General features: G+C 41.2%; 4 protein-coding genes across 5 annotated transcripts; 1 reads left to right on the top strand and 3 right to left on the bottom strand.

Moving 5' to 3' along the window:
- The first annotated feature begins 26,759 nt into the window (after positions 1–26,759).
- septin4b (septin 4b) lies at positions 26,760–33,668 on the top strand. The gene is made up of 10 exons (XM_073489735.1): positions 26,760–26,839; positions 26,939–27,025; positions 27,115–27,238; positions 27,364–27,498; positions 28,263–28,380; positions 28,517–28,618; positions 29,248–29,344; positions 29,439–29,601; positions 30,313–30,412; positions 32,209–33,668. The coding sequence occupies exons 1-10, from the start codon at positions 26,830–26,832 to the stop codon at positions 32,275–32,277; spliced, it is 1,005 nt and encodes a 334-aa protein (XP_073345836.1). The 5' UTR covers positions 26,760–26,829; the 3' UTR covers positions 32,278–33,668.
- Positions 33,669–36,476: 2,808 nt separating this feature from the next.
- On the bottom strand, positions 36,477–54,980 carry mnta (MAX network transcriptional repressor a). Of its 2 annotated transcripts, XM_073490135.1 has the most exons (6): positions 54,764–54,980; positions 48,519–49,092; positions 48,101–48,142; positions 47,703–47,814; positions 39,722–39,914; positions 36,477–39,536 (listed from the first exon to the last, which is right to left on the bottom strand). In XM_073490135.1, the coding sequence occupies exons 1-6, from the start codon at positions 54,834–54,836 to the stop codon at positions 38,716–38,718; spliced, it is 1,815 nt and encodes a 604-aa protein (XP_073346236.1). In that variant the 5' UTR covers positions 54,837–54,980; the 3' UTR covers positions 36,477–38,715. The 2 variants fall into 2 exon arrangements, with proteins under 2 accessions (XP_073346236.1, XP_073346243.1); XM_073490142.1 differs by lacking the exon at positions 48,101–48,142.
- Positions 54,981–57,913: 2,933 nt separating this feature from the next.
- mettl16 (methyltransferase 16, N6-methyladenosine) lies at positions 57,914–80,329 on the bottom strand. The gene is made up of 10 exons (XM_073487587.1): positions 80,181–80,329; positions 79,727–79,864; positions 69,989–70,176; positions 69,038–69,178; positions 68,586–68,701; positions 68,226–68,368; positions 66,095–66,164; positions 64,344–64,433; positions 59,091–59,264; positions 57,914–58,898 (listed from the first exon to the last, which is right to left on the bottom strand). Exons 2-10 carry the CDS (start codon positions 79,852–79,854, stop codon positions 58,245–58,247), a joined length of 1,704 nt encoding a protein of 567 aa, XP_073343688.1. The 5' UTR covers positions 79,855–79,864; positions 80,181–80,329; the 3' UTR covers positions 57,914–58,244.
- A 2,376-nt stretch (positions 80,330–82,705) lies between these two features.
- On the bottom strand, positions 82,706–120,090 carry LOC141009821 (lissencephaly-1 homolog). Its single transcript, XM_073482542.1, has 11 exons — positions 119,919–120,090; positions 111,878–112,191; positions 99,623–99,707; positions 95,581–95,655; positions 95,090–95,296; positions 89,874–90,042; positions 87,827–87,929; positions 87,491–87,719; positions 86,027–86,128; positions 85,717–85,873; positions 82,706–84,719 (listed from the first exon to the last, which is right to left on the bottom strand). Exons 2-11 carry the CDS (start codon positions 111,907–111,909, stop codon positions 84,646–84,648), a joined length of 1,233 nt encoding a protein of 410 aa, XP_073338643.1. The 5' UTR covers positions 111,910–112,191; positions 119,919–120,090; the 3' UTR covers positions 82,706–84,645.
- Between the last annotated feature and the right edge of the window lie 1,759 nt (positions 120,091–121,849).

Below are 121,849 nucleotides of genomic sequence, written 5' to 3' on the forward strand. Positions count from 1 at the left end.
CAATGATATTGTTTGAGATTTAACCAAAATTGCTAAAATACAGAGTGTTCAAAAACCTCTGACTGGCAGGAAACCACATGCTCATTTACTGAGTGCTCTGTGTGAGGTGGTTTTAATTACAGGTGTCTATCTTATCGTGTGTGTGTGTGTGTGTGTGTGTGTTTGTGTGTGTGTGTGTGTGTGTGCATATGATCTTCAAAGGTTAATAGGGCACAGGGGATAGATGCCCATTACTGACTGCTTTATGGAGCTAGCCTTAGTATTTAAGCACCATAAGCGGCTAATGACTTCCTTATTTTTACTGTTGGAAAACCTCTTCCAGTCTCTTTTTAGACTCCCGGTCATTGAAAAGAAACAAGAAAAACATCCGGTAGGTTTAGCAGATTAACAGGTTGCTATGGGCAACTCTTTATAGGGGGATATATACGCTGGCGCTGCCTATTCAGATCTTTCTGAGTATCCCTACTGTTTTTTCTTTGAATGAAACATTTTGACAAAGACACAGGAAACAATGTTTTTACAGCAGGTGGATCCCAGTTCTCATATCCTTCTATAAAATGTCTGTACAAAAGAATGGGGTCACACTCACCTCCGAGGAGATTTTAAGAATCATTGATGTAAAAACAGGAACTGAAGAGAGGTCGGAGAGCCAAAAACGTTTTATTCGTCTTAAAATAACCATTACGTAAGAGTAGCTGTGTTGCTCAGGGTGACCGCATTGTTTCTAGCTAAATTAATCAAATCAATTTCCCATAAAATCTAGAGCCCTCCAAGGTCAAAATAATGTTTACCCATGGAATTCAACTGTGTTTTCAGCCACAGACGAACTCACAAATGGCTCACATACTGTGAACCTCTGGGCATGTACACCTGCTGGACTTGACCCAGGTTTGACTTTGTTCAGTTGTAAGAAAATCTTTGTCATTGTCGAGGTCTTACTAAACACTGACAATCATTAATCTGCAAATCAATGCAGATTCATAAAGAAAGGCTGTTGTGTTATTGCTGTGATTTCTGTCTCATTATCACTGCATACTGGCTGCAGCGATAACTTTGACAAACCAATGCTAAGATGGATGATAGAGATGATTTTATCATAGAACACCGCAGTCACTGTGTGTATAGAGCAGGCACACGTCTTCTTTCAAAAGAGTTTGTTCAACCAGAAGAGAAGATGACCTGGAACTGTCTGTTTTCCTTGAGACGCCAGGGGAAAGAACGGAAACAAAGCTCACTTCTTGCTGGCAGAGAGGCTGGAAGAAACTGGGATAGAAGCTCACTTTAGCTTCTGATTAGTTATTGAATAGATGGTTGATAATAGTTCAACTACTGGAGGTCTGTTAACTGCTTCACTAATGCAGTGTCAGCTTCTTAGCTCACCTGCAAAGGGCTAGTAAACTAAAATACCTCGAAAGAATAATTTATACTAACTAAGAAGAGTAGTGCTACAGTTTGTTTTACCAGCATTTAATACTCATTTTGATCCAGACTGAGTGTTATACTGTTTTCCCTAGAAAATGTACAAAGGAACTGAAATGGGAATTAAACTCGAAGCACATGCATCTACCCCGACTTCATGAAGAAGCAGTTATCTGATGTCACACAATAATGGCAGCACTCATGCAGGGGGTAGGGTGTATCAGGCTAGTGAATGAAATGCTTTAGATACGTTTCCAAGTATAAAAGTGCCATTAAAATAAAATGTAAAATGGTTTCTACCTCGTGTATTTTTTCCTCCTCTATTTCATGCATAATGCATTGAAGCTGCACTGCTGAAAGTGCAATTGTGTGTACACTTGCCAAAGAGAAATCATTTTGTTACGATCAGTCAAGTTTGTTGTTCACATTTGCCGTCTGCACCCGGCACGCTTTGAGAATGGAAGTTTCAACTAGGAAACTCTGACCTCCGATATTGTCTGGGGGTGTATGTGAGTAAGTTCACGCTTGTGTTTACAAACTCTGTTCCTGCTGTCTTGGTTTCCCTTTCACGGACCCAGAATTTAAAGAGTTTAAAAGATCCCTCTGGGCTCCTGTAGTCTCCCACCACAGAGCAGCCCAGTGGGCATTAAATAAATGCCCTCAGTGTCCTTCCCCTCCCACTCCACCTGTTGTTAACCGCTGCCACAGCAGACTGCCAGCCGCCTGTTTGTGATATTTTTATTTATGGGGAATGTGACATATTTTAGGAACACCCCGAGGGAGGTAGAATGTGTTTCACCTTTTGAGGATGTATCGAATCAAATTACAAAACACACACTAAGGGCATTTTAAAAAACGGGATTTAAAATATGTGACCTTGTAACCGGTGAGGGGCACAGTGTGTTGCTCATCTTAGTAGTTAAAATGGGTCTCTTGAGATGACATTGAGACTGTTTATGGGTAAAGAAGTAGACAAGAGAGTGTATTTTAGGCCTTGTATTGAAGTTTTCTTGTCATTTTGCGTCCAAGACAACAAGGAGACACTTCGTAGGCGGACAGTGAGTTGTAGCTCTGAGACCATGTTTATCCGGAATGACACTTGTGGCCTCTTCCACTCAGCCACTTTGGTTATGACATTGTTTTCACTGGGAAAACTACAGCTCAAGTGAATCGGGAGAAAGATATCTTGGCATTGCTTGAGATCCCAAGACAATGTACCATTCCCCCTGGTGCTTTAAAGAAAGCAAACCTCACACAAACATATCAGTAGGAATTCCTATGTGACACAAAGAAGCTTGGACTGTAAATAAATGTCTGTCACTATAAAACACAGAGTTTGACATGTCTGAAAGCATCTTTGAGGTCTGTCGGAAAATGTTCATGTCTTGCCGGATTTAGTCGAGTTATTGACTGATTTACAACCAGCTCTATTAGTGTTGGAGCTGCAGTACACCAATATTCTTTCTGTTTTTCAGAGTTTTCTGGAGACAAAAGTTTCCCCACTCTGAATGAGCAGTCTGGCTATGGTAGCAGTGTCTCACTCACATCGCCGCCCAGTTTCCCTGGGAGTCGTGCCAAAAGGGGTGCCCCCTTCTCTGCAGTATTAGAGGGAAACGTTGAAGGCTTGTGCATTGTCATGTTGCAGTGATTCTGCTTAAAGAGATGCAAGTTTAGTCTCAATGTTGTTTCAGAGATGTGCATGGTGGGCGTTGACTGAAATGTAAGATCCTTGCCATGTTTGGACTGTATGCCATATTTTTAGCTGCATTGTACTTTTTCCCGTAAACACTGAAGAATGACTGGCCTGAATGAGCTGAGAAGGCGATTCGGGAGCCTTGTTTTTCTTTCTAATCAACAGCCGGGTCCATCCAGAGCCAGACTGAAGCCGGGCCTGGTCACTGAGCTCTGGCTGCTGACTTAGGAGTCTTGCGCTCGCTAGTGTCTGGGCTATTAATAGAGCTAGCCTGAGAATTCAGACTAAGGTCAGCAATCAGATTCCTGCTCCCAACTGGTGAAGGGAACAAGAAGGAAAAGTCCCTCCCAGAAATTATGCATTTTTTGCATTTCTATTCATGTATGTAAACCTCCACTCATTCTGTGAGGCAGGGGTTTACACTCCTGCTGAAGTAGGTTTCCCTCCAGAAAGTACTAACTGTTGTGTCCTGCTGCCTACATTTGGTCACTACTTCAAGCTGTTTATGTGATCCAACCAGTGGAAAGTACTTTACCCCTGGGACCTTTCGTCAGAAATATTTTTCTAAACTGGAAATGTGCTTCAATGTAGCTATTTTAGAGTGGACATTTCAGAAAAGGAGAAATATCTCACCCAAACGTCCATCTTAATTGCTTTAGCATGACTTTATGTTCACAAAGTAAAAAAAAAAAGACAGAGGGAAACCAGTGACAGAAGTCTATATTTTGGTTCTGTGTGCTGCAGGTGCTCTCTATTAACTTTGTCATCCGCGTTAGTGAACATAATGATCAACACTAGTGGCTAAGATGAATGGTGCACTATGACATTTTAATGAAAAGAGAAAGATTCTCCTCTACAGAAATTTATGCCTAAATAAACTAAACTAAACAAAAAAAAAAACAACTAAACAAACTCTTCATTTTCATAACTAAATAAACTGAATAAACAAACTGACCATAAAGGACAACAATATTTTATGTCTTTATTTTGTTTATATTTGGCGGGCCCTGAATATTTCCAAATGCTGTGAACAGTCATCTTAATCCTTTAACCTATTTAAATAAGTTAAATGAAATGCTATTAGACACAATCACAGCCTCCACTAGCCACTCATGATGTTAGTGGTTAGATGAAATTCCATTTAGTTCTCCTCTAACATAGCTGTGGTCTTCTTTACATTACAGATGTGGCTGACTGGATTATTGTTATTATCACAGCACAGCTGCTGGCTAGACGACAGCAGCTTTGTCAGCATATCTGTCCACTCACATCACAGATAGATAAATAGACACACAAGCAGCAGCGAACATAAACACACAGTCACACACGCATCTGGAGTTTACAGCTTAACTCAGAGCCACACAGGCTGTCACACACTAATTTAAACAAAAATCAACACAGAAGCGCTTACTGCTCAGTCCCAGATGGTCTGCATGAGCCCAATATAGCCCCGACCAGATTAATGTCCTTGACTGACTGTCCATCCTGTCTGATTACAATCCACTCCACATCTACACAGCTGAGAGGTTAAATACTGTGCAAGTGTCACTACGACAATAGTTAACCTTTGACATCATTATCTGTGTTTGCTGTCCATTACATAGTTTAGCCTGTTACTGTATATCTACAGTGACAGTAATCTGTCCTGTTCAGTCTTTCGTGTGTCCTTCAGTCACTTAGTATAACATAAATCTGCAGTTTTTGGTTTGTGGAGATTATACTATGAACATCTGGCGGACTGACTTTTTGAGAGCCACAGTGAGCAGTTCTCCAACAGATGCAGAAACAGAATGCTCTTTAAAGTGCCAGAGGCCTCCTGCTATGTACAGTTAACCCATTTTTATGGTTGTTATAGCCACATTGAACTCTAATTGAGCAGAGTTGAATGAAATGCAGGAATGTGAACTTTATGACTGCACTTCACAGACGAGTTGATCATTTTTGTCCTTTTGGGGTCATGCCTGTGAAGGGTAGAGTGAACAGAGCCAAATATAAAAACACAACACCCCTTGTGGATGGTTATGAGATATAATTTGATTCTGGGCCTGTGATCTCTGGATCTCTGTGCATCAGCCTCTGCAGTGCTCAAAGCGTTTTCTCTCCCCCTCTCACCATCTTCCTGTCACTGTTCTTAATTCCTCCGAACTTGCCCTTCACCCACATCCTTCCCTCCACATCACTGTCACTTTGTGCCATGGTGCCTCTGTCTCTGCTCTTCCCAGCAGCCATGAAAACCCCAAGGCTGTTTGACAGTGGAGTTCGTCACTCCATTCAGCTTGACTCACAGAGCAGACTGTTTCTGACTGCTGCTCCCTTAAAAGAGGCTTCTTACAGTCCCAGAGTTAGCTCTTTGCCATTTAGCACTGTCTTTAAGCTAGTTTAAAAGTTATTTATCACCCAGTTTTTAAAATCCACTGTATCTTCAAAATCTACAGCCTCTCAGGTTTGTGTGTTTGGCCTTGGCTGCTAAATTAAAGCATAAAAAATGTTGCCTCCAACTAAGGAAATGAGAGAAAACTGAATGAAAGGCTGACTTTACATTCCCTATGTCTGACCTGTAGAGCTCAAAATTTAAATGTGTTAAAACAATGCACTTTGCACAATGTTTTTTTAGTTTTCACAATTGAAAAAGAAATATTATACATACAAAAGTACAGAAAAAACAATGCACCTTTTTAATTTTAGAAATTGCTGGCTGAGTTGAATAGGTCCACTCCTCACGTTCACCATTTATCCATGCTTATTCAGGTATTTCCTACCTTTTTATTACACTAAACCCTCGATCTGCTCAATCATACACAGAACCCTCTGATGGTGCTATGACCCACTTTAAGAATGAGGACGCCTTTTTAGATTGTTTTCTGCTTTTTCCACAGAAACATGACAGTTATTGACTTACCATTGGCAGGCAAGAAGCACATTATATAAGGCTAGCTACTGTCTGACATTTATTAGTCAAACGTTTTCCCATCTGCTAAAATCCCAGTATAAAACACTCTCTCAGTACTTTCTGGTCAAATAAAAGTGTTGATGTTGAAACAAAGTATTTCCAAATTAAAAGTTGTCAGCTTGGATTTAATGAGTCGCCAGTTGACTAACTACTTTAATCTTTGTTTCAGCACTTAAAACCATGCAGCAGATGTTAACTTCAGCACTAACTAAAAAAGTCCAACAAATAGCAACTTATATTAACTGTATGATAAGATCATAATAATCACAATGTACAACTTAAATCTCCACTTGTTTGCCCTGGACTCCGGCTTAAACCTCACACTGTGTGAGATCCTGCAGGATGCCAGGTGTCTCACTGAGTCTGTGCCATTTCCTTTTGACGCTCTTTGGACACCTCATTCACTTGAGGTGCGAGTGCTTGTGACGCCTGCCATCATGTGCTATACATAATTTCATGCTCTTTGGTTTGGATTCAAGAATAGTGCAGCACTCTCCAGAAATGTGCAGCAATACTCTTCTAACAACTCAGTGTGCACTTTACTGCTCTTTCTTTGGTTCATAGATAATTGAACGACAAAGCTCTGTGGAAATGGTGACAGTGAATATTTTAGCACAACTGAGGTTACAGAAATGTACTCAGCAGAAGAAAAAAGGTTCTAGCGCACTCATCGCTGTGTTTTACCTCCAACTTGAGTGACAAGTTTGAGCTCAAAGGGACAGAAGTGCTAAGTTTTGACACCATCAAAGGCTGTCAAACTCAACCATAGCTACTGTTCTGTTCATGAGTAAGTGAGGAAGCAGCAGGCTATGCGCAGCTTAAATAAATATTATCATGCCCCACTGAATGTACCCAAACACACTCTTGCAGGGCAGGAGTTACCTAAACAAACCAGGGGCGACAGCCGCCTCCATGGATTTTTTAACCATAGTGGTTAAACATGTTGCAAAAGTTGGTAGTAGTGATCCCGCAGCAGTAACCTTGGGTTCATTATTTGCTTTCAGTAAACCATAAAAATGTGTACTGTGGTTCTGAGATGAATTCAAGTGTAAACCCACCGTGATGTCACCCATTGGTTTGTGGACTACAATTTGGTAGCCTCAACTTTGGCATTAGCATCGCTATGATGGTTATTTGGAGCCAGAAGTGACCGTATTTGGATGAGAGGATGGAGCTGGGGAGGACACCCTGATTGATTTGATTTTGACTGGTTTGTTCCATTTACCTCAGAAGTTGGAAGTCTGAGCTGGGAATGATGTCATACCTGAGTTGAGAGCATTCCAGTGCAACAATTTGGGATACCAGTTCTAGCCAGGTTAGAGATCGTTAATCATTATGAGCAACACCTTTTGAAAATGCATTTCACAGTATTTTGAGAGTCAAAACATGGAAGTAACATGTCCACAGGTTGAGGTTGGACAGTACTGACAGAAGTGCTAATAAACAATATATTCTACTGCTCTCACAGCTTGGATTTTGAGGTTGGAAGTTCTGGCTTCCCAGTTCAGATGGAATGCACCATGAATACCCAAAGATATACCGTGGTCGCGACTTGACAATCACAAGCTAGCCCAAAACTATTCCCTGCTTTATCGTCTATCTTACTCTAAATGGGACCTTTATTTATAAAATGACATCATTCTGTATTGAAGAAGACTTAAAACTAGCAATTAAGACCATAAACTCATTAGGAAACTGTTTACTGAGGTGAAGCTTACAAACAATCGCACTTATTTTTGCAACCAGTGGAGTCGCCCTCTGCTGGCCATGACAAAGAATGCAGGTTTAAGGGTTTACCTTTCAAACCCGCAAGTTCTGTCCACTATTTGTCCACGAGTTTCCTCGGGAGTATGCTAGGTAAACAATTATGGGTGATACTTCAGGTCCTCAGTGGAACTAGCGTCAATAACAAGGCATCATAATAACTGACACGACCAGAAGCAGTTAGAAGCTTTAGCTAAGTGGGATAAGCAATAGTAATAGTGTCAGTAGTATTAACTCTACGAAGTCGCTAACCTAAATTTTCATGAATGAATAATAGGCCGCACCAATTACTCTAAGAAGAGGATTAGTGTCGTGTTAGCATGGAAATTGCTGGTTTCGGTTAAGTGACTGGATGAATGTATGTATGAATTAGTTAAGAGATGATAAAGTGGTAAAAATTACTCAAGTATAGAGCATATGGACATTTATTGTATTTAATCATGTTTTACATCTGGAAACAGAAGTAATTCATTAAGTTCAGTTGTAGACTTTTGAAACATGTTATCAGAAGAGTCATGAAGTATGAAGGCTTTAGAACAATATGAAGTATGTTTTAGGCTTTTAAAGATGTCCTGGGGTCTCCAGGACCCCAAACAGAACATCAGGATTCAATTTCCTGTTGTAAACTGACAACAGACGGTTGTTTTTCTGTCTGTTTTTTTGATACTTTCATATATTAAGATGATTAGCGTTGAGTTATTGTTGTTCTCTGGAAGTTGAGACAGTCGTGCCTGGTATTTTACATCCCAGCTCCCACCTGTTTTCTTCCTGAGATCTTCCTCACCTCCCTTTCCTCCTTTTCCTCCATCGCTGCTCCTTCTGCAGCAGCATCAGCCAGTCGAGCCCGAGATGCAGCGTGTCTGTCTGTCTTTGTGCAGCATTACGTTATTAATGTCTGGCTGTAAGACTGTGTAGATCTGCTGCAGCTGGAGGCGCAAAAGGTTTTGTTCATACAGACCTGGAGCAGCTCGCAGTCGGTCGCTGTCCTCTACTGGGTCGTGTGTGTGTGTGTGTGTGTGTGTGTGTGTGTGTGTGTGTGTCTGTCTTGGCCATCTGCAGAATGGTAAGTGTAGCGTGTCATCTGCATTGTGATGAGAAGTGAGCTCTGCTACACAGGACAAACCATCTATCATAGACAACCTCTGCTGGTTTTATTATGTGAAGAGGCAGACACACTGCTCAGGTTTTTATCTATAACCTTTTTGTTTCTGACCAGTTGTTTATCTTCGTTTTCTTCATGCTCGGTGTCCTCCGAACCGGTCCGGAGTGATTAATAGGAAACCTATGCTTTTAATTATGACTGTCTGGACTGTCTACTCTATCTGCAATGTGCATGTCTTTCTTGGTGGCACAGTTAGAGGTCAAAAGGATGTAAAGAAATGAGTGCTGGGGCTTTTTCTTCTATATGGGACTGCTTCTGGCAGGCAGATGTTCCTTTAGTTTCATTCCAGCTGTACCGTATGTAAGGTTAATCAAACATGCAGCAGAGGAGTGTGAAGGCCACATGAAGAGGTGACTGCACATTAGTTAGCCCAACGTATGTTTTTGCTGCATGTGCTAATGATGAGTCAGTTGGCAAGGCGTCCCATTCATGTGCTAGTACCCGTGTTGAGGTTTCCAAGCTGGTGTGTGTGTGTGGCTCTTGGTGTGTTTGGGCATCAAGATTAGAGAAGCGGATTACATCCGGGAGGAGGAGAACAGATGGAAAGAGAAGGAGGAAGGGGACAATTATGTGTAGTTCATGTTGGAGCCCAGGCCAGTCAGGCACCACCCCAGAAGTCGCCATCGCCATCTGTTGAGGGTACAAGTCCTGGATTGATGCGTATGTCTGAATCCTTGTTAAGAATTAGCAGAAATGATTTACTATAATTGTGGGTTTGTCATGTAAAAGGTGTCTAAATGTAAATGTTAACTTTTTAAACACACTTCTGAACTTCAAATTGATCTGGCTGAAGAATAAACCCACATAGGAGAGCAGTGACAGGGTGGGAAATCAGCTCTAGTTGGCTCATTCACAGCTGAAGCCCAGATGTAAAAGCCATTGCTTTGCAGTCAAACAACCTCAAACCTGATAACAGCTTTTAGCCCCAGCTTGTAGTGAGATTTTTGAACTTCTAACTAGCTCATTAGCTTCACAATCCTGAGCACACATGGATTCCTCATGTGGAGTGTCAATCACAGGTTCTGGGGGCCGCTGCTTGTCAATCGATGACGCTGTTAGGAGGATAACAATCACTGACGTACGAGATGAACGGCTCAATCTCCAGGGAGATGACCTCAGACGGCCCAGGAGTGGCAGCTTTGCACTTGAGCGGTAGATCCAGATGAAACGCCACAATCTTGTTTATTTGGAGGAAAAGAAATGTTAAATCTATTGTATATTTATCTCCTGAGTCGCCCCAAACTTTATTTATGGAAGTCTACAAACCAAAGCTTGTCTGTGTGGTAGATTTCTAAAATGATGCTTTCTTTGGATAGGAGTCGGTACAGAGTGTTATAACCTCACACACACAATTTAACACTTTCAAATATCAGACTTCTTCTCACTTGAGGTAACACTTTTGCTGTATAGTGTTGGTGAGAACTATTGTGTATTGGCCGTACCAAGAGTGTACATGCACACTGACCACCTGCTTCAAGGCCTCTTGTGTGTATTCAAGTGTGTTTCATTGTGCTTTGGTCTCAAATGTACATTATTGTTTAAAGCACATCAGCATTTGTGACGTTGACACAGCAGTCTGAAGCCTGACTGTGCAGCGATATGTTACGTCTTCTTTGGCCTGAGAACATTCTGGTATCAGAGACATAATCTGCATCATACATCCTCCCTCCTCTTATCTTTGACATCTTGTCCCAAGAGGCAATCTGAGGTATTACAGATGTGGAAGGTTTCTTGTGAAAGGATTATGAAATGAAAATACGTTCAGTGATGTGTCATCCTTTATTGCTCTCCAGGAAGTTTTACCATCATCAGCTCAAATAGTAAATCCTGTATGGTGTGTGACTGTGCAGTTTTTGATCTTTACACCAGAAATCTTAAACCTTAAAAATAATTTTTCATGAGGTAGCCAGTGTGTCGAATTTAGAAGCATTTAAGGGCAGAAATGACAAGTGTTTCCAAGTGGTATTAGTTTTGGCGCTGCTGTCACAAAGACAACTAGATCACTTTCCGTTTGATTAGTTGTTTTTCCTCACTCGCATCGAGGGTCTAAGGACAGATGATGTCGTTCACTGTACAGTTTGTAAAGCCCATTGAGGCAATGTGATTGTGATTTTGGGCTATATAAGTAAAATTGATTCGATTTTAAATTGATTTAGTAACAACTACCAACAACACAGGACAAAATGTGAGTTTATTCATTCATTTAGTCTAGTAGAGATGTGAAAGCTGATAGAAATGGTGCCAGGCTGCCAGCCTGTCCTGGATCGCCAGCCTTCATCTTCCCTGGAGATTTCATCCCTGGTGGCAGACAGAAGCACTTTGAAAGTGAGGCTTACAGGGAATCAAGCGCAGATGGTGTTATTGTACTATAGCCATAACACTGTGGAATCAACATTTATTTCATAATAATAAGTTGGAGCAAAAACTTGTCTGTTGTCAGTTTAAAATCATTGTTTTTTTCATAACCTCAGAACAAAGCATTTATATGCACCACCATGTTTTCTACAGTAGCCCAGAATGGACAAATCAAATAGGGCCATTTGCGCTATCTGCAACCTCCCTACTAGTTGCCACTAAATTCTACACACTGGACCATTAAATTGTAAATTGACTGCATTTGTAAAATGATTTTATCCAAACTGTACAATTTGATTCCCATTAATCCATTCACACTCAAACACAGATGACAGCAAAATATTATGGCCCAACCATGGGGAGCAATTTTGGGGCTCCGTATCTTGCTCAAGGTCACTGACATGCGGACAGGAGGAGGCGAGGATCGAACCGCCACCCCTGCAATTAGTGGACAACCAGCTCTTCCTGCTGAGTCACAGCAGCCTTACTTAGAAAAGGGGTTGCTCAAGGTAGTGCTCCTAGTTGCAGGGATGGATATTAGTTGCATTGATGGTAGAGGTGCGCACACCATTTTGTTGCAGATTAAATTCTTCTTCTCGTCACAAAACTGAGATTAATTGAGGTATTGTTTTGTCAACTAAAGCGCATGGCACATGTTTGCAGACATATATTTTGTTGAGTTGTGTACTTGCATTATCCCAAATGTTTCCAACAATGTTCAAACTTAGAGAAAAACATAATTTTATTTAAGGTATCTTTGCGTTTCATTTGGTCGCCTGTTGCTACAACTTCTGGGAGAGTTGGCAAATGTGACTAAACATAACTTGAAAAAAACTTTGTTTCTTAATGAAGACAACAACTCCCATGATCCCACGGCAATTACTTCTTTTATCATTTTTTTGATTGAGAGACCCTTAGCAGCATAAATTACATACTGTGTGCGTTTAATGCAGTCGTAAAGCTGCAAGTTGTTAAACTTCTCAGATTGTCTCCCAGGCGTGTGTTCTGCCCGTAGTGCAAACTTAGTCAAACTTTTTATGCATAATACACATGATGTAATGAACAGTCAACCTCCAGCGTCGCCTGCCCTGGGGACTGCCGACTGCAGCTTCTTAATCTACTGTTGCAAAAGTAATGAATCTGAGAGTAGTTAACTACTTTGTGTTTGTTTCCACTCCATTGGCACCTTTTGGCAAGACAGGAAACCCAGTCCAGACGCTAATGTAATTTCTCTTACTGAATCTGTTGTAGACACAATGCCAACACTGTTTCAGCAGATTTGTGGCTCCCGCTTTAGACTTCACCCTCTTCAGTAGCATTGTGATAAGGCCCAGCAGGAGCCAACAATTACACAAGGTGGTTTTGTGTTCATGTAATGTGGGAGTTAGACGGGCTGGAATTCAGCGTTGCAGAAGTGAGGCCACACATCAACCCGCTGACTTCCTTTCACCAGGGCAGAGAGAGTTCACCACCCAGCAGATGTTGAAATTGTTTTGTCTGCTGTCGCCTTTTGTCTCACAGGTGTTGTGTTTCTCCACTCTATTTGGCTGCAATATATCGTTCCTAAATAAATATTAATCACACCTTTCTCGGCTGGATCCAAGTCGTGCAATTTGTTCTGTGGTTTCTTCGTGAATCAGCAACAGTTTGTTTAGCTATCTGGAATTCAGTGGAAACCAATAGACATAATAATTGCTGGATCTTGGCTCAGAATAAGCAGTACAGCTCATTAAAATGTCCGTGTCTCTCTCCAAAGGTGGTGGAACAAAATGAAATAACCGAGTTCAAGGGAAACCAGACCCTTTGTTGTGGCTTCTGTAGTGTAATTTTAGCACCTTGTGTCAGATGATTCAATAAGCCCTAAATCCTAAAGTCCTAAAGTTTCCTAATTTAGCCAGGTTTCATTACCATCCATACCATCCATGCTTCTGCTAATGATGCACTTCAGACCTGGAAATTGTTGGAAGAGATTACAAACCGAAAAGTGGAAACACCCGAAAATTGACAATTCACTTCATGTAGCCATAATTGCCTTATTTCCTGCCGTTTTCTCTCTGACTCTTTGTGCATTTGTTTTGTAGCTCTCTCTTGAGAGTAATCAGTGAAATCTAAAATGCTCAAAAGATCTTGAGACAGATTTTGGGCCAGCTGGAAATCGCACTCTCTGCAGGCAGAGCTGGTGTGAGTCCATGTCGGTCAGTGGAGACACAAGCTGGACAAGCCACAGGTGACAGCGCCTGACCATACATGACACATAAATCCAGCATCTCATGACATAGATACCAGCTATGTCCGTCCAAGTCCCTTAGATGACTGTAGTATATGAGGGTATAATGAATTAAAATGAACAAAGGAATTCCTCGCCTAATCTGGAAAAGCCTCTCCCTTTCTTTAAGTCGTCCAGAGGAACTCCCCCCCCTCCCCTCCACAGCCACATGAGCCTTTGTTGTTGTACCATGTCACCTTTTTAAGGGGGAAAAAACAAAGTGAGCAAATGCTTTAGCAGCTTTCCAACAGGAATCTCTCTGTGTCCGATAAAGAGCCTTAATTGAATGGAGGAGGAAGTGTAGGAAGTGTAAGTTCAGCATATCCAGCGTCTCCTCATTCCTGGCTATTGTGGAAAAATATTTATGTTCCTGCAGAGGTGGTGGATATCTGCTTCAGAGGGCGTCAGCGTCCACCGCATGCTACTGTACAGTTAAGGTGTTTCATCCAGTTTCTCAGACAGCTGAGGAGAAAAATGTATATCCAATTTACATTTTCTGCATGTTTCCTGTCTGCCTGTCACTACACAGGTTTTCATTCTTTCCTGGATTTTCCTCACGAGTGTTCAAAACACCCTGCTGTAGATAAAGTCACATGACTGTTTGTGCTTTGGGGGGAAGTTGTCCTCGTGTTCAGAGCTGGTTTATACAGTATGCATTTGAAGTACAAAACCAATATTTGAGTTAAAAAAATTGCCATGTAGTGATGCTTTCATCAGAGATAGCAACTTGCTGTATGTGCTGTACATGGAACATAAGTCCAGATGTTTTAGTTAGAGTTTGTTTGTCTGGATTTTTAGTTGAATCATAATGTGACGATATCAGGGCTCCAGGGTGTGACTATTTTGGTTGCACTGGTGCACCTCATATTCATATAGAATTTGTCTATGTCTTAGGAAAAATATGTGTACAAAGTACTGATATAGTAAATTAAAAACTCATTTCTAATTGGTGTATAGTTGTATATTGCAATAATAATCTATGGTTGTAACAGTTGTAAACCCCAATGGTACACCATTTGAAACAACTGATCTAGACCTTTGGTGATTATATGTTAAGTTTGTAAATAATAGGCAGCAGACATTTTGATATGTCACATTCAGCTTCAGGGTCTTGGTATTCTTCATGTTGTATCATTGTCACAGTTTAATGGGACACTTAAATAGGGCAAAGCCATTTTTATTATTATTATTATCAATAGTAACACCTAAGCTCTTCTGCTACTAAAAGTCAAAATGTCTGTGGCTAGTGACACATGCACATACATGTGTGACACTGAAGTCAAGCTGTTTCCAGTCACGAGCAGCAGGTGGCACTCCCCTGCCTCCACTGTCCATCCTCATGGGGCACAGTGCCAACACTGCATCCTCTGCAATCAGTAAATGACTTTTTGCTCTTACACAGCCACATACACATATAATACAGTCATGCTTTGTCTCGGTGCAGTTAGAAGATCAGACTCCTCTCTGGCCTGTTGGCTGGGCTCTTGGACATTGTTGAATACCAGTGTTTGTTGACTGCTGCGGCCGCTGGACTGTGCAGTAGCTTTTATCAAGGAAGTCTCTGCAGCCCTGCTGGGCCCGAGCCAGACAACCTCACAATGTAAACAAGGACAAAGAGACATTTTAATTACCACCGGCAATGTGATCCTCACAGCAGCACAGACAGCACTTTACTGTCATGTCTGCTGTGTCTGACCCTTGCATGTGTGTGTGTGTGCGTGCCAACATATAAGTTATGTGTGTGTGCGTGCAGCCTGAGATTGTATATCTAAAGCCATCCATCCCTTGGGCAGTGTCAGCCCTTTCAGACAGTCTATGATAATCACCCTCATGATGAGGGCCAGCCAGAGAGGATTAAAGCAGACCTGAAGACCTCCCCAGACACCATCTTTCCTTACAGGAAGTAATGTGTCCTGTCTGTTAGCCTACGCTTTTCTCTGCGCCCTGGCCTATTCTGTACATGTGTCACATTAAAAGGGGATTTAGTGAGATTTGCCTCCCGTGTGGTTTGTTAGACTGGCATGTGTGTTGACCTGATACTATTTGTGTTACCCTCTGTCAACCACTTATGGTAGTTATTACTGTTGTATAAGTTGGCACACTTGCAGTGAGAGCTATTAAGATTGGCATCATGTTACGTTTCGTTGTTCCTCCCATAGGCAGAAAATGAATTCTCAGCTGAATTCGGCCTCTGTTTTTGCTCTCCCCGACTTTCTCATGTTAAACTTAAATACTGACGATTAGATCCCAGCCCAGACACAAGCTAGAGCTCCATCTCTGTGGTTTAGACAGGCTATGATAAGTCACTAGAAGTCACACAGCATATAGCTTAGACTCCCAAAGAAATAACTTAATCACAAAATCCTAATTCCTTAAGAATGAATGAGTATTATACGACTTGCAAAGCACAGAGATCCATAGAGATTAAGAAAAGGCTTTGTGCTGTGGCCCACTTAAGTGTGTGTGTGTGTGTGTGTGTGTGTGTGTGTGTGTGTGTGTGTGTGTGTGTGTGTGTGTGTGTGTGTGTGTGTGTGTGTGTGTGAGCAAGAGAGAGGACAGAGAAAGTGTGTATTAGATAAAAAGATTATTTGTAGCATGTAGGCCACAAGTCACCTCTCCTCCCCAGCATGAACACACACACGCTCGTGCACGCACGCACGCACACACACACACACACACACACACACACTGATTCCTCTTGTGCCACTCTGGCCCTGGCACCACCAGCTGGGAGGTCTGGGTTGGATGTGACGGCCATTGTAAGAAGTTATGTTGCAAGCCGCTGTTGTCTTCGGCTGCGTTTTGATTCTGATTTGCTAGATTCTCCGTTACTTCTGAATCGTTTAAGAGACACTTCATTCATGCACATGTGTGTTTCGTTTGTGTGAGATCGATTTGTGTGTTTTGATCTCACATTTGTGGCTTTAAGAACGAGGGCAACAGGGGCTTGTAGCCAGGCGACAGAGCAGATGTTGTGGAGCTCCCTACAGAGCATCACCTCTTCTGAAGTCTGCAGACGCGAGCTGCCGACACTTCAGCTGCAGCTCATCTGCAAAGCGGCTGCAGATTGACCAAAACTGGAGAGCAGGGTGGCGCTATTGAAATGCTCCAGATGCAGAGTGGCGGAAATCGAAGGTGTACCTGTTTTTAAAAAAGATCTTCCAGTCCAAAGCTGGGGGGAGGGGGGTTGGAAAAAAGCTGGATGCTATCTGATTGGTGAAGCAGGGAGAATAGGTGTGCTTATGTAACACGGGGTGTCCTGAAACTAAAGAAGTGACTCTCTTTCTGAGGAGCTTTCCGAGGCCTTTTCTTAAATACTGGTGTCTGTCTGTTCTCTGGCTGTCGGGAAGGAATACCGCTGGTTCTGAAGGGATAATATGGCAGCAAATTCAGAAACAAACAGTGACACAGAGGTATGTGCTTGTTGCTTTCATTCTTGCTGACCCTGCAATTAAGTGTATCTCTCTGTGTGTGATTTGCTCTGTGTTTTTCTTCCTAACCTCCCAACATAGTAGTCTGTGGCTGCAGGGTTTCCCTGTGCATATACAGTGCACATGTGGCAGAGTATAGATTGGCCACACACGCTGGACCATTAACATGAATACATGTGACCCGACTTTGTGCTCCAATATGATTTTGCACAAGTAATGACAATTTTCTGCTACTGAGAGGATCTTGAATATCCACATGACTGCAGAACACAGAGGAGTTTCTGATCTTTTCCCTGCTGTCCATCTCTAAGATGTTAAAACACATGTATTGATCAGGTGTGACAGCTTAATGCATCAGGAGTGTTGTGAGTGTCGTAGTGTCTGATGGTTGAAGCATTGTTCAGTTGTTCAGACTGACAGGAATACATCTGGGGCGGAGATGCATCCATCTTTAAAGGGTCAGTTCATCCCCAAATCAAAAATACATATCTTTTCTCTTACCTATTTATCCATCTGGATGGATTGGTGTGAGTTGCAGAGTTTTGGCGATTTCAGCTGTAGAGATGTCTGATTTTCTCTCCAATATAATGGTACTAGATGGCACTGGGCTTGTGGCACTCACAGTGCCAACAAATACATTTGATGCACTCAACATGAGGGTACACAGTGGTCAGGCATACACTGATTACTTGCCCACCACCCTCACCGTTGTTTTGCTTTTTTGGTTTTGCTCAGTATTAAATTGGACAACAGACATTTAACATTTTAAACTCTCTGCAGCACTAGCAACAGCAAGAATCACATTTCACTTATAACTAGAGTAAGGATAGTTGACTGACTAGAAGATGGCAGAGAATTTGTTGTCAAAGAAAAGCAAAACCACCTATTTGGTAATAGGGAACCTGATAACATTAATGGGGAAAAAAGAGTTGGGCACCTCACTGAGAAGTTGAAGGTGTGTGGCCTGTCGCCTGCAGCTCTTCATCTAACAGCTCCTTCTTGTTCCATTACTCTTACAGACTGAATAAAACTTCTCTCTGACGTATTTCAAACTGATCCACTGACAACAAATGCCAAAAATGATGTTTTGTTCTGTGACGCAAGAGCTAAACTCACAGAAGAATGCATTTGCTGTGACTAGCCTGACTAAACTCTAAAACAATTCAATGTGGAGCTGCAGCTGTAGGAAATGTTCGGTTTGCATTAGCAGTAAATTAACACAGCTTTCGACAGGTAGAGAGCATCTTGTCTTGTAAAAAGTTGATGTACTGGTTAAAGCCAGTGTTGTCATGAGCTCATGAGTCGGTGGGAAAACGGTGGTTACTCAAGATAATCCACAGACTTTGTTGTGAGCAGTTTTACATAGGAACTATTCTTTCTCTGTATCACAAAGCAGAAGGAAGCGTGCATCTATTTTAGCTTAGTAGCTAACTAAGCTAACTCAGCTTGCTAATGTTCCAGCTCACACACAAGCCTTTCGTCCATGAGCAGATGCATGTTTCCTTCTGCACTCTGATACGGTGTAGTTTTGCAGAAAGAAAATAGTTCCCAAATGAAACTGTTTTTTTAAATGTATTTGTTGGCACTTTGAGCACCACAAGCTGAGTGCCATCTAGTTCCGATATCTTTGAAACTCAGCAACTCACCAAAACAATCTAGATGGATAAAAAGCATTACATGTAAAAATTTTAATATGATTTCATGATTTTGGGAGGAACTGTCCCTTTAAAACGCTGGCATCTTTTTATCTTCCTTTGACTATATACACTGGTGAAACAGAGAAACTGTGAGTCTTAATTGTGTTTTCTGTTGCAATGAATATGTGGAGTTTTGGTCACGTGGATATTTGCATCAGCTCTATAACTGTGGGAGTGTGTGGTGAGAGGGGGACTATTTCTGTCTCTCTTTCTCTCTTTCTCTGTACTGAGCCAGCTTCACACAGAGCCCTGCTATAACTATCCAAACAACCACAGCATTCACACAGAGCGCACATGGCTCACTTCACCACCTGCTACTGGCCTCGCCACAAGGGGAAACCTCACTGGTATTCAGCCTGTGCATTCCACAACATTCACTAAAGAGGAATAAACAAGAGCTTTGTTTTAAAGCCTTTGAATAACATTTTAGGATCCCCATGTATGTAAATTGTTACTGTGACCCTGCTGTATGCACCGTCTCCCACACATCACATGCATACAGTTAAGTAAGCATACCTGCCAACACTCAAAAATGATTTAGCATTCATTGAATAGTAGCGTAGTAATTATTCTCGCTGGATTATAAATGACTCTGTCGACTGCATTTCCTCCCGTAGCTGATATCTGCTTCCATCACAGAGGGTCAATAACAACATGCGATATAGTTTCTTTATGACTTCTGACAGCTTCTGATTGCATTTCCCATGTCATACAGGGAGAATTTGAAGTGGGCTTTCCCCCGAGAGCTGTGTTTCAGGCAACAAATCATCATCTATCAGCACTGTGGCAGCCAAACCCACCACCACCATCCAACAGTAACAAAGCAGCGCAGTCAACCTCACAGCTTGTTTATGTTGAATTGGGTTTCATGTCCTTCAATTGTTTCTCAGGGACTGCATGTGCTAGACATTAAGGTTTTAGTCCCATCGTAAAATAGGTCTCAGATCTTAAGAGGTCACTTATCTTATAGTGGTCTCCTTGATAAGCTTTGACCTGAAAAGGGTCATAAAATCGTTTGTGTCTAAAGTCGTGCCGCCACCTGTCATTTGCCTCTCAGACTGCTTATTAAATTTAATTAAAATGATTGGATGCCTTCATCTGCACTGTATATTCAATAAACTGCTCTGTGGTTAAATTATTGCTTTGGCCCCACTTTACTCAATTCACATGACAAACAGGACTTTCCACACTGGCATCTACAACAGAGAGTAAATGTTAGATTGAGCACAAGCTGAAGTTCATCATGCGAGTGCAGAAAATGCCAAAGAAGCAGAATATGTTGCCATTAGCGAAGGCTTAATGTTTTCATCCACATGTCTTCATCTAATTTATTTGTGAATGAATGTGCCATTTTTTAAGTAATGTGAGGAAGTCGTCCCGCTGTACATGAAGGCATAGTTGTCACACAGTAGTTCCTAAGCCATTGTGTTTTCTTGCTTATCTGAGGCATTTCCAGTCACATGTCTCGCTCCAGGGCTTCAGCTGCTTCCTGTTACTTTGGACCTGAACCAGCCACACTGTGCTTTCACCTGGTCTGACGCTTATTTATTCTGTTTCATCACTGCGTGGCACCAGTAATGATAAAGGTTGCGTATTAGTCACGATGGACCCAACCCTCAAGAGGAGCTGAAATGTCGGTACGGCCAGTTATGGAAATTGTAATTGGTTCAGGTCTCAGCTGTGGCTCGTTCCACTGGGAGACTCTGTGTGGTAGCCTAATGAAAATGTGTGAAATGGATGTCAGAGCCCATTAGGTTTTATTCTGGGTTTTATTCTGTTTTTTCACATAATTTAATTAATTTTGCTGAATAAGGATGAGGGGACATTTCTGTAAATGTTACACAAAGTTAGGCCACAGTTTTTTGTTGTAAAAGAGGACTAACCTGGAGGTTTTTGCTCTTATTTTTGAAAGGAACAATGTAATAGGATCAACTGTCTCTGTGTATTGTATGGCTTTTTCGTGTTGGTATGGCTCACCAGAGCTGGATTGATGTTCGTTATTTCCAGTCAATCATATGTTTCAGCATATATTGATTTATCTGCTTCACACATGATCGCCTGATATTGGTTTTGTGGTCTGGAAGTGGCCATGCTGTTCAGTTTGAACAGGCTGTCAGAAACTTGACCATGAGACTTGTAAGAGGGCGTTGTTGCTGATCTCAAACACACAGAGTGGTGGCTACAGACAAAGAAAGGATGCTGCAACGGAGCCAAAGTTTTGAATTTTCAATTTAATTTATTTCATTGGCAATCAGACACAAAAAACACTGATACTGATGATCGTAAAAAATGCTGAAGATCAGCCCTGATAATCATTCAGGCTGATAATCGGTCTATCCCTAGACGTTATTAGGTCGGTACCCTTAAAAGGTTTGTGTCATTTTTGGAAGAGTTGAGGAGTTATAGCTCAAGATCCAGCACAGTCAGACCTCCACCTGGGTTGCGGTGGATCTGTGGAAAACTGGAGTTCAGTGAGTGACGCAAAAGAGCGAGTCAGTGGTATTAAATTCAAGCAAAGGATCAAGCGCTGCAGCTTCTGTGTGAGAAGAGAAATTCGAAGGGCTTAATAATGTTAGGAACTGGACTAGTGGAAATGTTTGCATGTGGAAAAAGTGCACACTGTAAAATCTGATCAAATCTCTTCTCTGTTGAACTTCTAAGATTACTTGAGTGTAATAATTCTCCCGTATCCCTTTTTCCTGAAGTAGGGAAATACAAATGTCAAACCCTGAGCTTTTCCTACTTCAACACTGCTGTGTGCCAGGAACACCAGGCAGCTCTGAAAAGCATGATGTCATTGATTAGACTACAAACTCTTTTGTTCTTCAGCTGTGTTTATCTCTTTTCATCTGCTGTCTCGTGAGATCCATTACATCTTCTTTCTATGTTTTCTTTTAGCTGGCTGTTAAAATATCAAATATGGAGAAAATGAATGTGTTTTTGGCCACCTGGGCAGCCAGGCAGTCCAATTTAGATACAGATCCAATTCAGAATTAAATTCCTCCACTTCTAATGTGCCCTTAAACCTTTTCAGCTGTAACTGAGTATTTTTTCCAAAGACTTTAATATCAAGACTACGTGTATTAACATCATGGACTGATGGTTCAGTAAGGGAGGAAAAAGTTTGCTTTCCAAAGCTGCTTTAGAGTGCTTACTGGAAAATGAATCTACTACCTGCCTCATATTGAAGACAGTGTAACCAGATAATGTTTGTGGCTTAGCGAAGAAAGCTCAAAAGGTAGGGTCAGCGTTCAGGAATGCCGCTGAAGGAAAGCGGTTAAACTTCTGGATGTAATGAAAAGTATAGACACACTCCTCAAGAAGGTAACATAAATGTGTATGTAAGCTTTAAAGGGGAAATCTGGTATTTTTAAACATGGGCCCTATATTAACATGTATTGGTGTGTAGAAGTTTCACACACAAGTTTTGGTGTTGGTTGAGTAGATCGCCTCAGATGGCAAACACAACACAGGTGCAATGTAATCCCTTTGGGGCAACTTAATTCAAATGTTTAAGAACATTGCGGGGGGAAAAAAAATCCTATTCCAGTTTTGTAACTGTGAATATTTCTGTGTTCCTTTCTCTTCTGTGACAGTATTCTGAATGTCTTTGGGTTGTGAATAAAACATGAGTTTTGAGGACGTTATCCTGGTCTTTTCACCATTTTCTGACGTTTCATAGACCAAACAACTAATATCTTAATCGAGAAAATAATTGACAAATTAATCAACAATTAAAGTAAAGCACGTGTTATATCTGGTGAGGCTTTATCATAACTGGGTGAGTGGTGTTAACCCAGACTTTTTGTTACCATGGTGGTGTTTGTCTTTGTGTCTGTAGAGTCAGTAGTAGTCAGATTACATTTTGGAGCAGCTTGCTGCATATATTTGCATATGAATGAGGAAATCTGCTTAATGGTTAATGTGATCAGAAGTCAAGTACGTTGGAAGATAAATACTTTATAATTAATGCATTTATTAGCTTAATTAGTGAACTCATTAGCATGGCAGGTTATGTTTAATATATCAGTTGTGATTATAATGGGATGTTAAGCAGCTCAAGTGGCACTCGCTGTACAGGTTGTTGGTTATAATTCTGCCTTTAGGACCTGCTTTGCTGGAGTGAACATCAATGTTTAAGTATGTTGGAGTGTCTCTGATTCACTCACGGCTAATATTAGATGGAGATTCACAGGTGTGATAGTGTTACTTGTGTCATGTCTGATTAAAAGTGTTAAGAAATCGTAGCAACAGAGTAGATTCGGCATTAAAGCATGTTTTGTGGGTTGTTGTGTAGCCTGTGAACGGTGATGTTCGGCTCATCAATGCTGATGATCAGTTCCCCCGGGGCACTGAGTGGCTCGATGAGGCTGAAGGGCGCAGTGTCCTCTGGGATGGAGGCGTATAAATGCTGGAGCCTCTGGTCTGTGCCTCCTGCTGCCTGCTGGAGTGGGCATGAAGAGCAGTGTACGCAGAGGCAAGAAGAAAAGGGTTTACGCGCTGATAAAAGGCACCACAGGTGAGGCACTGCAGGAGAGGAGGTGAGGCTCTGTGTGGATGAAGTTTGGGGTGGTTGGAGAGATGAAACTATTATCCACTTCTTTAAAGAAAATGAGGCGTTTGTGTTGTAATACTTTTTCTTTGCATGCTGCAGTTGGGATTTTAGCAAGAGATTTTGTCTCTGCTCTCTCAGAATTTTAACATCAAAATCGAGCAAAAATTGTGAAATTGTTTGTTAAACTTGTAAGCGTTTCTGCTTCAAACTCGTCAAAGCTTTGCGATCGACCATGTCGTCTATCTGTCTATGTAGGTCGCAGGATCCACCATGTTGGACATTGATCTCTGTGCTTTGGTTGTAGCACAGGAAAGCAGGTCACTGATTTCCTAAACTGTGAAACTATCAATTTCTCCTGTGCCCTGAAGCTCTAAATCCCAGCATAATTAAAACTGTAGGCCATCGATGGAGGAAATAAACCATTGAGGGATTACAGGAGGAGCTTTTTTAACTCTGGTTGAACAGTGATGGAGGGATATGAAGTTGTCCTGTGGGAATATGTAAAAAAAAAACAGATCCAGAGTGGCTCTAAACTCAAATGAAATCTTTGAGCAGAGGCGTGTCTCCCTGTCTTTGACTTTGGTGTTTGAGTTTCCATCAAAATTTCAATGACTCTGCATTATGTAACTGCAGCTGGCACAGATAATCTGATCTGCTGGCGCTGACATCGGCCGGACCCGGTGCATTTTTAGCAGTGCCCTAAACACTGAACATGGCGATGTCAGAGGAACTAATAACATGAGGCAGAGCTGTAATGGCAGGATGCCAGATTGGGCCAACATTATATTGGAAGAGTGTGGAAACAACTGCCCTCAAAATGCCATTATGCATCGCTCAATCATCCCTCTGGTTACTCAACCAAACTGTCGTCATATCTGTGCTGAAATACCATTTCATGTGGTAAATGGTATGTTGTTGTTTCATCTGTCCTGACTTTGGCCTTATTTAATCATTTGATGTTTTTTTTTTATCCTCCTCCTTGTCTTCATCTGTTTTGCCTGAACACATTCGCCTCTCTTGTCGTACCGCTCCCGGCTCTTGAATCACGTGTACCCCATTTCCTTCCCCTCCTTACATGAACCCCCTGTTCTTCTCCCTCCTGATAAAACCGCTCCACATGTGTGCTCCCTTCTGGTTGGAGATTGCAGAGTGCACTGTTGCCCCAGTTGCAATGGAGGACAGTGACCACGAGGCTAACTCTTCATCAGAGGAGCAGGACTCCTGCCCTGCCTCCCCTAATCACAGCAGGGTCCATGATGCTGAACAGGTATTACTGACACCCCCTAGATCTCCCCAAATTTAACTCCTCTTCTCGTCAATGTCTTTTTATTGAGTTAGAAGAAAAAAATCATGATTCGTCTTTTGGTCACCTTAACTTTACCTGTTGAGCCTCGACTGACTCTTTCTCCAAAAAGCGAAATGTATTTTTTACTCAGACCAAGAGGTCTTCACGTGTTCTGACACAGCAACTCGCTCTACTTTTAACCCTCAGCAAATGTATGGTGCATAAACATAACATGAGTCACAGAACATCTCATACTGAATTTTAAAGGCCTCATTGCATTCTGAGGGCCACTGCATTATTTATCTTTGTGCTCAACTAGCAGAGAGACCATAGTCTGTGTTAGCGGGTGGTAACTGGAGTCCACACTATGTAGAGCAGCCTGCACTTCAGCTGCAAATCCTCTCACAGGAGAAGCTACTCTTTGTTGTCTAATTTAGCTTTGTGGCTTCATGTGTATTACCCCTAAAATGTAGGAATGAAGAATAAACTGTGTAGCTAATGCCTGAAGTCGTCCTTTAATAAGAACCATTAAAAAGGCCATGTGCCTCATGTTAGCTCTGCAAAATTTCATTTTTCCCAAAAGCCTGCAATGCATCAAATAACAAAAATCATTTTATTTATGGGTGCCATTCACACTAAGCATGCAAACGTTTGACCTATCAGATAGAGCCCCGCATACATGGGCCATGCATTAACACCATTTCAAGATTTAGGATTTATCTTTATCTTTATTGTCATTATACCCGGGTACAAAGACACTTTGTTGGGCATTCTCTCTGTAGTAAAATGAAAGACATGCAGCTGGAAACAGGATGTAGATAAAGACAAATGGATAAAAGCAATAAATAAGTAAAGAAAATCATTAAATAAGGGATGATGATGAAGAGATGAAGCAACAGCTAACTGTTAGATACCCTTAGATAAATTGATGTCATCTTTGTGGCAGTCACAAGATAAGCTAGCACTGTATTCATGTGCAATATGTTAAATAAAAGCATGCTCAAAACTAGCATGGCACTCTGTAGAGCGCATACCTCCGCCAAGGCCCTACAGTCCCCTATAATTCAATCAAGTCTAATCAAATCTCAAACTCGATAGCCCTGTTTCACTCTAAATTTAAACCACCCATAGCTGCCATAATCTAACTTCATTTCACTTTCAACAAACTTTTACAGTTTTCTTCCGCAATGAATATTCAACATTGTAACTTGTGCCTCTTGAAGACAAAAAATCCCATCTCTTTGTTTCTCTGTCGAATTTAAAGCCAAGCATTATTTTCAGTCACCATAAAATATTACAACCCTCTCTAAAAGTGCATTTTCTGCCTTCTGGGTCTCTGTCCCTTTCCTTCTACATCAACACTTGACCTTTCCTAAACCTATCTTTGCCTCCGCCCTCTATATTTTGCCCCATCCATCCCCTTCCACCATTGGGTCTCTCTAGCATTCGAGCCAATCCGACGACTCAGAGGTGGAGAACATTATGCAAGACCCTCACCACCAAGGAGGGCACAGCCACCATGAACACAAGCACCACCACCATCATGTGCATGAGCCCCATCATGATGCAGACAGGGAAGCTGAGGGCGAAGACCGCCCCCAAACCCCGTCGTATTTGCGGCCCCCCGTGGCAGGCAGGGCGCAGTCGGATTCAGGTTCAGAGCCCAGTTTACCGCAGAGCAGAAGTGTGGAGTTTGACTTGCCGTCGCCCCTCAGTCCCACCAGGCCCAGGAGTCCCTGGGGTCGATTTGACCCGTACTACAATAATGAGGTAACACAAGGAGGCCGAGGCAAGAAACTCAGAGAGGACAGACGAGATCTGAGTGGTTTAGTCCTGCTTTGAAGGCGATGGTGTTTGTAATGTGCTGAACAGTTCAGACTAATGAATACAGTTCACAGGATGTGACTAAACTTGTTGCTTTATGTGGTTCAGCTTATATACTTCTGGTTGAACAGGTAATGATTGCGGTTCTGAGATGATAGCATTGGTTTTGTTGTGTTGTTGACTTCATTAAGGTGTCACACCCTTTGTGGGAATGTTCGCTTATTTTGAATTGTTTGGACTTGTTGATAACAGCGTTTGAAGATGGTTTTTATGCAGTCATAATATTCATACTAATGTGTGCTTGCCTGATGTATTCTTTCATCTTTGTGTGTATGTTTTAGGACCAGGACAAGGAATATGTGGGCTTTGCGACGCTGCCAAACCAGGTGCACCGCAAGTCAGTCAAGAAGGGATTTGACTTCACGCTCATGGTGGCAGGTAAATCCTCGTTTACACATTAGAAGACTTTCGATCTTAAGCCCATCTTTTTACTTTGAAGAGAGTCTTAGGCCTGGCTCATTTTCTTTTTGTTTGAAGGGGAGTCCGGCCTGGGAAAGTCCACCCTGGTCAACAGTCTCTTTCTCACAGATCTTTACAAAGATAGGAAGCTGCTCAACGCTGAAGGTGAGGCAGCCACAGCTTTTTGTTTAGTCTGATAAATATTTGGCCTACAATATATTAAAACCAGTGTTCTGTTTGTTTCCTCCCCCTAGAGCGAATCACACAAACAGTAGAAATCACCAAACACACAGTGGATATAGAAGAGAAAGGTGTCAAACTGAAGCTCACCATCGTGGACACCCCTGGGTTTGGGGACGCTGTAAACAACACTGAATGGTACGCCTCAAACATCTTTTAATTAAAAAAAATTCAAGCAGAGCTGCGGTGTTTAGAAAGTCATGTGCAGTAAGAGACTGAACGTCGCCTCAGAGACTGAACGTCCTCTTGTGTTTGTGTTCTAGCTGGAAGTCAGTGGCTGACTACATCGACCAGCAGTTCGAGCAGTACTTCAGGGACGAGAGTGGCCTCAACCGCAAGAACATCCAGGACAACCGCGTACACTGTTGCCTCTATTTCATCTCACCCTTCGGTCATGGGTATGACAAATCTGCAGGGAGCAGTTAGCCTCCTCTCTCTCTTTTATAACTCCTAATAATCGTGAATATTAACCCCTCTCTGCTACAGCGATGAATCAGATCAGTGGCTGGCTTTACTTTCCCTAAACTACACAATACATCACAGCAACTTGCATTCTTTTACACATAATTTTTCCCTGCACCTCCAGTAAATGAGATTTATAGTAAATATCTATCCTTGCAGTGCATTCAGCCCCATAAATTGTTAATGCAGTGAGGCTCCTGCCGAGAGTTAAAGCAGTCCTCAGCTGCCTTCAGGTGAATTCGCTCTAATCAATTGTTTTTGCTGAGTGCTGATGTGGTACTTTTCACCGCATTTGTGCACATGCACTCTTCCACATCAGCGTGCTCATTAAAGAACACACACACCATAAACCTGGAGTAATACTGCAGTGCATTTTTACAGTCAAAGTGAAACTGCTCCCTCTGTTGGCGAGAGTCAGTCATTACTCCACACCAAGAGGTCACTTGGAGAGCAAACCCAGAGATTTAATGTTGTGTCTTATATTTTACATCACATTAATGTCTTTAAATGTACATCTTGATCATCACAAAGATAAATTACTTGATCCCAACTTTTCATATGGACACAATGAAATGTGTTTTCAACAATTCAATGTTTTTTTTAATCAACTTTATCTTTAAATAATCAAATGAACAATGAATTTCCCTCATGATAACATGTTCCGGGTGTAACGCATAAGTATGCTTTGTTTCTCCTCCAGCCTCCGACCTTTGGATGTGGAGTTCATGAAGGCTCTACACGAGAAGGTTAACATCGTCCCCATCTTGGCCAAAGCAGACACACTCACCCCCAGTGAGGTGAAGAAAAAGAAATTCAAGGCAAGGCTGAGATTCACAGAACTAATTTATTTGTTTCTTGATGAATAAATAAATCTCCACTTGTATATTACTGATCTTAAAGCCACAATACATGTTTTCACTCCTCCTATTTTCTCCTTCGTCCATTTCTTTGTAGATCCGGGAGGAGATCGAGCAGTATGGTATCAAGATATACCAGTTCCCCGACTGTGACTCTGACGAAGATGAGGACTTCAAGCAGCAGGACATGGAGCTGAAGGTGAGAGCCAGAGCTGCTGGGTGTCTTCCTCTTTGCTCTTTCTTCATAATTTATTTTCTACATTTCAGAGTCAGCAGGCTTTTGCAGTCAGAACTGCACTTTCATATATCATGAGGAATTTTTAGGCACATAAATCTCTTCTGTTGTCCTGATCACATCACAGAAGATTGTCCAGTTAATAGTTATTTTAAAAGGGAACATACAGGCCATTTAGCAGAAGACCTTGGCAGTCAGTCCACTACTGACTGCACAGTATGATGAGTCAACCGTTCTCTGGCAGTGAACACACCGTCAGTGTGCCAGTATATCTCTCTTTGCCCGTGTCCTTGAGTAACCCCTGATAAGAGCACTGTGTTAACTGTAGCAGAGAAAAGATGGAGGAATTTAAATAATGGATGTGAATGGTTAAAAGTTAAGGACGTTATTGTAATTATTAGAAATGCAAGTAACAAAAATATGGAGAATAGACTCAAATGAGGATGAAAGATATGATGGCACTAAGGAGGCGACAACAAAAAGTACATCTGCACTGCACCACTCACTGCTCCATCCTGAACAACCAACTGATCTCCACCCTCCCCCACCAAACACTGTTTTAATATTACCATCCTTTCTGTTCTCCCAACAAGGAAAGCATTCCCTTCGCTGTCATTGGCAGCAACACAGTGGTAGAGGCCAAAGGGAAGAGGGTGCGAGGCCGTCTCTACCCCTGGGGCATCGTAGAAGGTAGGCCTCCTGGTCCAAATCATCGTTTGCAGTATCTTACGTGTTGCATTGACACACATGTTGTTGAAACTGATCGTCACACTGTGGTTTGCAGTGGAGAACTCGGCACATTGTGATTTCGTGAAGCTGAGGAACATGCTCGTTCGCACACATATGCAAGATCTGAAGGACGTGACCCGAGAGACTCACTACGAGAACTACAGAGCCCACTGCATCCAGAGCATGACCCGCATGGTTGTGAAGGAACGCAACCGCAAGTATGAAGCAACACTGAAGCAAGAGACAAAAATATATTGAACATATACATATACATATATATTGAATATCAAGAGATAAAAATAGAGAAAATACAGATGTTTACAGACTGTTTTTGAAGAGAAATCTGTTAAAAAAATATATTTTAATCTGTTTTTTTCCTTAGTCACTTCATCACTTTTAAGATATAAAGATTTATATCTTTGGAACTAAGGTTTTCTTCATTGTATTTAAGATTTAACTAAAGATTTTTCTTATATTTATCCTCACAGATGCGTGCATCTATTTCCAGATTCTCCTATTTGGTATTTTTGCTGCAAAGTGTTAATTAAGTCTGTCAACAGCATGAGGCACACAGAGTAGAGCAGCTAATTACACAGCACCAGAGGAAGACTTAGTGTTAGTTAGGCTGTGCACACCACAGTTTTTGAGCTTGTGATGATGATTGTGGGAAGTGGACCTGACAAGGTGCGTGCCCTGGTAGTTTCCACTAAGACATATGATGTCTGGGCACTTTTATAAAGAGCCTCTCCTTGTTTATCTGCTACCTTGAATGTATTTTTCAACACAAACCAATAGACAATGCTATCTCAGATCCAGGTCCATCCAGCACTGTAGCCTCATCCTGTCATTTTGGCCTGAAAAATTATTGAAATATTTTTCCACAAATGAACTTTCAATATTAAACATTAAACTTCCCTCTGACTCTGCAGTAAACTAACCAGGGAGAGCGGCACAGACTTCCCCATCCCCGTGGCGCCCACAGTGAACGACAACGAGACAGAAAAGCTCATCCGAGAGAAAGACGAGGAGGTACGGCACGCCGACCACGAACAAGACTCGCACCACCAGCACGATCACCACCACGAGTCTGAACACAATTCTGACCACCATGAGCACTCAGACGCTCAGCCCCACGCAGAGCAGCGCTATGTTACGTTGGTCGATGAAGCCCTCTGAGTGTCGTTAGCTCACAGAAGTTTTCTTTCTGAAGCACACTCGGGTCATGTTTTCTGAGACTGACAATGAGTAGCCTCACAAAACATGAATTTGTGTGATTATGCATTAAATCCCCGACTCCCCTGTTCTTGCAAGTCCTTTGGAAAAGAGCTTGTGAGATAAAAAGCACTTAAAGCATGACTACTTCTATTTTGTACCTACTCATAGGGCAAGAGTTACATCCAGGTAACAACACTGTTGTAATGTTGTTTCATAATCGTGGTGTCGTCATAAAATGAGACCTTTACTCTGAGAGCAGGAGCCAGCTGAAGTGTTAGACCCACAGCTTTTGTCCAGTTGTTCACAACCCCAGATCAAACCCAGTGCTGAGAAAAGCTTCATAATCCCACTTTGGAAAGAGGCAGCACTGCTTTTAACTCTAAGTGTTCGATGTGAGGTTCAACTCTTCCATCAACTGTGACGAGGGACTTTAGTAATATTGTTAGAATACAACAGTGACAGTTTCCGTACCCCCAGAGGGCTAAATACAGTTTGAGTGAAATATGACATAAACTGTGTCTTTGTCAGAAGAAGAAGAAGAAATATTCTTAGACGAAATACCATTATATGAAAAGATATTCCTAATATTTAGACTCTTCACATGAGCCCAGTCACTGATGACTTCCCAGTAAAGGTAAAGGAAGTGAGCAGGTAGAAACACAGTCGATGATACATCTGTTCATGGTGAATTATTACAGCCGTTTTGCTTGACGTTCCTTCCTCCTCCCCCACTAAATCTATTTAATTTTACCAAATAAAGAGATCATTTCTCCTCAGTTGTTTTTATTTTGTTTTTAACATTAAAAAATGGTTAAATATGACAGTAAAGCTGCAACGATTAGTCGATAAAATCGATAGGCTAGTCGACGGAAAATTTATCAGCAACTATTTTAATAACTGAGTAATTGTTTCAGAAAAGAAAAAAGCCAGAACTTGTTTCCAGCTTCTCAAATGTGAGAATTTGTTGTTTTTTCTTGTCTTATATTATGTTAAAATCAAGATTTTGGGCGTCCGACAAAACAAGATGTCTGATGATGTCACTTTGGACTGTAGGAAATTGTGGTCTTGATTCCTGAAAAATAATTGTCAGATTAATAAATAATGAAAATAATCTTAAACTGACTCGTACACTACACTACCTCACTGTATGTTGAGAAAGTTGAAAAGGACGATGTTTTTAAATGGGTGTAATACTTCAACACATGCGTGGTGTCACAGCAAAGGCAGCACAATGTTATTCAGTATTAATGGCTTCCAACAAATGTAAATCTAAAGCAAAACAACATTTTTGACAAGAAAAAACAGCATTTTGATCTCCCAAAAACTAAAAACAAACACAGAATATGATTAACTGGTTAACCAGCAAACTGTTACAAGTATATTTTTGTACCCTGGGAGGCTCCTTTTGTAGAAGTAAATACTCTGTAGTGAAGGATAAGAGGCAGGCGGAGGAGCCAGTGGTCCCGCCGCAGTCGCTCGTCACAGGTCACGTGATCACGACAGCACAGACTGATCTCCCGAGTGTTATTGATTTGTTGTCTGTGCAGTCATGTGTAAATAATCAGCTGCACCGTGCTTCTAACTAACACTGTTCCCGTCTCTCCTCACAGTTGCGGCGGATGCAGGAGATGCTGCAGAGGATCCAGGATCAAATGCACACTCAGAAAGACGCCTATTAACGCAGGACAATGGTCACACTCTCTTAAACTGGGATTTAAAAAAAAAAAAAAGAAAACCCAGGAAACCTTTACTCCTCTCTAGAACACTGACATCCCACTCAGCCTCATCAACAGCACGTCACACATGGATCAGGGACCTGCGAGGAGGTGGTAAGATGTTCTGACATTTGCGGCTCGACGACTCCCTTTATCCTCTCTGACATTATGACACCACTGCTGCAAAACACTCGACCCTCATCTCTACTGTTCTCTGTCCTGTCAGAACATGAAAATGATTACAAACAGGTTTGTTGTTTGTTTGTTTGAAGAAATCCTCTCCAGGGTTTGTTTAGTCGACATAAATGTTAAGGAGAGTGAATTTTTTTTTATTTAGCCACATGATCACAAGGTTGTTTTATTTTATTTTGTTTTTTACATGAGGTCTGACATGAGGTTTACGTGCGCTGACCTGCTCCGATTATTTTTAAGCACACTTTTCTGGTGCAAGTGTTCATTTTTACTATCTCTATAGGTCAACATGCATATATACTGTAATAATTTAATTTTCTATATTACACTCATAAACATTTGCTCTACTGTTTTTGATCTTTTACGTGTTCCTGGTTTTATTTACCCTTCTACACTGCTTGACTTTGTGTGTGTTGTTTTATCTTTCATTTTCCCTCCAGCTGAGGTTCATCCAGTTTAAAGGGACAGTTCCCCCCAAAATAAACAGTACATCTTTTTCCTCTTACCTGTAGTGCTATTCATCCATCCAGATTGTTTTGGCATGAGTTGCCGAGTTTTGCAGATATCAGTCGTTGAGGTACCCGCCTTCTTTAATGGAGCTACCTGGCACTTGGCTTGTGGTGCTCAAAGCACCAGCAACGTCTCTTTCCTTAGATCATGACCCAGTTACTCAACGTAATCTACAGACCTTGTTGTGAGCAGTTTCATGCAGGAACTAATTTCTTTCAGCCGAACCACTCATGGAGAAGAGGGTCGTGACAGCGCAGGATGTAAATATTAATTGTGTCCTCTGCAGCTGGGCTGTAATGTTGGCTAGCTTAATTAGCTTAGTTAGCAAGCCTCTCGATCACTAGAAACAGCTGTCAACGGTGGTGTTTAAACGTTCTGAGCAATAAGATGCAAAACAACTTTTTGGCGTTGCTCCCACATTCCAACATGACGCACACGAACACACCGAAGTCGGAAGAATGACTTTCCAACTCGGGAATGGCGCTGCATGGTGACATGCAAAGAAAATAGTTCCTACATGAAACAAGTTCTGTGGATTATGATGAGTAACTTGGTCATAATTTCTGGAAAGAGACATAGCTTTTGAATTTGTCAGATTTTTTTTTTTTTTGTGCCATCTAGTCCTTATATTCGAGAGAAGGCAGACATCTCTACGGCCGATATCTCCAAAACTCGGCAACTGATACCAAAACAATCTAGACAGATAAACAACACTACAGCTAAGAGCAAAAACTAAGTATTTTTGATTTGGAAGTGAACTCTCCCTATAGTAGTTATGTGTGGAATGTTTAAATTCATTTATTTTTTTTATCAGTGTCTGCATGTTTATCATACTGTAATTGCCACCTCTGCTGCCTGACAGCATGGATGTTAGTGGCTCTGCTCAGTGTTGGCCAGTCTTAACTCACTGCAATGCTTACGGCCATATCAACTCAAAATAATCCAAACTTTTACATGACAGAGGACTCTGTTATTATTTGGAGAATTCCCCAAAACCGAGTCGGTTCATCTCGAGGGCTGATCATGACCATCACCAGTTCACATGTGAGAGCTGATGACACCTGTTAGTTGTTAGAGGTGATTAGGACTTTGATAAGACAAGACCCTTAATTTGCATGAGGCAAGTGTCTAAGGGAAGGGTCGCATCAAAGGCCATGCAGTGTATTTATTTTTGCATGTGTTGTTGTGAAGGTTACTCAGATTGCAGATCAATTAAGTGATCATGAGGTTATTTATGGGCAATGGAAATATGTAGCTACTTCATCATTGGGGGGGAAAAAGGATTGAGAAGAGGTGGATTTTTTTCTTTATTTTGGTTGGTTATGATTATATCCTCATTTCAAGGGAACTCTTAAGTTGGATGTGTGCTAACCTTAATGTTTCTTGTAACCAAAGCCAATAATGACGAGCTTAACTGTCCCAAATTTTGGATTTTCCTCTTGTGTGAATATAATTTTGTACTGAAATGAGGAATATTGTTTGAAAAACGTATCAAAGCCAGGAGTAATGATCAAAATTATTGAATGAACTTGATTCTCTTGTTAATCATGTCTATGTTCCAAGTACGAGCCCCTTTTTTCAGAAATTAAATGACTCTGCCATGTTGTGTGACCTTTGTTATGTAAAAAGAAAAAGAAAAAATTACATTCCTTGAGCTTCTGTCCCAGAGTCAGGTATTACTTTTGTTTTGAATTTTTTTTTTTTTTTTTTTATATTAAACTTGTCTTTTGTTATTCTACTTTTTGGAGTATATTTATGTAATAAATTTATAAATGAAATGTGGACGGGGAGGACAATGTGTACAAATTCTAATATTGTAATAAAATATGAATATAATTTCATGTCTCCATCACACACTGGGCTTTGCTTTATGTTGTGGCTTGATTTTAATAAACTGGTTTAACTAATAACACACTTTAATCAACTAATCCAAACAGTGTCATATGCTACACAGTGTACAGTAAAATTAAGAGTTTTGTAAATGGAGTTCTGACTGGAGTGCTGCTGTCTCTGACGTGTGGCCCCGCCCCTCTGGTGTCGCTGCAGTTAACAGCTAACAGCTAGTCAACTAGCTTGTTTGGCCGTTTAAATGTTTATTTAAACCTGTTTTTCCCAAAACAAATCTGTATTGTGTCACTAGCCACCACATACTTAGATTTGAGTTCATCTGTGAATTAATGAGCCTTTGTTGAAGCTAACAGCAGCCTGAAGACCTGTTGAAGTCGGTTAGCCGACGCCATGTTGACACTATGGAGGGCGGCAAATGAAGCTAGCTACATGAACACAAGATTAACAGTAAGTAAGTTACTTTACTTTACTACTCATTTTTTGTTGTTTTTTTTTTTTTGATTTTGTAAACCTATGACTAAATTTAACAACTAAATCATCAAGCATTGAGGCAAATAACAGTATATCTTCCTTTTTCTGCCAAAGTAGTGCATTTCTTTTATTTATTATTATTAATTACCTTCAGCTACTATGCCCCCAGACTGTTTACAAAGCACCTTACAAATGAATACTTGGGTACCCCTCCAGTGTATCCAAATCCTCCATCTCTTTTTTACACCCGCTTTAACTGTATTTTGTTTTTATGTACAGTATTTGCCGACCTGTTTGAATTGTTTTCTTTTCCTTTACTTTAAATGATTGTAAATGAGGGTCAGCCCTAAATTATTACTGAGTTAAAGTAAAGGCAAATTATATTATTTAGTTATTTATTTTATTTTATAGCAATCAGATAAAAAAAAGATTCCAATAATCATAAAAATGCTGGATAGCAGATCCGATAATCCCATATAATTTACTTTAGCTTGTACTTTTGAACCTTTTTGTTTTAACATTTATTTTCAGATCAGATACTACAAGTCTTTTACTCAAGTAGTTTGTATTGGTGAGTTTCACTTTAAAAAATAGTAATATTTTGACATATCTTTACTTTTAGGTACGTTTATACAACACTGCTAGTTTGTGGTGCCTTTGAACTGTATTGTGTTACACAGAGGGGCACTTGCAATGCTCAGTCTATCACCATCATTGATTTAAATGGTGTGGACAAAATAAAACCCCTCCGTATTATTAGTAGTTTTAGCTAAACGTACCAAATCTGGCTAATTGAGGCATCTAGCCACACAAAATATCAGATAACAGTCAATCTTATGTGATTAGTCTGTCTAATGATTAATCATTAGACAGTTATTCATAGTCATTCATCCTCATTAAAGTAAAAAAAATGTCAATTTTTTCTGGTTTCCCAGTTTTTATCTGTTATATATAATTGTAAACTCAGTACCTTTGTGTTTTTCTTGTTGGTCGGACAAAATAAGACATTCAAAGATGTCATCTTCGATTATGTGAAACTGGGATGGATATATATTTTTTAAATTTATTTTATTATTTTTCTTACAATTTTCTGATATTTTATTGACCAAACAAATCAAGAAAATAACTGCCAGATCATTGATGGTACAAATAAGTTTTAGTTGCAGCTGCAAGTAATTGTAAAAAAAAAAGAAATCACAATTTTATTCAGACATTTCTCAAACACAGACATCCGTCAGACATTTGTAAACATAATACAATTTATTAAGTTTTTCTTTTTTTTATAAATTTTTAATTTTACATATTTTCCCCAGCTTTTTACATAATAGAGTTAGATCTAAATGCAGCCCAACATTTACAGGCTATATACACCTTAAACTTTCTCCATAGGGAAAACACACAAGTATATTGTTGCTTCTTCAAGTATCTGAATCCCTGTACATTTTCACATTTTGTTTTGCTACAATATGATTTCACAATGCATTTGTTCAATTGATCCTTTGCATAAAATCTGAAGGTATTTCTTTGTACTTGAGTTGTCAGGAGAAAAAAAAAGAAACATAAAAAGGTCCCTGTTGTAATCATATTGCATCAGAACAAAATACAAAAACATTAAGGGGTGAATACTTTCCAAAGTGGCCGAATGTGATATCAAAATGGGAAGAGGTCTGTGTAGTCGTCACCCCCCTGATATACAGCTTTGTACATGGTCCCAGAAAAAAAACAACTATTTTTATCAAATTTACACTGAACAGAAGAAATTATTCTCCAGATGAAACAAGCAACAGTAAATCTTAAAATACAAAGTCAGTTTTAAATGTTACACTTTACATACACATACTTTAATAAAGTAATCGCATTTTTCAACTTTAAAAAAAGGGGTTTACCTTCTGATGAGTGCTCTACTCCACATCCTTTCACAGGTCAGTACATTCAGATTAAATTAGGAGAGCATAGCAGGTGCTGTGCTAAACTGCAGGTTTGCTGCTCGTGTAGACTAATAGAAATGTTCACAGTGCTTTGGAAAAGGATAGTCTTAAAAAAACACATTGATTGGATTTATGTCAGCTGCTGAAATCACTTTATAGCGATCCCAACCCGAAGTTATGGATGATAAATTAATCTCACCACCCTACTGCAATGTGTCGAAGACAGGCTGCACTGTTGTGGGTCCTCACTTTCACAACACAATCACTGAATTTACAGTCATGAATGCATTCAACGCATGCAAACACACATCCTACTAACGTTCAGAAACACACTTTTCTAGCTATATTTTATGGACCTTTTTATGTTTTCACATTCAAAATCTCTAAACACACAACTCCCTCGCTTTGTAGCATCTGACAGACAGACATTGAGTTTTTTTATCTCAGACATTTAGTATTTAGGGGGCATGTAGATATACAAAGGGATCCTTTTTGGCAAAAATGTTTTAAAATATATTAGCAGCTGTGACAAAAACATAACTTGATCCTAAAACACTAAGTTAAACTCGTGCTCAGAGTACACCTGCCAGTTTGTTTGAAGGAAAGAGATAACTAACAAGTATTTCTTTAAATTTAAGTGGCTGTTGTTTGAATGACATCATCTTCATTTGACTTTTTTCACGTCACAGGGAAAATAGCTTTACATTGACCTCCATCAGCCAGCAGGGGGAGCTATTGCTGTATGCACCATCATGAGGACTGCAGCTCCAGTTCGGGAGCTCGACTTCAGTCCGTGATTTTGCTCCAGCCCTGCAGCATGTGCCTCTGCTGGAGAGGAGGAGCTCCGCTAAATCACATTTCCAATGTGTTGGTGGTTATGGCAGGTCGAGCACTCTGATCCTACACTGTCACAGCCCTCAAAACCCAATGCAGCCTCTGGAGTATATGATCTGCTGTTGGTTAATCCACAGCAGTCACAGTGATAGCGAGGAGTCAAGACGCCAGTCAGTACCTACATCAACACTGTAACAGGGTGCAGTCATGTGACACTGTGCTGGCAGTGCAGCATTTTCCTGTGAAAATGACTTCTGCTCCATTATCTGCAACAATGGATGGCAAGTGAGGGTCTAAAACGACACTTATGCCACACACATGCACACAACATGATGACTATCAACCACATGCAGCCTGACATGTCCTAAATTCAGGATCCAGATTTCAGGACACTGGTAGTCTAGTACTGAACGAGGTTTGTGTTTTGTCTGAGGAATGATCCTGGCTTTCTATCGGCTGCAGTGCTTCTGAATGATTGTGAAACTCTGTGGGTCAGCGAGGTGTCCAGCAGCTCTCCTGCCCTCACTGTGACCTCGTCGATGGCCTGGTCTGAGGCGTGTGGTTCTCCCCTGTCGAGGGGCGTCTCTGTCTTCCAGCCCGGTGATCCTCTTGGCAGTGTTCAGGCCAGCTTCAGAGTACTGATGGGGAAGGAGGGCATGGTCACCATTGTCACAGGGTTGAGCACTGTCTGACCCATCAGCTGCGGGTGGTGGGCCACCATTTGGGTGCTCACTGCTGTCTGCTTGCCTACGATGGTGGCAGCTGGTTGGCTAGATGCAGTGCCATTCAACTGAGCGTGGGCATGGTTGATTGTGTGGGTGATGTGACCGACAACAGCTGGTTGTGTGACAGCCACCGGTTGGGGATAGAGGGCAGGCAGATGCTGGCTCAGGTGAGCCACCGGGTGTACGGTGATGTGGCCAATGGGTTGATGGCCGGGGGCTAACTGGACAGAGCTGGTGGTGGTGGCGGGAGCCAGGTGGGCAATGTGTTTGGGACCCCCTCCCTGGATGACGTGGTTGACTGCTTGGATGACGGAGGGGTGGGACACAGAAGCATGGGCAATAACTGTGGGGTGTAGACTGGGCATGGTCACCATCTGTGTCTGGGTGGGGATCAGGGGCTGACTGGGGGTGGTGGGAGTGCTGGATGTTGTAGCTATGAGTGTAGGTAGAGCTACAGGCTTGGACACTGGCTGTGGAGGAGTCACCGGCAGTGGCTGGAGCTGAGGCTGGTGCTGAGGGGCTTTGTGCTGGATGGAGATGTGTTGGGTAATGAAGGAGGTAGTGTTGGTGGTGGTGGGTGTCAGGGTGGGGGTCTGAGTGGGTGTTGCAGTCTTGGGCAGCTCAGGTTTCATGATTTGAGGCACGGTGGGTAAGGCAGTCTGTGCTCTGGGTGCAGTCTCGTCTTCTAGGTCATCATCCATAATGTCTTCACCTTCTGCAACATATGAGAGAATCAGCTCAGAGTTATTACATCTAATGCTGCATTTATTTTACCAAAAAGTGGTTTGGTGATGTGGTTGATGGGACATTTAGCAGGATTAACATAACTTATAATTATGATTATTATATTATATAAATATTCTTAATATTTATACACAGGCAGCCCTCCCATAATCCCACCTGAGGCCGTGGAGGTGGAGGCCTGGTCCTCTTCTGGCTGTACTGTCTGTCGGAGGACGCGGTCGATCTCGATCACATCCATCCACTGGCTCAGCTCGTTCTTGAGCTCTGCTAATCGCTGCTGTGTGGCGATCTTCTCTCTGGCCAGCCGCTCCATGTCGTGCTCGTACTCCTTCTCTTTCCGCTTCAACGTCTGAAAAGAGAAAGCAAAAGAGGGTAAAACTCTTGAATCGCTGACCTGAGTGACTCCTGATACTGACAGTGTGAGCTGCCACCAGTAAAGAAACACTTTTACCAGTTTATTGGGTTCACATGTGCAGTGTAATGCAATAAGACAGTACAATGAATCCTGTCTTTGTGAAGCTTTGCTTTTGTCAGAGATGTGTTGATTCAATTCTATACTAATGTTTGAGGCCTCTGTAACAGACTGTGATATATTGTTTCATGTTCACCTCAAACTGGGTTTCACAAAATATTAGGGGCACAAAAAGAAGCTAATGTGGTTGTTGTTCAAAGTCTGTGGCTTTGTGTTGTGTAGCAGGCTGCTGTGTGTGTCAGTGTAACCACCTGCTTGTCACTGCTTTTTGCAGGATTTGATTGTATCAAACTAAAACCTCCATCTATGTAAAAATATAAAACAGAAATGTTTCCCTTTTGCTTTTGTTTTGGCCTCAAAGGAGAACACAGGCTGCTCACAGAGCAGATGTGTATTCTGTAATGGACTGAAAAAAAATTGAATTTTTCTGAGACTTTAAGTAAATGTTCTGAACTCCACCACTCTCACCATGTGAATAGTAAATCTGATTTGTGAAAGAGGCCTTTTTTTCTTCCTCCTCACACAGTAAGTAATCACAGACAATTCAACATTCGGCTTTAGTCAGTCATCAACAGAAGGGGGAAATTTTCTCATTACTTCATGTATTAGTCATCCACCAACAACCAGTGGATTTCTAGTGGATCGCTGGAGAAAAAGGCTCAAAACAAAGCACATCACTTCAGTAGGTTGCAGTTAACGATTATTTCCATTGTCAATTAATCTGTCAATTATTTTCTGGTTTAATCCGTTAGTAGTTTGGTCTATGACGTCCTTAGTTTTCTTGTTTTGTCCAAAACCCAAAGATATTCAGTTTACCATCATAGAGGAGTAAAGAAACTATTAGAAAACTAGAAAATATTCAGAAAAACCTCAGAAAGAAAGCCTCCCATACGGTCCTTACATCTGATTAATAAGGCTCAGGTCAACAAATAATGATTTAAAAATAAACCTGCGACCAGAGCCTGTGTGCAGGGAGCAAAATAACAGGGCTACAGGAGCAGGAGGGAAGGATGAGGTGGAGGAGACGAGTATGGAAAGTAGGAGGTGCTTCCAGGCAGTGGCTTTCCGTGACCCAATTTCCCCTTAACCCGTCAGCTGACACAAGGCAAAACCAAACAAACTGAACTGGACTTCCTTGTACACAGCAACAGGAGGAAAAGTTTAAATACCGTATGAAAACTGTAACAAACAAGTGTGTAAGAATAAAGCAACACTATATAAACTCTGAAGAACTCAATCCCTGACTAATATAATACAGAGTTATGCTGTTAGGGATTAGTGTTTTGACATCCAACACCTTGTTTAATTTATGGTCAAAGTGTCCGACTGCGGCCTCGCTGGGAGAGGCTCAGGCAAATGACACTGTGAGAGATCTGTTACCAGCAACCTGATGACTCAGGATCATAAAGCCATTTCCTCAAAGGGTGGACTTCCTGTTAGTGTTCATACCACCGTGGATTTGTGTGTGTGAGTGTACCTGTGCAAGTCATGTGTGAGAGATTGGGATTAAGAAAAGTGCTTCTGTATTGACCTTGTCTTACTGTAGCTGTATGTAGAGAGACTGTAGAGTTTGTACGGGTGCATCTACAGTATATTTTACATGTACAGAAATAGCACAGGGGGACAAAAGGCGGGTCCAGTGTAAATCAGCACCTGTCTCTAGTCCTTATCCAGGATTAGAAATGCACGGGCCAAGCGGTCTGTGCTTGGGCTGCGTCCCATTAGGGTTGTTTTCAGTCACTCACACACACGCGAATACACACACAGAGGAAGTCACATATTAGTTTGGCAAAGGAACGATACGACAAAAACAAAAGAAATCCAATTAAATCCACATGAATGACTCATTTAATCTGGTTATTTAAGCAAAGAACTTCACTTGTAATTACAGGACAATACAGGTAGGTAGTTATAGGTAGATACACAAGTGTTTACATAAACAATCCTTACGTTTTTTTAGCGTTTAGGGCTGCAACTAACGATTATTTTCATTGTTGATTAATCTGCAGATTATTTCACCGTTAATCAATGAATAGGTTAGTCTTTAAAAAAAAAAAACTTTCAAAATCTAAAAACATCTATAAATTGTTTATTTTGTCCAATGAAAAATCCAAAACCCCATATTTGACATGTTTGCTTCAAAAATGACTGAAACGATTAATTGATGATCAAAATAGTTGGCGATTTGTTTTCTGTCTATCAACTAGCCATTATGTGTGTGTATGACCAATATACATACTGATATATACACTTGAGGACATTTTACAGCTGAAGAAGTGTCTCTACTCTCTGATAGATCAACTATGAGTAATCATGACACTTTCTAAATAACCTCAAACCTACAGTATTTTGTTACTTGTCGACCGACCTATACACAGATATGGTTATCATCTGCAATATCCTGGCAAATCTCTGTTCACGACGAACAAGAAGAAAACATCTGTTGTATCTCATTACTTGTGAAATGTTGACAGTGGTCAAGTGCTTCTGGAAGACCGTTCTGATTCAAGTGTTCTCAGCCACAAACACTGTCATTCAAACAATAAAGCTATTGTATTTTAATAGTCTTTTGAAGCGCAGAGAGCAGAACTTCTCGTATACTTCACAAACTCGCACAACACTCATTACACATTAATCAGCGCACTCTTGAACATCTGGACACAGATGTGTAACTTGTGGCCAGCCATCGACAGCCACTCTCTGTCAACCAGAAGAGCTGTTGATATCCGCACTTCAGTCTGAGGACGTTGACAGGATCCTCGGCTTCTTCGACACATAGTGTACTGAAATGCCCCCACCTCTGGTTGCCATGGAAACAGCTGAAAACCTCCTTAAGGTTTCCTCGGTGACCAAAAAGACCACACACACACCTTTATGTGCCAAAAGCGCCGTTTAGTGTTGTCTGACATTGTTTGAACGTGTAGAGGTTTCTTTAAATAGAGCCTGTGTGTAATTTTGAAAATCAGATCAGTCAACAGCACCGAGCATCGATGTTCTGATACACTAAGCACAGTCGGTCAGGCAGAATGAAACGGTATAATACAAAACATACAAAATACGTGACGCGTGGAGTGAAAAGGGCTGGCTGCCTCCCTTTTACCCTCATGTATTAGCAGGCAGCCTTACATGAGTGGCGCCACAAATGTGCATGCCACAATCTATGACTCATGGAGAGAAAAATCGCTCCACAAACACCGAAACCCAGTGAACTCTCCCTGTTACAGTGCTGATGGTGGATGGAGAAACAGCTAGCCTAAGATTAACTATGTAAACCTGATCAGCGAGTCTGTCGCAGATGGATGCCACATGATTTCACCACCCTGTTAATCATGTCACCAGGTTGGTAGGACAAAAGGTGCCAAGTACCTTTTTGTTTCTCTGCACATGGCCGCACCCCCCGAGCCTCCGGTCCTCCTCCCTCCAAACAGACGAGGCCCCACCTCGGCCTCGTGTGAAAATCTAGATCAGTACAGGGATAGGCTGCATTATGTGTGTGTGTGTGGAAGGTAAACAGTGCTCGAGCGCCGTCCCAAGCAATGCGAGTGCCAAGCACATGGCCCCACAGAGAACAGGAGAGGGAGGGAGGGCAGCAGATAGCGGGGGATTGAAAGAGAGCAATACAAGCTGTACTCACTGACTCACTTTTGCAGCAGACGGCACAAGGCTGGGTTTTTCTTAAAGGGCCAGGAGCACAAGAGGCCACGTTGCAGACATGCTGCTCAGCCTGGCTGACTGATCACGCTTCTGCATTCAGGTCTTGTGACAGTGTTGTAACCATAAACCCTTGTCTTACTGTGCCTTCGAGCTGTAACAGAGAGCTTCACGTGGTGCCTGACTTCCAACAATAAAAGGCTTGTCTGCAGAAAAAATCCCTACTTTTGCACACCGTTCCTTGTGTGTAAGCTTGTGCTGGCCATAACTGACCTAATTACCTTATCGTGGTTTGGACTGGTCGATAATCCAGACCATGCTCCAGCACATGCAGCTGTGTTGTGGTACTCTGACATATTGCTGTTGTGTTTTGTGTAAAACAATTGGACAGGAAATAACCCTGCTGATAGAGAAATTTCTCATCTTTCTCCATAAAAATCATCATCAAGCAAAATGTAGCAGTTGCTGAGCTTGACTGTAGTCTTGACAAGACTAAGCTGAGACCTTAAAAAACTTCACTGCCAATAAGACAGATTATTTTTCATGGTTTTTCATGATTTAGAAAATGTCAAAGCAATCAGCGCAACTTTGCTTTTAGGTAATGCTTCAAGTGAAATCTGCCATTATGTGCACATTGAAATGGCATTTACTTTAAATGCTAAGCATGTTTAAACACCTCTATACCCTTTACATGTTCCCCACCAGATGGCATGACACGTTTCAGACTGGCAAGCAGGGGAGGAACAAGTTCGGTCAGCTTTGAGGGGGAAATGAAGCGCGAGCGGAGTAAACCGAGCCTTGTGTTTACCGCTCCATGTTCCCTCCCTGCTGCTGGCAGCTAAGCCTGCTGGTACGGTGAGTCCTGCCTGTTGCAGTGCTGGGCGGGGGCCCAGCACGGGGGGGTGACGTCACGCGGCTCAGGCTAGCCATGTGCTTGCTGCTCATGTGGCCTTAAAAGCTCAGAGAGAGAGAGGATGGAGGGAGGGGGAGCAGAGAGGAGGAGCTCTAATGCATCAGTGCTTATTTTATAGCCTCTTCCTTCACAGCGTCGCTACAGGCTCAGGGGAAAGCCTTCAGGAACTAGATGTACACAGAATCATGTACAGCTCTGTTAACTAACACAATCAAAAAATAAAAATAATCTATTTGCATGTAAGGTTTCTGGACATATTTGTCGAGTCATTTGGACTTGGAATGAGGAAGTTGAACTTGAACCATGTAGTTGTTGACTAAGTCAGTGACTTTCTGTAAAATGTAGCCAATAGTCACTACTATTTGTGCACTGACTTCCAAGTGAACATAACAGGCTAGATAAATCAAGCGAAATGTGATGCCGAGCCTAAAGCCTCTTATTTGAACCTCTCTTGATCTCCGTGTTTTTGTGTTTAGGCTGCTTCTCTGCTGCCAGCACAGAGGAGGGAAAGGACAGGGGCGGGGAGGGAGTCGTATGCAGGCAGGACACGCGTCTGTACCACCCATGTCAAGATGACGGAGTGTGCACATGCTTTGTCTTGTTTTTTTGTGCCTCCCATCACCTTAAGTTCCCTGTTTTTACTCCAGCCCTCTTAAACAAAACACCAACCAATGAAAAAAGCCACCTGGTGACAAAGAGGCACGTAAGTGTAACCTACAAAGTACAATGGTGACCTACAACACATAAACTGTTATAACACAGGGTTATATACGTCTATATACTGCTTAAGGTCAATTCAATTTTAATGGGATACCTCAACCACTGTGTCTTCCTAGACTTCATGAGGTTGTACATTTGTAAAAGAAGTGGGATCAGCTCTGATTTTTGTCCTTCGTCTATTGGCTTTAAATATATCTCTTGTCTAGCTCAGCTGTTCATAGGAATAAAAGAAAGGCAGGTCAGTCTGCCAGTGGAACGCAGCACACTGAACACCATGTTGCTTAATCACACAGAGGGAGGGAGGGAGATTGGGTGACGAGTGCTGCACCTACGCTGTCCTAGTTTCCACCCGCAGAGAGGAATAACCAAACTGCTGCTGCTGCTACTCAGAGCATCAAATCAGCAGCTCACTGGCTTCTGCAAAAATTATATTAGTATACCAACAAAACGCTTATATAATAATGAAGGAAATGAACAACTATAGGGTTCATTCTTTCATGGAGGCCTTAAAAGCTCATGAGCAAGTGTTCATAACTAAGTACCTAATAAGTTAACCAAATAAGTACCTAAATATTATGTAAGCCCAACATTAAACTCCAGTCATAACTAAGAAAATGTAAATTTACAGCAAAAACTTCAACTAGAATACTGGAAGCACTGTTTAGTTATAATAATTACAGCACAAATATGACCGCCATTCTTAAATTACAACACCTGATGCCAACTTAAGTCCATGGGTGAACTGTCAGATTTAAAACTGCCACCCTATAGTATCTATCTATAGGAGAAAAATGACCCACAGTAAACAATGTGACACGCTCAGCAGCACAGTCACAGTCTGAAAGAGTTGAAGTAGACCAGTAGACCTTTGCACCAGCTGTTTACAACCAGGATACTCTCACAGTGAGGGCCTGACTCAAACACATGGTGAGTCACTTGTGGACATGGCACACATTACTGGTAATAAACACTGGAGACACTTAAATACCGTACAAATGAGGAAGTATTAGAGATTCTTCAGGAAAGAAGGAACTAATCACAGAAATACAAAAGGTGGGACTGTGTTGTGGCAGAAAGCTGAAGATATTCTCCAAGAGGTTTTCAATAGGTGTCAAACATCTTTGGTCTGAGTATTGGTAGTACATGTATTTTTTATCGCAGACTTAATGATAAGTCCACCTGACATCCACTTATCTTGTACTTGTGTCCTTTAAAATCAATTGTGGCCTAAAAAAATAAAGACTTGTCTGTGAATAGCAGGACCACATTATGTAAATAACCATCGCTTGGAAGAAAACACATACAGCCATACACACATAATCACTGTGTCTTCAAGTTCAGAACCCAATATGCAAATCCTGATAATTACACTTGTGATCACGCTTATTCATAAGAGTATGCTTTTTTTAATGCATGGTTCATTCCAGGTGAGCTAATGGTGCGCCTATTTGTTTTTTCAACAGACGCCTCTCCTCTTGTACTCGACACTCTGGATCATATGTCAGTTCCAAAAAAGCTTTGAAAGAATGGAAGCAGCGTTGTTAAGTAGTAATCGTAAGTGTCAATAAACCTGTACAAACAAGTCTTCACTAGATTCACAGATATCTGGCGATGCAGAACACAGGCTGAAGCTGATAATAATAATCTCTAGTTCTGTAATATAATTTGTTTAACAATTAATACAATAAATTAAACACAGGTTTAAACTTCCACTTTGTAGAAAAGTGGATTTTTGAGTCCCATTCCCAACTCGACAAATACTGATGCTCTGGGATGGTGACCGACCCGACCTACAATCCCAAAGCGCCAGTATTTGACGAACTGGGAAAGAGACTTAAAAATCAGCTTTCTTACAAAGACTACCTTTAAAGACTGGAAAAATATAGTTATTTAGTTATCGGCCAAATATACAAACACTTTATGTACGCAAAGTCTGTTTGCTAGAGAGTTCATACCAGCATTAAGCCAAATCTGTCCCATCCCAAAAAACAGAGACATGGACCCGAGTTGACTAAAGTCACTGTTTTGATGACTTGACAGAACATAAAATAAATCACTTGAGACTCAAGTTAGAAGTTAAAGACTCATGACTTGACTTCTATTTTTGTTTAAGTCTGGCTGTCAGTGTTTCAAAGTGACGGGGGAGAAGAAAAAATGACCTGGGACTTGCTTCAGACTTGGACCAAATAACTTAAGAGTGACCTGTTTGTCTGAAGACGACATAATAAAAGGAGAGTCAAGTTGTCCAAGCACTGACCCACTGCATTCAGAGGCATTCACATAATGATGAAAGGCTTGTGGTAAAATAATTATATGGACTTGCAATAGTCAGACACCACTGTACACATTAAGCACCAACACCTCAGAAACTAGCAGTGTACCTGAATGTATCTCAGCGCACTTCTTAGCACGCTCAGATTGGAGGTCTTCTTCTCGTCTATGTTCGGGATGTTTTTCTTCAGCGTCTCAAAGCACTCCTTCAAGTGCGCTCGTCTGACAGACACAAGACACAGACAGGGCATTTGAGTCAGCAGAAATGGTGGAGCTGCACTTTACTTTAGATTACACAACTAGGTATTCAATTTGTGTATTTGACTAAAAAAGATTAAGCTTAGCATTCAAATTGAACTGCGACTATAAAAAAGGCATCACTCAGATGAAACGTTAATATACTGAGGGGAAAAACACTATGTAACCTGTACACTATTATTCAAAAGTAACAATATAAATAATAATCTTTCTCTTTAATGAGGCCCTATGGTAGACAGGTTGAACCCACCTGTTTTTCTCAAGCTTGTTATGCACCTCTCTTGTGCCTGCCCTGAAAGAGCACAAACGAGAGCACAGTAAGAATTTGGTGTCCAAAAGGGCAATGTGACAAGAAAAATCAAAATCAACCAAAGACAAGTTTTCTTGCTTTGTTGCTCGTGATGGTGATAATAATCTGTCGTGCAAGTCCAATTTAAAGTAGAACTTCTGTCATTTAGCGGTGAAATAAATACCAATAACATAACAGCTTCACAACAGCTAAATTTAGCTTGTTTTTCTTCATTTTTAATTGTTACAAAAAAATGCTTTTAGGTTTTAGGAGGCTACAGCTCAAAAGTAATTAATGACATTTTACAGACTTATGTATTGATTGACAAAAATTACCTATTTGATTAATAATGTAAACAAGTTAATAGGTTTAGACTGACCCTCCAGGCCTCTTCTTGTTGTCAAGGTTGCGGCCATCATCGGGAGGACTCCCCCGGCTGATGGGACCGTTCTGTAGAGGAGCCTGCTGGAGCACAGGGCCCGACTGGGGGAGTAAGGCATGTTGCTGTGGGGGTGAGACGATGGAACCAGGATAGCGCTGAACCAGCTGCTGAGGTGTCTGCTGCAACAGTTTAGTGTTGTTAGTTTGGGCGACGAGCTGTGGGTGATGATGGTTCTGTATCAGCTGCTTGTGGTTGTTTGTCAGCACAGAGCTCTGGTGGTCGGGTTTGGGCTGCGGAGAGCGTGGCAGAGTAGCGGCAGGTGGAGGGGAGAGTGTGGCGACCTGCAGAGTGGGTGAGCCTGTAGGGTTGGGAGTGACCACGGGGATGGGGATGACAGTGATGGGCATGGAGGGTGGAGGCAGAGAGGGTGGTATGGGCACCGGGCTGCTCTCAGTGCGGAGCTCCTCTGCTTTGGAAACATTGTTGATTTGGGTTGTTGAGTTATAGGTCAAATCAGAGTGCCTCTCCTCTGACAGCTGCCCCAGACGCTGCTTCTCCTTTAGTTCATCCTCTGTGGAAGAAACAAGGCAGGTGAACATAAGAAATAGACACTTAAAATACTATAGACCACAGTATCACACCAAAAAATATAAATACCTTTCATGGTTGTTAAATCATTACGAGGCAGTCAATAATAGAACCCTGACCTTGATTAAAGGAGCACTATGTAGTTTTGGGGAAGAAATTTTAATCAGAAGAGAAAGATCTATATTGACTGATATTTTTTTTATGCCTGAAACAAACTAAATACCCAAACTTTGTTTTGATGACTGAATATACTGAATAAACAAAATGACCTTAAAAGGACAACACAATTTCATACCGTTTTACTTTGTTTATATTTGGCGGACCCTGCCACCTTTCTAGCTTCAAACAGTGTTCTGGGGACCTTATTTTCCTGTGAGAACAGCTTGTTTATTCAGTTATGGAAAATATATCTGACTTTATAGTATTATCTCATTAATAATGTAAATATTAAAGTTTGAATTTCTTCTCCAAAACTACATAGTGCCCCTTTAAGATATTTGTATATGAGATATGCGAGTATATGAGAAGACATAAAACAGGCCTATTTTCAGTTGTGACTGTTCGTATAAACAAACAACTGACAAACTATTAAAATAAGTCTTTGGTAATCGACATAAAAACACACAAACCATGGACTACTACCTGCCACATTCTTCCTGATTCAACTACAACAAATACTCAAATTTTTAAGCAACAAGTGTCTCTACACAGAACTTGTTGACCTCTGTTATCCAAAACTTGTGTAACATGATGTCTGTCGCTCACAGCAGGTTTCTGTTTCTCAACACAAATAAACGGTTCCAGAAAGATCAGGACGAACATCTGACAAAAACAGCAGTGAGTGCTCCATTATTAGCAGAATGTTATTTCATGTGATCACTTTCCGTGGTCAAGTAGTGACTATAACCATTACTATAAATAAATATGGGCAAACGGGAAGACATCTCTCAGTTAGTGGCTAGTAGGAGGGAAAGCATTTCTCTTTTTCTGTGCCTCTTTGTAAAAACCCTAGCAAGCTTCAAGCACACTGCTCTAATGGCGGTACATCCTACTGTAATTTACCTCATGCCCTATTTACATTAGCATGCTAGGTGATCAGATCACAAGTGAACAGCTCTACGTATAGGTGTGAGTGCACCCAAGATGCACTGAGGACACATTGAGATCAGATCGCTCACGCCACATTTGTATGTGTTCTGTGCCCAAAGGCCTCAATCTTTTAGCAGTGTGTGCTACATGAAGGACATTCTGCTCAACCGTCCAATGCTCAAGAAGTATGTACTAATTCACGCACCAATTGCTTCATATTAAGGTGCAAGACACAGACAGAAGACACAACAACTAGCAAAATGGTCGTGGATGGAGACTGTCTGCTTTCCATTTAGGCCGAATGATTGCCCGAGCGCCAAGGGCTTATTCTTCTTTTATTTTCCAGCAGTCTAAGCATTGGAAAACATTCCTGCCTGTCACCCCTTAAAAACAACAATGTATGTGGTAGGCAAACATAAATGATGCATGTGTTTATTTACATATAGAGCAGGGAGGTGAGGTCCACACAAGTGCTCACTCGAGACGCATGTGGCGATGCATTGTATTGCCAGGTGTGAGGTGACAGACTTAAAGCTGTCGACTTGTGATCCAATCACACAGGACGCATGTCAATGCCTGGTGTAAACAAGACCTTAAGGGACCTTTACCAACAACAGGTGTCCAGCGTTACTAATGTAAAAGGTGGTGACTTCAGTCATCTTTGAAGAAATCACATCAATTAAGAGAAAAGTCCATCAGCTGAGAGTGTAAATGTAAAAAACCCTGACACTTCAGAGAAAATGACACACTTAATAATATGTGCAATACTGCAGTATTTTGGCAATAAAAAGGAGTTGGCATCAAAGAGCTTCATCAGCCTTATTGTTCTCTCCAATCGTACTCAAAAGCCCTCAATAATGTATGGATGTTGGAGAAACGGCTGCGTCGTTGCTATGGCAGCTGTGATGTTCAGTGTTAGAGATGTCAGAAACATGTAGTCGTCATTAACATTATTATGAAGTGGATCAGGGTGACTGCAGCACTACACACCGTTCCCTTCACAGCAGAACTACAGATACAGTTGCAGAGAAGACTTAATTACATCTAGGGAAATTTATAAAAGCCACAGAAAACACAATAATATCAATGTTAGGGATTATAACCATAAAATCACTAAAACAACCAAGACTCTGTGTGACATATCATGACTGTAAAGATAAATCACACCAGAAGATTAAACATGTCTTAAAATAGAGTATCAGTTGCCAGGTCATCAGGTACAGTAGTAGTTCAGCTAAATGGGACTAAAGCTAAAATAATAGAAACACCTGTCAGTATAACACAATGTAATTCAACAGCACTACAAATGGACTGCAGCCTCCAAAACAATCAACACCTCTCTAAAACACTTTCAACATAAACTAAACATTATAACTTTCGTGAAGGGAGGGTTTACCTCAGGACTATTGTGTTAGACTGCATTAGTTTTAGCGTTAGTTAAATAGTGTATCTAATAAACCAGCAACTGGGTGTGCTACACTGTGACATCTGTCTGCCTTTGTAATCAATTATTGAGATTCAAAGCAAGTCGAATATTGGAAATATTGAGAGGTTAGTATTTAGCATTAGTCGCTTGGATTAAACTTTTCGATATGATGGATACTGCTTGTGTCCCCCAGGTCCCCCATGATTACAACCTGGCTGGCAAAGTTGTGTTTGTCCAGCAGTTAAGAGTTCAAGGTTCAGGAACGTTATGGCCCCGCTTTGACGCACACCAACAAACTTTTCCCTGAAGCTCAGCCCAACTATTACAAAACGAAGCAGCTGATTTGATATTATGTGAAGCAGATATAAACACCTGTATTCATATGTTCTTTTTTTGTTCTATGCAAATATTGTACAGACCGTGATGCGGCTTTCTGAACATGTTCTAACGTTGTAAAAGTCATGTGAAAGAGGAAGGGACATCTGGAGCTCTGGAGAACAATTTTATAGTCTCATATTTAACAGTCAAGTGTGTCACTTTTTGCTACATATATATGTTACGTTGCACTGCTAATTTGTGCCTTCAAAGTAAAGAAAATTAGAAAAGAACAAGATGTTCTGTACTGTTTCTAAAGATTTTGAATGCCCTGTTGTTAGACACTGATAATTTAGTTTGGTGGTACCGACGCACACAAGACAGAGGAGTGCCTTTTCTGAGAGAAAATCAGTGAAACACTTAAAAAACAAGAGGATTTTCTATAGACGTTATATAACCGCAGCAGCACATTGGAAACACTGGCCTACTTTTCTCCACACAGTGACCTGCTCTACAGTAGCAGGGAGGGAGGAGGAGGAGGACTCTGCTCTCCCAATGCAGCATGGCGGGAGGAGCTGGGAGAGGAAAGAAGCAAGAGCTCTCACTCTGAGCTTTCTTGAAATATCCATTTGCTATAATCAAGTCACACATGGGTCTCCTTTTTGGAAAATTTCAATGATGACTGTTGAAACATGACAATTGTAGAGGAGAAAGGCTTGAATACTGAGCATTTATCAAAAGAAAGAAAAGGAAGTATAATGCACAAGGAGAGCTTGTTTACTTGAACGTATCTAAGCTGCTGGCTTGTTATCTTGTCATTAACGTGGAGGGAGAGCAGTTAACTACATTCTGTGCTGAACCAGTCTCAAGCTTTCTATATAGGTAATTTAGCTTCTGAAGCTTGAATATATACCTGTTGTCTGAGTCATATCTGTTGCTACAAACGGATCTTCCAGGTCTAGTTGCAGTATTTTCAGTTCCCTTCAAGCTGTACCAAAAGAACATTGTAATACTGTGCTTGCCTGTACTGGAAATGTGGGAACTTTTAGCCAAAAAGAAATGCCCTACAAATCTTACTAATGCCTAAGTAGGCCGACTGGCAGACAACAACACGCAGACAGCATGTGTAAAAGGTGCTTAATGTGTGTGTGAAGGGTATGTTCTACTTTCTACACATCTCAGCTTTCTGTTTATCTGTTTACTAATGAACAAGACAGCTATTTACATTTAGTTCATCTTTTCTTTAGGGATGCACAATTCGTTTGCTTTTTTCAGCCAATATCGGTAATGTAGTGAGCAGTGATGGATGATTTACTATTTCACCACTAATGTTAAAAGCTGGTAGACATTTCCCTCGTCTCTCAACCCTTGTGGAACAAGTATTGTAAATTTTGATAATGGTGTGTTCCTCTGAGACTGTAAAAAACAACGTACACACTGATGACAACATGTTTGGCTCTCTTGTCTACACTGTGTGGCTCGTTGACATCATGAGCGCAACAACAGCACATTGTAGTGTGTAGCTGATGCGCTTATTAAGTCAATGAAAGCAATTTGTCTTTGCATTAACGGCTCCATTTATAGACTTTAATTTCATTAACGGCTGAGAGCTAATGATAGAAATTTCCCATCATCGATGTAAATTGTGCGTTCCAGCTTTTCTTTCGAGGATCTCAGTTAGCTTGGTAATATAGCCTAGCACATTTGGCCTGGTAATATAGCCTAGCACATAGTACAATTATCATTGAATCTGGACATGCTGCTCTTCTTAGTTGGAGTTTAATTTTCAGAAAAGTATTTCACAGATCCTTTTGGTGCAGCTGGAGGCTTACTAAAGTGACTCATCTTCTTCATAAACAATCTTTGGGAGGGGTTGCCCGGCACGCACGTGGTGAAAGGGGCGGGGCCACCCCCACCTGCTGTTAACATATGGAGGCGTGGCTGGTTCGTACACGTCATCGACAGACATTCAAAGCTCTCCACGAGCGTCTGAAAGGCTGGGGAGTTTGATTTTTTTTGTTTTTTTTGTACACGAGACAAACAAGCAGACGTGAAACATGTCGGTACACGGTGTTTAAAGACTGCAACACAGTACATGTTTAGGAGGAAGGAATGAGTAACAACACAGTAGGGGAAGCCTTAAAGCCAGAGTCACTTGATCCCCGGCAGACGATGTCAGGTCATTATGTAAAACGAGCTTGGCATCCCCTGCGCCACCGCCCTTCACACCCTCATGTTTTGTTTCTTTGATTTTTAAATGTCTCCTAGCAGTGCGTGCAATCACTCACGGATATGCCGACAAGGTAAAGCAGATGGCGAGAGATCTGTGAAGTTTACAGTGATGCAACCGTGCAGCATATCACTGTAACAACCCCTGTCTATGCAGCAGGTTTCAATGCAGTCACCCCTGATACTGCAGCAGCCCGAGGATGTTTATTAGCTATTGTGGACAGCTACCATTTAGGGTTAAATCCCAGGCAGACTGTCACATGCACAGACATGTATGTTTGTGTTTGAGTTAATACAATTCTGCAACACGTCTTTACATCAAAACGAATATGAAAGTAAAACTAAACGTGTCGCTTTCGGACTTGAACACAGTCCTGTCAGTTGCTACTCGTATTTTAATGTGAAAACAACAAACCTGCGATTTTCTGACTATAATCAGTTCATGAATGGCGTAAATTGATGTAACTCTGTAACTCAGAAAACTAATCTCTCGGACACACCTTTCACTGGATAGTTGAGGATTTGTCACTGTGCTCATCAGGGTTGACATTGTATTAGAGACATAAAGTATATTTCTAATAAAATACCAACTTACCACGTGCTTTCTGTTGTTGCTGGGCTTGCAATTCCAAAAACTTGGCTGCTTCTAGAAGCGTTTCGATGCTCATTTCTGTCCACTTACGGAGACTTTGCCTCGATTTTTCAAGAGAAAAAGGCGATAAAGCAAATGCTATATGCGCCTCTGCACTACAGGGAGAGGTTCCCAGTCTAACGCTGGAAAAAAAAGGGTAATCGGATACCCCCTCAGTAGAAACTCTACCACTTACGTAGGAGAGTTACAAACAAGATGGCGCTCAAAGTAGTGGGAACAAATAAGGTTTGTGAATCACGCACCGTTTGTAACCGCCCACCGACGGACACACTCCCCTCCCGTGCACATCGGAGAGAAAACGACAAAACGCGGAGAAAGAGCTGGATGGGGATTAACTACTGTGTTACAAACGGGTGGGTCACGGTTGTAAAAGTGACCATACACACGCCTGGCCGCTGTTAATTAAAGAAAAATGCACGAAATGTCGGCAGAAACGGCTGGCAGCTAGCTTAATGCTAACACCGCCGACTGCGACGTGTCGCTTAGCAACCACGTTAGCCAAACAAGTAAACAGCCTTCTTTAAGATAACATTTAGCTAATTAGTAACGATTTATAATGACTGGGAGCTTAATCGATGACTCATAATTTCTACTTATACTTCACTTGTGTCATATTTGTTAAATTGTAATGCCTAGTTGTGGCTTGTTTCTAAAAATGTCTCTGGAAACGCTACGGTAGCCCCAATGGCTGTTTATTTTTACCCGAGTAGGCTTTAAAGTGTTTACATGTAATTCTTGTTTTCTATTGTCTATTGTATGCAAAGTCGAGTCACCATCACTGCAGTGGATTTACATCTCAGTGATGTATTGTTAATCCACCAATCAGGGTGAAGAACAACAAGGCGTCGCGTCTGCACCACATGGATACAAGTCATGTATGTTGTTGTATCCCTGTTAATATGTCCAGAGTTAAGAGTGGTATAGTGCTTTAGAGGCCAGATGTGTAGTGTAGTGAAGTAGTTAAACCAATTACAAGCAGAGGTAGCTGGTGAAAGTACATTTACTCAAGAACTTTTACCTTACTTAAGTTTTTCCTGATTTCTGCAACTGCACTTTATACAACTACAGTTGATTTTAGAGGGAAATATGCCACTTTTTACTCCACTACATTTAGTTATTTTACAAATGTATTCAGTTAGTTACTAATTGCCTGATAGTTAGGTAGTCAGTAACCTAATCCAAGTATCACAACATTAAAGTAATGTAACTTGATTACTTTCCGTTACATTTGACTCCAACACCAAATATATGCAAATAAAGACTATAGAAAAGAAATATCAATAAGATGACTTTTTTAATCTTGATAAGGAGTCATCAGGATTAAACATGTATTTACATTACATTACATGTATTCCACATGTATAATCAGTACGCACATTGAGACCTTATTGATCGCTGGGGTGAAATTCCAGCTGCAGCATAAATGCTTCAAAAATTAAAATCTAATAACATGTTACATTGTTCTGAAATGGGCCATTATGCATAACAAGTGGTACTTCAACTATTTTGTATGCTAATCCTTTGCTATACCCCTGCACTGATGAGGCAGAAAAGAAATAAATGCCATAACTTCACCATTTAGTCATTATAAAATATATGATATTCTTAACAAAAATGATTTATTTGGAGGGGGAATTCAAATAGAGATAAGTACACCTGATACCATATGTAACCTGCCAGCAAAATGTTGGTATTTATTTGCCCCAGCCAACAATTATTTACTAATTATTCCATTTTCTATTTATCTTTTAGTGAATTGATCAATAATTTATTCTCTGAAACAGCCATTCCCAAAGTTAAGAATGACATGGCCCACTCTGAAAGCAGAAAATCTTCTGGGGCTCACCCAAAATGTTAACACAACTCTGATCAACACAAGACTAAGATGTAAGTATTTTCCTCCAAATAAATGAACAACACTTTTAATTATAATTTTAAACAAAAATTGGAAATTAAAAATGTTTATTTATTTATTGGATATGACCTCTCGTGGGCCATACTTTGAGAATCACTGCCCTAAAATGTTAGAACATTGTGACAGAAACGCAGTCTCCCAGAGGGCAAGCTGACATCTTCAAACTACATTTTTTTAATTCTCAGCATATTCTCACATTTGAGGGTCTGGAGACAGCAAATGTTTGGCTTTTTTGTTTGATTAATGGCTTGAGAAGATATAAATGATCAGAACTCTTGCTGATTAATTTTCTGTCACTTAGATGATTAATCAGCCAATCATTTAAGCTCTAGTCGACTTTTTCGTATAATTATTCTTATTACATCAGACTAGATCCAGGAATAGCCTGAATGACTTGTAAGTTCAGAGTCTACTTATGAAGGCCCTATGGCCAAGTGTAACCTTTTTAAAGCATTAAAACACATTTGTTATCAGTAACCTAATCTAATAGTACACTAAGTGCCTGTTTTAAACTTTGATGTTGCTCTCACATGACTGTCTCTCTCTCACACACACACACACACACACACACACACACACACACACACACACACACACACACACACACACACACACACACACACACACACACACACACACACACACACACACAAGCTGGTGGAGTCAAAGTCCTGGCGAACCTGAGGGACATGACGTACGAGTAGGAACCGTTTTTTTTTTTTGCTTGCAACACACCAACAATGAATCTGCACGTACAGACACACGGCCCTGGATATTTAGCTCTCATTTCCTGTTATTCATTCAGCTCCAGTCAGGAAGTGTGTCAGCTACAACAGAGTAATAATAGTGGATCACAATACTTAACGTTCTCCAGGCACAGGAAACACTGAGGGGCTCCAGGAACATCCTAAATTACAACGGCCTGTGTGTAAATTTAAGATGTGCCAACTGACAAACCACGTAGGGTTCAATGTGTCATTCCAAAGCCATTCATAAAGATGATGTCTAATAAAGCAGCAATTAAAGGATTAAATCTTAATACAAAAGATCCTGACAGGATTAATCCCTCACAGAAGAAACACATACACTATCCTCTAGTGGCCATTTACAGGTACTGCATCAACGACAGACCAAAAATGCTTCGTTTGAATAAAAGATGCACATTGAAGTAGCAAACATGTTAGAAAAATGAACATTTATTGCAAATGTTTGAGCACAAAAGACCAAATGTACAGTATCTATTACCGTAAAAGGTAAACTGAAAAGTACAAGAAAATGACATGAAAAGGCAACACATCAACTGGAACAAACCTCCAGAAGTCACAGTGAGTTCAACACATTACAAACTTCTCAAAAGCTGTACAGCTGTACAGTAAAGTATTATAAACATTTCAACTGTCCAGATAATCATCTCTAAAAATAATATTTCTGTGATTTTACTCACTGTTGTTTCATTTTCAATCTACTGTTTTAAAAATAAAAAGGACCCGTTTTTTCTTTTTTCTCCGCTTAGGACTTTGCAACAGACTTTAAAAGGGAGTTCTTCAGGTAAGTGCACAGTTGGTTCATCAGGTCTTTGTTCTGACCTTCGACCCAGTGCATCTCAATCACAACGTCACGCTCCTCCAGCGTCACATTCAGCAGACACTTAAACAGGAAGCGTTCGACTGCACCCGGGCTCAGGGGTCGCTTGGAGGGCGGCTCGCTGGCTGCAGCAGGCGCTTCCTTTGGGACAGTTTCCTGCCCTGCTTCCATGTCCACATCTTCACCTGATACGTTTTCTAAGACCTCTTTTTGTTCTCCAGTTTCGCTGTGTGTTGCATCCTTACTCGCCTCATTTGAAAAGGCACCATTGCCGACCTGCTCTACTGGCTGACCAGCTCTCTCCCCTGCAGACGTAGTTTTATCTTCAGCGCTGTCACCTTGGGTGTTGCTGTCTTGTGTGGAAGCAGACTGGTTATGAGTCGCAGGGGTTGAAGCAGGAGCAGCTGTGGCCACAATGATTTGAGAGCTGGTTCCAGCACAGTGAGGCGCCCTAGGAAGCTCTCGCAACTGACGCGACCTTTCCCGTCTCTTCTGTCGTCCGTGGATCCAGGTGTTCTCCACAGCTGTTAGAAAGAGGCTCTGCTCCTCTTTACTGCATGGTATACGTTTGTGCAGCACCTGCAGAACCACACAGAAGACAATCAGACTATTGATGAGGTTTACTGGAGATGTGATGTGCGTTACTGAGGTCAAAGAACTTGACAGAATATTTAAGTACCAGTAATGTCCCCCGGGTCTTTTGACTTTAGCTAGGGCGAAACTAGGGCTAAATTGTCCTCTTCTAACTGTCAGTTCAGCCCTGAAGCTTACCCGCAGGTCAGTGAGTGTTTTCTCCAGCAGTGCAGCAATGCTCTCCACAGGGCCGTGGGCAACACCGCCTAAAGCCTTGGCCTTGGCCTGCAGCTCCTTCAGTCCCGCCTCTGGTAGTGTGAACGACAGGGGCTTCCGTGCCTTCTCCAGTTTACGCTTCTTATTGGGAGGAGACTGAGATAAAAGATGGAGATCAGGAAAAAATTAAACAACAGTCCTTTACAGAGATAGTAATCTGGTTCTCTGATAAAGTAAGTTTATCAGAGAAACAGAGTGGCAGTCAGACAAAACTATCAGCATGTGTGAAGTCAACAACGGTCAAGATACCTGTGGTATCACAGTCAACAGGATTGAGAAGCACATGAGTCATTCTAAGTTACACGTGAAAATATTAATTCTAGATCAGTCAGAAATGACAAAAGAGAAAAATGTATGTTCCAGTCAATAAAACACAGCACTTTGGTTGCACTTTTTTACTTTTGCTACCTTTGCTTTTCTTTTACCTGGTCTATTCTGTCATTTACAAACTCAGAGGCTGCAAATTTTGTTGTTGTTGACATTTTGAGACGTTCTAAATCACAGGCTAGACGTGACTTAAGTGATAATTGTAATCAAGAAATACTACTTCCAGAAAAATTCACAAATCCAGAACCAAAACTACGACTCAACCGTCAGCTCAAACTCAGTTAGATAACCATATTTTGTTCTGATTTTTCCTCCACACAAAAGATGTGTGATCTCCTAAACTGTGCGACATGTATCTGATATTTTTCTTCTCTTTTGAAAGCAGAGCTGTCAGTTTCATATCCTTTTGTTTATATTTGTGATTTTTCACGTAAACACTGCTCCTCATGTATTATCTTCCAACTTCGCTTTGAGGGTCGTGAGACACAACGCTGACACAGTAGATAAGAAAACAAGTGTGTGTACACAGATAAAATATCACACATTCTTTAGACATTAGCTATAACGTGTTTTCTTACAAACCTATAGATACAATAAAACTTTTCGGTGTGTAAAACCAACAACAACTATAAATATTATAAAAACAGATGGCTAATAGTGAAGACATCACCATAGAGGCCAAGAAAGACATAGTGATACGGACTGGAGCTCTGTTTAGATGGCTTAAATGAGAGAGAGGAACTTGCATGTGTCAGGAGATGAAGACCTGCATGTTGTAGATCGCAGATGTGTCCAAGAAGATCTCCAACCTTTTCAACTACCTCCCTTTAAGTGACATCGTACTATAAAAACTCATATTCTGGAGATAATACAAATACCTAATTCTCAACAGCTTAGTATTATAAAGTCACAGCGATTTATAATTTTATTTCATTGATGATAACGAAGACTGCACATTTTATTAAAATATTATCAAAATCCCAAAGCGTCAAAATATGTTTTCTTTTGCATACTGTTCAGCCCTACTGTTAACCTTTCACAGCTGAATTTTACTTTACAGGAGCTACAATCTATAATTATCTTATTATCTTATGAGATATAAAGTCAACGATAAAGAAATCCTGCAGCCTGCTTTTCTGCTGAATTATTTATTAATTACCAACTTTTCAGCTCATTTGATCTTCTCCAGGTATATGATCAGGCATCACAATAGCTAAATACTGTACACATACAAGCTGCCTCAATTATCCACAGTCACTTACCTGGATGGCAATGCAATTTATATTTATCTACCGTCTAATACAGCCTTAAAATACCCACAAAATACTAAAATATACCTTTGCTCAGGAAGATAGACAGATCCTTATAAGCTATGATGAGTATCAGTTGCATGTTCACTACACACCACAAGATGGCGGTCAAACCACGTGAGCTCCTCCTGAACCTGCCTTGAATTAAAGGCTGCTCCTTATTTCTAATCGCCTCTAATGTCACGCTGTGATGGCGGTGGAGGTCATTAGCCGTCCGTGTCTGAATGCAACAGACGCTCTGCAGCGACGGTCCCCTACGAGAAGCACTGCAGCCAATATGCCGACGCCGCACTCGCAAAGTCACTGCAGGCTGACTGAAAGTGGGGAGACAGCAGGGGTCTGCGGCTGCACTGTACTGTGACGGAGCAGACAGCATGGCCGACTGACCTACAAACGGCAGAGGGAAGGAGCAGACTGTGACCTTCACACTGCTGCACTGATCTGAGAGTCAAGTTTGGATTAATCGTTACTCAGTTAATACAAAGGAAGACTTTGTAGTCTGTAAAATATTGTTTTATCTTTATTTTATATTCCTCTGCTACTTCTATTTAAGTTTAATACATTAATTCACACATCCTCCCTGCATCTGCTTCATTGACAAAATTTCCCGTTTTTCAATCATCATCTATTGATTTTTAGTCAATTCTATGGTCTTTGTAGATGGGCATTTAAAAGAGAGATGGACATCTTTAATTAATGGGTTGACGATGGACGCTGCCTCGTCTGGCTGCTTGTTAGAGCTTCTTTTATTTCTTATTGTTTCTCACAGACGTCTCGTCTCTCCCCCTTTTTCCTCCACGCTCGGCGAGCCCTGCAGCTCATTGTACAAGGAACGGAAATCAATAAAATCCATCAAGCCAAACCCGTCTGTTTGTACGAAGCATCCTTGACACAGATTCAAACACACACACACACAGTCAACATGCACAGATATGGACACAGATTCAGACAAAGAGCAAGAAAATCCACGTGTGTGCAGTTTTACACACACACACACCTCTCCACTGAATCACATCCTCTTCTGACTCTGCTGCTCTTTCACTCCATTATTAATCCCACTTATCCACTCTCACCTCACACACACTCCCTCTCTTACAGTCACACACACACAGTATGGGTAAATGACAACCTCACAATAAAAGCCTGCCCTAATTTTGAGAACCAGGCACAGTAAAAGCGTACAGGTCCAATAAGAGCTGTTCCCTTCAGATATAATGTCATCCAATCATCCATCTTGACCTCCCGAGAGCACACGAGCGCGCACACACACACACAAACACACAATGGAGAAACAAAATGCTGCAGATTTCACCTCCAGGCAAACATTGTAAATCATACTCTGATCACCCCTCTCCTCCAAACCCCTGTTTTCTTTGTGTCAACTCCCAGACCCCCCTGCATGGACTCCTGAACTCTGGACCTTCCTGGACCCCTCTAGGCCTGTATGAGCATCAACAACTCGCCTCAGGGCTCAGATAAAGCCTGGCAGCCTTCAGCAGTCTGTTCTGCCCGCATGTGCTCTAATCTCACAATCCACAGTCTCCAACCTTTTGTCTGTTTCTGCTGGATTTCTTTATCAGCTCGTTTCCTCCCCTTCAGCCCATCCATTCTTTCCACTTATCCATTGTACCTCTTGGTGATGAAAAGAACCTCAAGACTCAATATCACTCCTATCACCTTTAAAAGTATGATTCAGTGTCTTTATAACACTCCAGAACAAAAGCTAAGTACACAACAACTGTGTTGGAGGATCTGTGATGACCTGGAGGTCAAACCATACTTATGTTTTACAGTAAAGAAAATCTGTTCTTTGACAATGCACTGTAATGTCAACCATAAGAGACATTATGAGACGCCACTCCAAACAACTGTGTTATGATGCACCTAAGGAACATTGAGGAAGCTGGACAAGGAGTACTCCAGAGACATAAGAGTTTTGAATAAATAAAAACTTTAACTATATAATTAAACAATAACTTGCTGGCCCCTCTGCAGTAACTCTGAGGACTCCCTGTTGTATGTGTCCGTTTGGGAGTATAATCCAGCTTTACCCACAATGCAACTGGACAGCCAGCCAGTTCATTCTGACATTTGGGTGCGTTAGTTCCCCTTTAAAGCTGATCTTCTGCGGAATAAATGGAAAAGTTGACCTGTCTTTTGAGAGTTAATTATACATTTTTGACCTTCATTGGGAAAAGTGGATCATTTACAGGAAAGCAGATGCTTAACAAGTAGCCGTTTAGCATCCTGTGTGTTATGTTTTGTTGTATTTGTGCTGCTGTCACACGCAGCTGCAATTTAAAGCTGATCTTAATTTTAAAATCTTCAACCATTTATACCAAAGACTGTTGGCTGAGGGTGTCTTCCCGTCAATATTGTGAATCCAGAGAAAAATAAACTTAAAACAAACCAGGAGAAGAGAAAGAAAGAGAAGATGAACGTAAAGTAACGACAGTAATAGTGGTCTGCAGGCTGACCTGGTAAGAAGAGGGTTAAGTAGGTCACGGCTGCATGCGTGTCACATATGTTAAAGTCTATATGTAACATTAATGAGCACCCACATGCACATACATACATACATATATATATATACCAGGAACACACGCATGCAGGCAGGAATAAGGTACTCAACCATGCAAGGAATTACACATGCAGAAACCTCTGTCATGTAAACACGTCCACACGCGCACACACACACACACACACACACACACACACACACACACACACACACACACACACACACACACACACACACACACACACACACACACACACACACACACACACACACACACGCGCTGGAGGGGTCTGCCTTGTAATGAAGGCGAGCAGCTCCTGAGTGTAAATGACGATGGATGTGCGTGAAAGTGGAGGAGGAGGGTCGCAGGAGGAAATGTAGGCCAATCATTCTGCTCAACTGCTTTTCTGCTGAAAAGGCCAAAACAGAGACGAGTCCAACAACACAACAAAACAGCCCTCGTCACACGGCCTCAGCTGCACCTGCTGACTCCCTCCCACCTCCACCTGTCGTCACTCCAACACTATTCTTAGTCCTATAACTGTTTCTCACTGTGCCTGCTTTCTCTGTTTCTCCAGCTCTCTCACTGTCCAGACCAGAAATGGTTTGGTGTTGTACGCACACAAGGCCTGCCCTGGCAACTGTTGCCTGGGTAGAGCATGTTAAAAATCACATAAACGTCTCCCCAGAGGAAGGAATAAGTGCTTCTAATGGAACGGGGCTGGAGGGAAAGAGGATAAGTCTGCAGAGGGGCGAGAGGATGCATAATTGAGGAGGAGGCTGTGGGGTTTTGGAAACATCCAGCAGAAGGAAAGGGGGCAGCTCACACAGCAAAATGACTGTTGAGATTACTCACCTGTGTGTTTATTTAAGGGACCAAATGTCAAGTCTATTTTTCAAATACTACAAAAGGTGCTGAATTTCACTACTCAGCCATAATGAGCACAAAACAATCTGTTGAGTCTGGAGTGTGCAGCAGTGTACGAGAGGAGAGAAACAAGATCTACACAGACTCACCGGAACAATCACGTCATCGTAAAAACTCCAGGCCAACGCCCACCGCATGGTCCGTCCCTGACAGAACTCTGTGTGCGTCACTTTAGGAACCTGAGAAAAAAGAGAAAACAGTCACTTCTAATTTCCATTTCCCCAAAACACAGATAATTGATACTATAGGGGGAACTGACACAACACTGATGGCATAACGTTTATGATTGTAATTAAACAATAAATAAAATGAGTAATGAAATCATTTCAAATATTCTGAAACAATATGTATCAATATTTCTAGACAGTAATTATAGCACAGAAACTGATCACATTTGGTCAAAAACCTGATTCCCTTCTTTTGCCAGTAATCACATTTTAGTTTTTGGTTGTGATGTTAGTTTTGGCTGTGGTAAGAGTACTCCAAATTATATGATTACAGGGCTCAACAATAAGGACTACATGCTTACCTGGGGCAATTGAAATGCACTTAGTTACCCAATTGAAAAAGTGGTAAAAAAAAATATTAGTATATCTGGGTATCGTCAAGATCGTCAAGATTCATTGTATTAATTTGTGAAAACATGGAAAACACAGTGCTCCCATTCTAATGAATCAACACTGATATAAAAAATGAATTACCCCTAGAATAAAATGAGAAGAACAACAAAACTTAATACCATAATTAAACCTTCTCACAGCTGGAGCCACTGAGCCAGCTGGCTGCTCCGAGTGAGCCCGAGTTTTGAGATTATGGGATGGAAAGCATGAGATAAAATGTAAAACACGTCTACATAACCAAATACTTTCTAACTGAATTTACTCTGAAGCTTCATCCTACAAAACACTCAATGAACCCTCGACATGTGGCGTAAACTGGGCATGCTCAGTCTGCAGGTCTGCTGAAGGCGAGTGAACTAAAATCTCAGACATTTTTCCTGCTGTGAGCATCTCTAATTGTGGGTGAGAAAATGAAGATTCACACACACACGGTGTTAAAACCCTTGTGCTAACAGAGCACTTTTACCGTCTCTCAGGACCTCTTCAGTAAATAAGAGGAGGAGGGTTACTTAGATAAAAAGGTCAGAGGTTAAGGAGCTCGGTATCTGAGACAGTCACCAACATGCACATTTGCTAAATTAAAAAACACAAAGAGAGATGAGGAGACGCTGGAGAGAAGATCAAGTAATGGGTGATGAAAGCATTAGCATATTAACCAGGCGAGGTTTCTGTTTACACACACTTTAAAATTGGGGCAACAGTCTCCTCTCTGGACGTTCGCCAAGGCTGCACTCACTCTGATGAGCAGCGACAGCACCCTAAAACCTCTGGAGGAGCTTTGAGGGATGGCAGGTGCAGAGTCTCAAGTCTCCTCCTTTTTTCTTTTTTTTTTTTTTTGAGCATGTGAGTGAAGTGACTGGCACCCAACCAGAGGCCTGCAGCAGTCAGGAGTCATGTGCCGGGTTGTTAGTTAGGCTAATGACGCTAATGCATGTTAGCTTCAGAGTACTGTGTGATCCGGTCATGCACCGCAAACAGAAATCAGCTCATTCATGGCTCATTTGTTTGTGACGCTGCTTAGCTGGCACATGTTAGAAAGAGCTGATGTGTTTTATTTCTCTGCTGCTCTGACTTTCTAACATCAACGCACAATCCCAGAAGAGTTTGACAAGAGAGGCAGAGATTGTTTTAACAATCTATTATCTGACCCTGAACAGGAGGAGCTCTTTCCTGTATGATCAAAAGCTGTGGATTCAGATGTATCTGTGTTTGGTACTCACCCCTTGTTTCCTCAGCTCCTCTTTCAAAGGTGCCAAACTACATTTCTTCCCCAACATGCAGCTGTACCACCTGCAGAAAAAAGAAGCCATATTAACCAGCTGTGTGTCGGAGGCTGGCGTGCCACGCAGAGATCAAATGAGCCAAGGTGAGCTTTGTGGAGCAACACAGAGACCAAGTAAAACATGAGAGACAGGAAAAACATCCGGGTGAGTCTGCAGTGGAGGAAAAGCTGCTTTGATGTTCTCCTTTAGTAGGGGCCTGATCAATAATCTCTGCTGTGCAATAAAGAGATGAGGTTGGTCCTGATCAATAAGCAGTAGAGTCCAGCCGGGGAAGATGGAGGAAAGATGAACACATCAGGGAGCCAGTCTGGCCAATTTTCAAGTACTAATAAACATAGTGACAGGATTATCATTTCAAATATTAAAAGGCTTTTTGGTTTACATGAGATGAAACACCAAATAATGTTAAAAATCAAGAAGTATATTCCTCATCTTAAAAACATAATGGTTACAATGAAGCATTTTCAAAAACGTTTAGTCAATTAGTTGTTTAACAAAATAAAAAGTAAAAATCCTCTGACAGTAAACTGAACATCTCTTGGTTGTGGACAAAATACGATTTTGAGGACGTCATCGTGGGCTTTGAAAAAAAAAAAACAACAACATTTTTTCGTCATATTATAGACCAAACAACTAATCCATTAATCTAGAAAATGATCTACAGTTTGTTGCAGCCCTAAAACAGCATTCCTGTTTTAATGTTTTGGTTTAAGGGCGTCAAACATAACTCCTTTTTAAACAGCCACATCCCTGAATGTACAAAGCTAGTCACACCCTGCTTCTGTAGATGAAATCTCATTTTAAAAAGCTGTTTTAACTTGTGTATGACCGTGAGAAAGGACGCTGATTTGTAAATCAGGTTTGGGAGGTACGAAGACGCCCAGAGGGTTGAGCAACGGGTCGGCCTCAGTTGACATAATGAAATATTGAAAAGCTCTAATATTCACAGATGTTCCTCCACTTTTTGTCACAGTGGGGAGGAAACATCCAGAGCAGCTCCTTCACCGGCGGCTTTTCAAACATCCCCAAGTGTGCAGCTGCATTAGCATCCATATTCATCCTTCTACTCCTCACATGTTGAAGCACAGGCGTGTGATTACAATCTTATTACCAGAGACGGTAATTTTCATATCAATGGCATGATAAATGAGGAGTATTACCTCACTTCTAACTGGGTTTTTGGGGCATTTGGACGTGTGTTATTCTGGGAGCTGAGGTGGCTTGCCCCTGTTTGACAGTAATTACACTTCAGTGGAAAGAAGAAGGAAAGAGGAGCAGGGCGGGGTGGTGTGGGGCGTCTCAAAGGACCAATCGGTGAAGCTGGCAGTGTGTTTCCATGGACACCTGGAGGCTCTGGTGTCCCAGCCTGCGTTTGGGAGTGACAGCAAGCTCCGGTTGGTTTGGCTCGAACCTCAAACCTGTTCAGTAAGACCGGGTTCGTTCTCACTTCCTTTCTTCTAGCTGCACAAGAGCAGGCAGGTGTAGAGATCAGATCCCTCTCAGGGTCGCGTCATGCAAACACACACACCGCAGCATGCAGCACACACACACACTGTACTCCCTTGTAGGCCAAGCAGGTGTGGCATGTCTAATCAGTTTTAATAGCACTACTCTGCAGCTCCCTCTATGCGTGTGTCTCACTCTGCTGCCCCCGTGACAGCCCTGGTAACGGGGGAGGGTAAAGTGACGGCCGCTGGAGACACCCCCACCCACCCATCCAACCACCCAAACACAGCTGTTCCCTGTGGGCTCCCGGATACAGCACAGGGCGAGTGTGTGCCAAAATCATTAAACCAACTCTGGGTGATAGCTCCATCAGTGTGCAGCAGCGACCCATCTGCACATTTCTGCTCTTGGTGTCTCCCCTCCAGTGGAGCTCTCAGTGGCCATTTAAACCTCTCAAAGCCTCTTCAAAGAGGACAAAACTGCAGCGCTCTTTTTTATCCATCTGCCAGTTCACATATGTAGCTGTGTAACCCAGAATACATACAGTTCTTGTCTATTATTGGGCCTGAAAGGCAACAATACAGTTGCAACTAGAGGAAAAAAGTCATGTTCATTCCCTCACCGCAAGCGTTTCTTGAGCTGCAGGCTGTCATGAATGATCCTCTTGACAAACTCCAGTTCCCCGCCCTCCGCCATGATCTCCGTCACCCCGCCCGTGTTCACCGAACTGGGAGGAGGTCGCCGTGAGTTCCTGGAGTTTACCCCCTGGAGTGAAAGCAACAAGACAGACAGAGATTACGATGAAATCCTATTAAAGGCCTGTTACTATCGTGCAAACAAATAGTGTTTCATGTCAGGTCAACAAGTGCTCTGTTTACTCTCAGTGAGCCAAAGACTTCTGTTCAAAGAAGTCCATCCATGTTGGATTTAAATGTTCAGACTGGACACAAGCTTAAAATGTTAAAGGCAGGGAGACTGTTACCTTTGCTTCCAGCTGGTTGGCAAAAAAAGGTGGGTTGCACATGCAGAAGTCGTACACTATTTCTGTCTCTTCTTTCAACGCGTCCATCAGTAAAGTCTTCTGAGGGACTTTGACAACTAGGATAAAAGTGAGACAAAGATAAGTGAGTGGAATGATTTAGCTAATCATGACAGCACTACAATGTTCAGACAATTATGAAAAATTTTAAAAATCTCAGTCCAAAACTGTGGCCTTACGTTCACACTTCAAGCTACATGGCACAAAACGGCCAAGTGTGGCCAGTAACATTGTCGCCATGTCGTCGCAGTTTATAGATTAATTGCTTAATGTATAAAATGTGACAAAACTGTGAGAGATGATGGGAATAACCTTGCTTGTTTTGTCTGACCAATATTGTGGTTGCGATGAGTCTGGAGATATACTGATCTTCAGGATGAGTGCACCACACTCACCTTTAATGAGGTCAGACAGGTTGTTCTGCTCCACGTTTTTTGTAGCGTAGTCGAAACAGATGTCATCCACCTCTGTGGCCAGGAAGTACCAGCCGTTCATTGTGGCTCCCAGCAAGGGGTAGATACAAGACGCCCCTGTGCCTGAGCAAACACACACACACATTAGGATGATGAATGGTCATGACTTTCATTGAGCAATATGGAAATATGTGGTTTATGATAAACGGTAAATGGACTGCATTATCTTTAACTTAGTGTCCATAATGGACAATAACTGTCAGTTCCAACAGCTGTTATTGAATCATTCACATATGACAAGCTGAGCTGCATTATTCAGTCGTGGTTCAGACAAAGGTGGCACCAGTTAGTAAAGGAAACACCCAGCGGTGATCCATCAGGGAGGAGACAGCTTCAATCTGCTTACAGAAAGATCGAGGGGTCACCAATCAGTGACCGGAGGGCCTAAAGAGGACACACACTCGCACACACGCAAAGATGGAGAGCTTCTTCGCTGACAGACAGAACGGCAAACAAGCTGTGACAGGTGGATGGGGATTTGGCTGGTAAGTGCTGGGAACACTGGGAGTGACTGGGCTCATGTGTACCAGCTGGGAGCACCGACTGACATTTATTTGTGTGCCGCTCTGAGCTGCTGGAAGCCGTATCAAGAATAAACAAGAGCACAGGTCTCAAACTCTTCCTTATGGGGGGCATATTTGCATTTTTGTTTACATGTTTGCATTTACTACATCCGGTCCAAAGCTGAGATACTTCTCTTCTCCTCTTACTTGTACCTCCATGTGTAAATATCAGAGTAAATCACTGACGCCAGGACTGAACAGGAAATTCCTCAGTTAGACAAAAACGAATGTCAGCTCGATTTATTTGCATGATGAAGGAGACACCTAACAGACAAACGGAAAGATGGACACAAAATGGTAGTGGTGGTACCGATGTCGATGCCCCTGCGTGGTTGCTTCTGGCCGTCGATGAGGTCCTCCACCCAGTGGATGTAGTTTAGGCGGAGGGGCACGGTGGGTATGAGGCGCTCCAGAGGGATCTCGATGGTCAGACCAAAGTCCTCCTTCAGCAGGGTGCAGGTCAGCGCTCTCACCGCCTCTGGCTCCTTGAAATTCACGCTGGAGGAGAAACAACAAGGACTGAATTAGCTCACGTCAGCATGAAAAGCCTATAGTAAAACACAGTAATTTGGATCAAAACTCTGTTCATTTGTTGGTTGGTTTGTCAGCAAGATTACACAAAAACTACTGAACGGATTTCCACAAAACTTGGAAGGAAGATGGTTCTTGACCCAGAATAGACCCACTCTTGGTGCTAATTTTTCTCACATTTAACACCGCGAGATAGGGTGCTTTCGTTTGTTTTGTTGCTTTCTTTTTTTGTGTTTTTGGCATTTAACTTTAAAAAAACGTGGCTTTATTTCGTTAAACAGAAAAAGGATTTGTAAAAACCAAACAAACAAAGGAAAGAAAAAAAAAAGCCAAAACCCAACAGGTTAAAAGTCAGGTTGTGTGCCTCTGTACAACAGTCAAGTTGCTCTTCGTGAGCTATGGTGTTGAATAATGGCCTGAACATTTTTTTGACGTCACAGTGCATTTAACCTCTGACCTTTGGAATATCAAATGTCATAACTTCAACATTTCATCCTATTAGACATTTGTATGTTAAATTTTGTCTCAACCAATATATGAATTCTTTAGTTATGGCCAAAAGATTATTTTTTGAGATCACAGTGACCTTGACCTCTGACCACCAAATTATATTCATCATTGAGTCACAGTGGACATTTGTACCAAATTTGAAGAAATTCCCTCAAGGCATTCTTGAGATATCGTGTTCACGAGAAGGGGACGTACGTACGTACGGACAACCAGAAAACATAATGATGCCTCCAGCCACGGCCATCGCCGGCACGAAGGCATAAAAAGTGTTTGCATATTTGTTTTCCCCCTAAAAGTTTAGTTAATGTTAGCCTGAAGGTTTAAAAGCTGCATTAACGTCTGGCTGCTTGTGTTTCTTGCAGAATCTGACCTCCTTGTCTTACCCCATTAAAGACGTTAATGTGTTAAATGTGTTCAGACCTCAGCATTTAAGTTGGTGAATATGATGTTATTATCACTGACAGGAGGAATCGTGGCCAAAGCTACAAAAATAAATCCAAGTTTGTATGAAACCAGAATTTCCCTTAAGGATGATTTCAATGTAGTGACTTGCTGATCCTCTTTGTTTTACCAATGAGCCAACCTGACAGCAATTTACCAAACTGGTCTTAATGCAGCACTTCATTAACCCTCTGTGCTGAACCTCATTACACACACACACACACACACACACACACACACACACACACACACACACACACACACACACACACACACACACACACACACACACACACACACACACACACACACACACACACACACACACACACACACACACACACACACACACAGAGGGACAATAGGGAGATAAGCAGCACATCAATTCAACCAATCCCCTGCTAATGACAATGAAATTCACATTTACAACATCGCTGAGAACTCCCATTTTTTACTCCCAATTCTCAGTCCCACTCGTTCGGCTCTCCCGTCTTCTCCTCTCGACGTGTTTAATGGTTTCAGCTGTCACACATGTGGGCACGAGCACGGCAGACAGAACGAGTGGGCGAGATAGGTATAATTAAAGCTTCGCTGAGCGCTTTCGCACCTTGGCAGATGTAATTAGACACATCCTCGTGATGGCAGCGTCTGGCACCTCACTAGTTTGGTGGGAGCAAAAAAAAAAAAGCCCACCATCTTCTGCTGGTAGAGACAGAGATACAACTCAGAGATCCAAAGCAGTTAACCTCTGGTTTTATTTTTATTGTTTCGTCTGTGAAAATTGGTTAGAAATGGACAGAAAATGTTTTGCTCTCTTTGTATTCAGCTCCTCTTCAGTGATATTTCACAACAAATAAAAGGCCAACCGAATTTCCACCTTTTTTTTTTTTTACTTCTTCAAGGTCTGTGTGATGACCTGAATGCTTCTCACAGCTAAGTTTAAGTACGTTTTTAGATGGACAACAGTCATGTGTTGCTTTAGGGAGAGGTGAGACAATAGGTATAGACCAGGAAGTCAAGTTTGAGCATGAGATCAAAGAGTCTGAGGGTTTACAAGAAGCCAAAACTCTGCACCACAGTTAACTATACAATAAGGAAGGATTTTTAAGGTTATCGTAACGGCAATCATTTAATCTTTGACTGGCCGATTCAGCATTGTGCCAAATGATATCATGTTGGTGCCAAAGTCTGTCCGAGCAACACTAAAGCACGATAAAAACTGAAATGGTCCAAGCCCTCAGGTAGCTTCTGCATTTATACTTCTTACTATCTTTTTTCGTGAGGTCCAGGTTAAAAATCAGTATTTAATAATGTAATCACTAAATAACTGATATAAAATTGTAGAAATACTGGACTCTGAGGCAAATGTGTTGGATGAGCATATGATGGAGGTTTAAACGCACTACAAGGCACTTTTCACAGTCTCAGTTTAATCCAGGTGCCTCTATATGACCTACATAAGTTTATACTTCTTTTTTGAGAATGCCTTTATTGAATTTGTGGTATACATTTTCTGGTACACGCTTCGTTTTTAAAAAGAATGTTTTTTTGTTTACGTGTTTGAAATACAAGTATATCAATCAATCAATAGCAGCTTTAATAAGGGCCCACAGCTTCTTTTTGCCCCAGTATCCTCTGGCAGGTTAATCCTGCCCCGAGCCTCATTCTGGTTCCACTGGGACTCTGGAGTGGTTTGTTTGTGCTGTGAAAGCAAAGCAGACCAACCACAGATTTATACCACTTTTACAGCATAATGAGGATGTGAATGCAGGCTGTTTAAGCACAGGTGATACCACCAAAAACAGGTGATAGACTCCTCTCCAACTGCCAGTAGATTTGAAGTTTGCCTTTTGTTTTTGTTTTTTGTTCTGGTGTTTCACAACCACGTCGCGACACAACCAGGGACAGTTGAAATCAGCACGGAGGCCAGTGACAATATTATGTTGGTTACTTGACTTATTATATCTTTTATTTCAGGATTACCGGTTTCAAGCTCAACACCAACTGAACAATGTTCAAGCGCTGCTTGAACGGAGATGGATGGAAAAGTATTTATGCACCAACATCCAGTACTTCAACGCGCGTCACAACAACGCACTGGAAAATGAGCAAATGATTGCGTGTCCACCTGAGTGTCATGTTTAAATCACTGTTCATCGAAGCTAGAGCTGATGAACACCCGTGACTACTGCAGAATCATTTGACCCAGAAATGAATGCCAATGGTGGCTTTTCACACTGAAGACAGAAGCCAGATGCTATTGGGTGTTAATGGGTTTTTTTGCCAGCATGAAAGGGGTGTTGCTGTCAGTAGATATCTGATTTTAGCCAAGGTTTTTCATGCGTTTATGCAAGTCAGGACATGAGCATGAGGATTTTGCTGATCAGTCAGAAAGTGAGAGGAAGTTGGTATGTTGCCTTGTCCTTGTGTTTTTTCCGTTGTTGGGACTGAACTGAACCACAGATACGAAAGCAAAGTAAAACGTTGGTGAGTGGTCAGGTTTGAGGGCAACAAACTCCTCTGATTCACATCTGGCTGGGAGTCATTCCCCATCTTTCTCTCTCCCCTCATTTCCAATCATCTATCTGCTGTTGGCTGTCTAATTAAAGCTCAAAATTCCCTGAATTTCAATCCGGAAATCATTGCTGTGAGCAAAACAGAGGACAAACCTGCCTCTCTGCTGAGGTGACTCTGGTCACTGAACTCTTCATTGAGGAGTGATAACAAAGACAAACGACCCTCCAGCAGCCAGGTGTGCGACTGATACAAATGAGAAGCGATTTACCTGTAGAGCCTGACATCAATCTTGCCCTGTGTCTCCTCACCTAATGAACATATTAGGTTAATGGTGCGGTTTAATCAGCGGGTTGAGGAGTGTGACCTCTTGGAGGAACACCTGGCGCCTTTGAGGATGTACGACACGTTTTCAAAAGACTGAAGAAAGCACTTTAAAAAACAGGCTGAGCTTTGGGGAGGAATCAGGCTAATGAGGGAGAAATGATACATCAGCATTAGCTCACCCTTTTCCAAAATGAAAGTCCAGCTCTCAGATACGCTGCCCTCTTTCATTTCTCCTCAGAGGCATCATTAGATAAGGATCAATATTCAGAGAGCGAGGCTGCTCAGGCCAACCCTCTATTTTTAGCCCCTGATGAGTGTATGTGTGTGTTTCTGAGTGTGTGTGCAATGCAGGCCGATCACTCCCATCAGCAGCGCTGCGAATGGCACGTCTCCATGGCAACCCCACCTACTGAACAGATGAGGGGAGCACGCAAATCCGGCCACGCTGGAGCAATGGCTGATGCCAGACGGAGCGTGAGCGTTCCCGCGATTTACGCCTCTGCTGCCACGTAGGTGCACCGCAGCGTGATTACGACATTAGTGTGGCGGACGGGATACAGAATGGGACAAACCTGAATGAAAAAGTTGTGATAGGACACAATATATTACACTTCGATTCGATGGTAGTAAGGGAGTAAGTTGGAGCTCAAAACTCGATTCCAGCTTATGTTCAGGTTAAACAACTGGGGCAGGTGAGGAGTGAATAAAAGGTGTTCTGTGAGAAGAAGGAGAAGAAGGAGAAGAAGAACAGATTTACTCTTAATACTGAGAGGCAGAAAAGTCTGTGGTTGAGATGGATGAAGAGGACGACATCATTAGAGCGGAGGACAGTTTACTGCTGAGACAAACAGCTCACTCTCACCTCCACGCTACATGATCAGCATGGAAGCACACACACACACACACAAACACACACACACAGGCTCTTTCAATCTCTGTCCACGGAGAGGTGACCTTCAAGGTACATCTACTTCACTATGAGTGTGCAGGGAAAATTTTTGTGCTGATTAGCAGCAGCTTCTTTTCTCGTGTCAGGTGTTTTTTTTTAACACCGAGTGAAACACATTTTGAATCCTCACAAGAGCAGAAATGAGCGAATCACTTAAAACACAACATGAATATAAAGATTTTGAACATGTCAGAACTTATTTAGGGATATTTGCAGTTCTGCAGATATGCTGATGCTGTAGAAATGGCTGGTTTGGGTCATAATAACAACGAGCAGATATGTTTGGCTCAGGATTAATATTCTGAATATTTAGGTTTATAATTTGATGAATAATAATGTTACTCCAGTTTGGCAAGTCATCAAAATTCCAATTTTAATTAACAGAAAACATCAAATACAAAGAGGGAGGACTGGAATGAGGTCATTGATTGGGCAATTTTGACGATTTTATAGCAGCTTTGTACTTTTACAGTGTGGTTAGTATTTGCAAATGTCGATATAGCCGATACTGAATATCTCAAATGGTTTCAATACAAAGTTTTTATTGATACTCCTGTACTACCTGTGTTTTTTCCTTCTCCTCTCCTGCAGCGAGTTGACACATGCACCACTGTCGTGCCTATAGTCCCACCTCCTCCAGAGGTAAATTTACTCAGATGCTGTTGTGTTAACACACAGTACATAAGCCTTATTATATTTACCTTGTTATATCTGAAATGTTATGCCCTCAATGTTGTGGCAACTTTTACCTGTGATATCAAATATCAATATTTGTCAAGGTATTGTATCGAGGTTAGAAGCAAATGACCAATGGTCATAAAAAAGAAATTAGTAATTTCACATGATTCCACATTGATTTTACATTCACTTGGCTTAGATGGTGCCCAAACTGGCTTGGCCGCTCCGCTTAAGTCTTATACCAGTAGGGAAGACCCTGGTATGTATAAGAGGGACAGAAGCAATAGAAAAATATCTTTGGTCTATGTTTTGGGGGGAGGGTTTCTCATCAGCTGCCAATAAAATTACCCAGATCAGTTGAGTTTATAAGATGCAACCAGGACAGGACACCAGTGACCAGGTCAGCTAAATAAAGTTATTGGATCTGCTTACCAGAAACCTGTGGCCAGCCTCAACAACCCAAATTATAATTCATAATTAATTGGTTTTCAGATAAATTATTTGGAGTACGGTGACAGTTGTGCCTGCATATTAAGAGCCGTAAGTGAAATATGTAAAAATAATGTCCCACCTGAGGCAGTGATCGCTCCCCGATCAGATAGCAAAAAATATCTGTATGGTAATGACTGTGCTAGGCTTCCCAGTGAGGGAGGTGCTGCTGATCGTCACATTTATCAGATTTAAAATTTGGCATCAGTGGTCATAATTATTCATTAATTTCTCCTCTTTTGCCAGGAACATGTTTAATAATATATATCCGAACAAAACTGGTGTGAAAATGTAACATTTCATTAATTACGGAAGTGAAAATCCTTCCACAGATGATCGTCTTCGCAGCCCATAAAAAATATGACTACCAAATTAAATGTCACCCAGGCTGTTGCATTTTTAATACCCATTCATGCCTCCTAATCCCACCCCCCCACCCCCCACCCCCCTCAATCTCCCTGATCAGAGCCCCCCTTCCCCTTCCCAAAAAACTGAAACAAACCAACATTCAGACCATTTTGTGGTTTATCTCTTCCTCACTTCAATTCCAATCACATCTCCCATATTTCTTCTTCTGCCGCTGCCTCTGGTCTGAGCTCCACTCTCAGCCCGCTGCTATCAGTGCTCTCCACTGACGATCCCTAAATGAAGGGAGACATATCTCCCCCAAGGATTGAGTGAGTGTCTCCCCAAGATTACTCTCATCCCTAACTCACTGCTTAAATACTTAAAAACCCAGTAGATGAATTCATTGGGAAATACAAAACCACACTAATCCCTCCACTGATGGAATGACAGACTGATGGGGAAGGAGAGCCAAATTTCTGCAGACGGCTAACTGGAGCTGGTGCCACATACACAAAGTGATCATGTGTTCATGTAGCAGGCAAAGAGAAGAAACTGGCAACTGACTCCATCCTGAGCCAATGTCTTAACACTGTTCAGTGTGCTGCTTAACTATTTGTTTAAAGGAAATGTGTAGATCAAAACGTCTTTCAGATGTTGGACTTAGGACACATTACAGCACAAAGAAAAGAAAAGAAAAGAAAAAAGTAGATCATGCAAAAGTAATGTTTTTTGATCTCTAACAAAATGACAAACATGCTATAGGCTAGTTGTCTCATTCCCAAATTGTCTAAATTCAATTTCCATTTTGTAAGTCCAGCCCCGATGCTACCAGCCCATTGTTTTGTTTGTCTGTCTGTCTGTCAGACAGTGAGCCACAGACAGACACAGAGACACTACAAACTGATAATTAACACCCGTCACAGACGGACATCAAGTCGAGCCTTACAACGTGCCCACACATGCACGCTCGCTCCTCCATAAGATGATTGACTGGCCACCTCACCACCACAAAAGGATCAGCCCACACCAATATGCTCACAGTCACACACAGATGTTCAGACTTGCTGCAGTGACACCATGTCCGCATTCATCTGCATAACACAAGTGATTTCCTCACTGAGCAGACGTGCTACCTGTTTCATACAAACACAAACAAAGAGGGAGGAGAGCGTCTCCATCCTGACAGATGAACAGCAGACCTCAAATACAAAATCTTACAATAACTGTCAGCTCTTACATTCACCAGGAGTCTGGGAGTTTTGACGGACATTTGTATTGAAGAAGAAGAATGAAAAATGTAAAATGACAAGCTGACATGGCTTGCTGAAACGATTAGAAATTAGAAACCAAAATAAACTGTAAATGCCATTTTGAATGTGTTTTCAACTAGAACAAAAAAGTCTGGGCATTGTTTGAAATTTTTAGACACCAGTGCCAATATCGTACCCAAACCTTAGCTCTCAGCACCACATCTGCACATACAAAACAAAAAAAAGCAATCATGAGCTCACACTGATCGACGTCAACACTACTAATCCCACCAGACATACTCTCCTTTTGTTCCTCTGCATGGACTTGTTCACACCATGACTTCTCAGCAGCATCATACTGGGAAGGGCACACTCACATCCCCGCCAGCAGAGTTTCAAATCCTATAATTTGTGTCCAGTACAAGGTGAATAAAAGGTGAAACACAGGAAGCTGACGGGGCAGAGTTTGATTGACAGACTAACCTATTTTTTAAATTGGGAGTGCCGTCACTCACACTCACTTTGTGAAGTTTCTCTAATGAGAATAGAGAGCAGTAAACACAGGATGGAGTGAAAAAGAGAGAAAAAAAAATCTTTTGATGTTGGGTCCATTAATCATTTGTCCAGACTTCTTCCTCCTGCTGTTGCCAGAAGCTGAACGAGCAGTAAAGATCAGACTGAGTCAGCTGGGGCAAGAGCGCTGCTGAGTGAGATCCACAGGGCTCGACTCTGGCATACTGGTGAAAAAGATGTTTGTGTTCACTGTAAGAGTATACACAATATGGCCAAAAGGAAACTGAGTTTCCCAGTCGTAATTATTAGCTATGTTTTGATCCAACTTTTGTCGTTCCTCAATATCAATTCTGTTACGTGCAATAAATCAGAAGCTCACAGGGTACCAGAGCTGCTGTATGTTTTAGAGCCTGAGTGATATATCAGTTGGCCGATATTATCAGCCGCTGTTAGCCTATCCGAGATATATTGGTGTGTATATTGTCCAATATGCCCCGATAGGAAACCTTTTCTTAAGATATTATAATGCAGTTTCAGTTTGGTTATCCCGCCTCTGTGACATATCTTTGTCACAAGTGTTTGATAGGGGAACCTTAGAGCACATCCTCAGTTGCTGTTTGAAGGCACTGGGGAAAGGGCAATAGCGCTAGCGCCGTGACCAAGGTCTGAGATCATCAGAAACGATCTGCACAGCGATCCAAGACAGTAAGAACGAGCATGCCCCCAAACTGTCTATCACCTTCATCAGAGCTGGGGAGGGGGTGCAACACAAGCCTAACTCATCAGGAGGGCTTCTTGCCTCCACTCAGGACTGGCAGATCAAAGTCGACCTCCGAATGCAGCTCAAGTTCCCAGAAAACATTGCAACCACTTTGCTCCACCCACATATGGTGTTAACTTCAGAGTCGACAAATGACTGATGAGTGGTCCTGCAGGAACTCACTGTCTCCTGGAAAGACTGGACTGAAGAGGCTAATCAACGCAAATGGGCTAAATACGCAGGTCTCACCATGGAGTGATGGACCAATGGCTGGAGAGCCCACTGTGAGCCACTGGAAGTTGGGTGCCAAGGCTTTGCAGTCTGATCATTACAGAAAACACTCAAACTCAACTCCTTAGAGTTAAAGGACTGCGGTGCGGACAAGCCACCAAGAACATTATGGAGGCTGCTGAAAAGGCCTCATGGTGGCTTCATGGAGTGGTGCACTACTTGGACAAGTGGAGGACTAAACACCTGGGCGAGGGTGTCTGATGATGAAACACCCGAAACACCCTATGAGCCGAGTTAATCACTGAAGATGTGTCCAAGTAGCCCCTGTGCATGTAGAGACGATGCAAAATATGTTTTTTTACATCCTAATAGTCAAAAATGTAACTGATGACAATGGTGAGAGATGTGAGATCAAGAAGGGACAGTCAATAAGATTCATTGCAGATTTGTCTTCTGTTGGTACGAACACACTGTAAACATACACGCTGTACACGCTCAGGTACTTACACAGGTCTTCCGGTGAGGCTGGTGTGCACGTGCTGCTGGAAGTCTGGATATTTGGAGGCCAGGTAACCGAAATCCGGCGGTTTGTCTTTGTAGCGGTTCCGAGGATGCATGGACTTATTCAGAGCCATGACCAGCGAGCTGATAGGAGAGGAGGGAGGGAAGAGGAATGGGAATACACCAGGGTGAACATGGAGCAACAACAGGCACAAAAAGTTGACTTTGAAACAGTTAACAGGGTGAGAAATGAGGCACTGACGTTTACTAGCGACATGAAACTTTGAAAAATAGTCAACATGGGCAACTAACTGCTGCTAATTTTGTCGGACTTAAATGTGAGGAACAACTTATATTCAGTCTTGTAACTGGAGTAAAAACTAACGTATTCGCGGAGCTAGTTTGGAGCAGTAAGCTAACATTTTAAGCTAACGTGTAGCCAGTAATCGTGTCTGCTTACCTTTTAATGTAGTTTTTCTCGTTGTGATGAAGCCTGTTATTACTTCCCGACCGGTGGTGAGTTTATTGGACTAAACAACTGTAGAGAAGAAGCTCAGAAAACTCACGTTGTCCAAACGTTGTGCACTTTCTGCAACTCTCTTCCTGGATGCCCTCGACGTCACTCCCTTACGCCGATGCGCGTTGACGTCATCAAAAACGGTTCCCATGGAAACAGAAACAGCCGCAGAGTCGTCCAAATGAACTTCACGGAAAAAAAAACAAGCAATTTTACTCACTTTCCTCTTTTATACTGATAATTTTATCATTTTTAACATTATTATCATATGTGTGTATATATGTCTGTCATAATACACTGTGAATGTAAAGACCCAAATATTGATTTTGTTGTAAATATAATAATTTTCTACAAGAATATCCATGTTTAGCATTTCTCGTCAAGGCTTTACATTTTTACTAAACGTAATATATTTAAATAAAAAGCAGAGTAAAGTAACAAATATTAGAATTTCACATTTTAATCTCAATCTGCCACTTTATTTAGTTTCCCTTTTGCTGTTCTTGTCCTTTTTATTGTTGTTAAACTAAACCCTTTCCTATTACTGCTACAATAAATGGGAAATGTTTTGATCCATGAGGTTTTGTTTAAAAAACAAACAATCTAATTAATTTAAATAAATAAATAAAAACTGCTTCTTGAGTGTGTGTCATCTTCTAATCATAATTTAATTGATCCAACTTTAGATTAATAAAATTAACTCGTGCAAAGGTTTGTCCCAATATACAATTGTTTAGAGTACATTGCAATAACTTACAGCTTCAAACAAATAAACAGGACGACACAGATGCAGATTTTCTTCTTTTATTATATCGCAAACAATAATGACATCCAGGTATATTGTTAACAGTTTGCTGAGTGAAGAGTGAGACCATAGTGGCGAAAACATCATGAGCTCTCCTGTAGGAGCTTGTTGTGCAGTCTGAAGCCCTCTGATGTGGTTCACGGGCAGATTACAGAGGACAGGTGGACTTGAGGCCGGAGGAAACGACCCACAGACAGTCAAAACCTGTCTGTCAGTCCCTTCACACACCAGACCAGAGCAGCACAGGGATTGCTTGGGACCTGTGAATGGCAAAAGGGGATTTTTCTTCAACAGGGCACACACTTGCAAACAACACCAGCAACTGTGTTGTAGCTTTTTCCACCGGTTCTTACAAAAGAAACAGAACACACATCGTCCTGACCTTTGATTAAACACCTTCCTTGAGTAAAAACCAAGGAAGGGAAGAAGTTTTTCATTTACATTTAATGGTCTGGCTTGTCATAGCGTGATCCTGAAGAGACTCATTTTCAAAAGTTGGTCACACAGTGCTGAACCAACAAAAGGAGGCTGATTTATCAAGCTAAACCAGATTGTACTGACAAGTGTCTCTATTTTTGGCTTCAGCTAGAACATTTAACACAATGGCATCTTCATTAGCCATGCCAAATTGTACTACAAAATCAGCTGATTCTCCACCCAAAAGGACAGGGAAAACAGCTTGTAGAAAAAAATAAGACCTTTGTAAGGGGGGCACACACCAAAGGGAGACATGAGTACTATTCCCTGAAAGAGTATAGGATTCTCCTTTGGGACATCTTAGTCTGCCACAATCCCAATGCATTTACAGAAATCACACACACAACAAAACCAGCCTTTCTACAACCAGTGAACAGAGCTGTCTGAACTTGTTAAGCTAGCCAACCAAGGACACAGTAATGTAAAAGCAGTACTTTGACATTTGGGGAACAAGGCTTGTGAGCTTTATTACCGAGAATTAGATGAGAAGGTTGGCAAATCTCTCTAATATCTGTATGATAAATATGTAGTTGGAGCTAACATCCGGTTACTAGCCAATGAGAGATAAGAGTAGGGCAGGTCATGATTTCGCCGCTCAGGGGGGTGAAATGGCGTCCGGTTGAGATATACTCCAACATCTACCCACTATAATACGGCATATTGCTGTTTTTACACTTCGTTTTGATACGAATTAAACAACCGAGATACAATGTGTTGTTTGAGTTTTATATGTGCTGGCAGACCGATTTTGTTATCATTACATATAGCTAGGCCAGCTGTTTCCAGCATGTATGCTAGGCTAAGCTAACCAGCTGCTAGCAGCAGCTTTGTATTTACAGTACAAATATGGGAAAGGTATCAATCCTCTCATTTAAGTCTCAGCATTAAAGAAAACTAACCATATTTTCCTGAATGTCTACCTACATTTAGTACACAGAGACACTTCTTCACCTCATTATTAAACCAATCGGTCTCTGACAGTGAGGCTCCAGTGTTTAAGCTTTTTAAAAAGTATCATTCTGACAGCTCTGCCTCTGGTGCAGGTTTACATGCAGCAGTGCTACATCAACAGGTCACATTAGGCTCACAGTAGCCACTAGCAGGAGCTTGAGCAGCAGATCACCACATCCAGTACACACAGGAAGAGGAGGAAAATGTGGCAAAGAAGCAAAGGTAAGAAGATCAGTTAAGCAGTGGAATTCTTTATTAGCCAAGAACTGCATTGGAATGAAACGGCTAATCAGAAATTATAGGTTTATGCATTTTATCAACATCACTAAATCTTAATGTTGTCTTTGATCATCATTAAACGACCAAAGATTCAGTGAAAACAGGGATGTGCAAGATTAATGAATCACCTTGTCAGCTACAGTTAGAAGCAAGATGTTTCATTTCTTTTTGTCCTCCAAGGGGAGTGGAATGGTTGTTCCTACAGCGTGGACTGGTTTACAGTTATTTTCCAGTCGTTCCAAAAAAATCTTCCTGTTTTACAGTTTGAGGAAAGCCACTCAGAAGACGTTTGCATACATATGAGGTGGTCTGAGGTGTCTGTCGGTAGAGTTCCCAGCTGCTCAGGCTTTAGCTTTCTCCTCCATATATCAAAAAAACAACCTCAGCATCAGACCCCTCTACAGACAAACACCATCAACAGATCACTTAGCATGTCTGCTGCTAGCATTTCCTCACTAACCCTAAATTCCCATCCAGTTCATCCTTTAGTGCGATAATACAAAATTGCCAAATCTCTTAATAACAAGCTAAATTTACATTTCATATTTTCACAGAAAACTGATTTTTTTCTTACTCAAAACCATTTTTCATTAAGCAGAACATATATTTCTCCCCTCAGAAATTAGAGATCTTTGCACATCCCAGATATCAAACCCAGGGGGCTCACTTTGACTCCTCATCATGCCTTTATGTTTTCTCTTTAGCGGGTTTATCTCACACAAAGCTCGTGCTTGTAGTCTTCAAAGGCGCCGTGGGACAAGTGAGCATCTTCTGACTACATATTTCCTATGGTTCACCAAACCCTGCCAAGACTGACTAGTCAGGGGACTAGGAGTGGACAGAGGCTCCAGTTCAAGTTGGACATGCAAGGTCACAGGAAGTTGACACACCCAAGGTCTTTATCAAGTGCTTGAGATTAAAACGGGTGTAATCCCTGAACTCTGCTCAGGTGTTGTTGTAACCCAGGGTGCTCACTGACGGCGAAAGCCAAACAAACTTGCTCTCTACATTTGGGCTTCCTGTGGTTATCCACAAAGCCACTTTTATTCTTCTCTGCAGATTCATTAAATGGGATAATTTATCTAAAGCCTAGCAGTGGTTCATGTGCCACCATGACAAGAGTACAAAGCTGTTTTGAAGCCCCCAAGGTCCAAGGACAACAGTTTGAAACATTCGTATATACAGCCATTAAAATATTACCTAGTTCCACATGAAGAGAAATGGTATGCACACTTGAGAAGTGATGTTATAAAGCTACAGATTATTTAAATAACAAAGCCCCACAGACAATCGTATCTTATCGCATCATATATGCTCTTCCTGCCTTATCTCTCGAAAGTTTCACCAAGCTAGGCACCAACAGACTACGACAGTGAAGGAGAGAAATAACAGAAAAAAAAATCCTAAATAAAAAAATAGACAAAAAAAATTTTACACATAAAGACACTGTCATTTCTTAAATTATCGGTTTTTAGTGCCCTACATTTTACACCCAGTCAAAAACATCTGCCTTCGGGTGGTCGGTAAGGCTGCGTGACAGACGGCCAGCCCCGTGGTAAACCTATGGTACTTCTAGACGTTATGTAAATTTACAGTATACAATTTTGGATTACCATGCAAGAATACTTTTTTTGTGTAACATTTAATAGCTCGATCTACATCAAGGAATTTACATAGAAGGACAATAGTTATTGGACCAGAGAGAGCGATGGGTAAATAACCATGGTGGTAAGTGCAGCCGGAGGAGATGATGATGTGCAGGTGAGGTTTAGGTTAGGTGAGGGGAGGGGGGAGGTGGGATGAAAAGGGAGAGGTGGGATGGCAGGAGGAAGGGAGGTGGGATCCAGAGGAGCGCCTGGGTAATTGGGGTGGTGGTCCAATCCTCCAAGGTCCAAATCAGCGGCACTCCCACACTTTTACTGTTTGATCTACACTCCCAGTGACCACGTAGGGAGCAGCCTTGTGGAAATCTGTGGAAGAGACAAAAGATCATCAGAACAAAGCAAAAGAGAGGAAATAAGCTCTCCTTAAGATGAGAATTACTGAGGAATTAATACAACAAGACTTCTGCACACATTTATCCCAGTAATCTGGACGGTATCCTGCTTCAGATAGTCTATCTCCAATTTTTTCAAGGATGCATTCAGTGAAAATAATGATTGAAAATTTGCCAAAAAATAGAGAGAAATGTGAACAAGATCACTGGAGCAATGTGTAAGTCAACTTATTGATTGGCCAAATTGCTGACAACAAAGCATTTCATTCCTTTGAGCCCTTGAAAAAAACTTTGGCAGCAAAGATGCATCCCTTACTACCGATTCATTAGGGGAAACACCAAACCAAAAAAAAGCCTCCCAAAAATGAGCAAACATGAAAATGATGTCAGGGCAGGCTGAATGAAGAGGTGAGATGGTGATTCAGTCCGATTATCAGGCTGGAATGCAAACACATTTGAGCAAAAGCACTAATACTTTTTAGAAAATGGTGGAAAATAATATTTTTTTCTCAAATGATTTCAAACAAAGGTGCTTTGTCTTTTCCACACCTCTCCAGAATTCATCATATCAATAGCTCACAGCGATATCCTCTTTGGTTGAAGCAGGATTTAAGAGGACTGGGTTTCAAACGGCTTGCCAAGGAAAAGTTGGCTGAAGAGCTCCTCAAGAGAGTTCCCGAGCCTTGATCTGCTGGAAAGCTGCACATACGAGGAGGGGGAGGCAGGAAAATCCTCAAGCGCTTGTCTACCTCTTAAACCCCAGCTGCCAGCAACCCTCAGGACGCTCAACGCGCTGCCGGTGGAGAAACTGGGCTCCTTTACAATTATTCAACCTTTGGCTACAGCAGATATTTGTGAAACCAGCTCCACTGTCCAATGAGCGAGAGAGGTTCCCGCTGCACCTCAGGAGACCAACTGGCCAAACAATAACAAAAATGAAGCTTTGTTTCAGGAGGTGAGGGGCTGCTTACCCAGAGAGGTAACAAAGTGTTCGTGGGCACACAGGGTTTTCATGCAGCGCTTGTTCTTGTAGTCCCAGATCCTTAAGGTCTTGTCATCTGCACAGGTCACAATAAACTTGCCTCCAGGGTGGAAGAGGATACCACGCACCCAGTTGTCATGGCCAACCTGTGAGACAAATAGACACTGCTAAAGACACCAGTTGCATCACACTCATGAGGCAAAATGCTTTCACTCTTGACATTTTACCCAAATATTCAGATACACACACAAATTATGAAATGGTTTTTGTAACGGCTGTTAGCCTAAGATGGTCCTCACCAGTGTCATAAGGCACATGCCAATGCTAACATCCCACATCTTGATGGTTTTGTCTCTGGAGCCAGACAACAGGAAGGGGCCTGGCTTACCACTCTTCTTGGACTGGTTAGACACAAAGACAGAAAAATTAAGTATGGAGAATAATGGTGCAGCACTTATACAACATGCGTGTAATTCTTTCTTTGTAGCACAGAAATACTTCTCTAAAACATTAAATCTCCAAATCAGGCAAAAATCAAAGACCAAATGCTTTTAAAACTGAATCTAATTTTAAGGAATTGTACTACGGCCTTGCATCAACTCCTGTTTCACTAGAATGGAAATAAGGCACACTTGAAATCCATACATCATCCGTCACCATGGGAAAGAGATCACTACATTAACCACCAAGTACTGTTAACACAATAACAAAGATGTTTAAAAGCTCAGGCACACTGGAAGTAACAGTCATTACATGCCTAATAGATTTTACTGCATCAGTGGAGATTGTGTTCAAACAGGCTGGCAGGTGCATCTGAGCAAAAACCGGAGAATCGGTGAATCTACATTTTCAACTGCTGTGGTCTGTGAATGCATTCACAAATCCAGTTTTCTTCTGTTTTTTCTAAACATAACCTTGCTTTTATGATTCTGTCTGTACAATTTCTACAAACAAAAAACCTACTGAGAAACACTGGACAACACCATCAATGTTGTAAACTGACTTGTTTTACATTTCTTTAAATTTCTTTTTCCATTTCTGTGCCATCTACCTTTTAATTTGTACATTTTCATTTGTTTCTGTCATCTGTTTTAAAAAAATACTTTGTGTACAGTTATTTGTCTAGTCACAATACAGCAAAACAAAACTGAAAGAAAATCTGGCAATCACTGCACATCTTTGGGACAAAAGCTGTCTCTCTGGCATCAGGTCTCCATCAGTAAAACGCAACTTATGTGCATGTTTCAATAAACCAAACAACACCAGTGCACCCTGTTTTTCACCGCTCACAGGTTAGACTGGGACAACTGCTGCAGGGGCAAACATTGTTTTAATCTGACAAGGCTACAATTGGACACACTTGAGATCACAAGGCATGAGGAGGGAGTGTGGGCTGACTCTAGGTCATGCTGATATTCCTTTGGTGTATGCATGCACACACTCTTCATTTTCAAGCTTTCAAGCTTTCAAGCTTCACGTGGCTGTGAGCCCCAGCAGTGACGTACAAGACTCACTGACATGGCTACGCATGTAGAGAAGGAACATACTCATCTGATAGTGTACGAAAACCACATTATAATCAGAGTTTGTTTGCCATGGCGCAAAACAATGACTTTACCTGTTTGGTCTGTTTTCAATCAAGGAAGTTTAGCCAATGTAATCAAGTGTATGACTGATCAAGAATATACTGTAGTTGGTGCAACGAAATGCATGCAGAGGGCTCGTGATGCCTCCAAACCCTCCATGTCTGAGCGGTCCTTTACCTCGGAGCCTGTGGCATCTTGGATGGTGGGGTAGGCGCTCTCTGGTGCCCAGGAGATGCACTCCACCACATGTTCATGCTCCCGTAGCTCAGCCTTGCACTCTTTGGAGGCCACGACCCACACGCGCACCGTTTGGTCATTGGAGCAGCTGGCGATCAGTGTGCCGTCCTGGTTGGGCCGCACCATACGGACCCACTCCCTGTGGCCTGTGAAGGTCTTCACACAGTAGCTGATGCACAGAAAACAGCATTGTCAGAGTGGATGCAATAAATCAATCTGAATATCATACTTAAATAAAATAAAGTTGTTTTAAGGGTGTCTTTGGAGGGTGCGTACCCAGTTGCCACCTCCCACATTTTTATGGTTTTGTCCCTCGAGGCAGAAACAATGTAATCTCCATTGGGCATGATGGCTACAGACGAAACGTTGTGGTCATGTCCTAGAAAACAGAAAAGACAAAAACAAGATCAAAGTGAGAACGAGAAACCATCATAAAGTTTTCTGAGCAACGAAACGCAACATTTGAACCTAGATTAAAATGTAATCTAATCATTTCAGATGGACACACACAATCTCTTTAATCAACCCTTCTTGAAACAGAAGAATCATAGGAATCAAAACTCACCAACGATTTTTTAGAAAACACGCATTCAGCCACCAACAGCGCCGAAAAACTATGGGTTTAGTCATAATTAGCCAATTAAATGACAAGCGAGGCAGCCAATTTGCTGGGGCTTACTTTGTTCCGTGGAGAATAAGAGATGCCTAATTACCTAGACGCTGGGCCATATTTAAGCTGCTAAACAGATGAAGACAACAGTAAGTATACTCTAAAAGGCCAGCTTAACTGTGTGGTTATGTGTGTGTGTGTGTGTGTGTGTGTGTGTGTGTGTGTGTGTGTGTGTGTGTGTGTGTGCGCGCGCAGGCACATGCCATCAGGCTATAATAATGGGTGGCAGCTACACTGAAAAGTGCTATCTGGTGCTGAAGAGGATAATTAAACTGCTGTCCAAATCGGCACTAATCTACTTCACCAGTTGGCCTTATGTTTTTTTGAAGATGTGAAAAAAGGAGGAGTGGATGGAAAAAAGGAGGAAAGGGTTGAGTGTATGAATTAAAAGTGAATGGAGTAGTAAAAGGAAAGATGGAGAGGAAATGGAGGGTAAAAGAACTAGACAGCAGGCTCTGTGTAATAGACGGTGATCTCTGCACTTAAATGTTTTTCTGCACAGTGTGAACGCAGCTCGTCTGTTTGAGGAAATGTGCCAGGAGCTCACACCCTCATTTACAACTAAAAAGATTCACAACCAGTGAAATCTGTTGCTCACTTGCACAAAATGCAGGATTTACAACTACAGCATAAACTGAATAAAGCCAGAGCGTTTCTCGTCTGGGCGCTAAGTAGGCTTATTTATTTAATGGATATTCATTCATGTCTGCTTCAAAGTCAGGCTTTAAAGGGGCACTTCAAGCACATGTGGGAAGAGGAGAAGAAAATGAGCAATGCTGAGGCTTCTTATTGTTTGGGCTGCTGCTGGTTGGTTGATGGGGGGCCTTCTCGCAAATCCAACAAAGAAAAAAAATGATTCAAATGCTAGTTCTCAAATCAGCAGGGCCTGAGGGCACATGTAGACTACGCTGCCATCATTTACTCGGCAAACGGTATAAAAGAGGGGGGTGTGCCACTGCTGATGACATGACCAATGGCGTTGCAGCTTTTCAGAAAAGTACAAAAATAAGAGAAACATGATTACAGGAGAGGAGCTGGATACAAGTGCCTGGAGAAGTGCACTGTGGTGGAGAGTAGTCTGGGTACTAAGAGAGACAAGATGGCTAAAACAGTCCATTTGTCAGAGGTGGTCGTGAATCTGGGTGCTGTGAATTGGAGCAGATTGAGGCTCATCAGCAGCATCAAATGTGATAACGAACAGCATCTGCACCACCTGAGCCCTGCGTAAAGTCACAAGCTGCATTCATACAGCAATAACCACAACAGAGCACAATCACAGAGATAACACAAATGGTGGCAGCTGTGAAACATAGCTGTAAATTGTTCTCTACTCTCAGGTTTTTTTCCTTACTTGCCAAAAAGTGGTCATAAAAAGCACGTCCAGATTATTTTTTTACACAAATAAGCTAGGGTGGCAACTTTGTATTTGATTTGCTGGTTCCAGCTTCTTAAATGTAATGATTTGCTGCTTTTCTTTGTCAATTATGATTGAAAATAAAGTGGACTGTTGGCTGGACAAAAGAAGCAATTTGAAGATGTCACTTGAACCTTTTTCACAATTTCTTGACATTATATAGACTAAACGATTAACCGAATAATCAGTAAAAATAATCGTTAGTTGCAGCCCTAAAATAAACAGTTTTATCTTCTTACCATGCATGGTCCTGATGCACTCAAAGCCTTGGAAATCCCACAGCTTGATAGTCATGTCTGCGGAGCACGATGCTAGCAGTTTGCCGCTCTGGTCAAAAGAGATGTCCTGGACTGAGTCTGTGTGGCCCTTCAGTGTGCGTTCAAAGTCTCCTGTCTCATAGTCCCACACCTGCAGAGGAAAACATATTCATACATCAGCTTGAGGGAAATCTATGTATAGGAGAATATACACATTTCATGAACAGCCATACTGAATATAATCGTCTGTATATCACTGGGAAACGCACTTCTGCTGTTCATCTCAAACTGAATCCCTATCCAAACCCCGGCAAAGCCCCCAAATGTCACATCATCTGTGGCCCCATGTCACCTGATCTCTCAGCTCAACAGCCAAAACAAGCTGAGAAAGAGAGAGTCAAGCTGTTCAAAGAAGTCACATCACTGTCCCAACAATAAGATACACTGATGGAGGAATGATTAAAAATTATCATGCTACAATGGCATTCGTCTTCGGCTCATTACAGGCCTCAGTTTGCAGACACCACACACTCTTTCTATATTGAATTACAGAATCTGTGACGCATTACTGTTGCTAATGGCAGGGACGCATGTGCCAGCATGCCGATTAGGGTTACAGTTAGGCCTGATAAGAGAAGAGAGACAGTTTATTGTGTTGAGTACGGTGCTGCCAGTTGGAGTACAGACAGAATATGGAGTGAACAGTAGTAAGCCTGATTTTCTAGCCTGAGAAAGCTGTTACGTCTCTGGCTTTCAAGCAGACAGACGGTTTGTCACGGAGGGATAAACCCTCCTTGGGTCCCCTCTTGGGGTGAGGGATTTTGGGCAGACGGTGACAGGAGACCCCTCCTCGCCTCCCCCCTCCCCAAAGGAAGCTACAGACAGTGCAGATGGCTGCAAGGTACAAAGTGCAAAGTGGGGGTTTATCCTGGAGAAGATCAATGCAGTTAATGTGTTTGGAGGTACACCAGGTTTAACAGACTACACACATAAAACGGTATTTAGCAGCAGCATCTAAAGCACACATAATCCATTTACTACCTGTAACTCAATGCTGTGTCACCAATGATTCCTACTGGCACTCCTCCAAAACAAACTTGCCCCATTTCAGGATGATTAATAGTTTACATTCTTCCAGGGAAAATGCCTTAAATTTCTCTCATTCAAAGGCCAACAACAATAATAAAAAAAAAAACTTCCTTTGGATGTGCCATTCATGAAGTAAGCAATAAGTCATCTGACACACAGGCTCTTTGCCCTTGTTTAAATTAACATAGCCTCTGGTTTACATGTCTGAGTGAGCACAGTGCTGCGCCCCGGACCTGCTGATTTACATACTGTGAAAGGTTAGAGCTGTTCAAGGTACCATCTTGTCATGCAAAGATCTGCCACTTTTGCAGAGTAGAGAGGACGAGGAAAACAGAGGGGGAGGATGAGGAGCAGAGAGTGGCAAATTAAAAGAGTGAGCGACAACGCAAACATCAACTTTGTGGGTAAGATTAAGAGTGTTGCATAATCTTTCTGCATAGCTTGGAAGTTAATTACATCCACAAGCTGCCACAAAAATGCAGTCGCAAATTAGTAAGATTGCCACCTCTGTACAGGTTATTGGAAGTTGACATACAGAAATACCAACCAACTGTCTTTCAGGCCTGGACAGGTTACTTCCTGGAGTCTATTTTGGTTGCCTGGCAACAAGATCCAACCAAGTAATAGTAACCTAAAAACCTTTAAAAACTGGAATTTATCTTTTTTATATGTCTGTTTTTGTACAAATAATAAAAAACAAAGAACAAAATGCAACGTATTATTTACTAAACTTAAGAGGTGCTGCTAGGTGGATTTTGTTACCTTTGGACAGAGCCAGGCTAGCCGTTTCCCCCCATTTCCAGTCTTTATGCTAAGCGAGGCTAAGGCTAGCCAGCTGCTACTGACTCTCATATAACTCCTGGCAAGAAAGATTTCCCAAATTGTCTACCAAAGCTACTGCTTTAAGTAAACTGTTTAAGGGCTGCAACTATTTATTATTTCATGATAGATTAACAAAAACAGTGACGAATGTCACAATTTCTTGGGGCCTGAGATGTCTTCAAGTTGCTTATTTGTCCAACTAGCAGCTCAAAACGCAAAGATATTCAATTAACTATCAACAACGACTAAGATGAAAGCAAATGCTCACAAGTAAGAGCCTGGAAATAGTTTAATAGATCCTAGCAATCGCTACTGTAGCCTCTGTTGCCTAAAAATTACATCAACAGGATGGATATGTGACAAACTACTGGCTGATTTGGACAAAATTAAACAAAAACACCTCTCCTCTCAACAAGAAATAGGCTAACATGAGCACAATACTGGGCTGAATGAATGAAATGAATATAAAGCAGCTCAGTCTGATCATCAGGCTGGGCAGGCTCACTGGCATGAGGTGGAAAGCCGATGAGCCTCTCAGTCAGTGACAGAGAGTCAAGAGCACAAGGTCTACTCCTCTTAAAAATTTAACAGAGCTGCTCAGGAGGAGAAAAGTAGGACACAGGGGGAGCCAGGCCAGGCCACTGAGAGACGAGGCAGCCATGAAAGAAGAGCAAGAAAGCAGGGCTGAATTTAAGATTTCCTCCTGAGGGATGGATAGCTCCGATGGAGGGTAGTCATAGTGGGGCAGCTGATGCTCTAAGTGGAAGATAAATGAGGCAGGATGCTTGGAGGCGGGGTCGCAGTGGGAGGGACGGGTGGGGTTGGAAAAGGAAGAAGATGCCAAAACGGAGAGAGGAATGCCTGCTGTGTGGGTGTAGCTGAGGAGATGTACATGTGTCTCTTATTGTCTCATGAATAAAATATGCAGAACAAACAGCTCAACAGAGTATTGGCATTGTGCAGTGAGGCAAGAGAGAGCTGCTGCAGCAAAAATAGCCCAGAGACAGACAACAGAGTTTATATATGGAATCTAGGGATACACAGACAACAGAGAGAGAAAGATGTGACATACAGGGCGTGTCTAGAAAGGAGCGTTATAACAGTGATTGAGGGAGAGAGGAGCAGCGTTCAACAGACTGAGCAGAAGCTGAGTGTGGTAGAGCTGAAACCAAGCTGGAATAAATTAAAAAAAGACCACTCTGTTGATTTTAAACCTGCATCCTATTACTGTGATGTGGGGAGGACGTGAGAAAACAAACACACTGATCTACACCCTGTATGTCTTCATTTTTAGTTGGCTAATAACCAAAGATGAACAGAGGAAGCTCCAAAATCACACATTAGATACTTTTATGTAGTCTTTTTGTCTTTGAAACCATTATGTGCATGGAATATTATGTTTGAACATTTCTCCCAGCTTTACTCCAAACATCTTCAATGAGAATATTAGCATACTCAAATATTACCCACAGAGCCACAGCTGTGCTGTCTGTGTAAGCTGGGTATGCACAGTATAACGGTTTGTAGAAATTGTTCTAGTCACCATTAGGTTATATCTAAGATGTATATTCTTTTTAAACGGGCTGTGGTTAACACAAAAGATAAACTGTTCAACACCTTGTCTCGTGTGACTACTGTACATATTGTACACTTAAGCTCTATGTATACTTAAAGGTGTTTACAAAGTGACAACATGTGGACTGACATAACTTTGTGTTTGTAAGACACTGAGCACTGATCGGTTTTGTTGATATTGCCTGAATGACAGCACACGCTGAATTAATGAGGTTGTTTTGCTTTGGTGAGAGAGAGAAAAAGGATTGGAGAAGGTGGTCAGTTTATCCTCCAAGTGGAAAAATGGATATTCAAGAAAAATATTCAAGTTATTTTATCGAGTTGATGAAACTGAAAGGGGCATTTTAATCAGCGCGCCTGCGGATTGTTTTGACGACTCATCCATCACCAGGGTTCTCAAACGAGTCGACCAGATGTTTCTGACTTGCATCAACATCTATATTCACAACCGTTAAAACTGCTTATTGAATAACCTCACTCTAAACCCAGCTCTGCAACACATGATGGCATCTGTGACCTCAGTTTGACATCAATACTGTTGTCTCATCTTGATTAATGCCTGACATGTCAGCTGACACTGTTAAGCTAAATTATACATTCATCTAAAACAAATATATAAATCTTATCCTTATTTCTAAATCTGTTGCCAAACCTAATATAATCTGTTTATTATGATGCTTTAGTTCAGCAGTTACATGTCCACAGTGAAAAATGTCCTCAAAACCAAAGATGTTAGATAAGCAAGGCAGCTTTTCATCCCTGGAACACTGAAACCTTTCATGGTCATCATGAGACTTGTAAAGGGTTTCATCTGCTGCTACTGTGGCTTTGAAACCTTGACGTACCGAGAGGTGTACGTACATAAAGATACATACAGTAGGGCATTCATGACTACTGCATTTTAGTAGTCATCAACTAATTCCTCGAAGTAGTCAAACAGTCAGTAGGAGATTTATCATATTTTCTTTTCATCAAATAACGATCAATTCTCATCACAAAGGTCTCAAATGGAACCAGTGTAGAGTCCTCAATACAACAGTGATACTGTTTGACTGCAATAAGAACTACTGCTTTCTAGAAGGGATGGCGGAGGTCTTACCCTCTTGAAATACCTTAAATTCTGTCTATTAAATTCAGCATTATGTCGAAAAAGACATATTTAAATATATGTTCAACAACGACCAAAGTTATGTCCACCTTTGGTTGTAACAAGGCCATCTCAAAGGCTCTGAATAGCCTACCATAATGTACTATGATGCCACATATTACCGTGCTAAAATCTCAGATAAACCATTAGTCTACAGCAACGCACAGTTTTGACTTTGATAATTGACTAATTGATTATTCTGAGAAACCCCATGAAGTACATGGTTATGTTGAACTGGAAACACACATCAATAGATGCACACAACAGATCAGTTATCTGATCATGTGCAGAGTGGGAGCACAACCCTGCAGGTTTATACTGGAGATGTTCAGCAGAGATTTCACCCAGTTACACACCTTCAGCCCAAAGACACTAATCAGTGAAACCACCTGATGCAGCTTTTATTTGGAAAAACCTGCAGACTCTCAGATCTCTGCAGGGCATTGTTGGAAAACCCTCAAAACCATCTCAAATAAGAAAAAAAAAAAGTAAGAACATCAGTTCCACCGGGCTCTGCAACACATCCATTGTCAAACCACCATTCCCACCACCTGGCTGCACTCACCTTTATTGTTGCATCCTCAGAGGCCGACACCATGACACTGAAGACTGGGTGGAAGATGACGCGGGTGACTGGACTGCGGTGGCCACTCAGCGCGTACCTTTCTGGTGGGCGTGGGATCCACTCTTTGGGGTCGCGCTTCTGAGTTACAGGCCCACCAAGGGTGATCTCTTCCTTCGCTTCATTCAGTTTGGATTCAAGTTCCATCACCTGTTCGAATGTACAGGTACAAGTTAGCAGCGAAGAGGAAATATGTAGAAATGTGCACATGCCTGGATAATTGCTCCAGGAAGTAAATACATAGGTTCATAAAACATAGCGTTTGTTTGCTGGAGTCTGTGTTTTAAACAAATGACATACAGTTGAATCAATGTATCTTTTTCTTGGTGGACTTCCTTTTAGTGTTAACAGCGGATTCAGCAGTAATGTCACAAACCATTCACAAGACTACAATCCCCACAAGCCTTCTTTGAGCAGGAAAAAACTCCACAAACCTTCTTTTGTAATCTGATGACTGAGGTCCATTTCTTTTCCAAAAGGCCAGCATACTTCTTATCCAATTCTTCATTCTGTTGACAAAAAAAAAAAAAAAAGGATATCAGGCAAACATGCCAAGAAAGCCAATCAAAGTCGTGGGCTCAGCATAATCAGTGAGGCCCGTGGGAGGGGGGCCAGCTGGGGTGGCATGCTGAGGTCTCTGGCTATAGTAAGAAAGAACAGGGAATTATTTACACACCCCTCACAGGCCAACACTGACTGCCAGACACCGCCAACCTACTGTACGACACACACACATACACACATAAACACACACCCTAGTCCTAATCCTTCTCACACAAGCTAATCTCCTGCAGACAAGAAAGGCTTAGGCAGCTTACAGCCACACACCCGGTACTGGAGGCAGCGGTGGAAGTTAACTTGTGGCAGTCCTGGCAGACGGAGGCCTGATTCCACCTGCAGGCTAATACCACGAGCAGCCCACTAGTTTTTACATAACAGACCTCATGGCACATACAGTCTGCTTCTTACTGCCAAGACACAAACAAAACAATGTGGTGGCATGTTTTCTGTCACTTCATACAAAATAAAAATAAACTAATGATTATTTTCATTATTCTCGATTAATAAACTGATTGTTTGATCCACGAAATGTCTGAAAAAGGTGTCAAATTCCCATTACCATTTCCCTTGGCCTACAGTGATGTTTTCAAATCACTTTATTTTTTCAAGCCACAATCTAAAAGTCAATATTTAATTTAGTATGCAAGATAAAGAAAAGCAGCAAATCATTCACATCTGAAAAGCTGAAACCATGGATTGTTTTAGCATTTATGTTTGGAAAATGATTGAAATGAATCATTCAACCAATTGTTTACGCTTTAAATAAAACCAAAAATTGAAATTAGTCAATGTTCATGAATACATCTGCAATGAAGAGTCAATTTAATCACTTGAAAGAAAATACATATCCGGTCATTTTAAAAAAATTGCTCCATCGTTTCAGTTATTTTCCAAGCAAAACTATCAAATATTTGCTGGTTCAAGCTTCATAAATGCCAGGATTCGCTGCTTTTCTTTGACATTGATGACAGTAAATGAAGAGTTTTTGGGTTTTGGACCATTGGTTGGACAAAAGAAGCTATTTGAAGACGTCACTGTGGGCTATTGAAAACTGTGATGAACATTTTTTGCGATTTTTTAAAAATCTATTAATAAATTCAATAAATAAATACATTCTTACATTATCGTCAGATTGATCAATAATGAAAATAATCGTCAGTTACAGCCCTATTCATGAAGGTGGCATGTTAAAAATTACTGTAATATAGAGCATCTTCTTTCTCTTAAGTGAAAGAACACAAGCAAAAATAATAACAAAATAAAGTGTGGCTTTGTTTTGTTCATAGTATCCTTGTTTTGGTGCCACTGTGTGTTTAACAATGCCTTGAGGCTGTTATTAACTATCAAAGCATCAAAAACCCACATTGACAGACAGCCACGAGTGTCAGTGAGGGAGAAAATTAGCGTTGCGCTCCAATTTCACAGCTAGCTCCTCAGCCTCGGCTGGAAACAAAGGCAGACATCCTCGAGGTGTGGAGAGGTGTAGGCATCACCACCGGCTATATTTAACACTTCTTAAAGAGAAGAGGTGATTCCTCAGACGAACGTGAGGTGTATGAAAAGACAAAGACGTGAAGTGAGGCAGTGCAGAGAAATGGAGGAGAGAGAAAACATACAGGGAGAGCATGGAGCCCAGTATGGGCAAGTCTGCCATCATCTAATCTGCCATCTGCCTGGAGACGCTGCCCATTACACACACACACACACACACACACACACACACACACACACGCACACACACACACGGTGCCAGACTTAACTGAAGCCTGGCAGTCTCTTAACAGTGGGTAGTATCAATGCATGTGTGGATGGGTGTGTGTGTGTCTCTGTTGATGCAGGTACGTAGATTTTTTTTTTATAAATCAAATAAAAAACTAAAGCACTATGAAAACCTGCTAGTGCATGCAGCCTCACAAACCATTAACCTTAAACTGCTGCTCAAGCATCCACAAAGAGCCACGGTAAAAATCATTTGATTTACTCCGAACAAAATCTAACCACATTAGCCTTAGTAATGAACTTTTGACAATGTGGTCTCAAGGAAATGGAGCTAAAATTTACTTGGTTGAGCATGGTGCTGCCAAGGAGGTGTGTGTGTGGCTGAGCGCTAATACCCAACAGGGTGTACCTATCCCTCCGTGCCATTCATCTATTATTCAGCCTGCTTCCATAGGGCTGCCACAGAGAAAACGTCTGGAAGACGAGCGAATGAAGACACGGAGGAGAAGGGGGTGGGGTGTCATGTGAACACAAGGTGAAAGAAGAGGTGCTATAGAAAGGAAGGGGGAAATTAGACTGAGATGAAAAGAGTCTTAGATGGAAAGGATATGGATAGAAGCTCCTGTATCAAATTTTAGGGTCAGAATTTGTTAAAAATTTCCACATCTATGCTTAGATTTTCCATGTGTTCAGACAACAGCACATTACATTTCACATGTTGACTCTATAATACAGTACATTTTTAATGAAATAATACCATGACTATGAGATTTTAGTGCTGACTTCTGACTTTGAGGGTGATCAAAATAGTTTCAGTATAGTTTCCCCCATTTTAAGACAACGGGACAATGATGCAAAACAGAAAACAAGGTAACCAAGGAGTGTTATGTGGCTAAACATTAAAATGTTCAGCCACCTGACCTACAGTAAATATGACTGAGCATATGTTTCAGACACTAAAAGATCATATTGAAACCTAAAAATCCCCACAACCAGCAAAAAGTAGACCTGGTGGAGCATCACAACGGTCTGCACTAAACTAGACAGCAATTGATTGCAAAGGATCTTTATTAAATATGGCTCATTTTACTTCCTTTTTTCTAAAAATATTTGTCCTCTAATGGTGGGAAAGTATGTATGTGAAAGGCTACAATCTCTATACTTTTATCTGCTGTGGATGTAAACACCTTAAAATTAAAGTTCATGTTGCCACAATATTTGGCACAATAGTTATGTTTCATTTCAAATCAAGTACAAATCAACAAAAATGTTACTGCTGTTCTGTTAATTATACAATGTTTTATTTGTTTGGCTTCTTTTAAGGATTATGCACTGCTTAAAAGGTTGAACTGGAAAATTCTGAGTAAGGGACAAGAAGAAAAGCAAGGGTACACGAGGACAAATGAAAAGAACATGGCCGAGATGCAGTGTGAGGAGAGGCTGAAGGCAAAACATAATGATGCAGCATTTTAGTGTTATGCATACAAAATAAGGAGAGGGAAGATACACTTAATTAGGTACATCTTTGCAATCTATTGGAATTCATTTTAACAACTCTGGTATGAGTTCTACCTTTATTAAGTTTATAATTATTAGTTTTTGTTGAGATGATCAGAAATGTGTAACGACAATTATATTTTTATCATAGAGCTCATAATTGAAGGCAGTTATATATTAGACGACATTATACTTATGTGTTTCTAATTTTTTGATCTCCCTGTTTAGATGCAGAATATTAGGAACAACTCTCAATATACAGACTTCAATGCAACATCATAAACACATTATAGGAATCATAAACATAGGAATTGCGCACAACAGTTTTATTTGTATGCATTAGATTATACAGGTGTACCTAATAAAAGTGTATTAAACATATTTAAAGCCAACAAATTCTCATTTTATCAGTAAAGTAAAGCCAATGATGTCAAAATAAAAGCAGTATATATTTCACAATGGTGTTTTAAATGTAACATTAACAAGTGGATAAAAGCTTTTCTCGACATTAGTGAGCAGGAGCATGTAGCATAGACCCCCTAATCAGACAGACCACAGTAATTGGGTGCAGGTGCTCCCGGTCACACTCATCAACATGTTGACAAAGATGACAAATGAAGTGGAAATCAGGGCATATTGTTGGTATAAATTGGTCTGATTGGCTGTGCGGATGTATGTGTCCACCCTTAATCTACTCACATTATCTAATTCCGCCTCCTTCTTGAAAGTGGAATATGCCTCTTCATATCCATTGGAACGTAGATAATCGGCTATCGCTCGATTTCTGAAACAGACAAAGAGGACCCGTAATTAGTTCTCCTGATTAGCAGACAAGATAGTTGTTAAAGTGCCACGAGACACGGCGTGAGTAATGGAGTTGTATTCAACACTGCAAAACAAAAGACAGAAAATGAGCATGTTCAGGAAACGTGCCAGACAAAGATTTACATTTTACATGCTTTTCACACATTCAGACTGTGTTATCACGCTTCTAGCTATATAATGGAAATGCTTGGCATGCATAAAACACTTAGAACTACCTAAAACAATACACAGACAGCCTGCTGCATTTTCACATAGACACACACACACCCCTCTCCGCCCATTTGACACAAATTGAGAACACATCTGTCTGGCTTCTATAATGAGCTCTTGTTGCTGTGGGCAAATAATGGGAAGGGATGACTCCCCATGGTGTAGATATGGGGAAAATGAGAGTCAGTGTACATCCTACCATCACCTCCATATACACAGAGAAAGACAGACAGACAAATCATGGAGAGACAGGATAAACCATCTGGACACTTCTATTTTACTCCAGTTCATCTCCTTTTTGCCTACAAACATGAGTAGATATTCAAAGACACCACAGCTTTCAGAGAGGCGACACAAAGATGGTGGGGATGGTAGCAGAGGTGTGTAACTGTCGTACTATTTCAAATATGTCAAGACAGGAAAGACTGGAAACTACCCAGGCAGAGCTGAAAGTGAGGAGAAAGGAAGCCATCTTTACTCTTCCTGTTTTTGTCTCCATAAGGGAAACCCACACACACAGCTAACGTACACATTTATACACACACACACACACACACACACAGAAGTTTGGTTTACGACTGCAGCCTCAGCAGCAGTTCAATTTACAAAGATTTATTAATAAGGTTCAAGTCAGTTAGTCTCAGTGGTTCAGACTTTTATTCTCCATCTCATTAGATTCTCATGAGGGTGCAGAGAAGTAAATTATTAGACTTCCTTTTTTTAATTCAAAATGTTCCATTTAACAGATAGTTCATGGAGTCTTGTAAGTCTATTTTTAGTAGAGTAAGGCTATACTTTGATTCAGGGTTGGGCAGTTACCCAAAATCTTCATATATCAACTTTAAGCACTCATATTTGTGTCATCATCTCAGTATGGACTTTCACCATAAACACAATGAGAACGGGTTGCAGTAACCCAATAGTCTGGAATAATAAAGCCATTACAGAGGAACCACAATGCTGCCAAACACAGGGTCATACAGAGGCTTCTCTAGCTCTGGATACTCATTTGTGTTTACAATAGCAGTGGTTAACTATTCAGGCTTACCTGATTAACATAATTTAGTGAATATTCAACAGGAGATACAGTGCTGAAGCTCCCCATGTGGACTTCAAACTTTATGAATTTATGTTCTGCATGTTTAAAGATGCATACTGAGACTTAAGAGTTGGCACTCTATTGGATAAAAATGCAAATGTAAAGTAATCCTTGAAGGGAAACTCAATAGTTCACAGAAAGCACTGCCTTGGCTGTGAAATCAGTTGTCTTCCTTGTGTCTGGAGCTCCAGAGGTTTTGACCGTTTTTTAAAAAATGTTTTATTCTGTCTCTTGTAAGTCACCCAGCTTTATCATCACGCAGCAATAAATAGCTGGAATACCACTTGATTAAAAAAAAAGTCTTGATCCAGCAGCCAATGACCAAACAACAACTCATGTGAACACTGGTTATTTCCTCAGTGTTGGTTTGTGGATTTGTTTCTCTTTTCCCTTTTCTCGTTATGCACTCAGTTTTTCTATTACTTGGAAAAAACATGACAAAGAGCACAAACAAAGACACTGAATTCATGAACGTCTGTTAAAAATGCTATTTCCACTAATGGTAATGCACCATTTCCTCGATTGCAGCCCTCCTGTGTTTGCACACACCGAACCCCACCATTAATGCCAGGAGAAGCCAGACAAGCTGTCAGGCAGGCAAGGCTTTGAGGTGCCAATATGAAGGGGGTGGGAGGTACAATCTGTCAGCCCAGCCTGTGCCCCCTGTGCCCTCTCGGTCAGTGCTAAGCACCGAGACCCTCGTCTCCTCTGCCCACCTGAATCCCCATGACAACAGGAGCAGTCCTTATTACAGCTCAAGGTTAGCAGGAGGTTATCTACTCCTCTGACAGCCTGCCTGCCGCAAGTCTCGAAAACTGGAGGGGAGGGCCACGGTGTGCTAGCAAGTCTGGGAAAGTGTTTAAGCAGGTGAGGGGAGCTGAGGCACAGGGGAAGCTTTTATGTGGTTTGGGTGTGTCAGTAGAGAGTGTATGAGCAGGTGTGCTTACAACAAACCCATCAACTACATATCACACCAACCATTTACAGTCCAATTCAGAGGAGTACCAAGAGCTATCGTAACTAGAAAGATTGTATGAAATTATGGAAAGGTATTGAATGGTCCTGAATTAGTCAAAATGTTTCTAGGTAGAACATGAAAAACGCACAAAATCAAATCACTTTGCAGTGATTTCACAAGTTACGTGGAGCTCTACGGAGAATGCAAGCAAATGTGCGATTAGTTAACTATATTGTAGTCTTCTTTCAGTCTTGTACAACTGTAACAAACAGGTAGCCTCCAATAGTATAGTACCTTATGCATTTATTGAAGTGTGGCTGAGGCAAGAGTGAGATTGAGACAAATGAAGAGAAATGAAGCAAACAATCAACCATCTGCATGAATAGCAGTGTTAGAGTAGCTGGACACGATAATCTTTACAGTTGTAAAAGACAAAAGTCAGTGTTGAAGGTTAATGCCTTACTTAATATGTTGCATGGTGTTGTATGCAAACCAGACAGTGGTGCAGTCTATTTATGTAGCTCCAGGGGATGAGACAGTAATCATTAATCATATTTAATTTATTTTGAGTGTTTTTGCATGGTGTTTTGCAAGAACAAGAGAGCACACTTCTAAATAATTTGGTCAAAACTGCACAAAAGGGGAAAAGGATGTGAACAAAATGGGGGCCGATATTTATATACAACACATCCCATTCCTGTTTTTAAGTGCATACAGTTTCAAGTATATGCACTTAAAACCATAGCTAAGCAGAAGTGGACAATACTGTCAGAGTGGACATCTGTTGAAGAGTCTCAGTGCTGACATGAACACAAACTTCACCCCACATGTGGCCAAAAACATAACAACAAACCACACACCAACAAGCAGTTTTACACGTCCAGTTCCTTAACACTGAGGAAAGGGGACGACAACAGGGGAAAAGATGTGTACGTATGTCGACAGAAGGAGAGCAAACCGACTGGTTTCCATGGTTACTAGCAGCCCACAGCTAGATGACGTGATGAGGAGATAGTGAGAAAGAGGGCAGGGCGAGTACGTGGACACAGAGGACAGACAGAAGGGGAAAAGAACAATAGAAAGCCTGACAGCCCATACTATAACTGTCAAGAGGCTTTCTCCCTGAGGACATCATGACAAAAAACTGTCCAAATCACCAACTATTCCAAAAGTACAACAGCAATCTTGAGTCATTCAGTCAAGATTAGGGTTATATCAGTGCTGTGGTTGGTCAGACCTCTGGTAAAAAGCTGCTCTCTCATGTACTATGAAGCCTTAATGGAGTGAGAGGGAAAGTGCAGCCGGTGACACAAACGAGCGACAGGGATGGGATGCATGACCTCATTCTTCTGAGAAGAGAGGTGAGTCAGCCAGTGACATCACTTCCTCCAATTCCTGCTTCATGATCATTCAGTTTCACGTCACTTTAGACATGAGCACACTAACAGAGCCTCCACCTTTTTCTAAGATTTGACTACATTCTGTGCAAAAGCAAAAAGCGTGACCGGTTTCAGTAACTTAAACATTGAACAGCGTTTAGCTCTTTGAAGTGTGCTGCATAATACATCAAGCGCATCTCATGTAGTTCAAAAGCAGGATAAGCTGTACCTGGTGGTGGCGGGAACGTTCTGTTTCAATGGTCACTGGATTATGATCCAACATTCACTCGTTTGTGCTTTTTTAGCATGGCCACAGTTGAGCGATACCACAATAATATTGCAAGTTGAGTGAACACCTTCTCTGCAAAAGTAACTTAATGCTAAAAGTTATCAAACTCAGTCAATAATGTATTTCTTATAAAGATGCAAACCAAACTAGAAAATACATACTACTATTTACACAATACTAGATTTCTGGCTACATCAATTCGCACTTTTTTGACACTAAAGGTGCTTTTTAATGGCAAGTAGTTTCTGCTGTAGCTTCTGACCAGCAACGTTGATGTTCTGTGTTTTGAATCAGCGGCCTGGCTCTTGGCTACGTACAATCCTACCAGCCAGTACTCCTACTATCCACTATCCACCTAGTGTAATCTAATTGCGCAGTTAAACTGAGCAGGTTGCAGCTCAAAATAGAGGAACTGGTTCGCAATATATAATTATTATATCAAGATTTATTAACCAGCATCATAAAAGTTCTTTATTGCCCCAGGCTAATCAGACTTTGAAGCCGATGTTGAAATGTTTCTCTTCATTAATCTGTCTGTTCTCTGCTGGTGAAAAGGTGCATCATTCAGTGAACTCAGATACAGAAAATCAGGTCCTGTATCGTTTCCTGCATCGGTTTCCTGTCTGTAGTCAGAAAAAGTCGATCCATCAACTTCGACTGCTTCTGCCAATCTCGTCGGCACTGCTGCTGTGTTTACATTGATAACAATGGAGGCTGAGGCGACGGTAACCACTCGCTAACAGTTATTTCCACTGTATCAATGTATTTTTTGTATTTATTTAGTCAATTATCTAGTGTAAAAAATTGACAAAATAATGATAAATGTTAATAATGTTAAGGTTAAATGCTCTTACACAGTCAATAATAACAGATTTTTTTTTTTTACAAAGTCCAAAAATGAGTCATCCAGCAAGAACATTACCAGTACTCTCTTGTCAAAGCACCACTTATAACACATTTCATTACAGACACATAGGGCGTCCCGCCTACTCTGCATAAATGCAAAAGAAACATGAGCCTTCAGTGCATGCTGCGCTCTCATTAGCTACAGACAGACTCTAAATGCTGTAATAAATCTGAGAAGAAGGAAAATCTTGCTTGCCTGGCGAGGCCACTGCCCTGTGCCATATATCTGTCTACGGACACAGACCTCACATAGGGGTATTTCTAGACCAGACGATGTATGGACCTGTTCAATCTTTCAAAACTGCACATGAATGTTTAATAGGGGGAAGCTGAAGTCTATACTCCAGAAGGACCCTCAGCACATATAAAATTCACCTTCCTATGGATTACTTGACAGGCATATATCACTGTCACAGTTTTTTTTCTCAATCAGTACATTACTCGTTCGAAAACAACCAAACACCCGGTGATGGGGCTGAAGATTTTCTGGTGGCACTGGCTGTGTTTCATAAAGCTAACAAAGGTTGTACCAGTGGTTGTTCTGAGATGATAAGCACTGTGCAAACAGCAGAGGACGACAGCAGAGGCAGTGGTTACATCAGCACATTGCACTGGCCTAAGTACACGTATTCAAGCAACAAGGCCACAAGCAGCACATGACAGTACTGCTAAAGAAAAATGAACCATCACAGCTAATTTCATGTTACTCTTACCTCCCTAGTCTTCAATTTTAGACTGTGCTTACTTGGTAAAGTGTGGGACTTCTTTTCAGGACCAAAACAGAGCCACTTCTACCAAGCATGAAACTTTACTTAGACATTTTCCAGATATTTTTTCATGTTTTGTTCAGGTGTAAAAAAGGGCAACACTCCCAATTAGCCCTTTGAGAATGAAAGGGAGAATGAGGAAATCTTTTGTATGAATGACAGTTTACCCATGGCACACATTTGTTTGGAGTAGAGCTCGAGTGATAATCTATATTTGGTGTAGATGCAGACACAATATTCGGGAGTAAAGATTTACGGTATCGATACATCGGTTGACATACACACATTTTTTGGAATTATCCTACAAATGTGGTTATCAAACACTTGTGATAAAGATATGTAATGGAAGCAGGATATTTTACTGTTCAACAATAAACTTTATCAGTGCAATCAAACAGTAATCTTCACTGGAGAAACACCAGGTACCGTACATCAAGTACAACCAGCCTCATCTCACATCTCCAGGATGGTCATGTCTCATGTAAACAACTAACTAATGTTAATAGAAATAAACTACATGAAAACTACAGGCATGAAAGTAAGAGACATATTCAGCTAAGTAGAGGGTGTATAAAGAGAAGAAGCAGGCCTGTAGGGCACTAAAAAAGTTAAGCTTTTTCCTCCGTCTTAACAGCTGAGTACTGAACAGCTGATAACTTCTGAAGGAGAACTTGTTGTTACCAGAAACATTCCACAAAAGTCATATGACAGGATTGCATAATAGTCCAGTTACAATTCGATCTCCATGAAAACTGTAACCAATCTTATATTTCTCTTGCTCGACTGATAAAGAGGAGCCTCAAGCACTGGTTACAGAGACATGACGCATGTCACCTGAAGGTTATCATTACTGAGATTAACCAGACAATTAATCCACTACATCATTTAAAAGAGAAAAAAAGAGTGGAAATTTGGTTCATCTATGAAAGTTTCTGCCCTTTACTTTGTTCCCAACTTTCAACCATCTCAAAGCCTCTTACAGGGTCGATTATCATAACACTGCTAATTTCAAATGTGAAACAGGTAGATTGAGAGGGGGGGAAGGCAATCTCCTTTCATTTAATTTAGTAGTAACACAGTGGGGATCAACCATTAAGCCAGAAGAAAACTTCAAAGAGGAAACTCCCACTCACTGGGATCCACAGAAGAAGAAAAAGAAGAAGAAGAAGAAGAAAGTTCCAATCCAGGACTCTTTTTTTACTGAATTCAGACTTAATACAACAACTATTCTTTTTCAAAATGCAGCACGGAGCTGAAAGGCCAGCTGTCCAGTCTACACACAAAGAAGTCACACTCTTAATGGTTGTGTAGCATGCACATACTGTATTTTCTGTCACATGGTGATGATGGAGCTCTGTTGGTTGAGCTTAAAGTAGAGCTTTAAAGAGTCAAGTGTGCTTTCTTAAATCCCATGACGATGTGTACAATTAAAGGTTGGATAAACAAAGAATAACAAGGATAGTCGTGAGACGAGGCTTCCAATCACATATTGCATGTAAAGGGGTAATAAGACAGATATTTTACTAAACCATATCCACTGAGGTAGCAATCCTTTTTAATATCTGTGGTTGTATTAATGCTGTGGGCAGAGCTGCAAAAATTAGTAGGACAACTTTTGTCATTCTGGATATGCAACATATAACATAACATGATCAGGGGGTTACAATACATTAGAACGCCACCTTATGATTTTCCCTATATTAATACGCAGATTATTTTCTCAATCATTCAATTTGTTGATATGATTTAGTGGTTCTCCACAGTCCAAGGTGCTGGGTTCAGATATCTTGGTTTATAAGACCAATAGTTCAAAACCCAAAGAATAGTATCATAAAAGGACATAAAAAGCATCACGTGCTGACATTTTGGAAAAACGACTGCTACGATTAATCCATGATCAAAAATAGTGTCCAGTTCTTTTTCTGTCGATAAACTAATCAATCAAATTATAATACATGTGTATTTATTATCAAGGTGTAGCAAGCAAACACGAAAAGGAAAAGTCTGATTGACATGAAAAGCAAGTAGTCAGGAAAGTAGTGAGCTGATGCTGTGTTTAAGAAATAAAAAAAGGAAAGAGACTACTAACTAACCACTGGAGAGAAATTCAGGTTTCTACATCCGGTAGATTGGTCCTCTCCCTAAACCAAGGTCCTCTTTATAAATAGGGGACGATGAATTGATATGGGATGATGGGTCTAGACCACAGAAACTGTTACCATGCCAATCCATCTGTGTGTCAGTCCCGAGGCTAAATCAGATCCACATTTCTGATTCCCCCCCGCCACCCCGCAGAGGCACACAGCCACGTTCAGTACAATGAACACCAATAAAGAGGCTCGGGAACAGAACATGAGAGACGAAGTGTCTGTGTGCCAGCAACAAATATCTGTGTGAGAATCCCCCTCTAGAGGCACCTGTCACAACCAAACACTGGAGTGCTCCCAGATTCATGACAACCATTTGAAATACTGGATCCCTGTAACCCAACTAAGGACTAATCGATGCAATCAGTGAAATTAATGAAAAGGGTATAAGCCCTGACCTTTAATCCACAAATCTGGTCACTTGCGCTTAAAACTGACAATGCAATCATGGTTTCATAAAGGTATGTGCAACTGAAGGTAGCCAAAAGACACCAGATCAATACCAATGTATGCTTTTGCTCACTAAGCTATAATTCAATCATGACAATATTTCAGGTTTTTTTTGGTGGAGACTGTAAAGTTGGGCAGAAACTGATTAACCCTCAACCAGAAAAAGCTTTTCAAGTTTCAGTATTTCAACAAAAGCAGTGTGCTCCTAATTTTGGGGGGAAATGATTTACTTTCTTGCAGACAGTATTGCATCAGGAGCACATTCTCCGTCTTATCACTTTCCGTTCATAGTAGTGCTTCCTCTAGGATTGCTTGCGTATGATGACAGGAGCCAGGATACAGAGACATGTCAACACTACATCCCCAGCTACAGAACCAAAAACTTAAAACAGGTTGAGGAAGGAAGACCAAAAGACAGAAGCTGGAAGTTGAGTTTTAGATAGTTATAGTAATTTGTATGCACATGATCTGGTACATGTCCATGTAAACGACATATCATCCAATGAAAGAAAATAAGGAATAAGTGATTAAGTGCCTTTTCTTTCATTCTACCCTTTTTAAGTCACCTTTATGTGTTCTGTTTGGCAGAAATCTTGGCATTTGATCTGTTATGTCACCACGATCACAGCCAGGGGGCAATGGAAAAAGGACGAAAATCACATGAACCATCTTTTAACCGAAGACATGGAGACAGCTGAGGGGATTTTCTTTGTAAAGCGAAGCGAGAGTTCAAAAGCAAGAACCCATCTGCACATGGGTGCCTCCAGGTCTTTCAGAGGAGCAGATAGTTTGTGTTTTGTGTCTATTTTTACAACCCTGCCAGCGGGGACGAGTCCCCTGACCCTGCAAAGAAATACAAATGTGCTTTTCATTGGCTATGCTCACAAAAATAGAGTTGTTATGAAGATGCTGCGCAATCACAGCATCTGACTGCAGTGCTGACAAAATAACACCAGTTTTAGGGAATGAAGATAATTTCTCTTTTTAGAATATGTTCTTCCACACCGGGGTAATAAAAAGGAGCAGGTCAATGTCTACAGAGAAGAAAACAACAAGAAGCCTTGTCTTGTTTTTTTGTTTTCATTCTTTATGATTTCATGGTACAAAAAAAAAAGAATGTAATGCCAAAACACATTCACTCTGATGCACACACAGTAAAGTTAGTGCAGATTTGACAGTTTTTCTGCAGTTATTAGATAGATTCTGACAGTTGAGCTTAAAAACGTGGAAGAGGAGGCCTGAATGCAATGAGAACAAAATCTATTTGTTTGCTGTGTGATGGAAAACAAGGCTGTCAAACAAGGAGGGGGCCCAATGAAAAATTAGCGTGAATAGCAGACAGTCAACCAGTCACTGTTCCCATTACCCCCTTTGCTATATTGCCTGATTCAAAATCGGCTGGTTAGGAAATAAGATCTTAGAGAGCTGCTTTATAGCCGACAAACTCAATGAGAGCACCAGCTGAGCCAAGCGACATCTCCAACGACAAGAATGCAACAGATACTTGAATGAGACTCAAGTGGTGCGATGGTCCCATACCAGTTTCCTGTAAGCTTTTGGGCCAGAGACTTGTGCAACAGAGGAGAAAAAAGGGGTAAAGGGGTGGGGGGTCCTTGGCAGCTTCCTTTGAATACCAAATAGCTTCAAAGATTAGCATTCCAATAGATCTCTCCATACCAACAGACCCCTCCCACAGTGCTAATCTAAAAAACACAGAAACATTGCTGGGAATGTTAAGAGCATCGTCATGTGAACGCTGATGCATTTCTTGATGACAGTGCAAGACGTGGGGGGGAACACTCAACAGAGAGGGTCGGAGACAAATTTTTCTACCATATACTTCTTAAAATAAGTAATATTAACATACTTCTTAAGTAGAGAGAAAATCTTAAGGACTAAAGCTCAGCAACATCATCTCATCTTCTTTTCATGACCTTGTATCTCACATTGAGCTGCCTTAACTTTTTATTCCCCGCCTCAGGGGTTAATTACCAAGCACACAGACTCAGCAGCGCCAAATTACAGTTCCCCCATTATCGCAGTCTCTCTCACTTTTCCTTCTTGCTCACTATATACCACACAGCACATGTGCAGTACGTCTTTGTCTGTATGCCACTTCTGTGCCAGCGCCAGACAATTTGTAGGCAGATTTCAGACATCTTGAGCACATGGTTTCCCTGTGGAATCACTGACAGCAGGCACAGAGCTTTGGAGCCCTGATTTTTTTCCATGGCTTTATTTTGGGGTCAAAAGTGACACTCTGAGCTTCTCCTAAGGTCACATAGGGCAAATTGGGAATACTAAATATTTTCAGGGGTAGGAAGTGTAGGTGGAGGATCAATATATTTGTGCTACAAGACCTCAGGGGAGCTCAGGAACCTTCAACCAGTCATTGATTCTTCCTGCGAGGTACTAAGGAGAAAAAATAACAAAATTTGCCCATTTTAACTGGTCCCAGTAATCAATACGCATCCTTACTCATTCTTTCCTGGACACAAACAATACACTGTCATGAATGGGAAAATTAAAACAGGTGTTGTTGCTTTTTAGGCTTTCAAAACAACTGACAAAATACCAGTGGTTCAGGAGTAGTAGATTGCTGCAACAGGCCCACATTAAGCTATTTATAGAGCTCTTTGATACAGTAATTGGCACTCATGTCACTGGACAGCTTAAAAAAACATCTGATTCAGCTTTAGCTCATTTGACCCTCACATTAGATTAGAAGAGAGGAGGAGTAACATGGGCTGCCAATACGCATCAACAAAAATCACAGCAGGCAGAAGATTAAGACAAGGCAAAGGTTTGTGTGTAGCAGGGGATGTTTGCTTTTTCCCCTCTCTCTTATCTCTCTACTGTCGAGTGTTGAACTGAAAGGTATAAAATTCCCGAAAAAATGCGTAATAGAAAATGTTATTCTTGATCTCCAGTTAAGGGGCTCCAATTGTTGGAGTTTGGGAGAACCACAGTATAATTGCTTGAACCAACATGATTGTTTCTTACATAAAAAATAACTGCAGACATAGTCAATTTTCAAACTAGAGGACGATTGTCAAAAAATCAAGTCTGGTTTACGAGGAAACAATGATGCAAAACTAACATTTCTAAATTAATAAGAGCTGCAGTCATAAGTCGATTAAAAGACTCATCAACTGACTGAAAACAAATCATCTGATAAATGAGGCTTTTTTTTTTTTTCCAAAATAAATGCCAAACTTTCCCCAGTTCCAGCTTCTCCTTTCAGAGGATTTGCTACTTTTCTTAGTCGTATGTTATAGTAAAATGAATGACTTAAAATTTTGGAGGGTTGGTCAGACAAAATTAACGATTGGGTAAAATCATCTTCAGTTTTTCACTAATTTTTGACATTTTCACAGATCAAACAGTTATCTGATTAATCAAGAAAATAATCAGATTAATTGATAACAAAATGATGCTTATTTTTAGTTTAGTTTGTTGTTGTTTTGCTTTTAGCCTTTATTTAGACAAGAAAATGGTTGAGAGAGAGGGGAAGACATACAACAAAGAGCCAAAGGTTGGAATCAAATCCATGCCACTGCTGAGGACTACTGAGGACTCCATACGTGGGATACAGTTCTCTCTACCAGTTGAGCTACACGGTCGGCCAAACAAAAATGATTTTTAGTTGTAGCCCTGAGATGAATAATGCTCTTCCCACCTTGAAAAAAACACCTTCAAAGTGCCTTTGAAAAAAGCACCTCACCATTTGAAACACTTCAAAGTTACACAGTAACATCACAGGAATGTAGTTGTTTTTGGCAGCTGTGTGTGACGAAATGAATGTGAATCAGGTATCATGCAACATGATGCAACAGCAACAGATGCACAACATTTCAACCATATTTTAAGTCTGACATCTTCATGTCTCAGCCACATGTTATAAAGGGTGTGTTGGCAACTTACAGTTCATCTCGTTGCCGTTGTGACAGCACCATGGTGACGGGGCAGTGTGGGCGGGGCCGGGAGGGATCAGTCGGTAAAAGGTGAATCTTGTGCAGCTGCTGCGCTCTCCTCAATCAGGAGATGAGCTGTGCTGATCCAAGCAACACGGGCGAGGACGAGCTGTGTACTCCAGTGGCGGGCAGTTGGTTTTGTCCAGACAAACAGACTCAGACTGAGAGAAGGGGAACGCAGAAATCTGCCCCCCAACTGCCTGACTCCAGGGACGAGAGAAGTGAAAGCCTGCAGACCAGTCACCAGCAAAGTCTACACTGCATCTGAAAAGGAGAGAGAGGGAAAGTCAACATTAGGTATGCATGACAGATAACATGAAGAGTGGGTGGGGAGGTAAATGTTTATAGGCCAGAGGCGTACTGCATCAATGTCTGCACCAGTTTATATGCAGATAAAATGGCCGAAGGGTCTGTCAACGATGGAAAAATAACAGAAGCACAACATATGTTTGCAGTATTTTTTCTACCAGAAAGAGAAAGCTCTGACAGCATATACACATTAATCAGACATTTCATTAAAAAAAAAATTTAAAACACCCCCTTTTCATAACCCACTCCATCATTTGCTTTTCAGCTCCCCTCCTGTCTACCTCCATGATATGTCTGTCATGTCACCAGTCTGGTCTGAGAGCTCTGGCCTGCTCTTGCAGCAAATTCCTTTCTCCGTGAACATACAAGAGCTGACCCACATTCTCCAGCAACGTACTCCCAGGTTGCCAGCAGAAAAGAAAAACAGGACACAGCCGAGCAGGCTCAAGTAACGGCTGTGCTCTTGTCAAGCTCACCGACCCCATCGTCTCATTATGATACATCCTCGAGAGCTGGCTGGTCTGACTGATGGCACAATGAAAACACTTTGTGTCAGCAACACATTTATTAGTTTGAAATTTTATTGTAAGGTGTATTGATGTGAGGAACAATAAATGTCGATAAAATGCAATGCAGCCAACAATACTGCGATGAAGTCTATTTTTACACTGCATCCAAGTATTGAAAAGCCCTTCACCAAAGCAGGTACTCACTAGAATACTAACTGTGCACTACAATAAGCCTATTAGTCTACTAGGACCAGCCTGACTAAATCTTTGCCAAACCAGTAAACAAAGGTACTAACAAAGCCAATTTACCTCCTGCAACAAACAGACAAAAACACAACAAGTCACAGATGTCCAGAACCATGTAGAGGAGACTATATGTGCTAGGCATGAGATCTGCTGCATGGCAGAGGAGCAGTGAAGGAGACAGTGATGTGTCTAGAGTAAGCATGAGCACTGGAAACACCCTAGGAAGCTGCAATGAAGGAAAATTCACACATTCTTCATTTCAGTTGATAATGCTGGAGTGACGTTACTACAAGGGACATTTTCTCCTTCTCACTCACTTTTGATTTCATAAAAAGGAGCACAGCAGCTTAGGGACTGAATACTTATAATGAAGACTGCTGATGTAGGATTGAACAACCTGGCACATAAGAGCCCATTCTGCTGAAGTTATTAAATAAAACTGTGGTGTTTGCCTATATATTTGCACATTAGACACATTGACATTGTAGGGAAATTGTTCAACAGAAAGCAGCTAACAGCTAACCTCTGGACCCTGATGTCATCACCTGACAGCAGTCCAAATGTCAGCTTACTTCTGACTGTGTGTGGATTACGGCACGCAGGGGGTTTCTGGCTGTTGCCCAAAAACTCTGCCTTGGTTCACGGTCACAGCAGTGCCAACAACACAATAAGGCGATGACAATGGATCTAAAAATGGCTCTTACTAAAACTCCACATACTAAACATCCATTAAAGGCATGCGCCTTCCACGTCAACCTGTGAAACTGCTGTAGTGTGGGAAACGAGGTCATCTACTATATATTGATACTTCCCTCTGTGCTGTTGGCAGCTGTCAGCGCTGTGTGTATCCATTAATGTGTTAGACTCCCCTCTCTGCAAATCTCATTTGTGGCTTCAATATTGAGCAAAATGTTTGTTCACAATCACGTAATCAGGCTAATTGGCTCAGAACAAAATGTGGTCGTGTCTTGTTGGAAAGGGGGAATGGACTACAGCAACGGTGCGTCTATAAATCTGTCACTGATGGTTAATAATGGTTATGTGTCTTCCTCCCATTGATTCTCTGGTCTTTGTGTAGCTGCAGCAGGAACTGCACCATAAAGGACCCTTACAGTAATGCCGCTGACTGCTTTCAGAGTTGTCGTTTAATTTCCTGATGAGTCCTAACAGGTCATCTGTTGTTAAAATGCCATTTCTAATGAATAATGGGAAACATACTCTTTCTCTGTCTGTTTCAGAATGCAACACCCGAGCACCAAGTCTAAACTGAAATGAACCACACCCACTGTCTGTGCACACAATCTGTTTTTATAGTCACACATATGGCTTGGACCTAAAAAAAAAAATCGATTTCAGTCAAAGCAAAGTCACAAGAAAATTGTGTTCAAAATAAACAAACGAATGTGTCAGCAAATCTTTAAAAGAGGATCTTACAGAAAAGCTGTAAACTACTAAAGCAGTTAGTCTCAAAAACAACACTGCTGAGTATTTTTTGAGGATTGCAGACATCCATCCAAATTGGCAGAGATGTGGACTCACTGCATTGATGACTTGCTGCTTGACTTGACAGAAAATAAATGACCTGGGACTCAACTTGGAAGTTAAAGACTTGCATCTTGACTTGACTTGAGACATGATGACTTGAGTTCATTTTATGTTTTAAGTTTAGTTTTTGAAAGTTTTTAGTCTGGCTGTCAGTATTTCCCAATTTGACAGGGACAGGGAGTGAAATTATTTAGTATTGAAGAAGACATTAAGAAATAAATATGATTTTATAAAGTTATGTTTTTCGCATTATTGCATTATTTCACCAAATATCGATTATTATATAAATTCAATTAATTGTCTTACTTTTTGAAAAGGTGAGATAAGTTGGCCAATATCATCATTTGACATGTACTAATATCTTGTATTTTCTCTTTGTAAAAGACAGAAACTGAGGGTGAGAATGTTGTCTTTTTGTGGCAGCGAAGGGACTTCACTTGACTTAACTTGACACAACCTGTGACATAACTTGACCTGCCCAAGACAAAATGACCTGAGACTTACTTGAGACCAAATGACTTGAGTCACATGTCTGCAAATTACGCATCTAGTCAAAATTTAACAAACCGGACAGTAGCACAAATTCGAAGCTCTGCTTTACTCCACCTGCTAAATATGACAGACGAGGTATGTGTACAACATATTTGATAAATCAAAACTTCCAGGCCTGCACAAAGCAACACGCCCATGTGGAATGCAGTACAAGAAGAGGAAAACAAAACACCAGAGTCTAAAGTTAAGTTTAAGTCTGCTGGTGGGAAATAGTGTCTCTGCAGCTCATCACAAAGCATACCATCACAGCAATGCTGACAATGTTGACAGTTATCACCTCACTGCCACCGCTGATTCAGTTTTCTGCTTGCGTCATTACATCATCGTCCTCTTTCAAATGCTCAAACAATTTTCTGTTGATGACTTCACCTTCATACCGCCAATGTCCTGGGAATGTTACACTATCATTCCTGACTACAGGAGACATACTGACATGGTTGAATAAAATAAAATGGAAAAAGATGCATTAAAGTCATGCAAAGGGCAATTCCACATGTATTTCAGGACAATGTTTATGAAAATGTAGACATCACATATTCTCTGCATGTTTACAAAACACATTAACACAACAGGTCAATACAAAAGGGAGACAAAAGCCTTCTGAGCAGTGATTGACACATTATTTTGAATAAGGAGGAGGACTTGCTATTACTATTGTTGTGCAGTAGTTGCAAGGTCAAGTCAAGGATCAAGATATTTAAAATTTAGGGCTGCTTCATGTGAAGACTATTCATGTGAAGTTTTTTAGGACTTTTCACAACTTTTAGTCAAAATCAAAGAATATCTGTATTACAATCATCATCAGGGAACTTTTTAGACCTAAACTTGGCCAACAGAAAAGCCTTTTCCAGTTTCTTTGGCAGTTTCATTATTTGTTTAACCAAAACTCAAGCAAAACAGTCATGTGACATGAACACTGCATACATACCAACATACTACATACCAACAGTGCTTCAGTGTGCTGTATCAGCTGGAGAAACATGGATTATTTATTATGTCAAGCAATGACATTGGTGCAGCTGTCATTAGACTGTGTGGTAGCCTGTTCATCACTAATTGTCCAGATTCTTTAAAAAAAAAAAAAAGACCCAGAAGGAATATGAACCTGGAGAATCTGGTAAAAAGCTGTTTATTCTGTAAATCATCTCCAGTTTCTGTGAATAGTTATTCTTAGTAAAGCACTCAGACAGAAATCATCCAAAGAGCTTTATCACTAACTGATGATGAAACTGAGTGAACATCTGGCTCAGTTTTTCAATCTGGAGCCGTTACGACCCACAAGGTGCCTGTGTGTCACTTATGTGGGTTGGTAACAATCAGCGAACCTTATTAAAGTACACAGCTAGTTACATCTTCCTTCAGTGGCCAATAAAATGAGGGTCTATAAACACAACGCAGCCGCATCCTGTAAGACACTAAAAAAGTCAGTTTCACCAGCTTTAGTTGTTCCTCCATACATTTTCAAACACTATAGTCACCACCAGATGGACCAACTATTCATTTAATACTGACAAACGTGTGTTGCCTTGGGCTGCAACTATTTCATAGTTGATTATTTTCTCAATTAATCGATTAGTTGTTCAGTCTATAAAATGGTGAAATATTGATTAGGGCCCAAGATGATATCCCCAAATGTCTTGTTTTGGCCATAATCCTTAGATATTCCTTTTACTGTGATGGAGGAGTAAAGAAACCAGAAAATATTCACATTTAAGAAGCTCAATCAGAGAATTTTGACTTTTTACACCCAGAAACGACTCAAACCAAAAATAATTTGCAATTAAGTGAATATTTGACAACCAATTGATTAATTGTTGTAGCTCTAGTGTTGCAGATCAAATTGCAAGTATTGTTCAAACAGTTGTGTTACCTGAAGGAAGAGGCCTGATTAGTAGAACAGAGCCCACACACACATACACACAAAAAAGGACAAGAGACTGAGCAGGCATCAAGCTCAAGGAAACAACAAATCAATCACATGTCCAAGCCAACCTGCACACACACAGGTGTCGACAACACAATGACAGCTAGTTATCCTCCTTCATTCATACAGGTTTTAATTAATTGTACAGTACAAGCAAAGTTCCACTTGGCAGCCACCATAAGATGTTTGTTCAACTCTGGCAGATTTCAACCTCTCCAGGGTATTTATTCGCTTCATGCCAACAAGTTACTGGGTGAAATTATGATAGCTCTAAATTTAGACTGGAGGTGTACGTTGAGTCTGTCAGTTGATGTTGGCAAACTGGCAAGTATGAAAGGTGTTCAAATCAAACCTTTCAGTTCTCCAGGCTGTGTTGGCAACTGCCATAACTGGCTGCTAAATTTATATTCAACAGGCTCTGCAGCTTGTTGACGGCACTGTTAGATTCATGCCAACATTGTCAGACGTTTGCTCACACTTTACAAAAAGTAGTTGTCCAAACAGTGTGTCGAAGCAGTCATTTGTAGGTTGACAGGCGGTTAGTACTGGCAGCAGGTCAGTCAAGACCAGTCAGCCAGAGCTGGTGGGCTGCCTGTCTGGAAGGTCAACCTCTGCGCTCCTGTCAGCTCAGTGAAGGAGAGTAATATGGCTATCCATCTGCCCTTCAGCCTGCCAGGATCCAAAGACAAGCCTCTCTCTCTCATCAATGTATGTTGACATAAATAAAAGAAGGGCCCCCTTGGCTAAACTGTACATCTTGCTCCTTTTAGGTAATACTTCACCATTTCCATTTTATACAAACGATGTGACAGAGGGACACCCGACAAGATCTGTGACACCCCTGTTGTTTTTAACTGGCAGAAAGTGCCAGCAGAGCAGCTCTTGTAATGGCCAAAGCTTGTACAATTGGTGTTGCTGTGTTTCCATTGCTGACAGCACTGAATAGAGCCTGGTTGCTGGGATGCACTTATTCAAATCAACTCTTGATAAAACTCAGCATGACTGAGAAGCTTTCAAGTAAAACCAGCTGACTACATCAGCTGGCTCCTGTAGTTATTAAAGAAATGAAGCATGTCCGTATTTTACAAGAAAGAGAGCTGCTGTTCTCATATTAGCTCCTTTATCCAAGTAGAAAATTGGCCTAACAACACACAGTTTGAGTCCGTTTCTTGTGCACAGTAGTTTGAACTTTGGGTGATTTTAACACCCTGGTCAGTCTGTAAATCTTACTTTTCTGACATGAAACATTGTTTTGTTGCATTGCATTTTCATTTAAACAACACCACAATTGTTCTCATATTACTCCCCCACTTGCACCAGTGCTGCTTGAGTAGAATCAATTAAATAGCTAATTATGTTAGCACAGTATAACTAGATTCACAAAAACCACAACATCTGCAAAGATTATAGCTGTCAAAATAACTACAAGCTGAAAACGGGATCACATGCCTCTTCAAAATGGTTGCATTTGAGTCAGTTCAAGCCAGTCATGGACTAAAACATGCCAATACTCTTACCTGAGAGGAGTGCACACAGCCAATAGTTTTTATAGTTTTTATTAAATAAACAATTTCATCAATATCCCATAAATCCAGTTGATTAGCTGCACCGCGGTCCTTGCAGGCTTGGCCGGGAAAAGTAAATCAGCCAAGGATCCTGCTGCCTTAAACCAATGATCTATATCCACTAATATCCCGACAAGGTTGATCAAAATTACAAGCGAGACTGGCTTGTCGGATTCAGTGCACAACAACCTTACGAGCCACCATAGCGATGGTTTGCGTTCATCCCAGTGTAAAGCCCTCGGTCCACAAAGTCCCTACATGGATCACTCAATCATACATCCACACAATGAGAGAGAAACAAGGCAGACACTTGAGTACTGGGTACACGCAATACATACAAACTCATCGCCTCCGACGTGCTCCACCCTGATTTTCTAACACTGTGCCAACAAACCGCATGAAGCACACCGAGTCGGAGAGATGATGGGAGCTTCAGCTGAGCATGGCAGCAGCCAGCAGGATGACAGGAGAGCAAATATACTCAGGAGCAGGTCATGTAAGAAAGCTGCAGATGGGTTGTCTCAATGCACACTTGCAATGATATCTGCACTACATACACACAACGCGAAACAGATGACGAATATCCACTTACGCCCTTTCCAAATGCTAACATTGGTTACAGCAATGGCTGCAGTGATTGCGCCGATTCATAACAAAATATCCACACGATGTTGGCAATTAAATATTCAAGCAAGTCAGCAGTAACAGCGACAGTATCGTGTGACCTACATTGAATTTTGTTGACGATGTCTCTTACAACAGGCAGTGTCCCTGCACTAACGCTGCTTCAAACTATGCTAATTACTGGTTATTACTAACTTGGCATGGACGCCAAGAGCAGCTGTATTTATCGTCGGCCTGTCCATACCCCACACACTGACATGTTATCCCGACTGTGGCCGCTAACAATGTTATCGTTGACAGCCCTGACGACGATGCCAGCCGGCAGCCTGACGTTATCAATGTCCAGTTATCGTTAGCTAATGTTAGCTAAAGTTAACGTTAGCTAAGTTAGCTCCCCGGCGATGCAGTCAGAAAGTTAGCTCGTACGTTCACTCTCCGCCCGTAATATGTACTCAAGCTCAATTAGCTACAATCAGCGTACACAGTCAGCTAACGCTATTAGACTTGAATTACTCAAAGTGCACACGATTGTTTATCTGTACACAAGGATAAACTCCGCTGACAAGGTACCTGCTGCTCCAGTCCAAGCGGCCTATCCGCCATTTTGAGACATAAAAAGGAGGTGCAAAAATTACAGCCACATCGTCATTTTCCCCACCTAACGCCAGATTCCTTCGACCCTGACCGGCTTCACGACTGAAAACTAGTTGGACTCACCCTATTGTTTCTGCCCGTGAATATCCTCAGCCGTCTCCAGCGGTAACACGACCCGACAGGGCGTGAAATTTCCGCTCCTAAATATGATCTTGTGATGTGGAGGTAAACTGTGCCCGTCTTGTCTCTCCGGCGCTGCCTGCTTGTTTTTTCGTAGGCTACCGCATTCGCCTTCGCTCGGCCGCGCGCACGGAGCTCGCGTTCACGGACTGAAGGGAGCGCGCACGCCCTTGATAACAGAAAAAAAAAAAATCTGCTTGTTTTAAACGAGTTGGACTTTTAACTCTTACATGTCCCATTTCCACCAGTTCAAGAAAAAAATAAGACGAAAAATAAGCTTGATGATGTGAATATTCCCATGGTAAATCATTATTATGGGATAAAAGTCATAATTATCAGATAAAAAGTCAAAATCATGAGATAAAAGTTAAAAATGATGAGATAAACAGTTGAAATTGTGAGATAAAAGTCATAATTATGATACAAAATTCATAATTATGAGATAAAGACTACATTATGAGATAAAAAGTCTAAATTATGAAATACAAGTCATGATGAGATTTTAAAAAAGTTGAAATTATGAGATAAAGTCAAAATTATGAGGTAGAAAAGTCAGATTTATGAGATGCAAGTCATTATTATTGGGGAAAAAAGTTTAAATGATGGGATGAAATACATAATTCTGAGGTACAAAAGTCAAAACTATGAGATACAAAATCAAAAATATGAGATACAAGTCATAATTAGATAAAAAGTTGAAATTATGAGATAAGTCATAATTCTGAGATACAAAAAGTCATTATTATGACATAAAAGGGCTTCATTTATCCCATAATTTTGACTTTTTATCTCAATTCTGATTCACAATGAGAATATCTTTTTTTAAAAATCAAGCTAGTTTACATTATTATTTATGTAATTAGCAAAATGGGCTTCCGTAACACTACTGAAACTTGCAGATCACTTCTAATTTTTTTTAAGAGGTGTCGGTTTCACACTGAAAATATACACTACACGCAGTGGTGAAACTACTTGTATCTTTAGCTTTGTCTGACAGAGGCATGAAGCTATTTTGCAAAATAATAAGCTACTTTGTTTATATAACATCCAGCCTATAAAATGACTTTAAACTACCAAAATGTTTATGGCAGTACGTAGCTAAATTAGCATAATCTTAGCCAGCAAAAACAATAAAAGTGCATCAGTAATAATGCACAAAAAATGAAAATACATAACACTTTACTTAAGTAAACACTGGTTACCTGTATGAGTTATCAAAACCCCAAGCAAAACTTTTACTAGTTTTATTTTATTCATTTTAATATAAAAAAAAAGCAGACCAAAATATAATTAGATTGTTAATTTGTAAAGAGCAACACACAAATACCACACATCATCAGGGGAAGCGGACTCAAAACACTAGGCCTAAGAAGCCTTTGTGCAGAAGAAATTTCATCAGCTGAGAAAACACAAAACCTTCAGACAATCAGCATTTCGGGGCGACACACAGATACAGTAAATGCAATATGACAGCAAAGTGCATAATATTTTTGGGGTAAATATTACTCTTTTATTACAAAGACCTTTAGTAGTTATTTTGCACAGGAGAAATAGTTTTAAAATGAAATGTGTGTTATCTGTATTTATATGTAATTTCCACACCTGCTTTGCATGTCAGACATTCAAATTGCAAAGTAACTGAAAATGGCGTCTATGCAAATTATACGTCTGGAAATGCACTTTCCTCTTAGGTCTGTATTATTACACCATGTCTTCTATTTTCGCACTTCTGATGCAGATTCTTAATAACATGAAATAGATCAAGATCAAGCTAATCTATTAAAAACAGAAATGCTACACTGAACTCTGCCTCCAACTAAATGGAAGCACTGTATCAAAAAAGGAAGAACCTTTATAACATCTGTGCAGACAAA

This window comes from Pagrus major, chromosome 2, assembly GCF_040436345.1.
Source record: "Pagrus major chromosome 2, Pma_NU_1.0".
Taxonomy (NCBI): Eukaryota; Metazoa; Chordata; class Actinopteri; order Spariformes; family Sparidae; genus Pagrus; species Pagrus major.

Bases quoted from the DNA above. Each gene is read 5' to 3' on its own strand.
- septin4b (XM_073489735.1), top strand. The intron at 27,499-28,262 runs GTATGACAAATC...TTTCTCCTCCAG, and splicing joins ATCTCACCCTTCGGTCATGG to CCTCCGACCTTTGGATGTGG. The intron at 29,602-30,312 runs GTATGAAGCAAC...CTGACTCTGCAG, and splicing joins GTGAAGGAACGCAACCGCAA to TAAACTAACCAGGGAGAGCG.
- mnta (XM_073490135.1), bottom strand. From the start codon at position 54,836: ATGAGCATCGAAACGCTTCTAGAAGCAGCCAAGTTTTTGGAATTGCAA. The intron at 47,815-48,100 runs GTGGGTTCAACC...TGTGTCTGTCAG, and splicing joins AACAAGCTTGAGAAAAACAG to ACGAGCGCACTTGAAGGAGT. The intron at 39,537-39,721 runs GTGGGATTATGG...CATATGTTGCAG, and splicing joins CTCCACCTCCACGGCCTCAG to AAGGTGAAGACATTATGGAT.
- mettl16 (XM_073487587.1), bottom strand. From the start codon at position 79,854: ATGGCTCTGAATAAGTCCATGCATCCTCGGAACCGCTACAAAGACAAA. The intron at 68,702-69,037 runs GTGAGTGTGGTG...CTTTTATCCTAG, and splicing joins CCTGTCTGACCTCATTAAAG to TTGTCAAAGTCCCTCAGAAG. The intron at 68,369-68,585 runs GTAACAGTCTCC...CTTTCACTCCAG, and splicing joins CCAACCAGCTGGAAGCAAAG to GGGGTAAACTCCAGGAACTC.
- LOC141009821 (XM_073482542.1), bottom strand. From the start codon at position 111,909: ATGGTGCTGTCACAACGGCAACGAGATGAACT. The intron at 99,708-111,877 runs GTAAGTTGCCAA...TGTCTGTTTCAG, and splicing joins CAACGGCAACGAGATGAACT to AAATCGAGCGATAGCCGATT. The intron at 90,043-95,089 runs GTGAGTGCAGCC...TTTCCTCTGCAG, and splicing joins CTGAGGATGCAACAATAAAG to GTGTGGGACTATGAGACAGG.